The 144,179-nt window shown below is 42.5% G+C and overlaps 3 protein-coding genes and 1 long non-coding RNA gene across 12 annotated transcripts; 1 reads left to right on the top strand and 3 right to left on the bottom strand.

Annotated features, from left to right (window-relative positions):
- Nucleotides 1–29,038: 29,038 nt before the first annotated feature.
- prdm14 (PR domain containing 14) lies at nt 29,039–33,513 on the bottom strand. The gene is made up of 8 exons (XM_061237269.1): nt 32,907–33,513; nt 32,610–32,663; nt 32,329–32,489; nt 31,763–32,033; nt 31,314–31,513; nt 30,632–30,733; nt 29,600–29,819; nt 29,039–29,217 (listed from the first exon to the last, which is right to left on the bottom strand). The coding sequence occupies exons 1-8, from the start codon at nt 33,511–33,513 to the stop codon at nt 29,039–29,041; spliced, it is 1,794 nt and encodes a 597-aa protein (XP_061093253.1).
- A 3,945-nt stretch (nt 33,514–37,458) lies between these two features.
- On the bottom strand, nt 37,459–119,960 carry ncoa2 (nuclear receptor coactivator 2). 8 transcript variants are annotated; one of them, XM_061238177.1, is made up of 23 exons: nt 115,440–115,686; nt 113,290–113,469; nt 91,000–91,085; nt 75,677–75,784; nt 74,180–74,352; nt 70,123–70,226; nt 67,656–67,833; nt 67,020–67,205; nt 64,849–64,950; nt 64,115–64,255; nt 63,632–63,779; nt 61,036–62,269; nt 55,423–55,621; nt 54,692–54,889; nt 53,499–53,675; nt 52,952–53,084; nt 51,630–51,795; nt 50,437–50,727; nt 48,995–49,072; nt 47,666–48,113; nt 45,397–45,631; nt 42,431–42,635; nt 37,459–40,882 (listed from the first exon to the last, which is right to left on the bottom strand). In XM_061238177.1, exons 4-23 carry the CDS (start codon nt 75,763–75,765, stop codon nt 40,871–40,873), a joined length of 4,497 nt encoding a protein of 1,498 aa, XP_061094161.1. In that variant the 5' UTR covers nt 75,766–75,784; nt 91,000–91,085; nt 113,290–113,469; nt 115,440–115,686; the 3' UTR covers nt 37,459–40,870. The 8 variants fall into 8 exon arrangements, with proteins under 8 accessions (XP_061094161.1, XP_061094162.1, XP_061094164.1 ...); XM_061238178.1 differs by lacking the exons at nt 113,290–113,469; nt 115,440–115,686 and adding an exon at nt 119,661–119,960; XM_061238180.1 differs by lacking the exons at nt 113,290–113,469; nt 115,440–115,686 and adding an exon at nt 119,661–119,960 and having other exon boundaries at nt 91,000–91,082.
- Nucleotides 57,229–92,077, top strand: LOC133126216 (uncharacterized). 2 transcript variants are annotated; one of them, XR_009708516.1, is made up of 3 exons: nt 57,229–57,430; nt 59,908–59,997; nt 91,518–92,077. It is a non-coding gene; the product is annotated as an uncharacterized LOC133126216 (long non-coding RNA). The 2 variants fall into 2 exon arrangements; XR_009708515.1 differs by lacking the exon at nt 91,518–92,077 and adding an exon at nt 65,510–65,825.
- Nucleotides 119,961–120,525: 565 nt separating the features above from the next.
- Nucleotides 120,526–130,882, bottom strand: tram1 (translocation associated membrane protein 1). Its single transcript, XM_061239878.1, has 11 exons — nt 130,589–130,882; nt 129,081–129,144; nt 128,529–128,650; nt 127,953–128,069; nt 127,782–127,840; nt 126,280–126,364; nt 125,860–125,930; nt 125,160–125,264; nt 124,659–124,802; nt 124,322–124,476; nt 120,526–123,156 (listed from the first exon to the last, which is right to left on the bottom strand). The coding sequence occupies exons 1-11, from the start codon at nt 130,709–130,711 to the stop codon at nt 123,083–123,085; spliced, it is 1,119 nt and encodes a 372-aa protein (XP_061095862.1). The 5' UTR covers nt 130,712–130,882; the 3' UTR covers nt 120,526–123,082.
- Between the last annotated feature and the right edge of the window lie 13,297 nt (nt 130,883–144,179).

Here is a 144,179-nt window from a genome sequence, read left to right as displayed (position 1 = left end):
TGGCTTGTTTACTGACTGTACTTCCAGGAGGCATGCTCAAAGCGTGTTATTCTAGCATTGTTTGTGCTTTTGGCATGGCTGCTGCGTGCACTGTACTTGGCACCAGTCACAAAAAAAGAAGAGTCAAAGCTGTGCAGATGTAATAACAGCAAACAGCGAGGAGAGAATTGCCTTTGTTTGTTTTAATGGATGAGCAGGGGCAGCAGTGAAGGAGAGGCCAGAAGCAGCCATCTAAATCATCCTCAGAGGGGGCCACTCAGCCAAGCGTGCCTGCACCACTGACCTTCGTGTTATGATTGGGCTGTTTGTTACTGGGATCCTGTAAAATGAGAACACAAGCAGCCTATTGAATTTGTTAGGAGAACAATGCTCTCAGATGCCAAAGCACACTAGAGACAGATACAAATTAGCAAGAGGATCAGTACATCTCCAAATTTAAGTATTTCATTCTACCAACAATTTCAAAGCAGTGTACAACATACAATATAGTCTACACTATACAACATTAAGGTGGTAGCGCAGTGCACACGCCCATGTTTGCTTATTTTTTAGTTAAAGAGCAGAGTGCAGACATATTCTGAAGGGAAGACTAGGAACATTGCAATTTGGCATTCTGTGATCCATAGAGACTCTGTGCTTCGCTTCAGATGACGGACTTTACTGAGAGGAAAGGGAGGCTTTGTAGTAATATTGTTAAAGGACACCATAAGGTTGATTTCTGATGACAGGAGCATTTATGAGTAGAGTGTTTCTGAGCCTTGTGCAGAGTGTTAATGAACGCGTAGTGTCTAATTCACCTTGCTGAACGAGTCATGTCCAGTGTGCTCTCCATCATTCAGCCTCTATAAACCTGGGCTCTGTCACAGATCTGATGCTTCACTTCCTCTTCAATCGCATTGTCATCAAAACATATTTTGGTGCATACTGTCCAAATAGCAGCAAATTTTCTGCTTTCTTTTTGATGAAGAGCAGCAGTTTGCTAGGTAAATATTTAAAAGGCTCAGAAGCAGGGTGCATTTGATTGCCATGACACATTATTTATTTCCATCAGGTTAAGTTTAAAATAGATTTCTGTATTTTATTACAGGTTCTGATTTCACTGGCAGAAATTGTACTTCAACAATAACAACATCAGAAGTGTTTCTTGCTGGGGGTGCATACAACAATTAGCTCACTGTTGTTATGGATCGTACATTTCTATTAGGTTCTTGACAGTTTTAATGAAAGAATACAGTATGAAAATATGAGATGTGTACCCTGCAATCTTATGGAAATGGAGCTGTTTCCACAAGCCAAAGTATATATAATATATTACAATTATATGTTCCTTTATGACTATATTCAAGTATTATTTAACATTTATTCAAGGATTTTTTGCATTTACTAAAAATTTTTAAACATGCTCCTATTTTTGAACTTATCTGTATCTGTTCATGCAGAACACTTTTGCATACAATAAGAGATTCCTATCTGTCATTGCTTTCCCATCCCCAGTGTATGCTTGTCATTAGCCCCAATGCAATTATCACACTCTAAATGAATTGTAGTCCTGATTGTGATCCAGCTCCTTCCTTGCAAATTTCTTCCTTTCATCTAATGGGTATAATTCCCACACTTCCTATGTGAACACTTCATTTATTTTTCTCACCAGAGTTTGTGCAAACGCAGTGCCGTTGGTTTGAACACTGTTTAAAAGGACATGGTTGGTTGTAACTGCAGCCTTGCTCTTTTTGGCGGAAGGTGGGGGCTGTGAGGGTGGACCTGCAGTCACGAGGACATCTCTCCTGCTGAAGGTGCTCATGCTCTGAATGCATGATCAGCCCACTCTGACCCTGCAGTCCCCCGGTTCTGCTGCAGTCAGCCACAGACCTCCTCCCCTCTGCATCTCTGAAGACGAGGCCAGAGGTCAGCCATCTTAGGGAAAACCTGCTGAAGCCACATTGTCTGCAGCAGTTAGGCCATACTGTAGCTGCCCTGTGGCTTTGACTTCACAAGAGAAAATGAAAGATGCTTCTTTTCATTCTTCGATGCTTTCTCACCCCTTATGTCTATTATATTATATTATATTTATTCTAGTTTCTGTTCTTCTAATGTAATTGTTTAGGTATAATGCCTGGAAGTGTTTTGTCACTATTTTTTCCTATGCTAATGCAAATGTGAATCCTTTGCCTATGCTAATGAAGTCTTTCATTCCTAAGCTCCAAATTCAGTGTTTTCAGACTTTCATTATAGAAGAGGTTGGTTGCAGCTCATGAAATAATATAGAATGAGGGTACCTGTTCTTTATGAAATCCATATTATGGAGTGTTCTTTCATAATGACAACATGCACCACAAAGACATATGACTTTCAGGAGCTCCAAGCGCTGTTATTTGCCATTAGACCTAAAATATCCAGGAATTCTATTACCACACTGCATAATGCATTAAAAATTCTAATGGTAACAACAAAAACATTTGTAGTCAGTTACAGAGAAATCTGGCAACTGTGTTTGTTTAGACTATAACAAGCATATACCAATTGATGGGTATTACAGGATAGTAATAGTTGAGGAAAGGAAAAAAGGCCCTATGTGTGTTTCAGTCAGTAAAGGTGCTGGCAGAGAGTGCAGGTTGAGCTCCACAGACTGAACTTCTATAGCTTCTATAGCTGGACTGTGTACACCATAGCTGACAGTCCATGGCGATGACCTAAGTGGCTTTGCACAAACAAGGTAAATTGGCACCAAGTCAGAATTCCTTTGCTTATTTCTGCCTATACAACCATTGACAACTCACAAGCAAACTATGAATGCCGTCATTGAAGGATGTGACTCTCCCCAAATTACCACTACCCCCCTCCCCTGCTGTCCTGCAGTAACCTGGGTGACAGTGGAGATAGGCACTGCAGTACCCTGTGTGGCAGAGGAGATATACACTGCAGTACCCTGTGTCCGGTAGTAACCTTTGTGGCAGAGGAGATAGGCACTGATTAGTGAGACATTGCTTCATATCATGCTGGTGACTGGTGACATGATAGATGTGTATTGCCCCAAGTAGGAGAAAACATAAACAAAGAGATAAATACATTAGGGTTTTATACTGGGATTTGTTGAGGTTGAGAAAATCCAGACATATGTAATACATCGTTTACATAGCATTTTCCATATCCATCAAAGAGGCTTCCTGCAGTAAATACAATTCATTTATTATTTTAGATTTTATTACAAGTTTTGATGTTACATTTCCTCAAAAGCAATTTGAAATGACTAATGAGAAAACTTCCCCAAAATGAATGGGTGAAAGCATTCCATTGTGATACATGCTAGGCTTTATTTTGGGTTTTTTTCACAGAAAATACAAACAGAAGCAGCTCACTTTTGGAATGTGGCTGTCGCATAATTAGATTACGAATCTGTTGTTAGTGCCAGCATTGCAGAGTCCCTATGTGGCCATTGCCAAAGTAATATTGGATGTAAAAGACATGGCTACTGATTACATTTACAGCAAGACCTCATTAAGCTTTCTGATCACCCAAGGCTAAATCGCAACCTGGTGTGGGTTTTTGGGGTTGTTCTCAATGTGTCCATGTATGTGGGAGTGAATGTGCTTCTATCTGCCATTGACCCAAATTCTTGATGATATCAGATTGCATTTTCCCCATAATGTAAGCATCATATTCTGCCTGACTGTAAAACACATCGGTTGTGAATGTTGCTCAGGCACATCTGGTAAAAGCCTAGATTGGCAAAATTGATTGCTGAGCAAACAATTAATTTAGTAGTTGTTGCAACAGTACCAGTAGCAAACAGGATAATATAATATCTATTGATAACAGGTTTGAGGGAATGAGAAACGAATAGTTGATCAAAATCACTATGGTCAGCCATTTAAGGACATAATGGTAAGTCAGGCTTCATGGTCAGAAAACAACAGATCTGATTTATTTTTGATAAAGAAAAGCTATCTGTGTTCATTTGAGACCTTTTGTATAGGACTAGACAGTATCTTGCAAGTAGACAGTATCTATTAGACAGATTTATATTTTATATGTCTTTATACGTGTACATATCAGTATTCTGGGGCATGTGAAAATCATGCCATTTGCTTAGTATCTTAGTTGAAGTTTCATCACGAAAACACCACAATGTAATATGAAATGGCACAGCACCACCTAGTGGTTAGCAGAGTTGCTGGGTGATTACATTACATTACATGGTATTTAGCAGACGCTCTTATCCAGAGCGACGTACATCCATCCATCCATCCATTATCCAAACCCACTTATCCTGATCAGGGTCGCAGGGGGGCTGGAGCCTATCCCAGCATACATTGGGCGAAAGGCAGGAATACACCCTGGACATGTCGCCAGTCCATCGCAGGGCACACACACACCATTCACTCACACACTCATACCTATGGGCAATTTAGACTCTCCAATCAGCCTAACATGCATGTCTTTGGACTGTGGGAGGAAACCTGAGTACCCGGAGGAAACCCACGCAGACACGGGGAGAACATGCAACCTCCACACAGAGAGGCCCCGGCCGATGGGGATTCGAACCCAGGACCTCCTTGCTGTGAGGCGGCAATGCTACCCACTGGCCCATCCGTGCCGCCTCTGAGTTAAGATAATAATAAGAAATAAAAAATGTAAAAAACAATGTAGAAAGGGCAAGTAACCAAAAGTACAGTAATCCAGTACACAATGAACTTCAGCTAAAATGTATGATTTAGATTGCTTTTCACCTATGTTGGATGAAAATGACCAGAAATATAAGAGATCAGAAATATAGGAGAGGCTTATGATCTGAAATTCAGTACATTTCATACATTTCACCTACTGTGAGAACTGTTCCCAGTTCTGAACTTGCAAATAATGTAATTGCATATATTCTTCCAATTAGACCTTTATTTTATGTACTCAACCTACTTCCTGAAGATCTTTTGTTTAGTTGTGATGACCCTGGTTGGATCCAGGGTTTTACTGTCCTTACACACGTGGACAAAATTGTTGGTACCCCTCTGTTAATGAAAGAAAAACCCACAATGGTCACTGAAATAACTTGAAACTGACAAAAGTAATAATATATAAAAATTTACTGAAAATTAACCAATGAAAATCAGACATTGCTTTTGAATTGTGGTTCAACAGAATCATTTAAAAAAACAAACGAATGAAACAGGCCTGGACAAAAATGATGGTACCCCTAGAAAAGATTTAAAATAATTTGACCATAGGGACATGTTAAACTAAGGTGTGTCCTATAATTAGCATCACAGGTGTCTTCAAACTTGTAATCAGTCAGTCTGCCTATTTAAAGGGTGACAAGTAGTCACTGTGCTGGTTGGTGACATGGTGTGTGCCACACTGAACATGGACCACAGAAAGCGAAGGAGAGAGTTGTCTGAGGAGATTAGAAAGAAAATTATAGACAAGCATGTTAAAGGTAAAGGCTATAAGACCATCTCCAAGCAGCGTGATGTTCCTGTGACTAAAGTTGCACATATTATTCAGAAGTTTAAGGTCCACGGGACTGTAGCCAACCTCCCTGGACGTGGCCGCAAGAGGAAAATTGATGACAAATTGAAGAGACGGATTATACGAATGGTAACCAAAGAGCCCAGAATAACCTCCAAAGAAATTAAAGGTGAACTCCAAGGTCAAGGTACATCAGTGTCAGATCGCACCATCCGTCGTTGTTTGAGCCAAAGTGGACTTCATGGGAGACGACCAAGGAGGACACCACTGTTGAAAGCAAATCATAAAAAAGCGAGACTGGAATTTGTCAAAATGCATATTGACAAGCCACAAAGCTTCTGGGAGAATGTCCTTTGGACAGATGAGACAAAACTGAAGCTTTTTGGCAAGGCACATGAACTCTATGTTCACAGACGCAAAAATGAAGCATACTAAGAAAAGAACACTGTCCCTAATGTGAAACATGGAGGAGGCACGGTTATGTTCTGGGGCTGCTTTGCTGCATCTGGCACAGGGTGTCTTGAATCTGTGCAGAGTACAATGAAATCTCAAGACTATCAAGGCATTCTGGAGAGAAATGTGCTGCCTAGTGTCAGAAAGTTTGGTCTCAGTCGCAGGTCATGGGTCTTCCAACAGGATAATGACCCAAAACACACAGCTAAAAACACCCAAGAATGGCTAAGTGACTATTCTGAAGTGGCCTTCTATGAGCCCGGATCTAAATCCTTTTGAACATCTGTGGAAGGAGCTGAAACATGCTGTCTGGTGAAGGCACCCTTCAAACCTGAGACAACTGGAGCAGTTTGCTCACGAGGAGTGGGCCAAAATACCTGTTGATAGGTGCAGAAGTCTCATTGACAGTTACAGAAATCGTTTGATTGCAGTGATTGCCTCAAAAGGTTGTGCAACAAAATATTAAGTTAAGGGTACCATCATTTTTGTCCAGGCCTGTTTCATTAGTTTGTTTCATTAGTATGATTCTGTTGAACCACAATTCAAAAGCAATGTCTGATTTTCATTGGTTAATTTTCAGTACATTTTTATTTATTATTACTTTTGTCAGTTTCAAGTTATTTCAGTGACCATTGTGGGTTTTTCTTTCATTAACAGAGGGATACCAACAATTTTGTTGTGTGTATGTAATCACCAGGACTGGACCTTTCTGCTCATGAGGGTCCACTAGATGTCCTCACAGACCAGTCTCTCTGGCTACCCTAAAATACCTCTGATTAACTGCAATCAGGAGTCCAGTTATTCCAGACAAACTAAAGGCCAATAGAGTTTGTAGATTGTCCAGATTGTCATACTATTATTACTGTTTTTCATCTAAATGTAATACTTATTTTGACATTTTAGTTGTTATCACCGCCCTGGTGTAGGTTTAATGTGAAGATGGAATTTAATTTACTTCTTGTATAATAGTATATCTTGTACACCAACAGAGGGTGCTCTAAACTTTGGATCGGTTCATGGTCTAAGAGTGGTCAGACCTCTTATGGAGTTATTTCATATTCTATATAAGCAATTAAAATATGAATTAAAACCAACTGCCTATTCGTGTAGAGCCAAAGAAAATGCATATCCCACAGGAATGGCATCTGTAGCTCAGAACCCATGTTTTAATATTGTTGTGATATGTTCCATTTTAATTACTGCAGTGATTAAATACACCAGTAGATGGTGCAGTAATACAGACTTTTACTTCTAAATTCAAATACTATAGCATCAAATTAATAAATATTTTCAAGATTAGATATGTGGTATTGCACAATACAAATGGTTTAAATATTCAACAAATGCTGCCTATAAAATTTGTACTATACTCTGAACATAAACCACTAATGTGGGGAAAAACAAGTGAGCATTGAGCCTAAAACCTGAAAAATATCCCTCAGCTGTAAATACATCAGGGGTTTTTTTTCTGAACTTGGTGTTTCATTAAATTAACACTACATCACCTTTACAAAACTCACTGACCCTCTTGCCTTTAAAAACAATGAATTGCCTAATATCGCCATGGTCATTTTATTAGCTAATTCTAGTGAAATAGTACATATTGGGTACATATTGTATGTTTGTCTGTATACTGTATATGGCCTGACAAGCAAAACTAAACATACTTCAGTTATAAAATTTTTTATAACATGCCATTGATTCTCCACAGGCTGAATCTGACAATGTGGGACTGCTTTTTAAATACCAATAATACACACATTGAGAATTCAAATCCATGCGCCCATATACCATGTATACATGTGTTTCTCATGTCGATGCGCTGAGATAGCTACAGCAGCTCACGTGTTGTATTCCCTTTCAGTATTTGTCCCAAAGCACAGGACTTGGGTCAGACTTCGCTGGTTCTACTGCACCCCTGGGTTCTTCTCAGCCTCTCTCTGCTGTTGAAGAATGTAGACGTGTTCCCGAGCTTGGGCCGGCGCGATTAGCATGAGTAATGGCATGGCCTCGGTCTGGCTTGGCACTCTGTGGCCTTGACCAGCCACAGAGGGCTTCAGAGAAACGGCACCGTTATGTCTTCGCAGACGCTATTCCTGTCAACCATCAAAACAATATTGACATTTCAGGAATTTGTAATGAAACATCGTCTGGGTTTTCACGTGAAGCGTTCACTCCTTTAACTATGGAAGGGAATCGGACACTCTGCCATTAGCGATCCAGTCTACGTGTGCGCCCCGGGACTATAAGGCAGCACTTGAATCCTGTAATGCCGGAGGATTTCGGCTTGAGGTTTTAGAACATAGCTGTTCATTTCTAGCTGCGAAGCCGACCCGATAGTCTGCTTCTTTTTGTGTGATTGAAAAACAAAGGCACTGTTTTTCACGGTTCAGCTTCATTAACAAAGTGAGTTTACAGCAGCCCTAAAGCTCTTACATGACTGTACCGATTGGAGTACAGCTCTCTTTAGTGTTGTGTTGGGGTTTGACATGAAAGTACCCTATGAAGGCACCCTTTTCCATTTTCAATTTGTGGTAGTGTGTAGGGGGCTAATTCCGTCACTAAGTGTGGAACTTTTAGAGAGTGGCTGCTCAGAGTGATATAAACATTTAAACAATGCATTAGAAAGGGACCAAGGTCCTAAATAAAGGCAAATCCCCCATCCCAACCAAACTGTGACTAGTAAACCCAGATTGGGTGCAAGAGGCCATCACAGTGGATTGAACCAGTGTGTGTGTGAGAGGCAGGGCTCTGGACAAAGGACCTGATGGTAATGCTAAGCTGCACATCCAGTGGGCTCAGTGACAATTGAATATGAAATGCTCCCTCACAATCAATCACAGGGACCTTTCCAAATATGTGTCTGTGTAAAGAAAACGCATAACAAGCCTCCATATGCCCCCTTTGTAGCATGCATGACACACAGCAAACATTAACAAAGTCTCAGTTCAGACAAAACAAATCCTGTGGAGAAGTTAAACAACTGTTTTTTAAATATTTAGGTAGGTCATTTGGTTAGGTCTTTTTTCTGGTTTTGCTCATTCCAAGCTCCTAACTGCCTACTTGGGTTGTGTGACAAAATAAAACGTGTGACATTACAGACAGGCTACAGTTTCCCTTTTTAGAAAGACCCTAATAATCGTGAATGTAGCACTCAATTCATCATGCCTACCCTTGCTAAATAATACTTCACAACAATTGATTACTTTTTACTTTCACGTTTAACAATGGTCTCAAACATACTGCAGTACGATTAGACTTTTACACAATTAATACAATACGGGGCTAGATTCTTCAGAATTGCTTGGAAGCTGTTAAGACCTGATTTGTCGCTATTATGCAAAGTGTGTGCAACATTTCCATATTGAATTGCAAAATAATAATGATAAAAATATTAATTGAATTGTAGCTGTTGACAGCAGTTTACTTGAAAATCAATGTTGCTAAATGGTGAATTTAGAGGACTATTGCACGTATGGTGCTCTCCCAGGTAACACCAGTTTACTGTAAACACGGGCCAATTCAGAGCTCTTCCCTTTGCCTTTAAATAGATGGAAATGGGCCAACACCTCTGCGCTTTGTTCAGACCAAGGAAAACACAAAGCTCTTTTCAGTTTTAAAGAAACTGCCAAACATTTCATATTCATTGAAGGCAATTACCTGAATGGCATAATTGCTCTCAAGGAGCTTACACTGCCATGTTAAGTACTGTGTGCCCAGTTGTTCCAGAAGTACCCTGAAGCCAAAGAGATTGCCATCAGTTGGGACTGCCACATTTTATCTCCCCAGAGGAAGAACTGTTGAGGTTGTTGTATTAAGAACAGCCACTGATTGTTTGAACCAATTCAGCCAAGCTGTTAAAGAAGGAGAGACTTCCTTTGCATGTTAACTATTAGGAACCATGGCTTCTAAATGGCCTGGCAGAGATTAAAAAGACCAGTAGACAAAACTGAGCACAAACTTTGACACACCCACAAATCACAAAGCATCGATCCCAGCACCATGGAACAGTTTAACAGAGTTTAAAACAGGTAAAGCAACCCATAGTGGCAAATTTGTCACTTCTTATGGGTGGGCATTTCCCCTTAGTTACGCACCACAAGATGAGAATCTGAGTCACTTGTCACCTGATAGCACACTTCACACTGTTATAGAAGGAATATGTGAGCTTGTACCATAATCACAGATGTATCATCTTAGAATGGTGCTGTGATATACATACATAACTGAGTCATATACATACTCCATATATAGTATATGCCTTAAACCTTATAGATTGAACTCTGAGAACATGTGAATTACACGTGTGTGTGTGTGTATGTATGTGAGGGGTTACATGAGAAAGTGGTCCGCAGAGCATCTGCAGAGATAATGAGCTTTATTAACTCTGGTAATGTCTGCGGCCCAGTGTAGCATCCTGCTATTGAGCTGTGAGTGGAGTCGCTCCCCACAGAGCCCCTCGCTGCACCCAGCGACTCAATGAATAATTGATCAGCTCAAGGATCCTCGCTCCGACTCACTGCCCCCTGCTCTGTGGAAAAAAAAACAACAACTTCTCCTCAGCAGGCTGATCGCACCTCACCCTAACCACAGAGAGGGGTCGAACGGAGCAACGACCCCTTCCAAAAAAAAGATGGACTCCTGCCCGGAGGAAAAGTTGGCAGACGGTATTTTAGGTTGGCTGAATGAAGAAGTGAATAGGTATGTCTGCTGATATTCTCTTCATTAGGGATCTTTCAGCCATACACCCACACGTCAAAACCTAGCTTTATGCAAAATCGATGAAACATTTCACATTAGCCAAGGTATTGTATGACTATGTGAAGTGAGTGAAAGCAGACATTAGCAGCAGTGCATAATTATCTGTCTGTAGACGCACTCCTGCTGACCCGCTGGTTTATGATGTAGGCGGGGCTTTAAGGGTGATGTCATGGTCAGTGGGCACGTTATGAATAATGAATAATCTCGGACAGCGGCCCCTGACGCACTCTGGTCTGACACGCTCTGAGTGAGATGCATTGCTTCTGATGGCTTCTGAGAGACTTAAAGCTTCAGAGCGAACATGATGATCCCAATGTGCCATGAAGCTGGGGCTGAGGCCAGAATCAGAGATTAGAGGTCAGAGGTTAGGCAGAGCCTGGTTTTAAAGCACCATGGAGGCAAAGCTGGTCCTTTCTCTAGTAGCACAATGTCTGTAGGGGATAAATAATATAAATTGGGATAGTTTGTTAACAGTGAGTGACACTGTCACCTGCTAACACCCGGCTCTGTCCACCTAAAAACCTTAAGGCTTACAGCCCCTTTCTTCTGCTGCCTAATCACCCACTCATACTGTAAACTAGGCCCCTTTCCTAAGCAGCTCAAGGCCTATGGGGTGCATCTCAATAGATGTTCCTCTGTTCCATAAACTAATGCTGCCTAACACCCCACCCAGATTTCTAGTCTTTAACTCTTTCACAGCTCTAGCCAGCCCTGGAGCTACGCTTTATCCATTATCCACCGCTTTGTGCCTGTTCCACATCCTGTGCCTCCTCTTTAAATGTGGGACTTTTAATAAGTTAGTATGCTAAATGCACTACATTCTGAATAATTTTTGGTAATTACTGGCTGAATATATTACACAGCAGGAGCTGAATACTACATCTTGAATACTGCATTTACTTTGCTTTGTTATGTTGCATTGCTGATTTGCGTCCTGTTGTAAATGGCACTTTTCTTTACCACAATTGCTGCTTGTGTATGACAGAACATGTCAGTTGAGATGCATACACATATACCCCCCTTCCCCTCCATGTTTGTGGAGGGGGAAGGGAGACATATGGAGGGGCAGCGCCACTAGGCACGCGTCGCAGGCCTCTCCTCCTCCGCTTACAGTAAATGGGTGCTCCAAGCACAGCTGCAAACAGAGCAGTGCCGGCCCTCCTCAATGCTCTGGGTGTTTGCACCGTAATTATGGAACCTTCTCATTGTGTAACTCTTAATCTGGGGAGGGGTGGTGGGGGGGGTCCCATTGTGCAATGCACGTGCCCGGCGCTCATCACCCTAAAAAGACCCCTCTGTTTCCACACACGTGGACCTCCCCCCTTTGAGCACTGACCCACAAGTGTGCTCCACAACAAAGGATGAAAGAGTCGCAATTAGCAGCCTGACAGCAAGTTGTGCAGGAAGTGTGTGTACAATGCAAAGCTTATACAGCACTGTAAATGCACACTGGCACAGTGGACAGATAACTGCACTACTGGGGATTGATAACAACTTTCATATATCCATGATTGGAACTGCCATCCTCTGTGTTACAGATTCTATTTACATTACATTTTGACATTTGGTGGACATCTTTATACAGAGCAGATTATACAGATTAGATTTTAACATATTATACATTTATATAGCTGTTTATTGAAGGGATTTTGGCTAAGCAGTGTTCAGTGATACAGCGCCCCAGCTTGGAATAGTATGAGAATCACTGATGCATGTGACAGGACAAGTCCTGTAGGTCTCTTCCACTCAGAGGTCACATGAGTCCTGTTTCCTTACTGTCTGTCCATTGAGGTGTTACAGTCACAGATGAAAGCACAACAGTTGGGATTCAGTCTCTGTCCAGCCTAGTGACACAACCCACGTACCCAAATCTGTTCACAAGCCACAGTAGAATACATCAAGTTTCTGTTGCATATCATATATACAGGTGGTCAAGAATGATGACTGGCCCATTTGAAAAAATACTTTGTGGTTTTGCCTTATTGATCCTGTGATCCAGCTCTTAGATAATCCAAGCAATCTGTGGGCAACACTTGTGCTTGTGTGCATACAGTGTTCCCTAAACACACACTGTGATTGAGGACAAGCCCATAATGAAGAACACACGCACACACACACATCAACATCCTATCATTTTTTTGATGTATGTGTTAATCAGAGAGTTCTCAACATTGGTGCTGATGAAAGCCCCCGATTTTGTCCCAGAGGGAGTAAGCATTGGATTCTGGAGATATGGTATGTGATTAGTGGGAGGGCCAAAGTTTAGATTGAACCTTGAGCAGATCAATACGTGGTCATCTTCACTCTGGGACAGCAAAATGTCATGGGACCCAGGGGTGGGAAAACTGAAAAGCCGCATTGGGTAAGAATAACTTACACCAACCCACACCTCTCCCAGGCAAGTCAGTGACCCATCCGCCATGCAGATAGCTACCAGAGACAAGAAGCAGGCTGAGACAGGGCTTGGCCGTGACAATGGCAAAAAGGGCATGTTCTGAGAAGGGCCCTTCCACGCTCAGTGAGCGCTGATGACAGTAATGCCCTTTGTCAGGCAGAACCACAGCAGAGAGCCAGGCATCACGCTAACTAGCGAGGGCAGGGTAAAATCTCTTCATCAGCTCCTCCGTTCCTCCATCAAAGGGATGTGGCTGGGAAAACAACAGTCGCAATTATTTGCGCGCAAGTCACTCGGGCAAGAGTCAGCCTTCATTAGGTCTGCTTTGTGCAGATTGCAGAAAAGTTTAATGGATGAGTGGTCAGGTAATAGGCCACGGGGGTATATCACCTGAGTGAGTTCAGCCCTCACGCCACTGCTTCAGAACACTGGCCCTGCAGAAGCAATGAGGAGGACACCACTGGTCATGGCCAGCCGAGGGTGGCACTTTAATGGGGTTACCGAGATCAGTCTATGGCCTTATTTGCCTCACCCTGGGACCTCATTAATACACTTACAGTCTGAAATATGAGAGGGACAATGCTGCAATTACTGATCCATGCATCTTAAACTCACACTGGGTAACACTGGGACCCCTAGTGGACAGCTGTAAAATGTAGATGTGTTTATCTCAAATAAAACTGTGTCTTTAATTTGTTATTACAGTTCATTGTATATAGAGATCACAGAGGACTGGTGGATTATAAAGGTTAATTACAGAAACTCCACTTATGAGGAGAACAGCTGTTTTGGTTGAATCTCTAACATGTGTTTATTATATAAACAGTATTCTTATCTCTCACATCATCAGCACAAATACTCCTTCAACAATAAATAATACTTATTGTAATTAAAATAAGTGTAGCTTATTTTGGTTGATTACAACACTTCTGTTTTAGAAGTGATTAGAATTAGAGCTTTGTATTAAGTTAGCACACTTATTTAACTGAAATACTAAAAGTACCAGCTCTCTTAAAATTTGTTCTTCCCTCCACTCCAGTGTGACGCAAGTTACTGCGATGAGGACAGTCATTACTCTTAGAGGATGACCGTAAATCCACCCAGCATGAATGGGTCCAAATGAGGTCATCTTTCTCACCAGAGCGCAACTCTCAATAGTGGTTCTGTTGCAGTGGTGAAATATTGAGGAAGATGATGGGGGTAATTATTGGTGATTTCCCGGCTGTATCTGTCATTGGACCGGGGGCATCGGCTTTTAACTGTGGTTGAATGTATCACCTGCCTAAAGCCCTGCGTTTGGATCAGTGATTATTACCTGCCTGATGTACTGTGTTCAGGCGTGCAGTCAGCATCGATTAACCCTTATACCCTCACCCATTAGGGATTGAGAGTAAGCTCCTGTTTTCTCTCTCTGCATAAATAGCATTTTCTTCACCTTAAGCGCTCCAAAATACAAAGTGTAATTTTAAAGCACAGTTCAGATTAGTCAGATCTATTATACAGTAGGATGCAAAAATTTGGGCACACCTGGTTTAAATGTCTGTTATTATGAATCTGATCGAAAGCAAACCTGAACTCTAAATAATACAGAGTTAAACATAAGACCCCTGCAATTCTTTTTTCTTCTTTTTTAATTTTCACTGTTTATAAATGATAAAAAAGAAAAGGGCTAATTCCAGGGCTGAACTTTTCATTGTGAAGTATCCAACTGCAGTGGCTGTTCTGTCTGATGTTAACAACAATGGGTAAAATAAATAGTTAATAGTCCTCTAAATAGTTTTCTAAGGATGTCAGGATGAAAATGGTTCATTTCAACCTCAAAGGAGAAGCCTACAAAAAACCCTATCTCCACTGTCAGAAACATTATTAGAAAATGGAAGATAAATGGAACAGTTGAAGTCAAGGCAATGTCAGATGGAACGGCCCGAGTCCAGGTGAGAAATCCACATATCACTGCAAGAGAGCTGCAGAAAAGAGTAGCAGACAGAGGTCTAGTTTTTCACGGGACAACAAAATAAACTTTAAACAACAAAAACCTACATGAGAGAATTCCAAGAAAGAAGCCTTTCCATAAGACCTCAACACAAAATTAAATGTCTGAAATATGCAAAAGAAACATTGAGAAGCCTGAAGCTTTTTGGAACAAAGTGCTTTTTGACAAAACCAAAATTGGCCACCATCAAAGAAGGTATGTCTGGAGAAAAAAGGGTGAAGCCTTTGTAGAGAATGGAGGTGGATCCATTATGCTTTGGGGTTGTGTGGAAGCTGGGGCCACAGGAAATATTGTGTGAGTGGAAGGAAGAATGGATTCTACCAAATATCAAGAAACTCTAGAGGCTAATTTTTGAAGGTCAGTCCAGTCCAAAATATTTCTGAGGCGTTCTGTCCAGAAGAATGGGTAAAAATTCCAAAATCCCTTTTACAAAGAACTAACTGGCAGGGTTCCCAAACTTTTGCCTTAAATACGGCCTTTTCCTTTTTTATTATTTTGAAACTGTAAAAAATGTATCTTGTAAAAAGTAACCTTGCTTTAAAATTTGAAGAAATGTGTCATGTTTAAGTGCTTCTCTTCATTTAGATATTCTTTGTAAAATTCATATTTTTAACCAGGGGTGCCCAAATGTTTGCACACCACTGTATAGGGTCAAATTTAGCCAACCACCATTTTAGTCCTACATTGGGAACAATTGTCTAAATATTGCACATGAGGTCTAGAGCACAGATCTTCAGCTACTTCTTTGGAGCCAGATTCTGGTGCATAATGGTCCAAAATAATTTCACATTCTATTTTTCCAAACAAAGATGCTTTCTTAAAATAAGATATACTGTGATATTACTTAGCTATTAGGTGGTCAGTAGTGGGTATGGTGCAGAAGATACCTGGATGCATTGAAAACTGATACAAATACTTTTTTCCTTTGATTGTATGAGGAGTTGTATGGCCCCAGGGCTGAAATTGAATAGCAATGGACCAGAGAGACTTGTGTTCTTTGTAGTTTAACAAAAATGGTTGGGCAGAGGACATTTCACAAACAAACAATGCTACTTGTAAAAAAGAATCAGTATGAACAATACCAAAGGCCAAAACAATTCAATATGTATGTGTATACAGTACATCTGTGTGTGTGTGCATTTGCAGAATGTATCTGAAAATGACCACACTCCAAAATCTCGACTCACCCAAGAAGCAATGTCATTACGACCGGGAGTCAAGTCCATAAGGCTGGGTGCCAAGCAAAGGCATTTATTTATTGTGGCCAAGCAAATATTTTGCGTTGATGAAACGCTTTAAAATAAATTGGTAACAGATGCAGCCTTCCCCAAGGCCCATCCATCAGCTTCTGTTTGGGTGCTGTTCCTGGCCTTCCCCACTGGTTTATGTGCAGAGAGAGAAGGGGAGAGAAAATGGAAGTTCTCTATCTTTGTCGCTCACTGGCCTAGACTCCTGCAACTATCTAACATGCAGCCTTTTTCTTTAATTACTTTCTTCATGCTTTGAGAGCTTTGATGACTTGATTAAGCCCTGCAGTGCAGTTCCAGTCCCTAGCCTGCTGATAAATTAGCCTAAACCTTATTAACTTACTAATTCCAATCAATAGAGCATTGATGCAGAACATTGCAAAGACAAAAAAAAATCCTGCCAACACGGTGTAAGGGAGCAATTCAAGCCACACAATGATTAGCAAACCTAATCATGCTCTTTCCTAGAAAATAAACAGATAATATATTCACACAATGTGGAAAATGAAGCTCCTATTTCTAATAACCTATTTGAAATAATATGCCTCAATTGATTTCGCAGACTTGGTAGTTTGCTAATTGTTTGATAATCATTCATTAACTGGTGCAGAGCTTTGTTAGGCAGTGAAGTGTCTTATGTGGCCAGAAGGGTTGTGTTGTCTCTTCAGGGTAATGCGGTAAAGTGCTGATATTGCTGCAGCTCTTCAACACAGCTCTAAAACAGATAGATCTCCTGTTACAATTAATTTATCGTAGCCAACATGTAACCATATAATGATCATGCTAAGCACAGCTACAGACATCAAACCAAACTGGTTGCCTGTGGGACATGGATTGAGAGATATGGTGACTGGTGACAGAAGGATGTGGCATGGAAAACAAAATTCACAGCAAAGGAATGCAACTTCATTTTAAGCCAGGATAATGTACAATTTGCCATGATTTCTGGATGATTTGTGGGAATTAAGCAGAGACACCCCGGAAGGCTCATCTCAGGAGCTAATGCAAACCATTCAAAAGAGGCAGATTCAACACTGCAAGATCTTGGTGTTTTAAAAACTCTGGTTTCGGGAGGAAAATTCATCATGAGGAAAAGTTACCATATAAAGAAACCTGGCATGCATTAGTGTATAGACTCTCTCTGTAGCTTATTGACACAAAGGACAGTAGGACACAATACTTTTATGGAAAACCTAAGCAAATGTTTAAAAGGAAAAACATCTATGAGTGGTGGTTAAACATGTGATCGATACAATTCAATTTCACTCGTGACCATCAAAAGCATACATTTCAGAAATCCATCCGATGTGGTATCCGCTATGTCATATGAGGTGCTGCCACAGATGTAATGCTTTCATACAGCATTGAGCCCACACAAGAGGCATTAGATGGCTAGATTTATTCGACTTTATGTACAGAGATGCTTTTTTTCGCCAGGGGGACAAGTATCACGTTATCACAACCACACGCTGTCCGGCCCCCGCCAAACAGCGTTCTTTTATTTGACATGACCCTAATGAACAGGGCACTGTAAGGGAAACCCAACGCACCTCCATTTAGGATCGTGTGTATTGACCTCCGCTTCCCCTTCCCCTTGTTTTGACTGTGTGGAAAATGGGGCCTCGACTGGTTCTTATGGGAAGCTGGCTTTAAGATGATGTCCTGTACCATTAGCCCGACTGCTGTGAATGAGGAGCGTTCTCCATTTCAGGGCCATTGATCTGCTATTCAAGTCGAAAGCACTTCTCTGCCCTGCGCTTGTCACACAGCGCACGCTCCGAGAAAATTCATGCTTAGCTCTGTGTTTTAAAACAAAGCAAAACAGCCATTTTTCTATGAGGTCTAGACTGCTGCTTATTCCCGCTCACATCCATCTCTGGACCCTGCAGCTTTAATCAATACCATAATTGGCAATTATCATGTCTTCAATAATGCCATTTTTTAGGTTGTCTGACTATATATTCCTATGCTACGCCTAATATTTTTAAAATAATAATAATACATTTTTTAAAGGGGAAAACCAGCTTACAGAAAAAGTCTATTTTTTACAAATCATTGAAAAGAAATATACAGATGAGTGATGAAACCCACACTATTTTACAAGAGGTAATGAAAGAAATATGTCTCTGAACAAGGATATAAATGATTTTCTTATCTTGAAGCCGGTATTCATTCACTGATTTTGGGTCTTTCACTGACCCCAAAGCTTGTCCTCTCCAAGCGAATGAGTAAGTACAGAGCCTGACTGAATGCTGGGAAATTTGACCTGTAACACAAACCCATTTAGCATATGGCATTTTTAACAACTGAATGTAAACAGGAGACAAGCCAGGGGAACTGTAAAACACGCTCCTGTGGGGCTGTCCCAGTGGGGGAATGCTTTAACATTCATTCAGGGACATTAATGGAGGCTGCCTACTGTCCACTTGCTTTCCTACCGCACAATGACAATTCGAGGTCAAGCAATCCAATACGTGGGCTGAAGAGGCTGGACCCTTCTCCAAACGCCTCCTCTAGACCCCGCATTTAAACTAGTGAGGGATGTTGATATCAACTGTCAAACCTTAAACATCCAAAGGCTCTTTTTTAAAGTGGAAAGTGTTAACAAATCAATTTCCAGTTTGGACTCAGGTTTCAGAGCCTGTCGATGTGCTTGCAAATAGTTGAGAATGTTTAGTGTGAGGCAAGACGGGCCTATCAAATGCACAAAACAAATACTTAAAATGTGGAATAGTCTCGAAGTGAAAGGTTTGTCTCCATTTTATACACATGAATGGGTCAGAAAATCTACTATCAGAATTAAGGGGGTATAGAAATTTGGCCAAAGCAGTTTAATGAAATATTTGTTTGACCTTTTTATTTTTCATTCAAGGAAGAAGCTCCTTGAGAAGCTCTTTGCTGAATTGTAATGCACTTGCAAGTGGATGTTTGTTTCAACGTGTTTACAGAGCACGTGCACTTGTTTTTCAGCAGCCGCATTTAAACGCGATGTTTAAAAATGCAGAAAAGACCATAAAGGCTGTAGAAGCGGGGTGTTAAGGGGTTAGATGCCGGGAGGCAGAGGGACAGCTAGGCTAGAGCAGCCATAAAGACCGTTAGGGTACATTAGTTGAGAAAGGGTCATAAGACTTCATAAATGTTTCAACGTGACTGAAACATTTGTCTTTCAGTTGCCCGGTAAAATCCCATAAAGCCTCCAACAAAAGGAGGGTCTAAGCCGCCGCTTCCTTCAGCAGGCGCACTTTGTGCTGTCAGGTCCCCATCAATGTTTCATTCCCTCCGTGTTAGAGATGTGCAAACCATTCAGTAACTCTCCAACAATCAGCCTCCTGATGAGACAAAAGCATAACTAAGCTCTTTACCAGAGTATCTAATTATTAATGAGTGAGATGAGCTCATGAGTTGCTTGTTTGTGTGGGTTTGAGTTTGCGCTGCTCTGAAATGCTCTTTCGCAATCAATCCAACAGCCGGGAATAAGCAAAGCGAAGGCATCGGAGGCCAAAAAAGTGTTTGAACACTTGCGAACGCTGCCCAGATGGGATGCACCTTGTCCCATGCGAGGCTGTTCTTTTTAACCCAGGATATACCTCGGAGAGTTTATAGGGGTCACTGCCAATTGTCCTGCTGACAAAAGAGGGGGTTATGGAGGGACCCTGTGTGCCGGGCGAGGGAGTGTGCGGCCAGTTCATTAAACAGCTTTACAAACTCAGGGAGGACGTTCTCCCTGGCACTGAGGCCAGCACTGCCACCCCCCCGGCCCTGCCCCTGGGCCCCTGGGGGCCCTGTTCAGTGTCATTACCATACTGCCATCCCCACTGCCATAATTACCTGTGGATGAGTCCAGGCCCCAGATCCCTGACTCCCCAGCCCCCGGCGGACAAAGGGCCCAAGCCTGATTAGGAGAGCAGACGTGGCAAAAGTAGGAGGGGGGGGGGGAGGGGACTAACAGATAAACTCACTCCCCTCCCCACCACAGCGCCGTAAGCTTTGTTAAATGTGAGCGACAGCTATTGATGGGCATCGTGCCGACCGGCCCCCTTCTACATCCATCAATGGGGCAGGGATGAGGGTGGCTGGGGCCAGCGTGCAGGGGCCCGGCAGGGTAACGCTGTACCTGAGCTTATAGGCTCATCTGCAGATCGGCCATCGGGGAATTGATTATTAGTTCTCCGCTCATGCTGGTAATGGTATGGCAGGAGGACAAACCTGAGTGCTTATTAGCTAATCCAGTCTGGGCTCTGGGAACACTGTCCCATATTAAAAACTGCTACAGAGAGCAAACAGTGGTTTGTTTGGCCAGGGTGTGTGTATCGGAGAGGGAGGCCAGTTCTTCGGCCTGTGACTGCGGGGAGAGCGTAAGGCTTTGGTTCAGATGTAAAGCACAGGAGATTAAACGGGATCATTCCCACACGATTATGACGTAGGCTGGGATGTCATTGGGGCATGGGTCTGCATGTTACTCACTCCAGGCCTCTCCTTTGCTTTGGGGAGAATGCTGTGTAAAAAAAATAGCATTGATTGAAAATTATTGATTAATGAAAACCAATCAATCAAACCAATCAATGAAATTTGATAGGACTTATTTGTACTTAAAGCTGGACATGATTCAAGTGACCCTTTGAAATCACAGTATGAGAGACGTTTGTACATCTGACTGATTCATTTATTTAAGTTGAACTAAATAAATCAGTTAGACGTTTAAATGTCTCTCGTTTATAAATGTCTGACATTGTCGCTGGCAATTCATTCCTCTTCAGTATAAAAAGTCATTCCTAAGTAAATCCTAAGTAAAGGTCACTCAGTGATAAGTAATGATTTTTGAAAGAAATTATTTTTAACTGTGTACAATTCTCATTCAATATGCAAAAAAAAAAACTTACAGTGTTAAATCTACAAATCTACATATTCTGCCAACATTATTTTAACAATGTATGAACTCACTGCTAATGCTAACTCTGATTAGATGGTAAAACACAGAGCTGGCACACCAGCAATCTGGCCATATTCACAGTTTTTCCATTCACAGGTTGACAATGAGGTGTTAAATGTGAATGCAGAAAGCGTTAGGGCACATTTCTGCTGTGTCATAACAATGCCGTTGAGGAGCGGGACAAAGGCATCCAGCCCTGCGTCCTATTGTTCCTCTCACCCACCATGCACTCGACCCTGGCAGTATGTGGGCCAACTGGCCTAATGCATTACTTTAGCCCGCTTCAGCCCCGCCGATGGTCGCATTCACATAAGAATGACGGCTCATTCACAGGGGGAGCAGGGGGGTAACATCACAAGGGAACCGTCCCGGCAATTGATATGGACATTGGCCATCGCTGTGGAGGGGTGTGAAGCAGAGGGTTCCAAGGTGAAGAGGCGAGTGAGCGCTCTCCTCCTGCCGGGGGTTCACGGCAGGGAAGGGTCAGAAATCATCCTGTCTCTAACCCTCCGCCGCTACTGTACGCCGCGCTTAACGGCCACACAGCTTGAGCTCACAGGAGCTGGAATAACTGTGGACGGCAGACAAAAGGCTGGCGCATAAACACTCACTAGCAGCACAGCAAGGGCACTGCTTCTGTGGATGAGGAGGGCCCTCCTACTTTCACACTTCAGCCACCCGGAGAAACAGCATGCGATTTTAACTTAGATTAAATTAAAGGATTCTGCACTGTTTTTTTTCCGATGTTGTTTTGTATGTGTTCTTAAAAAATGACTGTAGCATGTTGTTCAAATTCTTTGGTCGTTTTAACTGACATGGAACTCAGACATATGAAAGTCTTTATACGATAGATTTAAAATGAATAATGTAATGTCAATTATTACAGAAAATTACTGGTTACTGTAGCACTGCCTTTCTTTGCTTGATGTGTATATTATAACAAATACAAATCTGTATGTATGTAGATAATTACTCAAGAAGATTGATTTAAAAAATCTATCTTTTTTTCAAAAATGTATCTTTTGCTTATATTTCGGAAAGCATTGTATTTATGAGAAAAACATTAAACAAATGTAAAAAATAAGTGGAAGCTTGGAACCAATTTCTCCTCTTACTGTATGTTTGTGCAATCGTAGTTTGGGTGTCAGTACTGATTATTATGATGATGTATTGGTTTAGACCCGTGAGCTGAGAGTCGTACCTGGTGTTTGTGGAGGGGGGGGGTAAGGGTTGCTGAAGTGGCCCCTTTGGGACAGAGCCACAGTGGAACCCCACACCAGCTCCGATGGACCATCCGAGGCCATCTGCCGCTGCGTGCTGTCAGCTGGTCCCCACTGCTGCCGCTAGAGCCAAGGAGCTTTGCTGTGTTTCATCTGCTATTCATCCAGTAAGCTGCATTCCAGGCATTTATCTCTGCTTTCCAGGGGATTACCCCAGGTCACCCTACTGTCCCGGTGGAAATTACCGGCAAATAAACACAAACGGATTTCTCCCAACCTGGCCACAAGCTGTTCTAGAAAAAACAGAGCCATTCACAGGCAGATTTGTGCGATTTTGTTTGCGTTTGTGATCACTTGGCTGAAAACGGCACTCTTTTTTACCCTCTGCAAAAACACTGCAAATTATGGTATTTGTCTTTTTTTTTAAAACCTCACAATAATTATCAATAATGATCAATAATTAACACAAGCAACGGTGAGTTTTTTTTCCCCACTTTTCGAATGGCAATAATCACTCAGAAGGAGGACCCTTTAAATGCTGAGTTTATGATCCCACTCAGCTAAGAGCCTAAAGGCAGCCTTAGAATAGTCTCGTGCCGAGCGCTGACAGCTATTAGAGAATCAATACAGGTAATAGATCAGGCCATGGTCAGCACTCCTGTTGGGAGCGAGGTACAGCTGAAATAGGAACTGACAGGTAGCCACTTAGAGAGAGTCCGTGGGGTCAAACACATTGAGAGTGAAGCGTCTCGGGGGAGAGACCTCCATGTCTCCTGTCACCGGTGAGCTCAGCTCTGGATACAGGTTAACTGAGCTAGGCTCGGCTCTCCTGAGCTTGGCTCTCTCAGTCCTGCACTCACTCTCTCCTCTTCATTACGGCCAATATTGACATGTGACTAATGTGCCAGGGGTATGCTTGGCTCCATAGCCACCAGGAACTTGATCCAGGTTAAGTTGTGTTGGTATTTCATTTACCAGCCTGGAGAACAAGTCGTTTGTACCAGTCCTACAAATACACATAATTTCAGCTTCCGATGTAAATGTATTTGTTTCGTACCGGTATAGTTATACGAGTGGTATTTCTGTTCCAAATATTCAAAGTACATAATCAGTTATCAAACAGTTGATAAAATGTAGCACTTATTAATCAGAACGTCTGTGCCAGCTTAGTTCTCCAAAGGTTAAACATCTATAGCAGCCAATAGGAAATCATACCTCTTCTCTTCTAGCTCAAGCAGAAACAAATAACAGTTCTGTACCCTGATGGCAATGATAGAACAGCTATTTCTTTGTCACTTTCCCTCTAACAGGTGCTTTACTGTACATCCACCTGTCTGTTCAAGGACCCCTCTCCTCCATAGCTCTTCCAGAGAACGAGAGAGCAGCAGTTCTGTAGTGTCGTTCTCAAGGGAATCCCTCACTAGCAGAGAAAACATTTTCATTCAGAACAAGGCCACAGACTGTACAAGGTGTGTTCCTAAGTGAACAAGTCTCTCCTTGTTTGAGGGAACTTTACCTGTAAAATGTATTCAGCACCATAACTCGTATCATTGAATTCAGAGCCATAATGAAATGCACTGGGGATTTTCCTATTATAAAGTCAGACTCAAACTAGCTGATGCAACACAAAGCCACTGGTTTGCTCAGAATACCCTGCTGTTGAACCTACACACAGTTGTAGATACTGTACATATACTACATATGCACATATTCTTGGCACTGTTTCTGCCAAACACAAGATAATTCAAGATTGAATATATGCAAATCTCTAAAATATGTAAGAATGAATATGATAGCGCTCATGCCTCTGTAAGTGCACAAAAGTTAATATTCTCACATTGTGAATGTTAATTTCACTCCCCATCCTTATTTGAAAAACTAATTAAAACATGCAGTAGGTGATTGATTGTGTTTCTGGCTCTCCTGTAGTCACTCATTTGCCCCAGTTGTGTAACCCCTCTGTCCCTGCCACACACTCATGGGTGAAAACATCCTGCCGACAAATGTTCTGAAACTTTTCAGTAGTAAGGAAGGAGCTAGGACATCTTGTATAGATAGTTTCAAGTGAATGATCTTGAAAAAAATTTATTTAAAAATGAGTTACATATTCTGTACCACACATATACAGTATGTCATTCACTAAAGGAACATTTCAGGTTTCCATCAGATAATACACCAAGTACAAGAGCTGGTAAAAGATGGCTGCAATAAAAATATTAACAAATAGATTAATAGTTGGGTCAAGCTAATAATAATTAAAAAAACAGAAACAAAATTTTGATACTGTCTAGTTTTTATTTTCTGTGAATTACTACAATCATTTTAAAGCTGGTCTTCGCAATATGTCACATTTCATTGACTATAATTAATATCGCATGAATAGACAAATAAAGATAAATTACAGATCTCTTCAGCTTATAGAAGGAGGTTTAACAGCTGGGGGGGGGGTTTAAGTGTGAAATCAATGCCTATAAACAGCAGTATAAAAATTCAGTCCACAGCAGGAGAGATGGGCTCTAAATCTTCTAATCACATAGGGTGATAGTAAAATCTTGCTTTTAGCACCGCAGTGTCTTCAGAGTGCATATTTTACCCTGGCAGCTCTCTTTCTCTTTTTTCCCCCCCTAAAGATCCTTGATGTGATGTGAGAGGAAGGATACGCAACTCCCGGCATCCTTCGTGGCATTTCGTGGGCTGCCCATTAGGGAGGGCCTGACCGTTGATGGTTCATTTAGGCCCACAGTTGTTAAAGGTCACATATTTCTACCATTTGAAGTGTGAGGCGGTAATTAAATTGTCTGCTGAAACCTGACCTCTGACCTGGGCAGAGCTCGTCCGTTATTGTGTGTAGCCACTGAGGGCGACGCGCTCGGCAGGGGCTGTTATAGCATCTCAGACGCATAAACACTCTCCCCTCTCACAGCGCAAGACAAGGATGTGCTAGAGATGTGCGGCTAATTTATATGCACGTCCTCCTACTAACTACTTGGCTTCTCATGCACAGCACTGCCCTGTTCTGCTCATAACTCAGACAGCCTGCAGGAGTTATCCGATTGTACGGGAACTTTGCCTCAGCTTTGCCTTAGTGATGGCTGAAGCTTAATTACTCGACAAACAAAACACTGCTGACTGCTGACATTGCTTTACTGGAACTTTTCTGTTATGGACAGTTTGAAATGTTGTCACATTATTATTTACTGGCTCTTCTGAATTAACCTTGATTTAGTAACATCAGTGTTAGTTACTAACCTGTGCAAAATACACTGATTAATTTGGTAGGTGCACAGCAAAATATTTTGTGAAAAATAAACTCTAGTACTTTGCATAATACTGGAGGACATATTGGATTCATATCACAATAACCTTAGATTTGATTTAACATTAGAATTCTTGCTTTAAAGATACTATCTTTCTGGTCACCTTGTGTTTGGAGTCTCTGGCGGTTTGAAAGGGTGATAGCACTGAGGGGTGCCGCTGGCAGACTCAGTGATGGTGGCTGGACCTCACGTCTGTCAGCACCAGCACAGCCCCCGACGCAGCGCCACTCTCCCTGCACAAGCTGGGCTCTCCGGAGGACAAATTTGGGACATTTGGTAACATGATGGAACAATCAAAGGGCAGCAGATGTCAGGGGGACCACCTTTGTTTCCAGAGCTTTCCTTTCTTTGCCTGCAGACCACCTCATTGCTGCAGTCCATTGTCATTAATCTGGGGCTGGGGTTTGTCATTTTCACCACCCCCCTCCAGCCCCTTTCTGCACCCTCAGTACGTACTAACTTCTGAGGAGATGTACATATCGCATCCAATCATTTCCCATAATTGCCCTCTTTACATTGTCTTCGTTCTTTACTTTATTATAGACAACTGATTGATTATGACCAGGTCATCTTGTATACAGTATACTCATAATAAATAGATTTGACACCATGATTTTCAAAGCAAAAATTCCTTTATCTGAGACAATTCAATGAATTTGGTTCCATTAACTTGATATAGTCTTTTTCGAGCAAGGCATCTCCTTTTGAGGTGTGTGTGTGTGTGTGTGTGTGTGTGTGTGTGTGTGTGCATGTGCGTGCTTATGCGTGTGTGTGTGTGTGTGTGTGTGTGTTTGCGTGTATGTGTGTGAATGCGTGTGTGTGTGAATGTGTGTGTGTATGTGCGTGTGTGTGTGTGTGTGTGTGTGTGTGTGCGTGTGTAGCTCTGTGTGGCTCATTCCCCAGTTGAAACTCATGAGCAGGTCAGTGGTGATAATGTGGTTTGTGGAGGGTCCATCTCTGTGGAGCCACAGCCTGCTCTTTACTGTAAGGCTTTTGGACATCATCCCCCCCCCCCCCCCCCCCCCCCATTCTGAGTCACCCTGTCCCCATCCATTTACAGTAATCCTTGGGGGAGAGTGGCATATGAAAGTTTAAGGAATGGACAGCGAGTCTCTTTCCCTGGTGTTATGTGTCTGTTCTCTGTTAGCCCCTCTCACGATGTGAACAGTTCTTACACAAAGGCAAAGCACTTCTGCCACACTCATCACTGCTTCACCACTGAGATATGCTGCCAAGAGGGACCGCATATACTCTGTAAGAGTTGATTTAACACTGAACATTTGACTATGTTAATAGAATTCAAACTAACAGGCACACCAGTATTCGTCAATAGTTTTCAGTAGGCTAATTTATTGAGTTACACTCCTTATATACAATAGTTAGAATTACATTTAATCAAATGAGAAATTAAGAATAAGCAAGAATTATTCAATTCTTATGTTCTAGATAAAAATGAGAATAGATAAGGTATTCACTAATAACGTCCAGCCAAGGCTTGATTCACAAGTTATAGCAACCATAAGAGTGAAATATATATGGAAAATTAATGAAATACATGTAAAGAGCATTTACAGGTGAATAGTGAGGCAATAATAAAAATAATTAAATAAAGCTAGAAAAGCTAAAGCGGTCAACATGGCTGGCCCTCTAGCTGTATAGCATAAAGCTACTCTTATGCAGGCGCTGATCGTTTGATTGAAGACATTGCGGATCTCTCCGTTTCTCTCTAGGTTAATTATACTGATTACTTTGCTCTCATCTAATGCCATAAGTAGATCGTCCGGCTTTCCAATCGTATCCCAGTCAATGTCGGCAAAAAATAGTAAATAAATAAATACATTTCGATAGCAATCAGACCTCAATTTATCACGAACAACGTGTTCATTTTCTGGTGCTGAAACGTTCTTCTAGGCTCATATATTAACTTTGCAGCAATTCTACTGCACAATAAATATATTTATGGGTTTAATTTAACTAACAGAAATTACGAACAGTCTGTGCGAAACGTGCCTCTTCTTGGTTTATTTGTAATTACTGTATTAACACGATTAAAGTAATTAATTTTCGGTCTACATATTATGCTTACTATATGTTGTCTGCAAAATATTATTCAAAGTTCTTGAGTTACTTTACTTGCTGGAGCTGGTTATTTTCCATCACATTAATCATTATTAATATGGTGTTTGTATGTCATGTATGTAATTATTGCTTAAACTGAATTGTTTGCAATATAAATAATAATAAATGAGGTCCTGGTAAGTATATTTTGCGCATGCTGTTATATGAATTAAAGAGTATGACTTTGTTTTCATGCCACTTGGTTTTATTTTTATCTATGAATATGCATTTTCTTCCACACACAGATACAAGTACTGCGTTTGCCTGGAAGAAACAAGCTTACAAGAACATTTACAGAATAAACATATATTGCACACTGTCCATTGGGTATGATATAAACAACAACAGGTACAACATTGCATAGAACCTGGGTTCTTGTAATAGGTTATTCAGTGGAATTTAAAAGTTCATACATTTTAAAAATGTTTGCTTAAAGGTGCATACCCTCGATGATGAATACAATTCGAAGAGTCAGTTGGTATTCCCACTTAATGATATTTTTTTTCTACCCCCTGGAATCTGTCTTATATAACAAGGATACGATTCAGTAAAAAAAAAAAAAAAACACACACACACACACAAAAACGACTTTAGCTATTTCCTACATATATAATACAAATGTACAACTGTGAATGTAAGACAGTAAAATAATCAGCAGTAACAGTTTTATTCACATAAAATGTATTGACAACATGGAATATGTCCCATGTTTCGTTAAAATTGGAAAAATGATCAAATAGAAAATGTGATACTGCGTTATTCATTTTTTCAGTATTCTAAGCTTTGGGATAGATTTAATCGTTGCATTTACTAAGAAACGAAGAAGAACGAAGTTTGTACAAGTAGAAAAGTAAGTATGTGGCCCTTAGCTAATAATTAGATTGACACAAATACAGATATAAACGTCCCACCCGCCCACAGATATATAAAACATTACAGAATACATTAGACACGCATCAAGACAAATAAATAGTTTTGGCAAAACAACAATTCACGATATCTTGCACAAATGTTTTAGATATTAAATATATATTATTTCACAATTATTAAATAATAACATCGAGCTATTTCATATTTGTGACAAAAAAAATCTGTAGCAGCATATTAAACTCTACTGAACGTGTGGCCAGTCTTGTCCTCGTGACTAATTCCATGGTCGGTATTCTGGGTTTAGCGAAGCAAGTCCAGTGTATGAGTAATTTTCAGCCAGTTGATTTTGTGTCCTAGAGCATTCTTTTCTTATGGGAAACAAATCAACATCTTCCGAAGAGGGGTTTGGCGGGATTGGTGACGAAACGGTGGCATCTAAAACGGGTCGCTCCGCTAACAGAGGGAAAATATTTGGAATACATTAAATTACGTATAAGGATCCACAGATATTACAAAATCATTTTTATTACAATAGCAGTCTTAATTCACAAGTTATCAGTGGAATATTCCATTGTAAACATATCCATCCGTAGGAGTAAGGAAATGTTCAATTAGCATAACAGAGTGTAAACATTACAGCAATTTGATAGCTACATTCACGACATAATCAACGGTACAATATAGGCTACGATTACATTCTTAAACAGTTCTTCTAAGTGAACTGTTATTAACTGTAATTAAATTAAATAGGGCGAACATTAATACGTTTTCCATTAAAAAAATAGCTGAACTTTAAACTGTTATGGCGTTGTACACAGATTAGAAATCTACCAACCTTTATGACTTTGCATGTGATATCTGAGTTCTTGAACTTCTTGGAAAGCATTGCCACATACTTCACATGAGTGTGGCTTGTCTTTGGCATGGGTTCGCCTCACGTGACTATCGTGAGCCGCGTGAGAGGCGAAGGCTTTCCCGCAATGCTTGCATTTGAAAGGCTTCTCACCAGAATGCTGCCTTATATGCGTCCGTAGGATGCTTGAGGCCGTGAATGCCTAAGAAAGAAGTCCATGAAATGTATGATTAATATACTTTTTTGGATGTTACAGTATGTACGGTTCAAGCAAGACACGCAGAAAGTTTTTATTATTATTACTATTTATTTAATTTTTTTCAAAAAGCTCATTAGGCTATATAAGCAAAATATTGCGAAATGAATATTTTAACTCAGCATTTGCTTGTAATAGCATACTCATCTAAGTAAAGTCGAAGTTTGAACCATTAATAAGATGAGTAACGAAACAAATCCATCAAACAAAAAAGGAACACCGTTTGTTTGACTGCCATAAATTCAAGGGGCAATATCTGTTAACAAAATAATGACTGCACATCTGGCATTAATTAGCACGTGTCATGTTCACTAAATTCATTAATTCATCATTCATTCATCATCCTAACCCGCTTATCCTGAACAGGGTCGCAGGGGGGCTGGAGCCTATCCCAGCATACATTGGGCGAAAGGCAGGAATACACCCCGGACAGGTCGCCAGTCCATCACAGGGCACACGCACCATTCACTCACACACTCATACCTATGGGCAATTTAGACTCTCCAATCAGCCTATCCTGCATGTCTTGCATGTTTTGCATGTCTCTGGACTGTGGGAGGAAACCCACGCAAGCACGGGGAGAACATGCAAACTCCACACAGAGAGGCCCCTGCCGACGGGGATTCGAACCCAGGACCTCCTTGCTGTGAGGCGGCAGTGCTACCCACTGCCGTGCCGCCTATGTTCACTAAATGCCCCTTGAAATTAGGGAAATACTGAATGGAGACTTTTCCTAATGACTGAGAGTGTAGACTTACCTTATTACAGTAAACACACTTGTACGGCCGCTCGCCTGAATGCACGCGCATGTGTTTGTTCAGGCTGGAAGACTGAGAGAAACTTTTCCCACACACGGAACACTACAAAACAAACAAAATAAATACAGTATATTTATTAGCGTAAAGTAACTTGAATAGAAATGCATGTTTATGTGATAGAGAGAGGAGGAGATAGAGCCTATTTAGAACTTTAGGAATATCTACATGAATAAATAGGAAATTATGTATAAAACCGCCTTGCTACTGAAACAGGTGACCACAAAACAACTGGAATTTAGAAGCAGTTATAGCTCTAAACAGCCAGTGTGATCAGGGTATAGACAGGACAGTTACTTCTGCCTCAAATAGGCCTACCTCGTAATACGGGACAAATACCACAAACAAAACAGGAATGGTCTAAATAAGACATTTTGTATGCTAGGGTGCATACAATTATAATAATAATATATGATTTACTGAAATTACATTTCAGCACTGCAAAGTAGTCCTACAACGTTGGTATATGGGAGCTGTTCTTTCAGCACTACAATGCGCGCAGTTTAATAATGCAATGCATCCAGTATAACACCTGTAGGAAAGCCATCTACAAAACATGATTTAGGAAACTCATGACCTACACAACATACGCAGCTATTGGCGTGAACAACAACATTTAAAATACCTTGTGAGGCCTGTGTTTCTCGTGAACGTGCAAAATGTGAATCCTGAGTCGATCTCGCTTTTCAAATGATCGGTTGCAAAGATGACAAGGGAACTTTCTGTCTCCTTGATCCACGCAGCGGGTGTATTTTAAATGTTTATCTCTGTAGTATTTATAGGCGAAGACTTTCCCGCATCGATCACATTTGAAACCCTCTGAATCTGTGATAAACAGGAAAAAAGACGTTAAAACACACACACACACACACACACACACACACACACACACACACACTAAACATAATTCCATATTTTGACTGGCAAACCTAAAGTTCAGCCTATTTGTATCCTATCACAAAGGCATATTACGTAAAATATTGTTTCTATTTCTAATAGCCTATTATAAAAGCGATTATTACATAATATTATATGGATTTATACATATTTTACATGTGTCACAATAAAACTCACCTTCGGTTGAAAGCAGTGTGTTTCCCTCGTTCATCATTTCCTTCAGTGTCAGTGGGATTCCGAGGAACTGCACATAACAGTCACCATACCAGACAAGAAGCTCTTGCTGTGGTCGAATTTCCTTGCAAGTCTCGTAAAAGATCTGACTCTGGCTTTGGATCGCTATGAGATTCTGCTCCTCTGGAAATCGGGCGCACTTTACGAGTGACATCCAGTTTCCTGAAGATCCCCTGCCGTCCACAAAGTGACTCAAGCGCCCATTCTCAAAGATCTAAATCAAGGGAATGGTTTTTCATTACCATCTTGAATATACATGCTATTATTATCATTATTATTATTATTATTATTATTATTATTATTATTATTATTATTATTATTAGTAGTAGTAGTAGTAGTAGTAGTAGTAATAGTAATAGAAGTAGTAGTAGTAGCAGTAGCAGTAGCAGTAGCAGCAGCAGAAGTAGCAGTAGCAGCAATAGTAGTAGTTGTAATAATAGCACTGGTAGTATAGAAGTAGTAATAATGTTGTTGTTGTGTCAAAAACTGAGCGTTTCTTCGTTTCTTACCTCCCACATCAATGTATTGTCATCATAGGTTTTGATCTCGCTGGTATTCACCAACTTCCCTTGGAAAGGGCCAAATCTTGTCCCTTTTGGAATGGCGGTTTTGTTTGCGAAAATCCCATAGTGCGGTACATCTACATACTTTGTCTGAAGTATACATAATCCTAGATTTAAAAGAGACATCAATCAGATATTGTGCTTTCTACATCGCAACTATTTTACATGCCGTTATTGAATAGAAGTAGCATACACACACCGAAACAAGTAGGCCTAAGAAAACTTACCGTCAGGTAGTTCAAGTGCCTCTGTATCCAACAGCGGAAAGTGAGTTTCAGGCACTATAAAAACAATAATAAAAAATCATTATTAGTTAATACGTGCATGCGCTCAGTAACACAGACAATGGTTTAAATGAAAACATCGAGAATAAACGCACAGTTACAAATAAGGATTTAAAAACTTTTTTCTCTCGTGAACTAAAGATTAGTAAAATGTCTGTAATTAAAATTCTAATTTTTGTGTTTATGAACAAACACGAGAATAGGCTACTTATGTAATGAGTATTAGGAAGAAAATATTACCTGTATTTCCAGGGAAGACCAAGCCAGATATGGCATGACCCGTGCTCTGCTCTTGTTTCTTAGAGTAACCGTAGAGAACTTTGAACAAATCTTCTTCACTGAAACAAAACGTGTTAGTTTTCTCAATGATTGAATTGGAGTTGCGAAGATAAAAGATACTGTCCTTCGAAGGAGAAGATGATTTCTGGCTTGACGGACTGCTGAATTCCGACAGGGATCCCGCTATGTGTCCCGCGGCTCTGGTGACTAATTCCTCGTGCTTGGAGAACACGGTATGTGGGGTAGGCGGCATTCTGTTAAGATACGGAATGCTTGACACGTTATAGACTTGCTCTTGAAGGACAGATGTCTGGTGGCTATTGTGGTTGAAAAAGGACTGGACTCCGTTGAAACTGAAAGGCATAACGGCTTGAGTGTCTGTGACCAGTCGTCCAAGGGACTTGAGAGGATGGAAGATACTTTGTGTACTCCTGAAGACATCCATGAACTGCGAGTTGGGTAACGCACTGGGGTAGAAACCGGATACTCTGCCAGGGTTGCCTTTAACAGGTTCTAAATGGTAACTCCGATCCCTCGCCGTGGGGTTGGTTGACACAGACAACGACATCGTAGCAGGATCAGGATCGGAATTAATTAACTTTAGCTCTTGTGGCTATTGTACCTGAAGAAAAAAAGAAGCGAAGCGAATTTCAGCTAAGATGATAACAAAAAAAAACAACAACAACAACATCAATAATAATAATAATAATAATAATAATAATAATAATAATAATAATAAATATTATAATTATTATAATAAAATCATTGTTTGAAAAATATGTGTAAGTAATAGATTTTATGTCCAGTTAAAAAGAGAAAAATATACAGGCTATATTTATGTATTTAAAAGCTAAAACAATGCAAGAAGAAAATGCATTGTTAAGCTTTCATTTATACAGATGCATCGATGAATCAAACTATTACAATATTAAAACCCATAGCCTGATAATTTTTTGTCTCGAAGGTAAATACAACACTTAGGACACAATGCAAAACAATGTGGGTTTTCTTGCAAAGTGTAGGCTAATCTACAATGTATTTCCAAAACAATACATAGCGACATTTCTCATTTATTCACATGCTAATTACTTAGCTTTCTAATCAGAACTTAAGTTCAGGACAGGCTCTTTACAATTTGTTCCTATGAGAAATTGTGCATCTCAGTAACGTAAAGGTTCATAACTAGATAGGATCACACCCCGCAGCAAAATCCCACTGACATAATTGAATTCGTAAAGGCTGTTTACCAATAAAATGCAGGGAATGATAGTTTTAGGAAACCATAGTTCTGAAGTGTGAAATGGCTGAATAAACGGAAACGAATTCAAAGAAGAAAACACGTCCTTTAATGCACAGATTTTAGCGTGCATTGTGTAAACATTTATCTCAGGCATATGTGGGCTAGTATTAATTTAGTTCTTAGTGAGCATTTATGTAACTTAAATAACAGGCCTATTCTGTAATTTGTCGAGACTGAATAAATGAGCCATACCTATTCGAGGTGTATTTTATATAACAACATAAATCGATCAAAGCCAATGACTGAGACAAATCAGGGTCGTGACACTTAAATTAAAGAACACCGGGTCAGCGAAAAGGTCAGCAATAATGAAGCCATCACAACTCTTTCAAAAAGCATTAACTAACGTGCGTTAAATAGCCTCATACAGGCATTCACCAGAAATGACAAAAACTCAATAATATAGTTCTAGCGATATGAAAACACTAAAACAATTTATGACATGAAAGTGTCATTACACATGATTTAAAAAATCACAACAAAATGATGCGTCGCTTTATCAATTTGCTCAAAGAAGGCTATAGCTGCAATCATAATAAAGAAACTTACCATGACATGAATTCTTCTTTACATAACCTACATTAAACCGGAGATGCGAAATCCATTCTTCCTTAATCGGACCGGCAAACTTTTGATAACAAACAAATGAAAATGCTGAGGAAATCGCTCCGCACAGTCTGTACTGACGGGCACTAAGGACTGCTGAGCAGCTTGTTGTCTGTTTGCGGCTTCACTCACGTAGGACTGACAACGGACAGTGTCGAGGAGTGGATTGCGCAGAGTCAGGACTGGGGAAGATGCCATTCCTGCTTCTTCGCTGCCATTGGTCAGAAAATAGACCACACAGAACTTCAACATAAACCCATAGAGACGAGCTAACTTGTTATTTTTTTCACGAACTAGCTTCACTTTGATCCCTTCTTTACGTTTTTTCTTTTTTGCTGCACCCACCGTTATCGCACAAGGATATTTCAACCTGTCTCCAGCACCTCTCCCCAAACGTACAGCAGCCTACACGAAGTTTAATTTAACTTTGAAGCAATTGAATTACCAATGTGATAGAATCCATATTAGCACATCATGCAAGCGAATCCATCGATTGACTATATATCCTCGCTATTCCATTAATGGAAATAGGAAAGCATTTCAAACACCACTTAAAACACTAGAAATTAATAGTTGTATTATTGATACTTTAAATGGTAATAATTAGTCCCCGATAGTGTTGTGATGTGGATTAATTCTAGATGGCAACGACAATGTTTCATACTGTTAAAGCAAACGATGTTCAATAATATTATAATACAATCGCAAATATATAGTTCTAAATTCAGGCACATTATCTAACACCATTCTATTTACATAATGCATCATGAGTTGTGCATATAGTTTAGCTATATTTTACGAACAGAAAATGAACAAATAATTAGGAAAACAATTACACTAATTATTTTGTATCCCAAAATAATTATTTTAATTTAAAAGAACCGTTTTCATATAAGACGCATTTTATAGGCACGTTTTATAGCCATCTTGTACATGTATTTGCCTAATTATGACATCCGGGATTAAGAAAGGTAATGGGGTCATATAACTACATAACTTTTGGGTCATCATTGGACATTCTGACATTGACCCATGCGAAATAGCTAGTTCCACGAAGGCTTTCGTTGAATTCAAAGTGAAAGTTAATATAGGAAAAACAATATAACTAGGCGTATTAGACAAAATAAAATAAAACGTGTTAACTGGTTATTTGATGGACGTTAACCGTTTAATCTATATATGTATTAAAATCGTCAACTCCTATCACACATACTTTGGTGTATGAATCACAAGTGTTTTGGAATTGTCTTGAGGAGTAAAGTGATAAAGTAAAATAAATAAACGCTCGTAGCCTATATATGTAGGGCGATGGTTCAAAATATGCCCTGTGAAATGTAAGACAATTATAAGAAAATTGAAACAGCGCAAATTTTATTTATTTAAAAAAAACAATTTTAACACCAATAAATACTACTACTATAAACTGCTTATTATACTACTACTGATAATAATAATGATAATGATAATAATAATAATAATAATAATAATAACAATAATAATAATAATAATAATAATAATAACAAATAATAATAATAATAATAATAATAATAATAATAATAATAATAAAACGATAAAAAGATGGTTGCTTGTTCAATGTATGGTGCATGCCGTTTCATAATTTGGATCAAATGACAATTTATATAAACACTGCGTGGGCATTTATAATACAAAAAGCATCACAAACGCGACACGTGCAGGAGGAGTATCCATCTTTAGATTTATTGTTTTACTGCTGCGCTCACACGCGTAAACCCAACAATGGTCCCCTTTTTTCGATGAACAGAAGTGAAAGAACCGCCAACCCTAAATATGGTGTTTAAAATAAGATAGCCTACACGTGCTGACGTTGGGAGTGCCTCGGGTGCTGACAATTACGGAATAAACAGTACACACAAACGTAGATTAACACGTCATAATACCGCACTAATAATAGGTTACAGGTCATACGGCTGACCTCGGCATTAACATTTGTGGAGGTTTGAATATTACGTTACCCTGCAAAGTACAACTTCACCTGTGGCAAATAAGATATTCTTCTGTCAAATGTAATGCAATTAATTATGCAAAGCTGTCCACTCGTTTGATTGTATAGTTGGAAAGCATTTCATGGATGTCTTCACATCTCAGGGGTTGCCTTGGATGAAGCTGATCCGTTTGATGAAGCTGTGTACGTTTGTAACGGTCCAAACCGTTTCAAACAAGTGGATCATATCTCAAAACAGTGAAACTGTTGGAAAAGAAAAACTGTTATAACTGAAACATTGTTTCAAACCGGTGTTTATGTGGTACTGAAAATACATTTCATGAAGTGTGACCGCTCAACTTCATGTGCACAATGGTTGACTTCGCTAAAAAGACCTCAATTCTCTTTACAGCACAGGGCAATGGCCAATCTGGCACCTGTCTGTCAAAATATAAATACACAAAAAATAAACAGCCATGTATCAGGGCTCATGCATTATTAATTTTATCCGGACAAAAATGATTTGTACATGGTGAGGTCTCACCATTAACTTGTTTTCATTTAGCCAGAGGGGACCACTGGATATGTAATCCTGTTACTCCCACCCCCCTCATCTTATCAAGAATATCAGTCAGGACATTCAATTAAATGTTGCAATAACAGAATTCTTTATTTACAATGGTATTATTTAACATCAAATAGCAAATAGCATCAGCAAAGCAATATTAGTCAACAACTTGCATAAATGTGTTTAAATTTCTCTCAGTAGATCTAACTTTGCATAAAATGCTCACACTAAGATTACAAACATCAATGCAGGTGAACAAGGTGATGTTTAATGTGAACAACACAGCTGGAAAAATACATCTCAGAGCCTGCAAACACTGTAAGCTTTCTCCAGAAAGTCCAGATATTTTACATATTGCTTAGATTTACCATTGCATCATCTTTTTCATACAAACCTCACAAACAGTAAATGAGAAACAATTGTACAAATAATATAACCCACAACTGATCACAAATAATACATGGAGAATGAGCTGTGATAAGGAGCTGAATTTACCAAAGAGAGGGCCCTTAAGTCTGTATCCAGCAACAAATACAAGTTTGAGTGATGATGCACTCATTCGGTATTGTACGCAATTCACTATACAAATATAATACAACTGACGACTTTATAGTAATATACAAGACAGGAAATCAGATCTAAGGCATTATGCTAGTTTTCAGCATTTCAAGGTTCTTGCATTTAGCTCTAAGAAATTGGCAGACTATACAAAAGAAAGAAATTTGAAAATTTCCAAAAAAAAAACCCAAAGTAGAGACAAAATTTGTTGATTTTAATCAAAGCCTGTGTGATATTTTTTGTTGTTGTTGTAGGCAGTTTTTTTTTCTCTCAGTCACAATTGCCCAGGTACAAACACTAGAAAAGGTAATTGAACCACATCAGCATGTCATGGCTTATGTTAGTCTTAAAACTGATTCTTTGGATATTGCAAGGGGAGTGTTAAACTCACTTTGCTTAAATTGGCTGTTCCAAGATGTGATTCATTCATTTTTACATATGTATTCAGACCAACCAAAGTTAATAATAAAAAGATGGTAATTAATCAATTGCATGACAAAATATCACCAATTATAGTTTTGCAAGATAAAACTTGATACTTGTGGGAAATGTTAACCACTCATGAAATTCCATGTGACAACCTAAGCTTTGAAGATTGTGAGTAGTGTCAATTTTAACAACAGCCAATAAGCTTCACCGCTCAAAGAACCACATTTTTCTGAAGTGAAGGGAGGTGATGAAAGCCAGTGTATGGACCGAACATTGCAAACAACACTGTTACACCCTCGATATGCAGGGGAAACAGAATTTACAGTTTTCATAAAGGGTGGCTAAAGCTATACCTACTGATCAGGTAAATTCTGACAATCACAGTATCTCCAGCAAATAACCGAATGTGTTGGGCAAGCCTCCACATTCACCTCACCTCATCCATTCGTTCATGACCACAGGGACTGTTGCAATAATCCATCAACATTTTGCCACTGTAGTTAAGACAGAAAAGAAGAAAAAAAAACCAAAAAAAAAAAAACCCAAAAACACAATGAAGCATGATTTTCACAGGCAGAGCATATAGAAAGTGTTGGGCTGAATATCTTACCTGGCAACAAAATAAATATATATAGTGAGGATCCTTCATATCAGCCATGACAGGGCAGGAAAGCCTGAAAACTCGGGCAAAGCGATTTTGCCTGATTTTGATTTATTCAAATAAAAGGGCGAGAAATTTGGCTGGCTTGTCAGAACATCTTTGGGGGAACTGCTGGCACTGCACTGTGACAAAGGAAGTGGGTACACCAACAGGAAGGAGCGGCAGGCTGAGATGAAATGAGTATGACCTTTTCAGGTCTTACCATGTGATGAATGGCCCATTGAGGCAGCTCTGGGAAATGCAGTCTCTCATGGGAGACTCAACTGCTCAGGGATTCAGGGCTCGAGTTAAGACTGAGCATGGTAGGGCAAACGTCTCGACTACAAAATACCGGTAATACCCAGAAGTTGGCCATGCTGCTTGTAATGACAGAGGTACGTGTCGATTTGGACTTTTTTAATACAAACTGCAATAAAAAAGTGTCAAGAGTTTTAATACTGAATCAAACAAAGGAGCAAAATGCACCTCCAGAAAACTGTACAAAAATTATAAAACAAAAGATTCTCAAGTAATAGTTATTGCTTGGTTACACACACCAGAACAGTTTGTACCTAGCAGCTTGTATCTAGCACTTCACTCCAAATGACAAAAAAGCACACTTCAGTATTGGGTTATGGCTGTGTTGTGTTTTTCCTTTCTTTCATGGTTTCTATGCTAAAGGCTTAGAAGCAAGCGATAATCTATACACTGTGTACACTGCATACCCCTTCCCCAATAAAAATAGTCTCTTGTGAATAAATCTTCACCCCTCAAACCCACCCACCCACAAGTACCATCAGAAACAGAAGCAACCACGAGAGTTCTGTCTCTTATCATCTCCAACTTGTGAAACACCATTCTTATTTCAGAACCAGTTTAAGACCAGACCAGGGGAAGGAGGTGGGGGGGGGACAAAAAAAGAAGAAGAAATTAATTGGTATGTACAGGCTATCAATATTCCATGTTTCTAACCATAAGATACGTTTAAAACCTTTCTGAATCTACTGGACCAAAAAAGAGAGAGAACAAAAATCTATTTCCATTTCATTACAATATCAGCACGTTTCCAATAGAATGCTTTTGGGGTTAAAAACATAACAGTACTTTCTTGAGCACCCCTGCCAATTCTTACTGTTTTTTTTCACCAGTGACAATTTCATAAAGTATTGGTTTAAAAAAAATGAAGAGAAAACTATACATAAGAATAAAACTTAATTTAATACACTATAAGCCTCTCTTTAGACTACTTTAGTCTTATAATATAAACCATTAGAACATTTTTACAAATTTCTGTACGCTTTTCAAACCATTCACGTTTCTCTCGTGATTAATTTAGACACCATTTCAACTTCATTCTAATATCTTATTTTCACACAAAAGGAAAAAAAAAGAAAATTGATCAAATTTGGAACACTGTCAAAGGATTCAAATGTATTTCTCATCTTCACACCAAATATGAAACAGAGAAAACAGGATAAAAGCAGGAACTGTCAGATTTTCAGATGAGATTGAGCATGTGGCCATCGTCCCCAGAAAGGAATACATTCATTTGACGAGGGTCCCAGTGCCACTACTAAGTTTCTGTCATTCAGGGGCAATCCTAAGTCACACTACGGTGAATGCGATTAACAGACTGTCTGGTTTTTGGGGATGTGAAGGTGAGAGCAGGGGTGTGGGGCTCTCCTGCGGTAGAGGACTCTTGGCATCAGCCCCCAGTGGTCTCCTGGGAGAGGAGGCCCTGGAGGTTTGGAGATGTGGTTTGGAGCTGGTCTCCTCCAACTGTAGACTGTAGATTTGAGTTTCTGTCAGATGGACACAGACCTCCTGCTCTGTGTTATAGATGTTCCACCAGTGACCCCAGTCAACAATACTTCTGCAAATGGACAACATGAGTTTTAAAAACAACACATGAAAACCAATAACAAAACAAGTAATCACCAGACACTTTATACTTTCTTTTAAAAGTCTGTAAATCAGGATGACTTCAGAGTTTCAATCCTAAAAAATACGATTACAATAATTTTCTTCTAACTACACGCTAATGGGCAGGTGCTAAATTATTTACAATGCATAGTTACTACAGCACTCGGTGAAAATAAATCGAGGCGACGATACTTTCATGGCCTTTGGCCTCATACCAACATTCTTTATACCAGTTCCAATATTCTTTCTTATAGTTAAAATGCTGCAATGTGTGTAGAAATGTGTATAAGGCCTAAAAGCTTTATAACACCAACTGTATTACATATTCAAGAAGTTCCTACAAAACATTAGCTGACTGCAAATTTTAAATAAAGGACTTGATATTATTTTGATTGGTTATAGAGAATGACTGCAAAGCAATCCAGGGAGACGAGAATGACAAGCACCTGAAATCCTGCCAATGCATCTAGATTTGACTTTTAAAAAGGAACAGGAAGCTGAGTTTAGTGAAACTACGATGAAAATCATAGGGAAACAGTTTCATATGGGATTTCAGGGGAAAAAGGCAGAGATGGTGGATATATTGTGATTGCTAAGGAACAAGTACAGTACAGGAGAGCGATTCAGGGGGTTTCCAGGAATGGAAGGCTCACCAGTATCTGAGACTTTGTTTACGTCTGCTATATAGTCCTCAACAATACAGCCTACATCTTACAGCCTACAAGGACCTTCCCTTTAAAACATTGCCTGCACGAGTACAAATCAGTCTTGCACTAAGTGCACAGTACTAATTACATCACTGGCTTCAGGGCCTAGGCTAAGTCCGTCTAGCACCATAACTCTCTTTCAGAATTACATAAGGTAATTACGGTAAATTATTCACAACCTTGTTGTCCTGAAAAGTGCTCAATTAAGTGTGCCCAGACACTTAAGGCCTTACTATAAGGCCTTCCACTTGTAATGGGTTAAGTAAAGAAGTGCATTCCATAAATCAGGACGGAGCACTCGGCTTCTTTACTAAACTCCCGCGAGTTCCATTTTGCGAATGTTTAGTGAAGCGTCTTCCCCGATAATAAAGATTGAACCTCTTACCAGTGTACCTACAACTCGGCAAGCTGTATTTCATCTGAAAGAGTTTTGTGCGGGGGAGAGACACCAAGGAGCCATCTTGCTACAGTATTACTTACTCGAGCAGGATCAGCCTCTTGTTTTGTCATGTCCATGCAACTGGCTTGGAAACAGGTTACCCCCTCTCATGTATATCTCATAATATAATTTACTTGCATCAGGATGGAGGTTTGGCTAAATGTATAATGTAAGGCTAAATATCAAACTGAGACCCGAGATCTGCTTATTTGGAAACCTATGTGGCGTATGTAAATGCCAGTAGCGAAGCTTGCTCTGGAGCAGACAGGTTAGTGAACCTCTGTGCGATTGGTCAAGCACTCAGGATCATTGGGAACCGAGTAAGCGGACAGGGCCTTGGGTAGTCTCTCACCTGCTCAGGGCCCATGGAGGACAGCCCTGATGTAGGCACAGAGGTCATTGAGGTCACACTCATCTGCCCGGACATCTGGTTCATATTGTTCATGCTGCTGGAGTTGGCGGCCATGGACACGTTGATGCTCATGCCGTTGCTGTTGTACATGTTGCTGGCGTTGGGCTGCTGAGCAAACTGAGGCGGCGACTGTTGCGTGAACATGCTAAACAACAAAGGAGCGCAGTAAAGAATCGGCCTACTTTCAAGGGCTGAATCCGCACTACAGCCAGTACACACTTTACAAATCCTGAGAGAAAGGTTTAATAACAGGTGTGCATTCCAATGTCTACTATAGAAAAGGCTTTACAGATGAAAGCAAATAGAGGAGCGAAGGCTGCAGAAAGACATGCACTGTGGAGTGATATGATTAAGTTTCATATCCACACTGTCACATACAGCGTGGTCCGTAAGCATTTGGACAGTTTTGTTCTTTTGCTTCTGTACACATTGGATTTGAAATGTAACTGAATATGATGTTAAAATGCAAACTGTCACTGTCAATTAGAGAGTATTCAAATCCATATTGGACAATCCTTGTAGGAATTACATCTCTTTTTATGCAAAGTTCAAAAGTCATTGGGGCATTTAAATTAGGGGACCAAAAGTAATTGGACAGTTGGCTTCTCAGCTGTTTCTGATTAGACCGGTTTATTCAATCGCTTTTGACAGCCTTTGGAGTCAGTAATTGCGTTCGTCAACATGAGGAGCAGAACTGTGCCAATGACAGTCAAGGAAGCCATTATGAGGCTGAGAAATAAGAAAAACTAAAAATGATCAGACATAGGCCAAACAATAGGTTTATAAAAACAAACTGGAACATCATTAAGAAGAGAGCGCTGGTGCATGTTTTGGATCACTGGCTTGCTGTGGGATGAAACACCATTCAGTGGGCTATCAGCACTTACATTACCAATACAGCCAAGTGAGCCAGCACCTGTGCCAGCCACACATGGCCAAACTAGAACACCCCCACAACCATGTTTCACAGACGTTCAAAACCGTGGTCATGCTGAAAGACTGTGCTCACTAGCACCATTGCATTTGGCTCCATTATAGGTAATTCAGAGCTGTTTTCAATGTAAGTCAATGGTACAATTGTGGACTAAATACAAAGTAAATAATTTTTCCCACAAGACAATGCAGTCGCAATCAGTGTTTTTTCTTAATCTAATGCCTCCTGATATACCAAAGTTATTGTGTTATTAGGACAATACAGCAATACCTTGAGGACGGGAGAGATTATGTTACTATAATTATCTCACACGCTTAGTGGAGGAGCCGCACTGGCTTCCCTCCTGCGCAGTCTCTGGCTCCAAATGGTACTACATGGCGGCGCCAGTAAACTTGACTTCCCGGTCTTCAAAACGCTTTTCACAAGCCCATGGATAATCAGTGGGTGACATCACAGGCACCATATTTTTCTACAGTCCATGGGGCAATTCCTTTTAGCCTCCACAATTTGCTCTTGCCATCACGCTGATACAAGTCAATCTTGGTCTCTCCTCTGTCCACAATACCGTTTACCAGAACTCTGCAGGCACTTTTGGGCACTTCTTAGCAAACTGTAACCTGGCCATATTGTTTTGCCGGCAGATGCCAGGAATGTAGGGCCTCTCTATCCATCCCTCATTCAGGAAATAACAACCAGGAGACATAATATACAGTTTGCATCTGTGTGAGGGTGTGTGTGTGCGTCTCTATGCATCTCCTCCTCCCTTCTATCTTTTCTCCATGATACTGGAGACCTGTGGCCTCTAACCCACTTACATCCCAGGCTCAAGGATATATGGCCCATCTTATCGCTGGAAAGCCAGAAGAGACACTTCATCTTGAATCCTGAAGCAAGACGACTCTGGGAGGACAAATAGCTATTTCTGATTTGGAACTGTTGGTGTGATGTTAAGGAGGTCACTGTGAGCCAACCATGTAACAATCAGTGATATAATTATGTATGTAGTTATAGTCCACTCAATGCCTATGTATTAACTACACCAATCAGAGGAAGCATAATCTATGTATTAGTAAGACACTCTTGATAAAAAAATGGCAGAGACTGCCCCCCTGTCTCTTCAGTTCATGCTTGACCACCTTGTGTGTTTAAGTACCGCACTCTTTCTGCGGAGAAATAAATCCTTGGATACACTTGGTCGTGTCTGGTCATTATAAGGAGAGAAACTCAACTCAACTAACTAGTGGTTTGCACATCTTGCAGTGTAGCCTCTGTAGATCTGTTTGTGAAGTCGGCTGCAGACAGCAGTCACTGACACATCCAGGCCTGTGCCCTGAAGAGTGTTTTTGATCTGTCAGACAGGTGTTTGGGGTTTTTTCTTCATTATGGTGAGAATTCTTCAGTCATCAACTGTCAAGGTCCTCTTTGGCCAACCAGCCCCTTTGCAATTACAGAGCTTGCCAGTGCTCTCTCTCTTCTTAGTGATGCTTCTAACTGCTTATTCTAGTAAGACTAATGTCTCTGACTGTTATTTTCTTATTTCTCATAAAGGCTTCCATGACTGTCATTGGTGCAACTCTGGTCCTCATCTTGACAAATGGTAATAACACCAATGACTCCAATGCCACTGACTCCAAAAGCAATCAAAAGCCTAGAATCAAGATACTAGATACTGAAAGCTTTCTTATACCTGCACGGAAGTGATTGAGTACACCTGACTAATCAGAAACAGCTGAGAAGCCAACTGTCCAATTACTTTTGTTCCCTTAAAATGGGGGGGGAAGACTATGTATGAAAAGGGATGTAATTCCTACATGGACCACCTGATATGGATGCAAATTTCAAATCTAGATTTCATAAAGTATCTAATGTGCTAAGAGTACAGAGCCAAAATAACAGTTCCTCTGTCTAAATACTTACGGATTGCACTGTATTTCATGCACATTGAACAGCTGCGCTTGCTTTGCAGTCTCACCTGTTACTCATATTCCCGGTCATGTTTGTACTCATGTTCCCACTCATGTTCGTGCTCATGGTTCCACTCATATTTCCTTGCGGCCAGCCGTTCATGTCAGATGAGGACTGGAAGTTAGCGTTAGCCTGCGGCTGCTGGATCATGGGGCTTTGGGCGTGACCCATCCTGGGGGACATCAGGGGACTCTGGGGAGTGGTGGCTCCTCCAAACCCTGCATCAGGCTGCTGATTCATACCTGAGGGGCCCGGAGACACCTGTGAGCGGGGTGCTAGGGGCCGCTGAACCAGGGGTGGAGCATGATTGCAAGGGGGCGGGGGTCCCTTTTCAGGCACTCATATGCACACACACTTACATGCACAGTTACACACACACAGGCTTTACATACACTCATATGCACAATAACACACACACACACACACACACACACACACACACACACACACACACACTTAGGCTTTACATACACTCATATGCACAGTTACAAACACACACTCAGGCTTTACATACACTCATATGCAGTTACAAACACACACTCAGGCTTCACATACACTCATATGCACAGTTACACACACTCTCACACGCACACATACACACACACACACACACACTCAGGCTTTACATACACTCATATGCACAGTAACACAAACACACACACTCAGGTTTTACATACACTCATATGCAGTTACACACACACACACACTCAGGCTTTACATACACTCATATGCACAGTTACACACACACACACACACACTCAGGCTTTACATACACTCATATGCACAATTACACACACACACACACACACACACACACACACACACACACACAGGCTTTACAGACACTCATATGCACAGTTACACACACACACACACACACACACACAAACAGCCTTTACATACACTCATATGCACAGTTACACACACACACACACACACACACACACACACACACAAACAGCCTTTACGTACACTCATATGCACAGTTACACACACACACACACACACACACACACACACACACACAAACAGCCTTTACGTACACTCATATGCACAGTTACACACACACACACACACACACACACACACACACACACACACACACACACACACACAAACAGCCTTTACGTACACTCATATGCACAGTTACACACACACACACACACACACACACACATACTCAGCCTTTACATACACTCATATGCAGTTACACACACACAGGCTTTGTGGGGGCTGATGAGAACACAGCAGGAATTAAGCTTTTGGAAATTAATCTTCTAAACGAATCAGCTGATTATTATGACTTTGATTCTCATACAATCGGGTATTTAAAAATTATATAATTAACACTGATTTTTATATGCATGTCAAATGGTAAAAGCTCATCTCAACACATCTGTGATATTGAGTGGTGGCTCCAGATTGTTAACTGCAACATTCTAAACTTGGGGTCATGTGGGGGAGAGTTTATTCTTATTTTTTCATTGTTATGGCAAAATCACTTAGTTGTTTGGCCAAAACAACCAAGTTAAGACAGTTATTTGCAGGCAATACAGACAAAACAATAACGCATGCATGCAATTGTTATCATGCAAAAGGGAGAAGGGAGTGGGAGAGAACTGAGGTCAAAAGTGTACTGAGATTTCTAGAAAATCAACAGCTCCGCACCCACCAAAAAGCATCAGCCAGTGAATCTAGGTGTAGTACATTAGACACACAACACGAGTGACACGGTACACCACTTTATGCAGGCTTATCAGATTATTTCACTTTCAAAGGACCTTTTTGTAAATCAAATTAATGATCCAAAACACATTTCAAATTTGAAATGACTGTGAATCCCTGTCTCAGTCGCAGGAGGGAATGTTGTTAATAATTCTCCCCTCATGTGCCAAAATGGCAACTATTCAATTTCCTCCTGTAAATTTACAGCAGCAGAATATGCCATCAATCTGCAGCTTGGGTGCTAAACAGGTCTTGTACAAGATCTGTGCATCTACTGCCCTCTTGTGGAAGAAAGCTGTCCCTGCATTGGCCTCCAAGATTACCTTGTAAAGGCTAGGAATAGCTATGGCTGGGGACGTGCTCGTCTCGCATGCCTGGTACACGCTGACATGACAGCACATACAGTCACGGCCAAGATTAAAAATCGCAGCGAGGACTTGCGATTTATCTCCGCGTTTTTATTTTCAGGAATGAAGCGACACTGTTAAGCCTGCTCTGTGACGCCACTGGGGAACAGTTAACACAAAGCACTCGGGATAAAAAGGCAGTACCTGAGCTGGGAAACTGGAAGGCACTGTGTTGCACTTGGGGACTCATTACAGGCCCAAACTGCGTGCCCATATTTCCCATCATTCCCTGGTTAGTCAGACTCATCTGGGAGCCATGCAAGGAGGAGTGGGAGTGGAGCTGTGACCCGGGGAGGCTGGGGGACACAGGGGAGAAGGGGCTGGTGGAGGGCGGAGGGGACGCGAGGCCGGTACCGTAGTTGGGCGGGTAGGGGAACTGCTGGGGGTTGGCCTGGGGGATCCGCGGGTTGCTCATGGCGCCCGGCATGCCGGAGGGGGCGGCGGGGGCCATGTTGGGCGGGAGGCTGAGGCCCTGAGTGCGCATGAGCAGGCTCCGCTGCTGCTGCCGCTGCTGCTCCAGCTGCTTCTGCCTGAGGTGGTTAGTCAGGAACTCCCTCTGCCGCTGCGCCATCATCTGAGCGTTTATGGTTCCCTGCCAGGGGGACGGAGAGGGGGCGAGAGGAGGACAGAGAGGAAGAGAGGGAGGGAGAGGGAGCGAGAGAGTGAGGGAGGGAGGGGGAAGCGTAGGTGAGAGTGGGGGAGAGGGTGGGAGGGAAAGAGGGAGAGAGGAAAAGAGAGGGAAAGAAGAGAGATAGAAGGTATAGATGAGGTGCAGGGAGATGGAAGGGAGGGGGTGGGTTAGAGAGAGAGGGACAGGACAGAGGGAGAAACAGACTTCATCTCTGTTGCTCAATGTGTGCTATGGGTAGAGTGGCTTCAGGGATCAATCTGATCAACACCAGCTGAATGGAGAAATCAATGCATCCAATTCAGTTCTAACTACACAAACCTTTCGTGGAATCGTTCTTGGTCGAGCAAAAATGTATACTGTTTTTCTGCACAATTGCCATGGGTGCAGACTAAATGGCAAGACTCGGTATTGGTAAAATGGTAAAACTAAAGTTTCTGCATACAGTACTTGAATGTTTTTATTAGGAGGGAGTGTTTTACAGAGACTCACACTGAGTCATGATGTGTGATAAGGATTGTTTGCTTTAGCATGCCATCAGAGTTCAAAAATAAACACTACAGATAGAGCTAATTCCACACACTCCCACAGTTTGAGTTGTTCATTGTGTTCAGGAAAATGCAGTGCTTTGTTGTATCAGATTGTGCTAATTTTAAGGGACTACCGCACTTTTCTTTGAACCAGCCAGCGATCGTTGCCAAGTAATTAACAAAGCTGTTATAAGTAAACATCTGAAAGTGCTACCAACTTGTTTAAACATGCAGTCACCTGATGAAGAATACCTTCAGCACAAACAGCAGTGATATTGGGAAGTGTGATGTGCTTGGTTCACTGGTATAACTCACCTGCGTGGGTACGTTGGGTCTTAGAGGTAGGTTCAGATTAGACACTCCGCTGATCTGGTTCATCATGGGCTGACGGTTCTGAGTGCAAATTTTCAAATCCAACAATTAAAACTAAGTCAAGGACACAAAATAAACGATTGCTCCTATGGCTTTATAGGTATTGAAACTAGAGTAAAGCCCATGACCTAATTCAGACGCACTCAGGAAAACCTGAACTGTTCCCTTTACTTCCAGCAGGTGGCACTCAACCGTAGACTGTACTTCAGCTGTTCAGACTCATGCTGGGTATGCATGTAGATTCTGACAAAGGTTTCCAGTCTTTAAAGGGCAATATACATGAGCCTCGTTCAGCATAATGTGTGTGTGTGTGTGTGTGTGTGTGTGTGTGTGCACCTACCTAGATATATGTGGTTAAGTGGTATGAAATGCATAAGAAAAGCTTTGAATAAATGAAGTAGTACCACCAACAGGTTCATTGCAATGTGGTTCATGTTAGCTCTCGGGATTTAATTTAACTTGTGTGCAGTGGCTGAGTGCGATTAGCTTTCATTCATCTATAAAACATTCTACAGTGTTACCATTTACACTGTTCCCGTCCTAATTTTCTTGGTTATTTGCACTGGCTGTTCACCATAAAGCCATTGCAGCCAAACCAACAGATGTAGTGGTATACTGTACGTACATATAAATACGTAAATGAGGCAAGCCGTGAGTTGCTAGTCACAGAATATAAATGAGAGGGGAGGAGCATGGGAGGAGCAGAATACTTGTAGCAGTAACCCAAAATTTGACATCACAATGTTCTCGCACTCCATTGCTGCCATTATTAAAGAGTGAATCGGGAATATGACAGAAGGCTAGCTGGTTAGGAGTCATGGGAGTATGTGTAACAGAGGCGCTAGTCAGAATGCAGGAGGGTGAGTATAGGGCAGTGACCCATGGCTGTAGGGCTGTGGGTGTGTGGGGCTGTAGGGCTGTAGGGCTGTGGGTGTGTAGGGCTGTGGGTGTGTAGAGCTGTAGGTGTGTAGAGCTGTGGGGCTGTGGGTGTGTAGGGCTGTGGGTGTGCAGGGCTGTAGGGCTGTGGGTGTGTAGGGCTGTAGGGCTGTGGGTGTGTAGGGCTGTAGGGCTGTGGGTGTGTAGGGCTGTAGGGCTGTGGGTGTGTGGGTGTGTAGGGCTGTAGGGCTGTGGGTGTGTGGGTGTGTAGGGCTGTGGGGCTGTAGGGCTGTGGGTGTGTAGGGCTGTGGGGCTGTAGGTGTATAGGGCTGTGGGGCTGTAGGGCTGTGGCTGTAGGGCTGTGGGGCTGTAGGGCGGTGGGTGTATAGGGCAGTAGGGCTGTAGGTGTATAGGGCTGTAGGGCTGTGGGGCTGTAGGTGTATAGGGCTGTAGGGCTGTGGGTGTATAGGGCTGTAGGTGTATAGGGCTGTAGGGCTGGAGGTCCGTACCTGCTGTGCTTGGAGCCGGTGCTGCAGCTGCAGGCGCAGCGTGTTGGGCTGGGTGGGCACCACACCGGCGGGTCTGAGCCCAGGACGGGGCTGTAGCCTCAGCATGGGGTAGCCGGGCCGCTGGCCCATCTGAGACGCCATGGCGTGAAAGCTGGGGTCCTGCATGGGGGCGTAGCTGCCCTGCGCCATGTGGGCCGGGGGAGCGTACTGCTGCCCGTACATGGGGGGCTTCTGCTCCAGCATCATGCCGGGGTCCTGGCTGGGGAACTGGTCCTGCTCCACAGGCTGGACCTGCACAGGAACACACACACACACTCAACACATCTTACACTCACAAGTACACTGCATAATGTGTGTGTGTGTGTGTGTGTGTGTGTGTGTGTTTCTCTCTAGCCCTGAGAAGAGACACACTCAACACTGGACACATAAACTGGCCACATACATAACACTGCATTGCAAATGTTACTCTTAGTATTTTAGTCTTATATTAAGACATAAAATCGTATTTCTATTCATATGTTTGTTAAATAAGACAATACATGATTGGCAATGAAGGGAGACAGTTTTACCAATTTCAAGATTTGTCAATGGGGTAAGACAATTTCACTTAACTAACTTGATATATTTATAACGGATGATGGAAAAAACATTTGTTAACAGACTTTTTGCAGTGTGGCTACATATACCCACAATTACACTTCATGAGCATGTGTGTGCTTCTCTGGCCCTTTTGAGGAACTGAATACAAATGAATTATTTTTCAGCTGCGCTGGGTGACTATAAACTTGTGCCTTCAGTTAGAATACACTATGTAGGCACTGCATGTGTTGAATGAATCCAGCCTTTCTCCAAGTACTGAAACATGTTCTTTACTGTACCGCGTTAGGCTTACAGGAAAAGGGCCCCGGGCATCGGGAGCTGCATGAGGAGGCGGTAGCTGACTAAACCATGATTAAAGCACGCTGATTAAACCACGATGATTAAGCCATGCCGATTAAACCATGAGGGAACGTGTAGTCAACAGTAAACATAGGCCTGGAGTAAAAGATTCACCCACAGAAAATAACTTTTAGGACGTATGTGATGAATGGCTTGTGTTTTTTCAACATGGGTAAACTGCAGTCTGTCTTCTGAAACTATACGTATTTTGCGCAGATCTCTGGTAAATACGTATGTGTGGTTCACAAGCTTACCTGACCGACCAACGCTGGGATACCCAGGGCCCGGTCTATCTCCTCCAGTCCGTCGAAGTCCTTGAGGACGGTGTAGAGCTGGTTCAGCAGAGTCCCCTCGTCAGCGGGACTGTCTGTGGCCGGGGGCGGACACAGCGCCTCCTCCTGGGGGTTGCTGTAGGCGGCCCTGCGGAAAGACGGCAGGCCTGAGCGTCAGAGGCTGCTGCTACCTGCGTCACCTACACGCCTCCTACACGCCACCTACACACCACCTACACGCCACCTACACGCCTCCGCGCTTTACAGCCACCATTAGCCAGCAATTCCTCACTCAACATTTCAGGCAAAAATATCTTTGCTGTTTTTCCAGAGCACTGAACCGAGTAAATGAAAATGCTGCTTCGATAAAGCGCCCCTGTGATGCTCGGGACTGAAATGAATCATTTTATACCCTTCTGTGAAGAGTGGGAGTTAGCGAGTCCCAGCAGGCTTTTATGGGAAAGCATTTCCAAAAAATCTCTACTTTATTTTTCTAGTATGAATCATGAATGGGGTGATATGTTTCTTTTAACGCTCAGTATGTTTAACACGGCTCCAAAGAGCCTTTTCAATTTCAGACTGAAGCATTGAGGACTGCAAAGGTAGGAAGGATATATTGAATGCTACTGAAAAAGCAAATGCCAGAAAAAGAAACTAAACAGGCTCTATCTGGGGCAGCTGTAGGAATCTTAACTGCTACTCTGTCTCAGGTCAGCAAAGCTGACAAAAACACACACTTTACCAGTGTTGGGTCTTATCTAGAGCGATATACGATGGGTACAACGTTTTGCCCTTTACAGCTCTGAAAACCATTCACATTGCAGCAGCAGCAGCACCAGTAGCTCAAAGTGCTTTACATCCAGTGTTTCACCTAGGATTCAAACCCCTGACCCTAAAGTGCAGCTCTGGGCTTATGAGCTCCTGCTCTACCTGCAGTCCCAGGAGACCCCTCTAATGGCTGCCATATGTTTCACACTTACAATACTGACAGGAGGCATTTCCTGAGAAACCCGGATGAACAGGATGGAACCGATTAGTCACCAAAGAGAAACTGACGGTTTGTAGTGACATGGCGAAAGCAGCAATGTGACCATTCTGCCACGTCTTGATAGAGTGATTTTTACACTACGGCTGAATCGCTGCTGCATATGGCTGCTTCACAGTGCGCTGAGTGTCGCCAGTCCTCCTGCTGCAGAGAGAATAGCAGGGTGACCTACTTAGTTTCGGAGGTTCTGCGACTCTCTCTCGTTTGGGTGGCGCTAGGCGACAGCTGTTGTGGGCGTAGCGATGCAGTCCGTGGGTACCTGTTCTGGTTGCTGAAGGGACCCTGCTCGATGGGCATCATGCTGTCGGGCCACGGAGCTGTCTGATTGGGCGGCGCCTGCTGCTGGGAGAACTGGGGGCCCGCGATGCCCAGGTCCATGTCAGACTGCGCTGCTTTTGGGGGTTGGACAGAACAAGCCGTGGTTAGCCACTCACTAGCCGGGAGAATAAAGCCCGATACAATTACTGTCGAGAACGAGTTTACGCGTTGCTCGTGTGAACCTCTGCTGTAACGGCGACACAATTGGTTCACTGACTGAATATGCAATACTAAATCAGTAACTGAACACAGAGTCCCACAAACACACCATAACATGAGAGAAACAAAAAAACACGAGTAAAAACAATGAACAAATAAATAATGTGTATGCATGGAATTACTTATGGGATATGTACATATCACCCTGATGCCTTTGACAACCACTATAAAGCAAGAGCAGAAAGCCCAATGGGAGCACCAATCGTCCACTCGGGGCGGGGCTAAGGGCCGGTTGGGCATCGCCCCGCCGGGGAGGGGCGGGGACTCACCACTTCCCATCATCTGTGCGGGCAGCATCTGCCTGGGTCCCTGCTGACCGGGGGGCCTGGCGGGGCCTCCTGGGGCCGCCGAGGGCCCCATGCGCCCAGGCCCCACTCCCTGCTGCAGAGGCTGGTTGGCGTGGGAGGCCCAGGCTTCTGGCCGGGGGCCGCTACCTGCCCGCATGCCTGGGGGAGAGACGGCACACCTGAGAGCGGGCGGGATGGCGCGGTCCCGCTACGGGATCGCCCAGCGGGGGCCGATGACGGGACCCTGTCACCCTGAGCCTCACCCTTGCCTTCCTCCCACAGGAAGCCAGTCACTCAGTTTTACCGCTTCTCTCAGAATGAGGGACGCCAGAAAACAGCACTGCAAGCCTTCCGTCGTATAACTCCGATTTACAGGAAAAGTCCAACGATAAGACATAGAAGTGTTTCACTTTGCGTTTCACTTTGCGCTTCGTTTAGCGTTTCGTCGATGGCTGGTAGCTCGGAAGGGTGCTCGAGTGGAACGCTGAGTGCGAGTGGAGAAATTACTCAGAGAAACTTTCCAGTGATCGTTTCTGTCAGATGAAGTCCCACCAGTGGAAACTCTTCAGTCTCGCACGTTAAACCACAGAAAAAATCTCCACTCAGCCATCCTCTCAAACACACAGGTCCTCTCCACCAACAAGCCGGGAATCGTAGGGGCCTGACTATTAGATTTCAGTTTGCCTTGCTGGGCACATACCGATGCTCGTCCTGAGGTAATTATCAATGATCAATACCAGAGATGATGACCAGCACCAAAAGGGGTGACAAGTTCAAATGACCCTATCTTTTTACTCCCTAAATGCACTACAATTACTGACACATTGTGTCGGACTTCAAAAAATCCCATTTATCTACATTTAATTTCTCACTTGGCTGCTCCCCCTGTTATTACTTGCGGCGTCTGGCTGGACTCTTAACTGCACAGACACCAGGAGGAAAAACATTTTCGGCAGCGTGAAAAATGCCGGAGCCGGATCCGTTTCCTGCCGAGTTCCCAAATCAGCGAAAATGACACATGATGAAACGAATTAAAACAACAAAAACAAAATGATAGAGTCATGGGCACACAGGATCACAGACAAACACTGGGCTCACAGGCGGTCCTGGTGAGCATTTCTCTGCGGCCGTGTGACTCAACAAGCTTACCGCCGTCGCTTCAGCGATCGCCTTACCTGCGCTGACGAGGTTGGGCTGGTTGGCCATCATGCTGTGGTTTCCCATCATGCCTTGCTGTTGCATGACAGAGTAGGGGCTGTTGTTCCTCAAGGGAGGGAAGGTTCCGGGGGCGGCCTGGGATGACATGTTCATGTCCAGGGAAACACTCCTCACCGGAGGCCCTCTGGGCTGGCCTGGCCTCGGCCCGCTGAAGCCTGGAGCACCAAACGCAGCGGTCACACAATTACACACAAGCGCTTCACCATAAAACTACATACATGTGCAAAGATATGGGCGCTCAATAAAATCTGCTAGAGCAGATTTCATGTGTACGCACATGCAATGTGCTGAAAATTATCAAACACTTGAGGAAATGATCTGATCATGCAAGTATATATGCATGAATACCACCTCATAGTGCTCCTAATAATAAGGTTTCATAACGATAATAAACTAAAATGGAGGTGGAATATGAGTGTGAAGTCCCCTTTGAGGAGGGCTTTGAAAGCTGTCCCCTCCATGTATCCCTTGATGAATGTCTTAAGCGTAGGAGAGCAATGTGTGGCTGACGCAGGCTGTTAGCAGGGCAGGTGGATTACCACCACCTCACCTGCTTTGAGTCCAAGCTTCTGCATGTGTATAGGTGTGGTTTTGGCGTGATACAGACAGCATGTGTAAAGGCATGGGTTTTGGGTAATGCAGATAACACTGTAAAGGTGTGGGTTTGGGGTTTGGGGCAGGGACTCACTGCCTGGGCCCATGCCAGGAAAGCCCTTCTGCTGGACCATGGAGGCAGCGGTGGCCCCGCCCTCGCCCGTCATCTGCAGAATGTCGTTGATGATGGACTGCTTGTCCACGGCGGCCGGTAGCGACACAGGCCGTGTCTGAGAGAAGAGCTGGGGCTGGCTGTTCTGCAGGTCGTCCAGGATGTCATCCAGCTCGCTCGACTGTTCACACACACACACACACACACACACACAGAGCTTAAACAGTGCCTTAACAGGATGAGCACTGCGGCAGCCGCACCCAGTTATGCTCAACTTCACAGCAAGGTTGTCTTCACCCGTACTGACCATCGGTAAAGTGCAAGCCCCAGATTTTGGAACACAGTCATATCAACCTCAAACATTGCCCATCAAACAGAGACAGACTTTAAACATGAGCCCAGAGGTGAACAATGCTCTGCGCACCATCAGCGCATCACACAGTGTAGGAAGGGCCCCGGTATGTGGGTGACATTTCTCTGACGCGTGTGGTAAACGCATTCTCCGGCTTCATGCAGAAACGCGACACATACTCTGAAATGGAATCTCGGAAACTAGGGCAGATTTTACACAGAGAAAAAGGAGGTTATCAGAATAATTCTGCATTTGCAGTGAATGGGTCTCCAGTTAAAGGAACAGAGGACTGCTGAAACTATCTCTGGGACTCTATCTCTGGGAAAAGCACTCTGCACAGTGAGCACAATGGGGACAAGAACATCTGACAAAATGCTTTAAAACTACCAAGCGATTTTATGTATCATTTGTAATACTGGAAGCCTACCAATAATGACACAAATAAACAAAAGTTGTTAATGAGAAGTATGAAGGGAACTTACTTATAAGCCAATAGCCACTATCAATTTCCTGTTTCATCAAATATATGTATGAAGATGGATAGAAAAATGCAATTATCTACTTATAGAAGAACAGATGAGCAGGGACAAGAGTTACGCCGTGGAACAAATATACGTAAACCCGCACATGCATTGACGGTATATAAAGCTGTCGGCTGCCAATCCAAATTCTAGTCTATTAGTTAATGTGCACTCAGACTGACATCCTACGTGATAAACATTTCGAAAAGGTACTTAATGAGTCTAAGGGAGATAAAATGAAACAACCCCTGGCAAGGTAACACTTGCATACCATGAGTAAACATTTCCATACGTTTACGTAATTTCGTAGAATAAACCAGACCTGGAGAACCAAGAAAATCGTAGAGACGGTTATTCTAACAACAACCACAAGAGGGCAGCACACTAGATGTATCTATTACACTGCGCAATAGTATCAGATCACAGCACTGGGGTTCTCGCAAATGAAGAAAAACAACATACTGCAATATTACGGGTAGGATTAATAAGGGCACCGATTATGGAGTATACTTGGGGCTTCTGCCTTTTTTACAGAATAACATGCCAGCTCATGGCGTGCAAACCACTCCATTTTAAACTACCTTGATTTAATCCAACAAGAAAATAAAAAATAAAATAAAAAAATTCTGTGAAATCGTCGTATGCAGGCTTCGCTATAGTGGCGGATTTCTGTTGTCATTTTCAGTTGTTAATTTATTTCTCTGCTGATTATAAAGTAAGGAAACGCTGTTCAAACTCGTGGTATGAATAGTGGGAAAACAACACTAATGAGGTCATGGATGATGTAAGGCTACAAAGCGTTCGCACCGTCTGTCTCTCTGTGCACTGCCAGGGAGACCTGCTGCTGATTATTTACTGCTCCTCTCTCCTATTTCAGGCCTGCGGTGCGTCACTTTTCCTGTGCGGGGAAAGTTGTCCAATTGAAGAGCGGCTAAGGAAACTGTAGTCATTCGCCGGCCGGCTAAAGCGAGAGTTCAAGCTGGCCCGGCTGTGGAATGCTGGGATAGAGGGGGAGCCTCGTTCCCTCCAGCAGGCTACTTGGGCCAGCACGCTGACGACCCTGTCAAGTTCCCCGCCGTTTTTCAATCGGGAGGAATTTCTCCTGCTTTTTTGAAGGGTGAGCAGTTTGATTTCCTTCATTCCTAAAACATTTTAAACGGAATATTGCCAGTTACTGCCGACCATTTGCTGTCAGTTCAAGAGTAGCCTACCAAACTGTCACATGTCAGTTATATTTTAAAGCTGAAATTAACGTGGAACAGCAAGGCCTCTGAGAAGGAGAAGGCGATTTTTGCTGTGCAGATGACTTTAATGTTTGTTCTGGATTTTTGGTTCTCCGGCAGAATGACAAATGACCATATGCTAGCCGATGAAATCTGCCTCAGTATTGGAGCGTTAATTCCTGCAAGCCGCTAGGGGGGTTCAATAAAATATCTTTAAATTGGGAGGCTGGCTGGGTAAACAGGGAAAGGTCCTCCCGTTAATGAAACGCTGCTCAGCTTGGCGCACCTGTCCCTGCCACCGTGGAGAGAAGGATTCCAGGAATGGAGAAAACGCGGTTATTAAAGAGCCGTGCCGCGACCCACCGGCCCCTGCCTCTGATGTGGGGATCGTGCCCTGCTGTCTTTAATAAAACTTACAGACTGCTACTGCAGACTCCCTGAGGTACAGTCACGGGCCTGTGTGCACAAGGACCGCGTGTTTCACCGCGCTTTGATTTCTCATTTATTTCTGTTTAAGCCATCAATAATTCAGCCTTAAAACAAACAGTGAAGAAAGCAGAAAGGAAGCCAACCAAGCGATTTTACACTACATCGAGGGATTTCACTACTGAGAAATGAAGCCGGTCCGTAGGCCTACTGCTTCAAAGGCACTTATTAAGTTATGGTTTACTTAATGGTCCACCAGTGTCCACTTTGGAAATTGAGCAAAATTAACAAATTTAGATTATTTAAGGACCATTTGACAGCCATTAAAAAGCAGTATCAGTACATTCCTCATTACTTAAAATATTTGAATGCTTTAATCTTTATCCAAGAGTAGAACCTGACATTCCATTTTTAGGACATTAGTCCATTTAAAGCATATCATGTGGAGCAGTGTGCACTTATTTGGCTGCCCTGCTCACATTCCCCTACTGTGAAACCACTCTGGAACTTTGGCTGCGTTTGAAACTGCATACTTGGCATACTACTCGTACTACATTTCAGTGAAAATCAGCCTGAAATTTAGTACGAGTAGTATGCTAGTATGCTAGTATGTGGCTTCCAACACAGCCTTACACTTTTATGCTAACACATGCCTCTAACCTAAGCCTGTCCCACATTCCCAATATATTCCACTACACACAACCACCTGCTCTCACTCCTTGTCCTGCTCTGTCCACAACTCCTGGGTTTCTTTCCCTAAGCTCACTACCCACAATGCCCTGCTCTCAGTCCTTATACTCCGCTAGTTCCCATTCCCCCAATGCAGATTCCTCCAGCACCAGTGGCGGCAGCATATGGCTCATCATTTTTGTATGACTACAGAGTGTGCATTCTCCTGCTGTGTTCATCTCTTCCTTTTTAATCACGGCCTGTTTCAGCATGCTTAGAACCTGACCGGGCCTGCACAAATCTGCTTCCATAGATTCTGATTTCTGTAACATTTAATATCACCCCTTGCAGAACCTTTAGAGGTCAGGAAGGAGTTGTTTTCATTTTTTAAATTAATTTCTTCCTTTTTTTGAGGTAAATGTTGTAGCAAGATCAGTTATGTAAACACTGGCACTATGCCCACCTCCAACCACAGAGGTAGCTCAGGCAGTCATTTTGATAGTGCCAAGACAAATAACTGACCATCTCCAGTGTCGGTTAGTATTCAGGCACACTGACCTGGCTTCTCCCAGGTAACCACAACAAACACCAGTCCAACAACCTTGACTGTATGAACTTATTGACTGTAGCCATTTCAAGTGACTCTATGAACTTGATGACTGTAGCCATTTCAAGTGACTGTATTAACTTGTTGACTGCAGCCATCAACTGGCTTTCAGCATTTTGGCATCAACTGGCATGGTTTTGGGGCAAAATTGAATAAATTGCCAATTTTGAGTCCACTGGCAAAATTTTCTCTACAAAAAAATACATAAAAGTAATGTCAGCTTTCATATCCTCATTGCTATAAATGCCAGTTCAACTTCAGAGAAGCCAAATAATCAAACAGAGTAAGTGGTTTAACTGATTACCACAATGATCAAATATGCACGCAACAGTCAACAGAAATTGCAATTGCAACAGTTATATTTGGCTTGTCCACTGAAAGTTGTTGATGGGCATAATCTTTACTAGTAAATCGAGCTTTGAGAAAAAAAGAAAATACATTTTTATTTTTTTTTATATAATGGAATAACAAACCACAACGAACCATTATTTTTATTTGCACATGTATGTATTTGCACGTTATATGATTGGCATGCACTTTAGTTGTTAGGGGTATTTAAAATGGCCCTTGGCTAGATTGAAAAAAATCTGTGTGCAAAGCCTGATTACATTTTTAATAATATATATTATAATGACTCCTAATGCCATTTTGCTGCCCCTTGCTATACAGGAGTCTGTTGCAGAGGATTGTTGGTGTTAATGTGGTCGATTCCAAAATATGCCAACACCTGCCGACAGTGTCCTGCAGGGGGACATCCAGGTCAGTGTGCAGGCACCTGCAGCCATGGGTGTGTTTTACTCTTGTATTACTTGCAATTTCTAAGGTTTCCAAATGCGCTCTTCCTGCCAGACCTGATTTGAGCTCTGTGCCAAACCTGGAAAGCTAAGCAGGACAGTGCAGTCAAGATCAAATATCCTCACCACCTGCATTCTTTATGAAACGCAAATGCTTTTAAAATGTATATGTATATCAGAAGTCTCAATGCCCTCTATGACAAACCACCAAAAAATAAACAAAAAACAAAAAAGTGACCAGTGCAGGGGGTTCCGACTGGCCAGATGGGTTGAGGCTGAAGCAGCCAATGATTTCATTAACACCCGAGCTGCAGTAAGGTAACAAAGGCAATTATGAAACAAGTCGAAGGCTGTACTGACTGTGGGAACAACGTGTCCCAGAGACCGTTTCTCAGAAATCATTACGAGCCTTTTACATCTCGCTGGCTGTAGAATTCAGTCACTGCAACAGCCATACTCCTGTTGAGACATGTTCTAATGAGAGTGATTGCTCTGAAATTCCTTAGAATTTCATAGAAACTTACAGAACTGCACATACTTAGCCAAAAGGTAAACAATGCAGAATTCTGCAAGAACATGCTTTTCAAATTTCTGCAACAGAAGTCCTAGTTTTTGAAAATTACTGCTTACAAATAATGGAGCAAATTCTGAGAAAACCATTGAGACATACTTTGCAGATTTAAACACATCATGTCTTGAAAACTTTTCGGTAATCAAGCCAACAATAAGCTGTTCTCCAAAGCTACTTTACTTTGACTCAATAGGTAAGCACTAAGCAATGATTAATGGAGTAATTTAGGGATTTGGGATATGTGCAGTCAACTGGAATTTGGCTACGTACTCTTATTTGACAAAAAAAGGAAAACAATCTCAATCTTTCCAGGAGCAAAATGGTTCTAATGAGACCCATTTCCAAACCTGAGCAGCTCCAGAATACACCATCTTCACTCATAGCCCATACTGCCTCCATTAAAGATTCAGCAAAGTTTGATTTTACGCTCACCTGCTCTGATCTGTCATAGCCGCTGTCCTGCTTCTCAGTCTTCACCGTGGCCAACTTTGAGCCGTCAATCTTGGTTTCTACAGGCTCCATTTTAATGCCTTTGTCCTGCAAGCTGGTATCATCCTTGTCAAGGAGATAGCGAAGCAGGGCATTGTCCTTCTTTTTGGGGCTGGTGGGCTCCTGTTTGGCGGCCAGCTCCGCGACTGCAGTGATGCCGCCTGCCGCGTCCTGGGACAGGTCCTTCCCTGTGGCTTCGGCGGTCAGCTTGGCCAAGTCCACCGGGGAGGTGCTGTTCTGGAGCAGTCTGTGCAAGATCTTATGCTTCTCTTTCAGCGACGTGGCGTGGCTCCCGGCTGTCCCGGGGCCCTGGTTGGGTGCCGCCCCACCCGCCCCTGTCGGGTCCTTGCACCCGGGGTCGGCTGTGGGCGAGGACGGGTCCATCTGCTCAGACTTGGTGGTGAGCAGCTGCAGGAGCTTGGTGGCGTGGCCCTTGCTGTCGTGGAGACGGCTCTGGGCCTCACCGCCCTCTCCCCCACTGAACTGGCCCAGGCTGTTCTCCTTGTCCTCCTTCTGCTCCCCGCAGACCTCGTCCTGGGCCGGGTCGGGGGCTGCCTGGTCCCCGTAGGGCCCCAGGGATTCCTTGAAGTCCGAGTTGTTCATCTTGGTCATGGGGTGGGGCGCATTGACCGCCATGTTCCCAGGAGAGCCCATCTTCCTGTCGGGAGAGCCCAGGGACTGTCCCAGGGTGACCCCGTGGCACTCGCTGAGGGCCTGAAGCGCGTTGAGCGAGCTGCTGGTGTAGCTATGGCTGTTTCCTGTGCTGCCACACACGCCGCCCGCCGGGGAGAACTGGGCGGGGGCCACGCGTGGGCTACCCGCCATGCCAGGGCTCACGCGGTGCCGTGGCGACAGCATGGCGCTGCTCTGAGAGGGACTGCTCATTTTCAGTGCATAGTTGCTACCCTGAGGAGTGGCCGGCTGCATGCCGGGGCCGTGGTTCATGGGCCCCTGGCACCCAAACCTGTAGCCCTGCGCCTGGCCCACCCCCGCCGGCGGCTCCTTGGGGCCCGCCGTGGCAGGGAAGCTGGTGTTGCTGCTGATGGTCGTGTCCTGGCCCTGTACCCCCACGGACATGGCGGCCTGCGTGGGCGGGGTCATCGGCATGACCGCGTTCAGTGGCTTTCCCATCGTCTGCCCTGCCATTTCCTGGTTCATCCCGCCAACTGTCTGCTCCCTGCGAAGGGAACGGACAAAGACTGTCAGCTGTGGTAACAGTTGGAAAACTGAAATTGCTGCCAATTCCTCTTAGCATAAATCCCTGCCTTCCAGTGGCAATGACAACCAATAAAGGGAAAATCTAAAGGAAAGACTAGTAAGACCTCCTGTATGACATGACACCACTGTGTACTGCTGACTAACAAAACCGAAAGAGTGGGCTCTTTTAACATCAGCTGAAGGCTGCTGCCTTCATAATATTATTTTTCAAATTAAGGTTCTGGCCTCGCTTTCACCACAGAGTTTGTTTCTTGGCAAACGTAACTAATCCTGGCAGTAAATCTTTCATGCCTTTGCCCCTGCTGACAGCTACCTGTAGTTGAATTAAGCCACATGTTTATCCAGGTAATACAAAGTATACAGTCTGAATGAATGAAGATTCAGACATTCCTGTGGCATTATCTAATGATGACCCAAAAGCTCAGGGTCGCCCATAAACAGTTTAGCCAAGTGACCAATGGAGTGAGTTACCAACTGGAATCACGCAAGACCCTCAGGATGCACTCTTTATAGCTGTCCGCAAAAGGAAGGCTTAGGCGGCATCAAAGATGTTAATAAACAAAGGTGTCATTGTGCGGAATAAGCGATGGAATGAATATGATTATTCTTTGAGAAATGCCTCGCTGTAAGACTCGGGCCCTGAGTGAGCAGACTCGCAGTGCAGTGTTTATCCACTTCTCTGCGCTCCCTTCCCAACAGTCCCCTCATTGTTTCCCATGGAGTCCGACTCTGTTCCTTCTCCCCTGGAGACAAATACCGAGAGCACTCATGCAGTCATCTGTGTATGCTGTCTGCATGTGGCGCTATGTATGTACAGGGCAATTAAGAAGAACTGTGGAAGTGTGGTCACCCACATGGACAGGAGTGCACACACAGGCAAACACAGGTATGTAAGTGTACACAGGCGAACGCAGGCAAATAAGCGCAAACGTACGCATACAGGCGAAGGAAGTGTGAAGATCTATGTGGCTGTGCCCAGGGCCACCGTCAGGGGGGCCACAACTGGGAATGTTGTCCCGGGCACTGTGCCTGGGGGGGGGCCAGGGAGGGCCCTCCCGTTTGTCAAAGTTTGTCCCAGGCCCTGTGAATCCTGACAGCGGCCATGGCAGTCTGTGTGCACTTACATACCTGTGTTTGTCTGTGTGGGCCTGCATACAAACACTGGCAAATAAGTGCACACAGACATACAGACGACACAGAGGACACAGGCAAATACGCGCACATGGGCGCATACAGATGAACGAAGGTGCACATGAGTGCATAGACCTATGCAGCTCTACGCGGGCACATACAGACGAACAGGGACCCACACACATCGTACCTCTGCAGGATGTGCAGGGACATGTACAGCTGTGGCTCGTTGGTAGCCTGGGACCGCACCAGCTTGCTCTTGGTGTGGGCCGACACGATGGTGCCGTCAGAGAGGGAGAAGCGGTAGATGGGGCTGAAGGCTTGGCCCTGCCGCAGAACTGGAGGGTTGGGGGAGAGAACGGGGTGAAGGGGTTTTAAAAACACACTCCATGTCGCATAACTTACATAAAAGACCCGAAGAAAAACACTACCCTGAGTTCACATGGTCATGTGTATCTCTTTCCACTGCTGAAAATACCATCATCACAAACTACTCACAGGCAAAAAGTGAGACCCTAATGTTACATTTCCCTAATGCCCAATGCCCATGAATTACAGTGGAGGTTTACTCATTCACATTCCAAAGGTCCAAAGGTTTTCCGGTTTATCTGTAGATCGGAGACTAATCGTTTCTAGGAAGCAGGCCTGCCTAAGGAAGCTTTTCAGGTCTCACCTTCCTGCTGATGCCTCTTTGCAAAGGACATCTCCCCGTCGTTCTGGAGGTGGAACCTCTGGATGCATCTCCGAACCAGGTCCTCCCAGCCCGGCTTCATGGAGGCTCGTAGAAGGCTGGTGTCCAGCGAGGTGATCTTACCTACGTTTGACACGGGCAAAGACTGGGTGGAGAGAACAACATAGGCCTGTCCCTCTCCTCTGCTGATGTCTCTGAGGTGGTATTCCCAGGACTATGTCTCTCTATTATCCCATGACTGGCTACTGACAGTAACAGTCGTACACACCCAGTGTAAGGCCGTGCACACAGGCCTGGCACAACCCAAAGATGTGTCATGGTGCATAAGAAAAGTTTCAATTTTCTTTGAGCTCTAGCTCAAACAGTGCCTCTATGTTCATGTGGAGCATCAAAGCCTTGTTAACAAACAGACCTGCAAGGTTATATTCAGCTGGATTCCACTAAAAAGCAAGACATCATGCTGGTTCTTCAATATGTTTTTATACCTCCAAGAAAGTACAAAGTTCTGAATCCTAAAGGGGTCTGACTAAGATATCATTTGAGCAATAAATGTGTGACATTTTATAGCGCAAGGCGATTTATGTTTTATACATTCCCTACTTGTGGGCAAAGTCTAAGCAGAAATGACAACTTGCCAAAGGTTATGAAATGCCCTGGCCAGTTTAATTACCAGGAATCAAAGGGAAATGGAGGCAGGGCCGTTGTGTGATCTTTACCTTGTAGATCCTGTCTGGTGGTAAAGCTCTCGTGGGCTGGGAGCATAGGCCTTTCTTTCATGGGGACTCTCCGTGCCACGCAGATCAAACAGGACTGGAAATCTGGGGTAAAAAAGGGTGGATTCAAACATGAATCATCCAGGGTGAAGAGCAGATTCAAATATACATTGGTAAAAAAAATTCACATTGCTTCTGTGGTCTGGGCCAGTGGTACGTACTGTCGATATGTGGCTCACACGAGCCATAGTAGGCTCACTCTTCCATTTTACCTTTAGAAATGCGAACGTTTGATTCAACGCCAAAAATCTGATAAATTCTGGAAAATCTGGACGCTTCTACAGTAATTTACGGATAAATCCTAATAATTATATTAGGGCCAGTCCTTTGCCTTTTCATTGATTGGATAATTTCTGAGAAATGTAAAAGGTATGGGCTCCAGGCTCCATGTTGGCTTTTCTGTCTGGTGTGCATGCACGGTATATGCATTGTGATGTTGAAAATGAAAAACCAATAAAAGAACCAGTCATTTCAAACTGCCAAAGTTTTTTTCAGTAGGTATCCTAACTTTTAGTCATTAGGCAGCTAAGACAAAGCTGTGAAGGACAGACAATGGAAGGCTCTCTCTGAAATGGTGTCGTTACAGTGCTAATCCTCCCTGCAGGACCCTCACCAGATGAGAGATCCCGAGGCTTGGGTTTACAGTGATAATCCTTCATCCCTGACAGGCCACATCCAGCAGGTCACTCAGTGCAAGCCTGGGGCAACTCTGGGAGCCTGCAGGGCCACCTCTCCCTGAAGGCCTACCCACCGAGAAAACCCCTTCTCCCAGGAGCCCAAATTCCGTCCCCTGGGTGGCACAAGGCCGGCACGAGGCGAGCTCCTCTCAGAAGCGTTTTTAATCTCCCTCCACACTCAACGGGCATATGCCTGTCAGCAAGATCGCAGCACTCTGATGCTTGGCCCGCATCCTAAATGGCTTCAAAGGCAAAGGGGGGGGGGGTGTGTGATGGCGGGAGAGTACCTGGCAGGCAGAAAGCTGGGAGCTGGACTATACTCCTGCATATTTTTTCATCTACGCTTCCAGAGTGAAGCATGGGGGTGGGGTGTAATGACCAGCTGTGATAAAATGATTTCCTCTGCCCCTACCGAGGCTGGGAGAACGTGCTGCCCTGCCTGAGGATGGACGGAGACTGACGGAGGGGGGGGGAACTTGGACAGGAGCGACACAAAGCGTGACCTGAGGGCCTGGTCTCCCTGCCATCTCCTCACCCCCATCCCTGGCTCTCAGACAGCGTGCCGTCTGCAGCCAAGGCCCAATTTAAAACTAACTGGATGCATTGGCAAAGTGGGCCTAAAATAAGGCAGCTGAACTCTCTGTGACATGAACAAAGCCACAGAACTGGGGGAAACAGATGGAACCTTCCAGATTTCAGAACAGTTTTAAGGGTGGCAGATGTGTGCTGCACTTATGTGGCTTCAACAGAAAAGGCCTGTTTGGATTTTCTCATTCCCGATAACCAGCACAAAAATGTTCCAGAACTTTTTTTTGAGACACAAACATTCACCCTGATGCTCATGTGCTCTCTGATACCACAAGTCATTCATTTTGACTGGGAATTAATGGACATGAAACCAGAGACTGCTCTGCTTGATATATCATTGCTGAGAGGTGAAACTGAACAGATCAGACTTTTTGGTTTCATGTGCCATAAAGTCCAAGCCAAAATTAATGACTACGCATGAAGCTTTATTCTACATTCTTCAATAATGATTTACTTTTTCAGAATAAAAAAAGGCAACAAGTCTTAACCCTTAAATCTAAGGCTTACACTGTACCTGCAATGTTGCATTGTCTGAAGCTGGCTAAATTTCAAATACGAACAAAAACAAAATTCGAAATACATTGCAATTTATTTTTGTCCAGTGCACGCACTGCACTCTTCAAAAGGTAGCTATCAGACTTGATGCATGTGTAGTGTATAGTGTGTAATGTCATACAGTTCATGAATACATGTGAATAGAGTGCATGCTTGCACTGAATGCGTTTACGGTCAGGCTCCAACAAAGCAGCATTCTTTGCGGCTTTGACCTTCAAATAAGGAACTGCCTCGACTGTGCGTAGTACAGAACGGCTGACCGTGCGAGGCCACCTCCTGGTGTCCCGTCCTCACCTTCTCCCTCTTCCTTGATGGACTTTGGCTCTGACACCGCGAAGCACTGCATGGTCTCGTACTTCTGCTGGGCCTCGTGGTCGAGGGCCTCCTCCTCCAGCTCGCTGCGAGGGTTCACCAGCATGCGGCAGTTGAACGTGTGGCTGTTCCGCCGCGGGTTCTCGCTGGACCAGGGCACCCCGTTCACTGGAGACACACAGGGACAGGGAGGTTCATTTCTCAGCCACCAACGACCTCCACGGGGGAAACTCCCGCCGTTTCCACAGACCCCTCCCCGTGACCCGATACGGCTGGTGTCTGGGAGAAGCTCCTTTAAAACGCCCTTGCCGGCATGGCCTCCACTGCAGGCCCCCCTCCCTCCACCAGGCGCAACTGCATCATTCCTCATTGATAAGCCTCTATATCTAGGACACGGCTCCGCTAATTATTTCCACAGAGGCTTTTCAGACAGATAGACAAACAACCTCAATTTGAACTTGCCGATTCTACACAGCACGCTGCGGAGGAAGTTTCGATGTCATACATTAGTAGCGAGGGGCGGGGGGTGGATGGGGGGGGGGGGGGGGGGGGGTAACAGGAGGAAGGGGAGGGGTGGTGGGTGTGGGGGTTATGGGGCTTTATTGGTGGGGGTCTTACCCAGTGACTTGGGCAGCAGGTTCTTGATGAACTCGGCGTGGTCTCCCACGTGCAGGACGCTGTACACGCTGGTGTTCATCAGCTCCTCCTGGTTGTATCGCAGGTACTGCGTGACATTCTCCGACACAAAGACGATGTTCCCCTCCATGTTCACCACGAAGAAGAATCCGTCCAAGGCCTGCATCATCAAGAGGGCACACTTACATATTTTACACTTACATATAAGTAAGGACATTTTTTTGCCCCAACACTTGAATCCTAAAGCTTTTCAATGTATCCCTACATGATTCACTTTTTATTCTCCAAATAAACTACACTTCTGTAAATTTACTCCTCAATTCCAATCATCTGCAATGAACTAATTAGCTGCACCAAAAAAAAAAAAAAGCAGCCGGCTCATGGCAGCCTGTTAGCAGTCTATTAAAAAGCGCTCTGCAGAACGCCACTGCTTAGTGTGACAGCCAGGCGAACTGGAACAGCTGCTCGCCCTCGTTCCAAATGCAGATTAGAGACTACAAGCGCGGTATCTGTTCAAATCTGGGTAACTTCGGATTTCCAGTCTGCCTCGGTGCGACAGACCCTGGCTACGAGAGTGCTAGTTGATTGCGTGTGACAAGGGCAATATTTGCAAGTCTTAATTGAAAGAATACAGCCCCAAGTCAACCATTACATACAAGATGGTGCCAATTAGCTCATCAAATGGCACCATTCCCTGTGGGCGTTTCAATCACAATAAAAGCCTACATATGCTTTAAGATTTTGGTGTTTGTGCCAAAATCATTCTCCTCGCTGGTAGGAAATGAGAGTGTATCAGTTACAGGGACTCGCCTCTAAACTGGCACCGAAAGCGAATTAAGGTAGCCTGGCTCTCTCTGGTCTAACCGGATACCCAACCAGGCCACTTAAACACACAAATCCTTTCCAAATCTACTCTGTGAAATGAAACCTGAATGGAAACGCAGAGAACGCTGTCTGACACACAGAGCAGGGTCTGGATTCTGGAGCGTTCTCTCCTGGAGATCTGCCGGGGCAAATTAGGCGCACATAAAGCAAGCAATTATGCATGCCAAGTGGCCCTTTATTTAGCACAGCTTACGTAACAGCATTAGCCAACACGTCCTTCTTTAAGCCAAGCTGATCTTCCCTGTATACACTAAAACATACACTATGCTACTGCTCACCCTTTGCCCAGACATGGTTACAGTATAACTTTATCTAGCACCTGGATGTCCGCATTACCACTATACTGGAAAGAGTTATTTTAAACACCAAGTGAACATGCTTGAGCCGTTCCCCCCGTGTCACCCCTCCAACACGCCAAACAATGGGCTTCTTCAATGCCGGCAGCCACGTGCCCCGAAACCGCAAAAGCCATTTAGACGAGGGGGTGACGGCAACTGTCTGTTTGTCCACTCAGCGGCCGCAAAAGGGCCACTTAGCACACAGTTTACAGCTGCCAAGAGTAAAGGGCAAATCGGCACATTTCCTTGTAGTGGCCTTTTGTTGCGGACACTTCGTTTCCTTTCTTTTTTTAAGATTAGCTCATCCACCGCCTTTCCGCACACAGCGCAAATTGTCACCCCCTTTTCACATTTTCAAAGAGATAAGAAAACACGAGACTCGGGGTATATTTAGAATCTGCTGCGTGTCCATGCGGTGACGTTGAACCATAGAAGCTATAAATATTCTGTGACAGACAGATTAGATAGTGAGCAGGAGGAATAAGGCAGGCCAGGGTTTGAATGGCTTGATTCATTCTGTGGGCTCGCTCCTTGCTTTTCCATTAGTCGCTGGCACTCCATTTTCCCTCAATGAAACAACAAAGCAACTGCACAGCGCAGTGATTTACAACCACTTTGTGCAGAAATAAACAGTTTTGATGTTTTATTATGCAAACTCCCTTAATTGGCGTTTCCCCCATATTTAGTTAGAACTCCAGAGGAATTCTCCATGCATGAAATGCTGCTTTCAGTTCAAAGGATGAGTGAAAAAACTGCCAGTACAGTCAAAGCACACTTAACAGGAATTCTCCTGACAGGACTTTTTTTTTTTTTTTTTTGAATGAACCATTGTCAACATTGTTTTCGGTCTAGTTTCCTCTCTCATTCATAAAGGATGTAGAACTGCATAAAATCACACTGTAGCAATAAAGGAATGTCAACACCATCCATAATTATACATACATATGCACATACACACACACCACACAAATACACACACGTGCACACACACATGCTGCCAACTCTCATGGAAGTAACACATTAATCCCCCCCCCCCATGGTTCCCACCAGACGGATGGAGCCCTAGGTAACTGTCCTTGCTGCTTGTGCCTGTGCGTGTGTGTGTGTGTGTGTGTGTGAGTGTGAGTGTAAGTGTGTGTCTGTTCCTTTCTCCTTTTAGAACGCAAGTTATATCTGCAGAAGTAGGCCTGGATAAATATGCAGGAATGCGATGCTGTGCCACCCACCTCAAGCATCATGGGTCCAAGGGCATCTTTGTCAATAACGCTTTGGCCTGTTGACGAGACGTCAGCCTTCTGCACCTCCTCCTCATTGGCTGCAGCAGCTTTTTCTGCGGAGAGAGGGACGAGAGGCACGGCGTGCTGCATTTCCCAAAACATAGACATGTGAGCTGTGACAAACACGGGTGCCAGAGATACGCAGGCTCAGAAACTCGCTGAGGGGAAAACGGCTTCCTCCTATTCCAAGGTTAATGTATTCTACTCCTCTAAAACACAGACACATCGGGCAAAGGGTTAACATGATGAAGAACACAAATAATGCCTACAATGGATTTAATTAATTTAATTACCTTGAGCAGAGCACACAGCCCTCGAGTTGGAATAATAATAGCATAGGCATACAGTAAAAATGATTAGCATTTCTAATCCAGCTCTTCAGAAAACTACCCCGTGCCAGATCAAATGATTTATTTTAGATTCATTGTCAGCAATCAACACGCTGTCTGCGTACCCTTAGTAGTAAAAACAGAATGCTGTAGACTCCTCTTTTCATTGGTCTGAGTGACGGCACAAAGCCTCCTCCGTCTATCGCACATTGTTAAGATGCGTTGCTATGGCGCGCACCCCAGAACTTAGCAACAAGCAATGTGAAAGGTCACCACGAACGAGTCCATCTGAAACCGCGCAGCTGCTGTGCCTGCAGCAGCCGCGAGATGGATGGCACTGTCACTGCGGCCAGAGTCCCTGCGAGAAGACGGCAAACCGCTCACACTGGACCGTGGCTAGCTGCTAAAAAACATTCCTCTACCTCAAATTTACACGCAAGTAAAGCAAACGACTTGAAATGATTTTTTATGAATTCTGTAAAATTATATGGCTGACTCAGAGGACTCCTACAGGTCCTCTTTTGCCTCACTGTCCGTGGGCCTTGTGATGTGTGTGTATGTGTCAGAAGTGTAAGGCAGAGGCTTCTGTGGAACTTCAAAAGCACTCTGCCGTAAGCCTGCTAGCAGGTGCCCCTGTGATCCCTGTCAGACTCCTCACACAGCCAACAGGTCATTCGATCATCCTTCTCATCAGGAAAAGCAGCCATCAGCTTATTATCAAGGATATGCAATCAATACACCTCTATACTTTCAAGAAGAAAGCAGCAATCTGCTTTTGATAATTTCACAACCTGGGGGAATAGTCAAGTGCATTAATAAACGCTTAGTCACGAGAAAGACTATTTTCGCACAGCAGTTAGAAATATTGTTCTCACTTGCACGACTAGAGCTCAACGTTCTCAAAATACACTCAGCGAACAGTTCGGCAGACAGCCGTTTCTCCAGTGGCGGTTTGTTAATTAACAGACACCTCGTACGCACGGTGCAGTCAGGCCTCGGTGCCAGCAGGTAGTGTGAAATGGTGCCTGAGACTGGGATGGAGTGAAATGCAGGCGCTATGTTAGCAAGCCGTACCACGCTACAATGGAAAACGGCTGTACCATTGTGTGGGGTGTTCAGCAGCCTCTGCTTCATTAGGACACGATCTGTGTGTGTGTGTGTGTGTGTGTGTGTGTGTGTACGTGAGTGTGAGCATGTGTTTGCATGTGTGTGTGTGTGTGTATGTATGTATGTATGTATGTATGTATGTATCTGTGTGCACACATGCGTCCAGGGTACAGACTAATGAAACCAAGAGGCCGGCTCCTTCCTCTGCTCTGCGAATGGGTTTCTTTTTAACATTAATGTTCTACTTATCACCAGGCTTCTGGTGTCTCCAGCAGCGTATGGTAAACCAGCACAGCTGTGCTCTCATGAGCATGATCACTCACGACCAGAGAGAGGGAGGGAGGGGGAGGGAGGGGGAGAGAGAGAGAGAGAGAGAGAGAGAGAGAGAGAGAGAGAGAGAGGAGAGAGAGGGAGGGGGAGGGAGAGAGAGAGAAGGAGGGGGGAGGGGGAGAGAGGGAGGGGGGAGGGAGAGAGGGAGGGAATGAGGGGGAGAGAGGGAGGGAAGGAGAGAGGAGATGGAGAGAGGAGACAGAGAGCAAGACATAGAGGAAGGGAGAGAGAGAGAGACAGGGAGGGAAGGAGGGAGAGAGAGAGAGAGAGAGAGAGAGAGAGAGACGCAGGCCTGCTGCTCCCACACTGAGCCTGGGAGTCGTGTCTCCGCCTCTCGCCTCTCGCCTCTCACCCCCCCACCCCCACCCCCACCCTCACACACAGCCCTAACTCAGCCCTGTGTCCCTGCACCAAGCAGGGTCTGCTAGTGCTGCAGCTCCCAGCCAATCGGGGCTAAGCCCTCACGCACTGCCTGCTTTTGGACGTCTTACTCACGGGCAGCCATTTACTAAACATCATATTCACATTCCTTACAATACACCATCTTACCCTTTCATTAGTAGAGCCATCCGTTTTTCACATCTTCAACGGCTTAAATATGCATGCACAGAGCCTGCATGTGCTAATTAGTCCATCTCAGCTATCTGAAATGGCACTGAACTCATTTGTATTTAGAATAGTTTGCTCAGGATGTTGAACACTAGCTCCAGGACATATTGTATTTCAGGATGTATATGTCTAAGTAATCCTATATTTATGAGATTGGGGTCAAATGTTGAAGATAAGATCTGCCTCCGCATGTAAAGATAATTGACATTGACATTAATACAGAGATAAGGTTACTGTTAATATATTAACATGGATAATGTAGCCAAGACTTGGAAAAACTATACGTTACCATGCAAAATATGTGTATCACAGGGAAACCAAATTCATTTGGGAAAAAAGCCAACAATTACTTACAGCATGAAAATATTATTACCAGTCACAGCTTTCAAGATTAAAAGAGATCCATTCACATTAAACATTGAATCAAAGATTTAGAAAAAAATTGAATGAAAACACATATTTGAAATAATGAAATAATGAGGTTTAGCACAAAATCAGCTGTGAGAAAGGGACTGCAGTGGTGTGTGCATTAGAGTACAATATATCTGTCCTCTCCATGGTCTGACGGCTCTCCTTGTGGAAGGAACAAGATGTTCTCCAGCCTGCAGAGCATAAACAAGCCCTGTGAAACTCACACTATGGGCCACCTTTAACAAAACACAAACAAGCCTATTTACCCTTTTTCAAAGTTGGTCGATGTACAAATACAATTATGCCGATCTCTGAAAAGCACCCGGATTTTTTTTTTTCTGCCCCATTCTAACGTGAAGCAGAGGATAGCTAGGGGCTGTAATTCCACCGTCGCCCAGCGACAGACAGCAGCCACTGCTCCCTGCCTTTTGCATCACATTGCTCACCATTACATAACCCCCCGTCCAGTGAATCACAAACAACCTACATCACTGGCCTGACTCATCTCTTACTGTGTGTGTTCCAAATCTCTGCCTCGATGCAGGCTGGCATCCAGTCCCCCTCCACGTCCCCCTCATGGGCAAATTTAAACCTACAAAGACCTCACGGCTCTCGCAGAGTCACGGCAAATATAATCAAAAGGGCTGGGGAGAATCAACAGACAAAACAACATCAACAATACTTTTTACAGCCAAAAGCCAGAGCGAATGGGAATTTGATTCACGGTATCAGCGCAGGCACGAGGACGAGGTGGGCTGTTTCTAAAGGGCGCTGGTGGAGAGCAGAGCACCTTGGGGAACGTACCGTATTGGAGACCTCGCATTACACAACACAGAGCCCTGTGGCTCAGGGCGGCCCTCCATGTTAAAGAGTATGGCCTGTCCTGTCCTTTTACACAAAGGCTCTGTGAAAAATAACCTGGCTTTGATGACAGGGTCCCTGTTCCTTTTCACTGATAAGACAGCCCCAGTTCACGGTTCACACTGGAGAAGGGTCCGCAGCCACACTCGAGCAAGCACCTGCTTCTCAGGCGGCCAAACTACGGAAAGGCCAGTGACACAAATGGTGTTCCACTGCCTGGGAAGGTGCAAAGTTATGGTTATCAAATCCATAACAATAATAATAATAATAATAATAATAACCAAAGCGGGCATCTTATGTGAGCCATGTATGGAGCCGGGTAGCTAATTTAACGTAAAGTCACAGTAACAAACACTTACCTTGCTCTTTTATTTGACGAATCTGTTTCACAGTTTCTTTTAAGATTGCACATTTGTCAGGCTTGACATTGAAGTTGTCAATATCGTTGAAGTTTGCAAAGATCAACTCAGCAAGTTCTTCAATGTATTTATTTTCGTGCTCGCGGTTTCGTTTTTCAGTGCTTCGTTTCGGGCTGTGGAGACAGAGAAAATCATTGTGTAAGACGACGCTGGGACACACGTGGCTGCTACCGTATTAAAATGATTGCTTACTCTATGCCCTTCATTCTGCGGCTCAAAGTCAAACAAGGGCAACAGGCGCCAATATATTTTATGATCATAAAAATTAGTTTACTTGTTTCATACAGTTTGAGACACCATCTCTTTAGCTTCAGCAGGCTTATAAATTACTTGCTTCATGAATACAGCAAACAAGATCTTTCTGCATAGCCAGTAAAAAAAACATTTTTTAGGCATATAAGTTCCTACTTTACATGTGTAAGTATGTCCAATCAAAGCAGGAGCGGGAACATGCTGGCAAATTAGGCATTTGAAATAAGGTGCAGTTGAATGAGAGGACTATTCAGATTCATATTACACCCTCAGGAAAAGTATCTGAGCCCTCATACGGTTGGACACCGAGTAACTACACCAACCTCCACCTCTTTACTAGGGCTCTGTCACCTTGACACAAGTGGACACGGGGATGCACCCGCAGGTCTTGCTCAAGTCAACGGGATCAAGGTTGCGTTTTAATTTTTGTTCTCGCCACCTCAGCACTCGCAAAGAGCGGCATCAATACGGACGACGTGCAAAACTTTGAGATTCAAAGGCATTCCAATCCCTAGGCTAGCCTGCGAGGTGATCAAGTAGAGGGCTTTATTTAGAAATGTTTCTCACAGCACTATGCACATGGTGTACCGTACGCTTTAGTCAATGACTTTCAAACACTTTTTCAGCTGAGTCAACTAAAGTCAATAGATGTTGACATGGCAACTGCTTTATGACGTTGGATGTGCTTCTGTTTGGGCTTATTAACTCCACAAATAGAGGGACACCAGTGTTACCTGTATTTTTCTCTTACTTAACATAATCCTAATTTGGGATGCAGTCATATCCTAAGCCAGTGATCTTCATTCCTGGTTCTGGTGGGCTGCAGTGTCAGAGCTGGGTTTTGTTGTTACTCGGCACTTAATTGATCAATCAAAGCGGTCGATTACAGTTACCTCACCTGGTTTCTTTGGTCTGATTTGGTTGCTTATAACCAATCATATATGAATTGTAACTTATCTGACCTGTTTGGTTTTTAGTTCTATGACCTTGATATGCACCGTTTTTTACATCACTGCATAAAAGTGTCTGCTAAATAAAATGTAATGTAAAGACAAATACAAAAACCAGCAGACCCTGCCCCTCTCCAGGAGCAGGAATGAAAGTCACTGGCTTAGGAAATTATGGACATGGCCTATATCTTCGTCCAAAGCCACCGCTGTACAGTGGAACAGGAGATCTCCTCACCTGGGTCCCAGCAGGTCGGAGGAACATTCTTTGCGCTTCCGAGACTCTGCCCTAGCAGGGTCAGAGGTATTTTCACCCACACCACTCATTTTCAACGCATATCAGCAACTGCAGGAAACAGGAAAAACACACAGCTGTTATAGGGACTACTTACACAGAGCACACTAGAAAGTGTTACAAACATGGTGTAGACATACCGCATCCACTTTACATTCTGGTGCTGATCATCGTATTACATTATCACATCTTTGGGAACGGTCCAGTGGTTGCCCTTGTTCAAAGCTGAACCGCAACCTTCATTGTGAGTAGTTTGACATTTGCGAAATTCCAAAGAAAGTTATTTCAGTAAATCATCAAGAGTCATTAAGAGGAAATAAACTTAAGATTTAGGGGACGAGGCATTTGAAAACGGAGCAAGGGAAGGAATTCAATTATTTTCTGTGATATACAGGTTCCCCAGAGAGGATGAAATGAGGGCACGGTAGGCCAGATTCAACTGGCAACGCTCACTAGCACACGACACAAGCCAGCTACACTGGAATAAACGCATCTACTGAACATTTCCTATGCTGCTCAGTTTGTGTGTGCAGTTGCACAAATACACATTTTTCTCTGGAAGATTTTATGTAACAATACTCATCATGCACAAAGAACACAAAGAAAAAAAAAAGAACAGCTAAGCAAGCCGTTTCAGGCCAAATTCTAGAGACACCTCTGTCAATTACTCCATGTCTACTTTCCTTTTTGGCCTTAGATATGACCTTTGATCCCACTGAAAATGCTGTGTGATAACTCCTGGCATGCCAGGGCACAGAATTCCCCACAGTGGCCCGGGAGATGCAGCAGAGCGCTCATCAAGAGCCGACCTTTAAGAATAATCAATTAATGCAAAGGAAATGGCTTTTTAATAATTGACACCAAGGTACTGTAAAAGGAGCCCTCTGTAGGCACTGATGTAATGGGTAATGGACATTCAGCAGATCATTATGAACAAAATCATTTTATTTATCCATCTCGATGCATTTTGGAGAGGGCAGTGCAGTTAAGGGAATGCCATTCCTGTCCGTGTGAAATCCATCTTCACAGGAACACATCACAAAGCTGAAATTCCAAAGAAAACAACACGGAGGACATGAGAGGCCTCCAATGGAAGATGAAATTGGACACAGATGAAAGATCCCCCCCACCATAATGAATTTAGCTTTCTCCATGATATTAAATGCCAAAATGTTCATGTTTTGCAATGTCAATCATTGCCCACCCCACCTTATAACCATACCACAAAAAAACCGCCCAAAAAACCAGACCGTAAAATAAAATTTAAAAAAAGAAAACAAGTGGTTTGTAGCAACGATGGCGTGTCAGTTCCCACAGTGCCTCAGAGCGGCGGTGCATTGTGTGAGACGGGCGGGGGCTCGGGCTGTTAGCCGCTCCACAGTGGCATCGCGTGATAATTACGCGGCCGCGTCTTCGCAGCGGTGCTCCTCCGCATCAGGCCGGTCCGTAGCGCTGCGCGCCGGACCCTGAGCGGGCCACCGCGGCGTCCCGCCATTACGTAATGCGGAGCACCTCGCCCGCGCCACGGTGGAGGCAGCGCGGCCTGCCGATCTCCATGAAGCGTCTGCTGGGATCCCCGCTGGATCGCCGTGGCCTATTTATGCCCCGGACGGCCAAGCAGCGAAAATCAAAGGCTGCCCGTGGAAACAAATAAATAAATAAAGCAAACATATTTAACGATCGACGCTCCACAGGCTATTTCATTTACTTTCTCTGATGGAGATTGACTGCTGATTCTAATCCTCCATTTTAGGTCTGAGAGATGAAACATGGCAAAACAAGCATTCTATACCTCAAGCTTCTAAATGCATGTTTCATTGTATACTGTTATATAATAGTATGGGAAATGATTGACATTTATTTCCTAAAAGGATCAGGCAAAACCAAAAAGTCAACTAATGTCGAATGGCAAGTAGCAACCTTTCACTGGAAGAAGATCATAAATGCAGCAACTGTGATTTCTTTGAATATGCACCGGAGCGAGGAGCTGGTACCTCATCAAAAATACGAAACATCGTCCTGAATCAGAAATACTGGTTATGTAAAGTAGATTCAAATATTGAGCTAATGACACACTTCAATTTGAAGTCAAATGCACTAAACTGGATGGGTGTATTCATTTAATTAATTCATTCTCTCTGCATGAAATCTGCTTCAGTCAAAAATCTACATGTTATCTGTTGTACCGAGTAAACGCATACACCCATTCTTATAGCCTACGTCCCTGATTGGGGAAGCTAGAACCAGTGCCATTGTGGTCCAGAGCAAAGCATCTGCCATGTGTCAAATAAACCTGCTACTTCCTGTGATGGAAGTAAGACCTACATACAGTTGTATGCAAAAATGTGAGCACCCTTGGTCAAAAAGCCTTTTACAATTAATATCGTGGTGAACAGAAGCGAACCTGAACTCTAAATGGTACAAAATAAAACAGAACACATTTTCTCATCTTTGAGGTATGCTTGGGATCATTGTCTTGATGGAATACTTCATCTTCAATGTCGGGACTGACCTTCGAACATTAGCCTCCAGAATGTCTTCATATTTGGTGGAATCAATCTCAAAGCATAATGGATCCACCTCCACGCTTAACAGTTGGTGAGGTGTTCTTCTCAACAATGGGTTTCTCCTAAAGATATCTTCTTTGGTGGTGACAAAAAAAGTTACATTTTGGTTTTGTCAGTCCAAAGCACATTGTTCCAAAGGCTTCAGGCTTCTCAATGTTTTCTTTTGCATACTTCAGATGCTTTTGTGATTTTGTGTTGAGGTCAGAGGAAAGGCTTCTTTCTCGCAACCCTGTCATGTAGGTCTTTGTTGTTTAAAATATGTTGCATTGTTGTCCTGTGAACAGCTAGATCTGTGCCTGCTACTCTTTTTTGCAACTCTTTTGCAGTGATTTGTGGGTTCTTCTGAAAATTTCTCACCAGGTCTTGGGTCACTCGATCTGAACATTTACTTAGTCTTCCAGACCTTGCCTTGACTTTATCTTCCATTTTCTAATAATGTTTCTGACAGTGGAAATAGGCAGTTTCAAGTGTTGAGTTTTTTCTTGCAGAAATGAACCATCTCCATTCTGACATCCTTGGACAACTGTTTAGAGGAATCCATGGTTGTTAACACTAGACAGAACAGCCACTGCAGTTGGATACTTTAGAAGTCATGGAGTTAAACTTCAGAATAAAAAGTTCAGCCCTGGAATTATATTCACCTGACTCATTGAAGCCCTAACGAGTAAATCATCTGGGTCTGGTCAGTAGTAATCATCTTTTTAACAAGTAACAAAGAATAATCCAAAAGGGTTCCCAAACTTTTGCACAGGGCCCCTTTTCCTTTTTTATCATTTGTAAACAGTAAAAAAAAAAAAATTTTGCAGAGATGCCCCATGTGTAAATCTGTAATAATCACTTCTGCTCACTAAGATATTAAATTTAAAAGGCTTTTTGACCAGGGGTGCCCACAAAAATTTAACCATGATCATAAAAAATAAAAAAAAGAAAAGAAAAAAATGTTCCTAAATGTTCTTTATACACAACTTTTCGCTGCAATGTTTCCGAATTGTGCTTCCCCATTGTCCCCAGTATCCTTTCCAATTGATTTATGTTCCAAGAAACGGTGCCTGGTTTTTATCTGATTTTAAGAAAAGAGAACCAAGTGATTCAGTGGGTTGTGACCATGGTGAAGGTCATAATGACCTGAGGAAAGCTGTGGTGTATATTGAGATTACAGTTTCCGTGACAATGGTCCTTTGGCGAAGCAAACCATGAAGCAAACGCAAGCATTGCTGCTGCCCACACCATCACCTTGAGAAAATGGCATCTGCATCGGGAGCCACAGAACCACCTTGACATCATCCACGTCTCAATGACAAACTGATGAATGTCTGACCGGTACTTCACAGAAACAACACTCTGTATCTTTCATTAGAAAAGGACATTCACAACTGACTGGGAGCATTAAAACCAACATACCATCCGCTTAAGTTCGTTATCAAGAAAGGACAGACGTTTGCAAGAATTGTACAGAAATAAACGGAAACATAGAAAGAAAAATTATCAAAAGAAATTAATATGTAAAAATCCAAGATGCCAAGCAACCAATTAGCTGCCAATAACAGGCAGGAAGCAGCAGGCAGCTTTTGAATGAGACAGGATTGGCTGAAGATGGCTGATCATGAATGGAAGGGGACACAGTACCGGTTTCAAAAACTGTGGAGCAGGGGAAAAAACGTGAAATAAGGGAAGGATAAATCCACTTTCCAAGGATTTTAGGGGGCACAGGGGTTCTCGCTGCCTCACAAGGAGGCGCTGGGCTTGAGTTCTGGCCAGCCTGGAAGCTCTCTGTGTGGAGGTGTTCTCCCAGGTTCTTCCTACCACAGCCAGAGATTATGTAGCCCAGCTCCTACAGATGAAAGATCAGCCTTCCTGGCTAACTACTACAGACATGTTATTAATGCCTATTTTCCCTTTCAAACAAGCAAATAAATAAATCCCCCTTGAGCGAGAACTCACTCATTGGGCCCAGTGTCTAATTATAGCAATATAACACCATTTATGTTTAACTGGTCAATCCTTTCTTCTTGAGATGGCAAAAGGCCTAAAACTTTCAAATAGTTTCACACAAAGGAACATCTTTTGACAACCTGCAATTTGTACTAAAACAGAGCATGCAAATGCTAATCAATTTGAAGTCTCCATATAAGTGTCACACGCACATATTTCTGATCCTGGTGAAAGAAGCCTTAAGGAGTCAGTGGGCCTATCAGGACGCCAGGCCCACGGTCTCCATAGCAGCAGTTCTAATGGATGTTATCATTGTAAGGAGGGGGGGTTAGCTGTTCATCGTTGCGTCACACAGTATCACCGTATTTTCTGTGTCAAGTGATCAGTGAATCACCTTACCAGAGAAATGCCTTGACCCATTTTTTTAAAACACAGCGTCCACATTGCTTGTTCAACACTACATTACATTACACTACATGGCATTTAGCAGACGCTCTTATCCAGAGCGACGTACAACGAACACTAGTCTTCTGCATTAGCATATATCACACTTCTTAATTATTCCCGGGTTACTGTGCTCAGCAGTTCAGTGCCTCTTTGCTATTCTGTTAGGCAACCAGAATACAGGTTCTGCACAGTCACAGTAAAACACAATGGGAACGGGACTCCAGTTTTGAAGCCAGAAAGCAGATTGTTAGATGCCTTTAACAGACTTGTGAGAAAAGGCAGAGCAGTGAGATATTAAGTGTACTGATATTTACCATGAGTAAAAGCCACCCCCTGTGCACCCACATAGGCACTGTTCACCCAGGGGCTAAAAATTCCCAGAGAGGAATGTGCCTGTAATGATCCACACTGCTACGACAACTCACTTCACTTTTCAACAGCGGTTACAGCCCCTTCCCAAAAAGGCTGTTTATAGTACTGTTGCTGGATCCAAGACCCTTCAAAATTGCCATTTTCATATCACAGACAGAAATCCACATTCATCACCAACCCGGAAATACGGCAATACAACCGCTTTAATGTAAACAAGCGTCTACGTACAGTAGACATAACAAAACCAAGCCATTTCTAAAGCGGTTTGAACTTGAAAGTCCAATAATAACAGTACTAAAAATGGGTGCAGCAAAAGCACTTCACTTACTTGCGCCTTGGGTACTGCCAGAAAATAGAGAGCATGTGCCATGCTAGCAGAAGCTGTGCATGGGAAATTAGCGCTAGCTGCAGCACAGCTTCTGCTGGGGGGAAACCCATTTCTGTACAGCTCAATAAACCTGGCAGTGCAATCTCAGCAGGCCCTTTGGTGTGATGAAATTGTGGATTTAGGCCAGCTCCTGGGAGCCTGTGAATCCCACAACCTCAGTGCTGCGTTTCTTCCAGGTCAGGTCAAGGTTATCGCCACTCTCTTACAGCGCTGGAAGCACATCAATGTCTGGTGTTCATCAGACGCTCGGAACGCCATAGCTATATTCAAGTATACGGTGCAGTTAAGATCAATGTGTAAATCCCCAATTATGAATGGCTCACTGATGCAACCTGAATGTAATTTTAGTTGCTGATCCCTTGTGGATAAGACATGTATATAATTGCATTTTAACAGTGAGATAATTCTCTCCATCTAGCAACGCAGAATAAGGGATTGTGAGCGTGCATCACTGTAATAAGCACGCACAGTGTGGCACACTAAGCCCTTCATTACAGTTATTTAATGTCTTCCAGAGATTACAGCTACCTGCCTTTTATATCCAGAGTAGCCCGAATATAAATTAATTATGCTGTACATGCAAACGCAAACAACATTTCAATTACAGTCAAGGCTAAAACATCTTCAGTAGGTTACACCTGAACAGAAGCCTCCCAATCTGATCATGTTGCTGAATTCCGGGACTTTTCATTCCCTGTGTAAACCAACCAGCAGACTCCACTTCGAAGCTAAGTGTGAGCAGACAGCGAGGCAGGGGTTGTGATGATATGGAATATTAATTATTGATGATGAGTGGAGAACAGTCCAGGCAGGCACTGAGCTGGCCACCTCTTTCCACGAAAAGCCCAGACTGTTTCTGAGGGAATTCAGCTTGGACAGCCCCCCCCCAAGGAGTGCTCAAAAAAACGCCAGCAAGAGAGGAGGAATGAAAGAGAGAAGGAGAGAGAGGGAGACCATGTTGATTTTCAGAGTGAAAATGAAAAGCAATAAATTGTAAATATGTCAGTCAGACATTTAGAGGACACCATAAATAAAATATTCCGGTAGCTTTGGGCAGATGAAGAGTTGTGGCTCAATCACAGAATCATACCAAGCGCATCCACCTTCCGTAGCTGAGCAAATGGGTCTATCCCGCCTCCAAAAACACAGCGCTTCCTGCTGAGGTTTTCAGGATCCCCCAGGTAACGTTGACGGCTGGGATTTTACAACCGGAACACTTTCATAAGCCTAAATGCACCGCCATTTCAGTGGTGGCTGCCACACAGGACCATTGGGGACCATTTTAGGACCTGAAATGATGACATTACTCAAATTGAAAAAGCATGCCTGGCTAAACCCTTTGCCTTTAAATGTGAAAGGTAGGCATATGCTTTTAATAAATTAACACCAATGAAGCGTCCCATAAAAGCCCCAAAGCCTGGCCCTGCTTGTAATCCAGTGGTAATACAATTAGTACAGTCCAATGTCTCACAAAGTAGACCCATTACGGAAAAAATCCAGAGGACAGAGGAGGGGGTTCGCAGGTCAACGGAGCCATAAATTAATTAGCTTGCAAATTGATTGGTTGAGCTAAACTGCTGCATATTCGCTCAAAGCTGATTAGCCAAGGTTGCTAGGTCTTTGTCAGTATGGTTAGCGGTTAATTCCGTCATCTCCCGTTTTACTTTCAGAACAAAAACAAAGAACCGATGAACTTCTTATACCTCTTTGGTGATTTGTGGTCTTAATTTTCCCAGCTATTTTCAGCTTTATAGTGCAGGATTTCTGTAAAGCAAAAAAAAAATGTTCCCAAGGGAAAATAAATGGCCCCAACCTTCTCACAAAAAAAGCTTATCAATCTAGAGCCAAATTACAGACATTTGAAGAATTATCTTTTTCTCTGCAACAGTAGCTACAGTGTAATTCTCAGAGGGTGTCTTCCTATTTCTACATACTTCCATTCCATGATATAATGCTACATTTCATATGCAACTGAACACTTTTCACATCTAAAGAGTGGTGTGAGTTCAAATGTTGCGTCTCACATTTTGTTTTTGCATCTTTTAAAGATTCCTGCAGAAGTATGCACACAGACTGAAAAGAGACATACTAACTCCCAACAGAAAATGTGACATTTGTGTAAGTCTTTAAGATTGTAGAGTATGCTAAAAATGACATTTTAACCGACCCCAAAAAAAAAAACCCACAAGTACTTCGCGCAATCTCAAAGAAAAAAATAATCTATTAAAAAGACTAAAACAGTTACCTTACAGATGAGAAGTAAGACAAAAATAAATACAAATCAAGGTAGTTGAGCTAGTCCAGATAGTGGTTTCTGCTAACTGACCCTCAGACGCATTGTCCCGTGCTGACCAGACCTGGAGGGTCAGAAAGTAATGGGGCAGCCAGATGCTATGCTGGAAAAGACGTGCCGCCAATTATCAGAACTACTTCATGTCTACCCCTCAGTCACTGCCTGGGGACCACATCTCAGCTGTTGCATTACTCCCAAGAACTGTCACCCCTTGACATCAAAACCGCACTCTTGCACAAAGTGAGTCTTCACTCCCCGGCGATGACAGTTCAGCCCCGACTGCGTGAGCTAATCATCTGACGGCTAATTATCCAGCGCTGCCTCCATGCTGCAGCCTGCCCGCTCCGCGTTTCTCTCAGGACCACGGGCTCGTATTAGTGGGCGCTCTGTCGAATTGAAATCACAAGATCTGCTTAAAAACAGGAACTAACTGGGAGGTCCTTCCATGGAGAGCGTTTTGCCAAGTGCATTAAAAACGTAACTGCAGTGAGACGTTTTGTAAATGAAAGAGAATGGGACGTAGGCAGATATCCAGGTGCGCTCACGTTCAGACACAAAAGGATTTCTCTACTCTCAAGAGTTCAGTTTTCCAAGATGAAGAAATCCATGCTGCCATGTGTGAAGTGGGCTCTGTATATGCACGCTCCTGTTAATGGTGGAGGTGTGTGTGCGTGTGTTTGCATGTGCTCCCATTTTCTGCACAGGTGTGTGTGTGTGTGTGTGTGTGTATGTGCACGAGCGTTCATATGCGTGCACCAATGTGTGTATGCGTGTGTATATGCGTGCGTGCGTGTGTTTGTGTGCGCGTGTGCACACGTGCATGCATATGTGCGCACCCCTGTGTGTGCGTGTGTGCATGTGTGCGTGTATGCGTGTGTGCGTGTATGCGTGTGTGTGTGTGTGTGTATGCTCGCTCCTGTGCGTATGTGTGTGTGTGTGTGCCCGTGTGTGTATGCACGCTCCTGTGCGTATATGTGTGTGTGTGTGTGTGTGTATATGTGTGTGTGTGTGTGTGTGTGTGTGTGTGTGTGTGTGTGTATGTGTGTGTGTGTGTGTGTATGCGTGCTCCTGTGTGTATGTGTATGTGCGTGTGTGTGCGCGCTCCTGTGTTTACTGCGGAGGTGAAACAGGAGCAGACTTCCTCTGGCATGGAAGGAGCCGCTCAGTCTGGGTGCATCAGAATGCAAGCTCCGCAACCTGGAGGGGAGGAATCCCACAGGGGGGGCTGATAAGTCACTGCCCCTGATCCTTATCTGCGCGTATGCCCCTCCTCTCGCCCCATGCAGAGGGACCTGCGGGAGCGCTTTGCGGCCATTAGCGCTCAGCGCCACTGCTGTATTCCTGTGGGCTGGGATCGCCAGTCACTCGGACACGCCCGGTGTTTATGGGGTGCCGACACACTGCCTCGGTGTGACTGTGCCAACGACCAAACGTTTCCCAGAGCAGGCCGCTTTTAAAGGACTTGTGTGACACAGAACTTCAGCACTGAAAGCCTCCTGAATATGGAAAACGGTCGGATCATAAGCCGTTACTTTGGGTCTGGGCATCTGCATGAAAGCTTGCACACGCACCCATGTTGCCAAGTTTCAATAATGACTCAAAGTGAGCATCTGGAGTGAGGATTGATCCCTCCTTATGTTTCAGGTAAAATTATTTCAATATTTACAAGCAAAACACATCCTGAAAACCACAATAATATGTGTGTGGTCACTGTCAGAGAATCCATCAGCCACTCCCCAAACCCCATAAACTGTGCTATCAAATTAATATTATTGACTACAACAGAAGATCAAATTCAACGAGTATAAGGATGGTAAAAATACATTTGATATTAAAAAATTCTCAGGAGAAAATGCTTCAGTCAAAAAACCTCCAGCTAGACCATTCTACCAGAAACACCTTGTCTAAACTTTGAGGAGACTGCCTAGTCCCTGTCAGAGAGCAGGAAAAACAGAAGGAGAATGAGGAGAGTGGGGGATGGGGATTAAACGCAGAGACAGGAAGAGGAAGAAAATGGAAGGGAAGGAGAGATGTTCACAGAAACTGCCCCAGGAATGCGTACAGGGCCCAATCAGCAACTTCCCCTTCCTGCTCTACAGAAACAAAATCTGTAAAACTCAGGTTTCACAATACACAATATACAAACAGTCTATTGAAACAGGTAACCACACCAGAGCTGGCATTTAGAGAACAGGACAGGTAAACAGGCTGTGTGATCAGGGCACAGACAGAGGCCAGTTTCTTCTTCTGTCTCAACTACCTCTTAATCAGGGAGAAATATTTTCCTAAATTCTTGTTTTTGCTCTAGATAGCATCAATATGCATCTGTATTGTGACTTCAGAAACATAAGTCATCCTTTAAAAAAAAAAAAAATAATAATAATAATCTGAATGAGAATGCAAAAGAGCAAGAGGGCAAGCAAGAGAGGGAGGTAAAGCGAGCATGAGAGGGATAGAGGGAGAGGGAGAGATAGGGAGAGCCGTTCTCCCCTACCAAGCTGCAAGCCTGGTCTCCAGCCACTGTCCCAGATGGCAGGGCAGCTCAGCAGAGAGACAGGCTCCTGTTCATTACCAGGACGTAATGGCCTTAAAGTGCCAGCATCAGACAGCAGCAAAAAGCCAACTTCCATTTACCGAAAGCTGATCACATTCATGAATCTTTTAAACTGACAGCCACTTTGAGATGCCACTGGGAAGAACTGTATAATAAACACATTAAGCAGGAATGGTGGATCAGGACTACTTGGCACAGGCAGTGAGAGGCCAGCGGAGAGACTTGAAAAACACATTTATTTCTCTAAAATTCATCCAGTGCCAAAGCTCATCTATAGTGCCACAGGACATGTATTGCTACTATACGTAAAGAAATAAAATAAATAAAATAAAAATCACATCCATTTTCAAAATGCAGTTACAATGAACGTTAAACGTTTCCGCCTTATTGCGATGAATTAGTTATATGCAGGTCTAGTTTATTAGATATATATTCATAAGATTTGAAGAATTGCTTTTATTAGTCATTGCCAATAGGAATACAGGGATCCACTTCGGGACACTGGGGCTTGTCCAGATGACGTTTCTGTAATACACACCAAGAGAACATTGACCCCATCCATGGGCCTCAATACAGACATGGCACAGCTTTTCAATGCAACTACACAGTCAATTCACTTTCATTCATTTCATTATAGCTGTACATGTATTCCTTCACAAATAGTTGGGCCTGACCTGATTGACAGTCAAAGTAAATATCATTAAAGATAATAATAATAAAATAAAACATGCATGCATCTGGACAAATTCAGTCGGCCTTTTCATCAATTTCTACCAAACTAAAGTTCACAATCAGGAAAATGCATCTGCCAAGAGGGACACAGAGAAATAAAGAACAATTCATGATCAGTCATGAACAGTCTGCTTTCATTACAGGCTTAAATAAAGCAGCCACTTTTTAGCCAGGTATTTGCTTTTGAAATGAGGAACTTCTACTGTTGTTTTGTTACACTTTGCTAAACTGGTTCAGTGTGTGTGTGTGTGTGTGTGTGTGTGTGTGTGTGTGTGTGTGTGTGTGTGTGTGTGTGTACATACACTGTGTATAGCACTCCCATGAATAAAAAAGCAAAGAAATCTGAAGTGTTTACTGTGTGAAAAAGTTATTAATTCATTTTAAATTGAATTAATTCCCCTTTCAAGTACCCAGCACAAGGAAAACCATGACTGCCAAAGAATGTGGTATCACCTCAGTTTTACCATTCAGTCAGGTGGTCTATGAATGGGTTATGAAAAAAAGATACAGTAAAAACAGTTCATAAGAAGCCTAGAGACATAAGCTGTATCTATTAAGAACAGGGCGTCATAAAAGAGGAACTCTTTCTAAAATCTACATGACGCCAAAGCCTCTCCTTTGTCTTTTCAAGGAGGGAAATGTATACAGCCAATGTGACTATAGCCGTGGACTAAAAACCCTTGATGCCACGAGGCGATAAGTAAGCACTGGAGCCACCCATTATCAGCCCTGGCTCTAGTTAAATTGAATCAGGGGGCCCTTCCAGCCTGTGCCATATTCCACAGTCTCCCCTTCCATATGCTCTCTACTTCCATTAAAGGCTAAAGCCAGCTTTTACAAAGGATCTGGCCACGTGAAATGCACAGCCAGTGATGGTCCCAAACAAAAGAGGCCACCACAAAGACCTTCAGCCTGCATCCCTGATCAGTCTTTTGTGTTGGGGAACTGCATGCAGGACGACTGCGGCAATCCCAGGGTCCTGGACTGGCCCTCGTACGTCAGGTTCCAACAGTCCTCAAAAGTCATTTTCAAAAGCATACAATGACTGAAAACGTCTGCGGGGTAGTGTCTTCCTCGTTACTAAAGGCAACCAGGCATCCCTTTCCCTCCGTTTCCTAAACGTTTGTGACGCGAGCGTGCTGGAATGTGCAGCCTGTGATGTGCTGTTGTTTGTTAAGCAGTGAGAGCGCAGTTTGAGCCCTGTGGAGAATGTCTCCGTTTAACCATCATGCTCTCAATGCAAATGAACAGTAAAAAACATGAGTGCTTTCATTACCAGCAGCCACCTGAAAAAACAACAGCTTCAGTAACTGAGCGAAACGCTCCAACGCTATTGGAGCAAGCACTCCATAATATGCAGTGAGAAAGTCAGGATCAAACAGTGTGGCTGAGCCACTACACAGACACTGTGTGCATCTGCACTTCTCTGTCCCTCACATACTGAACTACAGGGAGTCTGTGTTGGCTATATGATGACAGGGGCTTTTTTCAGGCACCTATGATAACAGCACAACAAATTATACAATGATACCAATCATATAAATTATAAGATTGTAATCATTTTAATATAAGCCGGCTAAACTGCACAAATGTAATGGATTAATAAAATGTAAGTATGCATGTCATTAAGACACTAAAATATTTTCCATGGATCCTGCAATGAAAAGCATCACAGCACTTGTCCATCTATGGCTATAAGAGAGTCACACCCATGACAGTTGAGTTTAACAAGCAGCCATGTCCAGTCTGGAGGCTTCCTCAGCAGGCCAAATATAACCACAGATAAAGCACTGTGTGTTTCAGTGACACCCGTGTTTCACCTGCCAAAACACAGAGCTGCTACACCCAGGAAGTCAATGTCGTGGGAGTCTGAGAAAATTACGGTACGTGATCTCATATCTGAAATCCTGGAAATTTTCTTACGCGGTCCAGGGGACTAAGTTCACACGGCTTCAACTGCCAATAGCCACAACAAATACGGCAGTCGCACACAGACATAATAATACTGTTTTGCAGCCTATGGGAACCCACCTGCAACAACCGCCACCTCAACCGCCGACTCCGGAGCGCATAGGACTTCAACAAAATGTTTGTGGGCTGAACTCAATCTGAGATGAACTGCTAGCCTATAGACCAGCAATCATCAAGTTCTGGACCTTGAATCCAAATCCGGATTTTCAACCGCAGAAAATCAAGGAAGAACAGCAAACTGCTTTGATCCAATACTTTAAGCCTGAATTTGATGCAGGCCACAGCATGAATGTTACAGTTGTATTTTAATGGAAAACATGTTTTTTCCCCTGATCTGAGGGCCCTCTCTGAAGCAACATGCAGGGTTAGGCTGGCTCCCAGGCTGGAGTCCCCGCACTGAGAGGAACCCCCACATTTCCTCCACCCACCCCCACATTTCCGTCACAAGCTCTTTAAAGACTGCTGACTCTACACTGAGAGCCAGAGAGCAGGTGCAAAGGAGGAATTGCACCCTGCTCTTCCAGAACATGTGTGTGTCATTACGACCTCCATGGTCTTCAGCACCAAAGAGCCATGAGGTCCCGCATGCCAAGACAAGAAAGAGCCAAGACGAAGGGGAGATCCTCCACGGTCTCTTCTGAATGTTTTGCCAACAATCTCCCCCACAAACTCAACCAAGCCCCACATCCCAATTGAACACTCTTTCCCTGCAAACTCAACCAAGCCCCACATCCCAATTGTCGACCAGGTCCCAACCTGGTCGACGATTCAGGGGGACAAAAAGGAACCACAAACCACAGCTTATCTGCTCTGTCATCTGCTCCTAATGACAGCTGACAAACTACCAATGTAAATCCTTTTTGAGCTGCTGATGAGATAGGTCCAAACCACCGCCCCTCCCCTCCCCCATGACCCATCCCCCCGGCGGCTCCACCCCCACCCCACGGAAAATCCAGCAAAGCAGAGCACTCGAAAATTCCTCTAGCTTCTGATGCTTAGCTCAGAAAAGTGGTTTCCTTTTCACTAAGATAATGGCTTGCTCTTTTGTCACATGGCACAGAGGCAACAATCAGCTGCCTCGCAGCAACAGTTGTAGCGTAGTGCACAGGCGGACAAAGACACACACAGGTCTCTGTCGGGGTTTACCCTTCCCCAGTTCCCCTTTTAAAAATGTTTTCTCAAATTAGATTTCCCTAATTCAATTAGTTATCCAACACTCATTTTAGCATTAGCAAAAAAGAAAAGAAAGAAAAAAAAAATTAAGATAGAGATTCACGGATATCTGTGCCCATGTTGTAAAAGAGGAAATGCCACGAGGCAGTGCTGTCAGACCTCCCACATAAACCACATCTAATAAGACTTTCATTCAATAGAGAGTTCACTCTAGGGGACAGGTTTTTCCCATCTAAATAATCAGATGATCAATCAGTTCCTATGTCATCAAAATTTCATTGTATGAGGCCAATGTGTCTACCTTAGACAAATAAGTCATAACTGTCATGTTGAGAACTTGAAAATCTTATCATGGAGAAGAGCTTAAATCTGTAATCTGTCAGCAGATAGCATAGTTTTCAGACATTGAACATAAGAATGATAATATTCCATATAAGAGCACTGTGCATTTATTTGAGCTATGCTATAAAAGTTTACTTTAAAAAGTAGGCCTATTTCCCATAGTTAATGCTATCATAAAGCGAAATTAGACATTTTTCATCGAATCAACTTTTACAAGAAATTTCAAGCAGAAGACGTTGCCTGAGGTCTCGGTCTCAGTGTTTATAAATAGCACACTAGATAAACAGAACATTAAGGTGACGCTAGTAATGTGCGAACAATAATAGTCGACTTCACTGATAAGTGTGGTGTGAGCCAGGCCCTCGTGGCCCATCTGGCTCTCCCGGGATCCTGTGCAGGGGGAGTTTGGGAAACTGTTGCACAACATCTCACCACAGTGATGCTGCTGGAGGAGAGGGGGGAGAAACAGCCAGAGTAAACACTGGAGCAGCTCACCGTGGCGTTAGTCCAAAAACACCCCTAAGGCATTTCGGCTGCAGGGGAATACATGGCTCTCTTTAGGCATCATCCACTTCACTCTGCTAGGGAAAGAAGAAGCGCAGGGTTACGGCACGTCCTCAAGACGCACAACACGTTCCTAGCAAGGCGCTGGCTGCGTTCAGTTCCTGTGTGTGCGTTTTCTCCTCATCATCTCACTTATTTCCATTTATCTTCTTATCCTTTGAATGGCATCAACTCGGATATAGACAAAACAAAATCACAGTTCACGCAAGAAAAGACAAAAATTTAGTCAACATTCTGTAGAACGGCAGAACAACTACATCCAAGCAGCGCTTTGACATGTACCCGTGTTTTCAGAAAATAGGCTAAATATTCCCCAACTCAAAAAGCTGGTGTCTACTTTCATTTCTCTGTAAAGCCCCCTTCGCAAAATCCTGTTTATGAAGAAGCGCAACTCATCATGTCACGCTAGGGAGGCAGTGGGTGTGAGAATTATTTTTGTTTGGTTTTAGAAATGACTGTCAGCGGCAAGTGTCTGCAGTTCCCGCAAAGAGGCCGTTTGTGTGCGGCCTCCGATCCCAGAGCCGTTCCTGAGGCCCGGAGCACCTGTCTCACAGGAGGCCAGGAGGTCGCACTGAAGAGGGCAGCTGAGCTTCCCCAGGCACAATGCCAGAGAGAGGGGCCTAACCCCCACCGCCGACCAGCCCCACAGCGGCCCACCAGCCACTCTGGAGACCACCTGACTCAAGCGCCTCAGAGAAAGCACACACGCAGGCAGCCCGTCAGGTGGTGCTCGGGGTCTGAGTGGAACTCACCCCCTGTGGCTCCCCGAGGGAGCAACCGCCGCCAAGGTGAGAGTGACGTCAGGGGAGAGAGAAGAGCGTGATCGCTTCCGCTAGCGCTAACGACTTTATCAGAAATAAGGTCGTCAAAAACAGGTTGTCTTCGACTCCCGACACTTAAATGTTGAATACTGTCACAGCCTTCAGTACTATGGAACACTGAATTTAATATTGTCAGGTTTTCTGCAAAGAGTTGAAGAAATGACATTTAAAACATACTGTATTACAGGTATATCCAGTTTTGTGTGTGGAAAAGGCGAGGGTGTTCTGATCACATGAAGGCAGTAAATAACCATTACGAGTTCCACAGGCAGCAGATGGCAATTGCCAAACATCAAATTCCAGCATTTAGACTACATTTCACCCTGCATGCGTTACCAACAAACTAAGAAAAACACACCGACTGCCGATCTTCCTCTGACCAATCCCTGTGTTGGACAAGTGTTCTTCCTCCTTTATCTTCAGACACATCATTTTCAGACCCAGATTTTACACACAAAAGGCTGCTTTTGACACAAAGTAATGAATATAACCTCCTACCTACTTTTTCATATTCTATGAAAATTACTTATACATAGTAATAAAATGCACCAGTTAGAACTATAATATTAGCAAACACATAGCATTGCATTTTCAGTTTGGTTTAAAAAAACAGAAATATCTTAAAATATGCTCACTTACTCTTCTTCAGATAAGACAAAGATGCTGGTAAAGATGCTGAAAAGTTAACATGGAATTCCCCAACCACGCCTTTGTAAGTCAGAGCAAATTCACTTTGAAAATCCCTATAATGCAGTTCTACTAAATAAATACATTTTGGTGGCATTTAACCTAAAAAGAGGAATGTACTATTTGTCAGGTTTCTAGGAACCTTGAAACAAGCCAAGGATGACAAAAGTCTATTGGCTCCTCACTAAGACTAACAGGTGCGAGTCAGTAAAATACACTTTCTGAAGGTATTTTTTAGCTTTATGATTACATACTGTCAGTAATACCCTTTTCACACTAAAATACATACCACTACCCATTTATTTTCATTGCACACAATGCCACCCATTTTATAACAGGCACAAATTTCATTTCGCAGAATGTCAAAACTAGCAGCACTTATGTGAACTGCTCTGTAGATTTGAGAACAACTATTAACATATTGTATTCACTGGTAGTCCTTCATTCTTGGAGACCAAGTTCTTTATTAGCTCTTGATACAGGTCACCGTCAAACTGACATACATTTTAAATGACAAGGTCTTTATATGGTAGGGACATTCCCGCTTTTGTAAGGAGACTGCATGGAGAGACCTTTACACCCTATTTAAAAACAGTCATGTCTCATTCTCCACATTGACTTCAGGGCTCTGGGATAATACGTAAGGACAGCCTTTATCAGAAAAAGAAAAACTGAGCTAGTCAGTGACTGACGGGCACAAGCCGATAAGAGTCCATAAAATACAGCCATAATGTCTACACTACAACTAACAATAGTAATACCACAACTTAATTCCACAATTTTACTGAGGACTCGAATAAAATACAGGTTCAACTGAAAAGGGCTTAACGGCATCGACTGGAGCTGGCAACCTGACCTAAAGTTACTAGCATCGCCCCCTGCCCTACCCCCCCATTAAAATGACAAAATTTTTATTTTATACGCATCTCCATTCATGAACTTGTGCACTTTGCAGTTCCTGACTCACAGAAGGGGAAAGCCCACTGAGGGAAAGGAGACTTTTTGGAGGGTAGGCGGCAGTAATGAAGAAGCTTATGCGGCTTGGCACTCACAAAACGAGAACACTTCAAACCCGGGCTCCTGGCGCATGTCGGGATAGCCAGTGCTCGGGACAGAAGCCCTTCTCTGCCAGAGCGACATAAAGCGCTGTCTAAGGGCCGCCGCGGGGCCCTGCAACAGTCACACAATTAATCCGCCCCTTTAACGCAATTCACTGGCAGCGCAAATCCTCCCACGCTAAGCCCAGCTCACAACCCCTCATGACCGGCAGAGAGTCAACGCATACGCTCTAAACATTTCTACAAAACTTCCCTCCAACCATTAATGAGCCCCGACTGAGACTGCAATCGCAGGAAAAACTGGTGATAAATAAAGAGAAAGAACAGAAGAGGACTGTCGATGAAATTGTGCACGGAGAGGCGTTATAATCACGGGCTCCTGCCCTGCAGGCCCCGCTGCCTCCTGGGACAGTTTGCAAACTTATTAGATGAGAGCATGAGGTACGCCTTTTTAATTATGTTCAGCAAGTAGCCTAATTAGACTGGGAAAAAATACTCCTGCTCATCTGCCTGATCCCAGGATTAAACACGGTGCTGCTCCAAGATCTGAGGGAACGCCGGACTACTCTGCGATAAATGCTTACAATCCGACTGAAGTGCCACGGAATGTCGACTTGAAGAATAAGGGCATTTACATGCAAATCCTTTAATGGGCTATCATTCGCCCCCTAGTATCAAACTTACAGAAAGTATCAATTTTCAACCATCACAATTGGATAGAAACTGAACAATAGGTCTTTTCCTTCTAATCGTTAACAAATATCTAGCTAAAGCAGAAGTCAGGTTTAGAACACATCTTTACAAATGCAAATGGCAAACAAATGCTGTGGATGCCACAATCCATCTATGGAGAAAACGTGACTGCACACACCAGCTCTCGCGCCTTTCTTAGCCCTCTGTTAGCTGAGGATAGGTTGATCCACAGTGTTTTGCTGAGTCACGATGTCCTCTGCCCTGTCAGACTGCCCACCAGGGTGGAGGCTGCAGAGATACTGCTCTCTTTAGCACAGCCATCATCAAATCTGGACCTCAAATCCAAATCTGGCCCAATCTTTTCTCCCAAGCAATTAGCTGAACAATTAGTTCTACTGATTGGCCAGGCAGTCTTCACACCTGACTCCCAGGTAAAGGGAAGTTGGAACACCAGCAGTCCTCAGACATTGAGGGCCATGATTTGATGATCCCTGCTTTAGCGGATCCTGATCGAAGCTGTCGAGATACTTCCTCTCTTTGCCAGGTAGTCTGCGTTCTTGCCCCTCTGGCTCTCTGAAGCTGACTTGACTTTGTTGTCAAGTGGCAACAGACACGTCATTTTACAGCATTTCAACAACTTCTTGCGGACAGCAACTCCAAATGAGTCACACACCACCACCAATGGGGAGTAGTACGGGTGTTGTGATGAGTGTGTCTCAGATGACTAAGCTAAGGGCGCCTCTGATTCTCTGCCAGATTAAAAAAAAACTCTTTCGCTTTTATTTATTTTTTTGGAAGCGGCATATGTTCTGCAGCAGCTAGTGACACCAAAATACAAGTGTTCTTTTAAATGAACACAAAGCAGACGTGCACGTCTGGGCGTATGCACACAGAAAAACACACACAATATGCACATGTCTTGTCATATGCATAAACATGTCTCGCACATCTACATATACACACATATATACTGCTGCACACAAGTGCGCATTTTTATGCACGCAGATGAGTACACAGTGTTCTCTCACTCTCACTCTCACTCTCACTCTCACTCTCACTCTCACTCTCACTCTCACTCTCACTCTCACTCTCACTCTCACTCTCACTCTCACTCTCACTCTCACACTCACACTCACACTCTCACTCTCACTCTCACTCTCACTCACACTCACACTCACACTCACACTCACACTCACACTCTCACTCTCACTCTCACTCTCACTCTCACTCACACTCACACTCACACTCACACTCACACTCTCACACGCTGCCTGCATCCTCCTCCATGTTTCCGCCCCTCACGCACGAGCGGCAGCTCTTCCCCGCTCGGTCCTCATGGTGTAACTCGATCAGCGCCCCAGCGCGGGGAGGGGGATGGGCCCAGCGATCCTGCCATCTGTAGGCGCTTTGCAAACTTCTACTGGCCAATGCCGCTGTTACAGGGTCAAAAGTTTACAGTATTTCCCCCTCACACCCTGCCAATCGAATCACGCCTCTGGCAGTAGGCAAACTTCATGCTACTCTCAAAGCAGATTTTAACAGTTTTTTGGTAGCTGACATTTTTATTGTTCCTCGCAAGCCACATTTCACATTATGTATGCCTGAACAGAAACTATATGACAAGCAAACAAAATAAACAAAAAAAAAAAAAATTTATGCTTAAGAGTGAGCCACATCAAAAAATGCACTTTGTATAAGGTAAATGTGCTGATCTCTTTCCTTGCAATGTTACATTGAAGCATTTCTGCAACCCATTTGTACAATCCAATATTCCGAGACTCAACTCCGGCTATTTCAGGATTTTGTCATCCCATGCCAATTTATTGACAAGTCTATTTACAAAGCAACAGACAGTTCAAAGAGACAGTTAATGAAGCCAGTTCTGAAAAGCACAGAAGAGTACAGGAATACAAGTACTATCCAGGATGTCAGAATGGTATGGACCTTTAAAAGAATGCTAAATATAGCAGCTCTAAGGCAAGAGTGCACCTGGTTCAACAGTTGGAAGTTTCATGACTGTGAGACTGGCAGAGTGAGCCCTGGAGTTTTGAGGAATTGAAACTCTGACATCGACCTACTCTTCAGCCTGTCAGTGAAGACAAAGCCAAACTGACGTCTCCAACAGCTTTCAATTCAATTCACTATACAAATGCAATGGAGCAGGTAACATAGCTAAATGCTAACAGAAACGTAGCAGCCGAGCTTTCAGCAATTAGGCTACAGGTCCATCTATATCTTTAACCCCGTGGGCAGGTGCTGGACCCACTCATGAGCTTGTCTCTCAGGGCTAATGTATTAAGAGACATTAACAGTTAATGACATCACTGCTCAGGAACCAATGTTATACCTCGAAACCAAACATTTCACACAGTGGAACCTGACCAAGATCACCAGGTCAGTCACAAATGCTGAATCACTGTTTTTCAATTTTTTATTAACTCGAGAACCATACAAGCAGCACTGACATTAGGCTAATCTCAGAGTCTGAAGACAAGAACTAAGCAGCAGTACCTAAATTCTGGTGACTTGTGGACATTTTGCACCAGGGCCTTCTCTTATTTCCCATGCCTATAACCTTGCTTTCCTGCTGCCGGCCTTTTGTGCTTCTGTGTGCGTATTTACATGGCTTCAGTAAATACCTGAGCACTGAATCACGCGCCATGGCTCTCAAACTGCGCTGCCCACATTATTATTTCACAGACACACTCCCGGCCATAGGGAGGCCTACTTCCAGACTATGATTAATGTATGTTACTAAGCAACCCTGCTGGTAACACAGAGAGGCCAGGGTGTTAGCACAGCACACCCAGCAAAACGCACACACACACTCCGATTTCACAAAAGCAGTTCACAAAATGTAAGGACATAGATTCAAATTACCAAGTGAGATGGTAACAGTAATTACTTTTAAAGAAAACAGGAGTTAATACTAGTCTGTTGAGCAATGTGGCTCCATAGCTGCAATACAGCAGTTCAGATCCACACCCACAGTCAGATGACAACAGCGAATTCTGACCATAAAATTCACCATTTCTAATTGTGCATAACAGTCACTATTCACACAAAACGATAGGCAGGGTGTAGAAATTACATTTCTTGCATTGCATGATGGGGTAGCTCCATAAAGTGGGTGAGTTCGAGTGCAATGACTGCAATCCTTTATTCATTACTGTTGTACGTATATTTCTAGCTAGCAACAGAGCACAGCGGTTGGTGAGCCGTTCGGCATGTCTTCAGCCTGACGAGTTTTCATTTGGATTCCACGGAATATTGATTTTCTTTATCAATCAACGGTAAATTACTGAATGCTTAGAAAGGTATAGTAAAAATCAGTTGCTGCTCTCCACAGTTGATTGATATCACATTGATTCACAGCAGAAAACCTTGATGGGTTGCTGGATTATAACAACCACACTTGAACATGATTGCATGATTGTCTGTGTGTGTGATTGTCAGTGCTATTTACAACCCAAATAAACATGGTGTATTAATTCCTTTTCACTAACACACTTCTGATGTCTTTATACAAACAGATTTACATATTGAAACTATAAGGTCACATCATGACTCAACTCAATCTCCCTGAAACCAAACGTCACCACTCCAGTGAGTGACAGAAACTCAGGAGCACTGAATAGTTGAAGCATGACAGGGCTTAGAGCAAAGTGTGACTCCTGCATTTCTTGATCCTCACTAAAGGAAAGTCACACAACCAGTCTTGTGATTTCACGTGCATTGTAAAGGGCGGGGGGAGAAAGTGAAAATGCTTCGTATAGGCCCCAAAAAGTACACCGCTGAAGCAGAACCACCGCCACGTAACAAAGCAACAGCGTGCGAGGACGACGGGTTTGAACACTTCAGCGGTCCTCCCCTGGCGCAGAGCAGAGCTGTGACTGATTTGAGCCTGTGGCTTCAACACGAGCCTGCCTAGGTCACAAACGCCTCACAGAGCAGAGCTGGGGACCCTCATCACATGGCCTCCTCGTGCAGATGGTGTCCCGCCCATGAGTCCCAGCTCTGCAGAGCTCACCTGGAGCACATAGGACTGCAGCTTTCTGAGGACCATCCATCAGCTAACATCTGCAAACAACAAAATGGCCACCACCTACAATTCCACCTGCTCATTTACTTCTGTAGGTCGACTACCCGTGTGGGAAACACAGCAAGTAAAGCAAGTAAATAAATGAATGTTATGCAATTTTGGACTTTAATCTGGCCAAGGGTGCACTGGAGCCCTATTCTGTAAGCTGCAGTGTGTCGGTGGATCGATCGGGACTGAAGCACACTTGACTATAATTCAAAAGAAAACTAAAAGGCATACTTCAATGTATTTATTTACCATTTCAAGCTTTATATGTATCTGACCGTAAGCCGCAGCTCCAGTTTTCAAATACTTCAAAGGTCTGCCACAGAAGAACTGAATCCCAATGGCAAAAAGAAACATCTCAGGTCAACTTGCACCATACACGACACACTCTGAGTGCCAAGCGGTGCAGTCTCGCTTCCTCGGGAGGCCAGACACAGAAAATGAGCCCAAGCCTTAAAACCCCCACCTGAAACCTTCTTGCCAGCTCTGGCCTAACAGACATACGTGTGGGATTCACTGGTCTCTTCAATCAAATGCAGCATGGGGTTTTGGGAGGAGATCGCTCAGCAGCTCAGGCGGTTGACTGAACGGGGTCCCCCTAGTGCACTGCCTGCTGCGGCCTGCTCATCCTTCCTTCTGCGTTCCAGACAACCGCACGGCTCACTTTTGGCTCCGCACTGAAACTGCGTATCTGATTACTTTCTCCATTATAACCCATGGGGCTGGCGCTGGCGCCTCAGGCACATAGGAGCTGACAACAACAGTGAGAAGGAGGGAAGGAGCAGCCTGAAAGCTGGACTCAGCTGTTTGTCTGTGGCACTGGTACAGGGGATAACTGTAAATCCTGTTTTACCTCATTAGGAGCGCTCTTGCCTCTCCCAGAACACTCGTAATTGGACAGGACATTGAGAAGTTACAAAGCATCCCAGAAGATCTCTCTGCCAGTTTAAAGCTAGCTTTGTGCGGCGCTTAAAATCAGAGATCAAATGGTCGCTGTAATTTCATGGCCCCGCGCAACGACTTCGCATCCAGCCTTCCTTTAACTGCCGATTGTTGCAAATCCCCTCACTGCCTAAAACTCCCCTCAGCTAAATGTTGTTTACTAAACGTAAATTACAATGATGTCACCATTTCATTTTGACGTGCATGCATTAGCGGTTATATGACTGCATAAAACTTAAAAACTCAACCCCAACTTTATTTAATGAGCACCTGGCTGCCACTGAGATCCATTTCTTAATGGGCAGAACTAAGCTCACCCCTCACGGTCAGAACCAAACCAATTTAATCTTGTTGTGGAGGTTGACTCCAAAACGAAATAAAAAAAATTGCAATAGTGTGTGAGAAAGGCCTGAGGCACATCCGCAGCTGCGGGAGGCGTAATGAGAAACACAACATGGACCAGGAGGTGCGTTGACAGAGCAGAGCCCATGGTCAAACAGAAAGATGTGCCTTCCTCTCTGTGCTGGAGAGCTTGTTGACCTAAGGGAACGCTGACTCCGCCGATGTGAAGCAGCAACATTAGCTCATGGGCCACAGACAGCAGCGCACATGTGCACACATACATTACTCCTCCTCTGCTCCCTCCCCAGAGGAGGACCCACGAGAGAAACAGGAGGCTTCATTTGATTTGGGGATTTTCCAGCCTACAGGAAATCATGCTGGAAACAAACGGCAGGCCAAAAAGAGAAAGAAATGAAAAGAAAAGAAAAAAAAACCCCAACAAACCGTTTCTCAAACCGTTTTAGATTATTACACTGAATTGTGTGCATTGGACCTCGTGGCAACTCCATTGTGTATCAGCACAATTTAATGGCAAATGAGATGAAAGTGCCAGATTGTACTTAAACGCTGTTGATTCATGAAACGGAGCGCAGCAGCCCTGGCCAGTGTACGGGCCCTTTACTCTGTAGCATGTGCACTTGTTTTTTATTCTGGTGCCAGATGGGAAGGAGTCGTGTATTTGTTTTGACGACCTATAATTCCAGGTGCCAGAAGCACAGGCGTTAGAGGAGGACAGATGAAGAGAGGCAGGAGGGGTAATCGCCTGTGAGCGGCCAGCTCTTTGAGCCGGTGACCTCCCAGCGCCGCACACTTAATCGAACACTGGAGGAGAGCGGGGTGAGGGTGCTCAGACACCGAGATGAGTGACGTGGAGGTGGCAGCTTCAATCTCCGAGAGACGTGCAATCTCTCCACAGCCCGTGGCTGTAACATGGCACCTTTCTACACGGCTGGAAATTCCCTCCCATACAAAGCACTGAGCAAGGACTTCACTTTCTGCGTTATCTGTACTCTGCTGGTACATGTTCCATATTCTTTTTGACAACGCACAAAGAATATGAGGAGGGCCCGAGGGCGGTTCTCCTTTAATGCGACTGGCTCTCCGATGCATTTAAAACTTGGCTTCATGCCGATAATAGAAAAATATACAGTAAAATTATGACAAAATTTTCTTTGTCAGTATAGGTTATCGTTTCCAATGTTGCATTGTAAATGGTCAGCATGTTGGACAGTATGTTACCTTCCACTTGCAGTAAAGAGCACATTATGACCTATGGCTACTTGCCAGACTGCGCATTCTGTTTTTGTTTATTGCTGTATGGATATCCACAGCTATAACCTCCAAGCAAATGCTCTGAAACTCTAACCATGTGGGGAGGTGGTTCCAGACAGATTCTATTTGTAGAGACTGGCTTGTTCTGATTGCTATGGTACTGAACACTGTGATTAGGCCCAATTTACTTGAAATATACCATGAGTTGCAGTGGCACTGGCTAGATATTGGATCCGTTTGTAAGCACCGAAATGATAGACTGTGAAGGGAAGCCAAGTTCTCCTAATGACTCATACTCAAATAAACAGAGTGCAGAACACTCAAAACTACCACAAAATTGTGGAAATCCAAGTATTGTCTGCCACAGCTGGGCACTATTGGAAAATTAGCCAAGCATTTATCCTACACTTGACTCTGGGGGTCCTGCTTCCAGCACCAAGAAGTGAAAAAGGCTAAGCTTTTTTATTTTACTCTCAGATGTATCACATTAGCTATAGGTCTAATGGCAAAATCTTAGGAAGCCCATGTGTAAGAAAATTATTATTTCTTACCGTTTCACCAAACAACCATAAAATCCCAAAATTTACAAGCGACCTCAGACCGCTCCAGAGGAGCTGACATTTTGGCACCGCACAGAGCGAATGAACGAGCTGCATGAAGCACGCAGTTAAAATGGCAGCTCTCCACGCGCAGGCAGCTGGAGTGGAGGTTCAGGTGTAGCTGGGTGTGCGTGGGGGTGGAAGTGCCGGGCCTCCCCTGCTCCGCTCCCATCGCAGACTGTGCTGCATAAAAGGGTAATTAAATTAGTGGGCCAGTTTACAGAGTTAGCAAATGGGCAATAAATCGTTCAATCTGCAGCAGAAAGGATGGCGCTCGGGCTGTGCACCGTGCCATCTGGAGGAGACCTCTAGCACCAAATGGAAAATTTCAATCTTGATGGAAGAAGGGCAGAAACCTGAGGAAATTCTACATGGGAGCATTTGAGGACCAAGAATTAGTCAGAGCATCAAATCTTATAATTAGGTCACATCAAATTTGCGGTTTTCTATCAAACTCATTAGTAGGCCAGCATTGAATACGGAAATTAATCAAATTGAGGACATGCACAAAAATCCTGTGTTTATTTCTTCTGTACATAATGTTTAACTGTTCAAATCAGAAAATACAATATGCAATGTCTTCTGGCAATATATACCACTGCCCATTATCAATGTGTGAACACTCATTTTATTTCCTACATTTAGATGTATTAACCTCAAATTACATTTTATTGCAAATACAATTTCAGAGATGGAATGAATCTAAACGTAATAAATAAAATGATTTCCTGACAAGAGCAAGTGCACAATGGCCCTACATAAAAATCACACTTGCATTGTATGATACTCTAACTGCTGTATAGCTCTACATAGTGTAATTAGATTTCTGAAATAACCAAGCCTAATTGGTGATGAAATTAGCAATATATCCACATAACTTCCTGTAAATCCACAGGAGAGTCAAGGGGGAGAAAGCTTAGCTATAATACAGCACATTTTATCCATCTGGCCAGTGTAACATTCCTTCAGTTATTCCCAATAACGGAAATGACTCATGAATAAACTAACCCATTTAGTTTCATCTAGTTCTTACATAACAAGGCCAGTACATTTCAAACATTAAATAAATTTAAAAAAGAGGCCAGGGAAGTCATGGTCAAAGATCATGTTCAAAACTGAGAGATCAGGACCACCTGGAGCCCTGATCATCTGACCAGGACAGTGAAAGAATCAATAGTACGTAGTTCTCCATACCTTCTTTCCACAACAATGAGGACGCTAAACACTGAGAAACTAACTTCAAATTTAGCATCCAATGGCTAGTCCTTTGCTTTCTGACAGCAATTTAGGCTTGGTTAGCATGTCAGCTTATGGATGTAGCAAGCACCTACATTTTACCAAAGTTTTTGTTTGTAATTAAGGATATCGTATATAATTTGTTTCATACTTCCTTATAATTATGGGAGTTTGGGCTTGTGGTTTAAAGCAATATAATACACTTGAAGTGACTCCAACACAGCTTGTAAAGGGATGTCACACCTCCAGGGGTTGTACGTGAGTATATTATCTTATTTATTATTATTATTATTATAAGGTTTAATCTTATTTTTGGAACGGTTTCCTGTGGCACATGGAACACGAGACTGCTGTGCTCAAGGACAGTACTGGAATGATATAAAAACAAATATTTAACTTTAGAATCGCATTATAGAATTTATAATTTCATATGTCCAGACTCTGGAAACATAACATCGCTGTACATGCTGCTGTTGAGTTGCCTGAAGTTTATTTTCTTGCTTTAAATCACAGACTTGTTAAAGTCCGTATACCGACCATCATAAAGCCAGCAGGTTATCAGAAACTTCAGCGAATGTAAAATATCCTTCATATCACAAACTTTTGCTTCCTTGAGCTCTATACAGTATTAAGCATTCAATTAAATAAATTAAATGAAATATGGATTTAGAAAATAGTATTTTCACTTCAACATGTTATGTCAAAACAAAATGAAATGTTTATATTTTGTTAAATATTTAAAACTTAATTTGTTTTATACTTAATACTTAATTTGTGAAAACAAATAAACAAACAAACAAATGGAGGCAACTCTTAAGAAATACTATTACATACAAACTTAACTATGTGTAAAAGCAGTTTGTTTGTAAGGAGTGCAGGGAACATGCTGTCAGAAAAGTCTACAAAAATTATTTTAGCAAATCCACCCGCTCCAGGCTATTGAACACGCTTTGCTTCTCTTGGGCTTCACATTAGCGTCAGTGCATTCATAAAACGAGCACAAATGGAGGCGCAATCAATTTCTGTGTTTAGGAGTCCTCTCACAATTGGGATTTGATTTAGCCCATTATGCTCTGATGTATCAATGAGAATTTGGCTTGAATTCAAATGGGTTAAAACCTATTTGCTTGCTTTAATAGAGCTATGCAAGTGTGCAAGTTTCATCACTGAACTACAGCTCGCAACATGCCAAAATGACACTGGGAAACGTTCCATAGTGTAATACAACTTCACTGTCTCCCGGAGGAAATCGGATCACCTAAGTCAAATAGATTATTCTGGTGTAGTTCAGACAGAAGACAATGTCAGTGTCAGTACTGAGCAAGACTAGTAACCTGTCAGTAACCGTATAGGTGCTTAACTGGCTGTAACACCACAAGAAAAAAAAGGGTTATAGTCAGCGGATAGTCCTCGTCTCCTTAGGCCCATCTGGCTGTACTTCTCACCTGACTGCTGCAGGTCTGCTAGGGTTAAATACTGCTAGTTCAAACTCAGTACATCGCTTTTTGGGCAAATGTAATACAATATTGAGTAATTGCACGCATATCTAAACTGTTTATGAATCACTTCATCCTGTGCAGATTATATCAGCAGAAAATACAAGCAATTGCCCTTTTTTTCCCCTCAGCACAAATCTGAGTAGAGGTTTTTGCGATGGCAATATAAACACACCAAGTGTTGTGAAAATGAAAGGAGGAAGCAAGGGGTAGCAGTACAGAGGAAGTGTGGTCACCCAGCATCTGTGTGGTCTTTGATAGCTGTAAAGGAGGGTCATGAGTATTTCCACCTACAGTAAAGTGAGTGGGTTGATTTCTACACAGGCCATACGTACTACGCGATGCAAAACCACTACCCAGGGAAACGGCAGGAAATCAAACATCTCATTCACTCAGGTTACAAGTTACAACCTGTTTCATATTCAGAACGCAAAAGAAAAGATGCCAGATCACGATGTGCAAACATTTTTTATAAACGTATTATGTGATGACAGGAAGTGGTCAAGCCTCCCACATTCAAAGTTAATGCTGCTCGGGCAACTTGCCTAACAACCCGTCCGTCACCTGTCCGAGCCTGCTCCGTGTCATCAGGGGACTACGACTGGGAGTTTGCAATGACAGTACCTAATTGGATTTGTCCCTCTGGTGTAGCTGGATTTAAGTTGGCCAGAGTTCCTCAGGTTATGCAGGGTTCAATTGTAATACCCATTTAGGCCCGTTGCAGTGGCAAGTGACAATTCAATACCACTTCACAATTCACTTTGTTCAGATGTCTGTTATATCTCAGAAGAGTTATATATGAGAGGAGAGAAGAGAGGAAAAAAAAAACTGAATACAGCAGAATCGTGTGCATGCCTGACATTAGTCCATACGGCACCTCAAAATCGGACTGGTTCCCATTTTACCCTCCACAGGGTCGAGAGCAATAGCCATTCACAGGCACAGGGCTTCATCAGACAAATAAGAAACAATACTTAATTAACATTATTCAATGCTTTCATGCTTAATTGAATCATTTTAAAATCATCCGATCTAAAATGAGCGAGAAATCTTTGAAGAATAGCAGATGGTGCACAAAGGCGTGCATTGAAAATGGATCATTCACAGGGCGAGTTATAAATCAGGTGATCGATCAGTGGAGCGGGATTCTGCTGTAGGTGGCGATACGGGTATAAGCAGATGCATGTGTTAATGCATTTATTTTCAGGTATCAATAGGATAGCAGGTGTCTTCATTAAGAGATATGCCTCTCCCCTGCTAAGCACTAGTATCCTGTTGCACAGTGTGTGGCTCAAGCCACCTGGCTCAATAGGTGAAATATCAGAGGACAGCTGCCCCTTGAGACCGCGCTCTATGTGCAGGTATTGGGGGTATAATCAGGGAGCAGCAGCACATTAAATACAGAGCCGGGGCAGTATTTATTTCCCAGACTGCATCTGTCTGAACACTACACACAACAGAGTAAAACAAAAAAAAACTTTAAATTGATTTTGTAAATAAAGACAGAAAACTAAACAACAGCCTGAAGTGGATGGATTTGGGTTAAGGATACACAAAGAGCAAATACAGTAGCCCAAGTGTACACACATCTCCTTTTACGGCCTTGGCATAGCACAGAGTACACTTCATCGTGGAGCCGCATGGCTGCTGTTCAAACTCTGAGCCTCACGAGGGAACCGACAAGAATCGCTAACAAATCCACACGTTCCGGTAGTGTTCAGGACCTCAGCCCCTTCCCCCGCCAGTCAGACCGCCGGGCAACGCTGAGGCCACCTCGGGCCTTCCGTGCCCTCTATCTGCACTAGCACAACGCACCCCCGTTATATAAAAAGAGTTCTGAACTGGAGCCAGTGATCTTTGCCAGGGATCATACACTCGGCCAGGGGCCAAGCCCACGCTAGGATCCCAGCCCCCGATACGAGAGAGGCGTAAGGCTTCACTGAGCCCGTAGACCCCCCCCCCCCCCCAAAAAAAGAATCCCTCCGCTCACCTTCCCTGGCCATGCACCTTCACTGTCACCACCCCACACCGCAAGCTTGCGTGCTCTCAGAGGGAAGGGACAGATTTGGCCCACTATCAATAAAATTTACAAGCCAGTTTCATCTGTTTAACGGCTTTTGAAATCTTGAGTGAAAGATCTGATTAGGCGCTGTTGTTCTTTAAATCTGGGCCAACGTTTGGAGAGGGATAAGAGTGTGAACATTTGGCGAGAAAGAGAGAACCTCAGCAGAACAGACACACTGCACTCCCGGAGATCACTAGGGTGAGGTTCAGGACTGCCATTCAGCCCAACTCATCACTGGAAACGTTTGCAGTGTCTCAGATGGTGGAATTTGATGTTTATTTACATTACATGCAATGCCTTTTAAGATTAAAATTGCAATATAATCCCCATCATGTTCAGACCTGTAATCAAGTCAGATATATACCTCTAAAGCTGCAATCATCTTAAATAGCCTGCAGTTCCAAACCTGGTGACCGTTTCAGGAAAGCATTTTCAATAGTGCACAGTGCTTCAGTTATGGGACATCCAACACTGCCAAAAGCAGTCAAAGAATCCAGCACACAAATAAAGGAGTGAAAGGAATGTTGATATCAAAATCAATCAAAGAGATCAACTTACATCTATATTGAAAATATAAGCATATCTCAACCTGCGGCAGTATTAGACTATATGCAAAAGCAGAGTCTGCGGACTGATAAACCATTGGACACCAGAATTTATACAGCTAGTTATACTTCTATAACATGAACATAAGCCAATTCTGACTAGGGCTGTCAGATTACTGCAAAACATGCTCAATAGACTTGATTCTATTCCAATAACTTTAGTGAAATAAGCTTGATTATTGCATTGCCATAAGGACACCTTGAGGCCTGCCCCATCGCATAAAGGGTTGGACACAAAGGCAAAGGGCGGTAGCATTCCACTAACCATTTTACATAAACTTCATATAGATCATGACTAAAGTAAAAGCAGGTTTGGTTAACCATTATTTGCAAAAGGGAAATTCATTCAGAATATCACTTTTCATCAATGACCAGAAAGGAATAAACAATCATCACATAACTTCTACTCTAACGTACTGCCAATCTAGATCATTTATTTTAGCCTAAGAATAAACCCTTATTTTATATTGACCACAATATTCTAATTCTGCAACACTGACCTGAGGAACAAAATAGGCTGTAAACTAGGTAGCTAATGAAAGAGCTCAATTTCAATTTGGCAGTTGGTGTTAGCACAGTCGAGCAGCACAATGCTCCCTGCTGTGGTAAAAACATGCTGCATTGAGCAGAAGTGTCTGGAATGCCCAGGTATTTCTATGCTGGCTGCGCAATGCTTTTCTACCACACGAGAGGTGTGTGGTCCAATGGCAGTGGCCCACACTTCCCATACATCATCTCTGCTGAACATTAATCATCTTTGGTAATTTTTTTCTAAATTCCAATTCTGATTGGTTATGGTCTAGTGTTGGGGGGGCTCGTTCAGAAGCAAGAGATTTTTAGGACACGAACCAGATTAGATTTTAAAAAGTTACACATTCAAAGCCATTCCAAAACCAAAAAACTAAAAAATAATAATAATCCTTTTTGTAGGTTATTCAAACTCAGAATCTAAATCCAACAGCCTAATTCCGACCATTTGTAAAAAATGCAATATCTAACAACATTATTAGCCCTAATGGCAGAGCATAGAGAATCCAAAACAGCACAGTAAAGATTAATGCATTATGAAATGATAATAAGAGCTATACAGAACACTTCATAATCTTACATGGGGAACATGCTCCAATAGTTCTAGATTTGAGCCTGCGCAGTATTCATGCACTTCTCACTCACTCGCGGCTGTATCAGAAAGAAAAAAAAAAACATCTGACTAATGTAAATGAACTGAGAGAGCACTTCACCGTACCCACAGCATAATGGAAGCTCTGCTTTCTCTTGACTAAATACACGCGTATTTACATAAAGAGGCCCATTAGACAGGGGCAGAAATGGCGGACGGCCTTCGGGCTCCGAGAGGCCGGAAGCACTGGAGCACTCTTCATTCGTAGCAGAAGGACGTTGTGCTTCAGCGAAAACGCCACAGCTACCAGTTCCTTTTCGCCGGGACGAGCCTGCTCATTACAGTACGGCTCATCTGTCACCGAGACCAGAGATCTGTCAAGCTGCTGTTTCCATAACAACTCCCAAACTCCAGTCTCCTCCTGCCGCACCCCTCCTGCTGTAATTCCAGGCCTCCAAATACTCTGCAGCTCGCACAATGAATACTCCACACAGACCGCTTATAGCGAGCAGGATCGCGATTGCGTTGTGTTTAAGTGACCATCTGCAGTGATCTTCAATGTTACATTTTATCCATTTAATTTAGTATTTATATATTCAGGAAACAGCCCCATTGTGATCGTCTTCTTTCTAAATGATGCTGAACTCTCCAAAATGTTTCTCTTTATTGACGGGAAGTGCAACGTAAGAGTGGAATATGTAGAAAAAAGACATTTTGATTTTCATCATCGGTCTATAAAATTGCTTTTTTTCCCTCTCCTTTTTGTATACCTAAACCTTTTTTTCTACCTGAAGTTAAAGCACTAGACAATTAGTATCATTAAAAACTGTCCATGTTTAATTGTTTTTGCTGACAAGTATCCTCTACAGACATAAGAGGTTAATGAGTCCCTATGAACACTAAACAGACTACCGTGGCTGTGCATGTTCATAATCAATACCACACAAAACAAACCTCTTCAGACAAAAATGTCATCCTTCTCTGCTTTCACTTCCATTACTCAAGCTAATTTTGTTAAAATGATGCTCAACCAGCTGACTGCAGCGCACCACTGACAAGTAATTAAAACTAGCAAATTTCCACATGATGTCATCCTAAAACCAGAGCTTGCTTTACTGGAACTGGTAGGCATGCTGCAACAAACAGAGTTTCCCCTCAGAAATACCCCATTTCATTTAGACAAGAGTGAAATTGGCAGCCGTCGCCCCTGACAACATTTCTTATAATTCTTATCTAATGACGACATAACGAGCACATTTTATGTAAGTATTGGCAGGGGACTGGCTACAGTTCAGACATGACTAAGGTAAGGCAAGTTAGAGGATTCTCCTCCCAGATTACACTCTTCTACTTTAAATGGGGATTCCACAGCAACTCAATATACTGCCTGACAATATCTCAGCTATTATTATTATTATTAAATGATTAGCAACAATAGCTAATTACTGCAGGAAGGCCTTTATAAAAATTGTAAAAAAAGAAAGTTGAATCAAGCATGATCCTTTTGTAAATCAGAAGACTCGTTTCACAAAGAAATTCATAATTAGTTCTCATTTCTGGTTTTGCATAAAGCAAAAACATGCCCAAATTAAATCTGACCAAATTTATAAGTGGCACTCACTGGAGTGTCACTTAAGACCCGTTTCCAATATTATTACAGAGCAATCTAGTAAACACTTGATCCTCTTCACAACACCCGTTATCTTTGCAGGAAACTGTCAATAAACTTTGGCTGGCACTACCCAGCAGGGATGCTATCAGCAGAAGTGTATTTTACTTGGTAGATATTTCTTCACAAGAAGCAACTGGTGGTGAGCATGGTCATTGGAAACGGAAGTGCTATAGGAAATTGCTCCATATTAAAAACAAAACAACACTAAAAATAGTTTGTGCACAAATAAAACAAACTGTCAATTCATAAATGATCATGCCTTTATGCAGCATACATTTCAATAAATGTGTTATTCAGGAAATATGCTGAAATGAGCAAAATTATATTCATCCCTCTCCGAACACCATTACTATATGAAACTAATGACTCATTGCAATAAGACCAGCATTCACTCACACTTACAGGCAGGAATATAAATAATACTCATGAATTATATCTAATGCAAGGTCCTTAGATTGATGGAGAATTATAACACATGGTCCTCAGATTGATGGAAGAAAAGTCTCCTTCAAATGAGCAACTATGGAAGTTGAATGTAGCTAAAAAGGTAAATGAAAATGAGGCCGCCTACAGCAATCAAAGAATGCACACAACTCCCTGGCTCGCTCTGAATGTGAACTCACTGTTTCGTCTGATAGGACAGGGAGAAGTAGCCCAGTCATGTGACAATGGAAACCACTGGAGGATTTACCATATTTAGATCCTCCTGTCTAAGCTGCAGAAACCTGCCCCGCAGTCAGGCAGAGCTGGCAGGACAGCGCGCATTCATGGCTGTCACAGCTCCCCCATATCCAGAGCGTAAACACGCCAGGTGCCAAGCTGCTGCAAGACGCCATGTTCGTGACGCATGCAGCATGGTTCTGAGATTATAGAACGTGCCCTTCTCCAGTGACGGCATCCCCAGTTTCTCTGACACTACCTTAATGTTTCTTTAGAATGTGCATCACAATAATGCAACATACATTTTAATGAAAACAGGGAACAAATCGCTACTACCCCCATTTCCGATAATAAACTGTTAATTATGTAATAATTCACCATACCTGCAGGTATGAACCCTGAAATGCACCATTGAGTGTCCCGATTGGTTTACTGCATTAGGCAGGGTGGAGCATTACATTACATTATTGGCATTTGGCAGACGCTCTTATCCAGAGCGACGTACAGTTGATTAGACTAAGCAGGAGACAATCCTCCCCTGGAGCAAGGCAGGGTTAAGGGCCTTGCTCAAGGGCCCAACGGCTGTGCGGATCTTATTGTGGCTACACCGGGATTAGAACTACCGACTTTGTGTATGCCAGTCATTTACCTTAACCACTACGCTACAGGCCGCCCTGGAGCAGTACTGGTGAATCTTTACAGGCATGACTGACATTGTGTTGCTTGAGCATATGGCTCATTTAACATGGGTTATACTGCATGCATTCAGCATGCTAGAGGCCTGAACAATCTTAATGTCATAGAAACTCCAGTCATACAACTGATAATTATTTCATGACAATACACTGCCATTTAATCAAGCACTCTTGAGTGACACTTGCTTTTCTGCCATGCCGAATGGTATTATGAAATCTTATCAGAACAGTTCAAATATAGGCGTAGTTATAAAAGTGGGAAACATTTCTGAAGCAGGCAAGCCAACTCCCTAGATGGTTGCAGTTGGTCTGTAACTCCAAGGGTTGTCCCATAGAGGAACAGGTGAAAGCAAACATTACACTGTAATAATCCAGTGACATCCCGGGGCTATACAGCATGGAATCTAAATTGTGCAACATGTATTCCAATTTTGCTCTGTCCAGAATGGTGATTTATTGATTTTAATCTAGAATTATTATAGCGTCTTTGTCCTTTGTTTGAATGTTTCAGTTTCACTACACAGTTCACTAATACAATGTACAGAATCCACCTTCCAGTTTCAGCTGCCATTCTCTTATGATGGTTTTGCTGACTCAGCCTTTAAAATTGACAGCGTCACTGCCTCAATGCAGGCATAACAGCAAGCATTGTCTTTGTTTCCTCATATAATGTTCTCATTTTTATTAGGATCTGAAACTCAAATTTCACAATAATAAATGCAGAAACCCCCAGCATTCACTGCAGCCTAGATTAAATTCTGGCAGGTTTTTTTTTTTCCCCCCTCAGGTTTTCATCATAAAAATTGTACCACATCCCTTCCCGTGAGGTCATCCATTTAAAGTAAGTGAGGACATCGTAAGGTGTAATATTTACAAACTTTGGGTTATGACTAGACTTAATTTTCTGATGACTTAGATACTCATCTGAACTCTTCTGTACCACACAACATTCACATGCTCTGGCTAGCTTTCGTAATACGGCCATCAATCTCAATTAAAAATTAGAAAGCACATTTATTTCAGCCATTTCAGGCAGTTATATTTTACAGAGGGGACTGAAGTATTTGTAACATCTTCATGAGCGGTGAAACATACAGTAAAGCATTACCCAACTTTGCTTGAGCAATCCAATCTAATGCAAATACCAGAGACAATCCGAAGGTCAGATCCTGGTCTGCACACAGACCATACAGCAGAATGTGAGCAAAGCTCAAGGCACTCAGCCAACACTGTTTCTTGTACTATAATACGAAGATAAAAATGAGCTTCTGTTACTGTGCAATACGTGCATTTCAGTTACGTTCAAGGTTAGCCTGGTAACATTTGATGGAAAATGTAAATGCAGTCCAAGAAGACATCACTTTTTAATCGCCCTGGCACTTACTTTTCAAGCAGTAGCATCGCACTACCTGTCTAAATATGACATTTAGGCCACAAATAATTTTGATGGCCTGTTCTTAACCATAAACAGTTACATACATTACTGTGGAAGATATCTAAGAAAGGCCTGATTTTTTTTTAGCATCACACAGACAAAGTGATTCATACGTAGTCATACTGCTGTTACAAGAATCTGAAATCACATAAAGTGTTTTCAAAATGACTCATGTTTCTTTTGAATCGTTTCACTTTTTAGCTTTGCCATTACAGCTTTTTCTTTCATGTGATTTGTCTAAACATGTAACACACAAACAGGGTTCCCTATTACAAAACCACATGTGATCTATGCAACAGTCCGTGTTAGCTATGCAAGCTGTGCTACTGTACATTGGTATTCAACAAAACTCATCTGAACTTTAGAATGGCGTCACTCATCCTCCCACAATCCGCTCATGAAACTACACTACTGGTCTAACAGGCTATTTTCAATTACATAATCTTGCAATAACATGGATGCAAATCTGAGGTGAACACCAGCTGGCTGTCTGTTGCCTTGGAGAACACAAGCATACAGTAAGTTACTGGGGAGAGAAAAACAACAATAAATGAAAACCAAGGGAATATTGTGCCCTGTAGACCATTGGTAAGATAGCTATTGCATCCCACTGATTGGTCTGTTCAACTGAATAATTTAAAAACAACTATACTTAAACAACGAGGTTTCAAACTTTCCAAGGTTTTAAGCCACACATTGAACAGCATATTGTGTCCTTCTGACAAATAAGTCTCACCTGTTCAAAAACATTCCTCTACATACTCGGGAGAATTAAATCCAATGTGCTCCATTTTCTACCCATTCTTCTTTGTTCTTTGGCCATCTGTGCTTTTTGCAGCTCCTATGCATTGTACACTTGACATATCCATTGATGAGGTTGACCTGATACTTCTCGGTTGAGTCAAACTCTTGCTTCCTACAAAATTCCATAGGAAGCCAACTTTAAATCTTCAGCACAGAAATAACTTTTTATGACCACCTCTATGAAGGAAGTAGTGTGCCTTCTTTGACACAAAACATAAAAAGAGATTATATTTCAATGAAAAAACATAAGACTCCTTTGAGATTTTCTGAGCTTCTGCATAAAATAAACTGCTGGCACTTAAATGTGCCATTTGCATTGCCATATTCTTCCTGCATAAACAAAGGGCAGAGGAGTGAGGGCAAAAAAACATATTCTCTACATAGATATTAATAATATATAAATATTAACATACAAGTTCTTCTGCTCAAATATTTTGTTTTGTATTCATATTCACCAATGGTAACATTCATTTAGAAACAAATTCAACAATAACATTTTTGGAAACACTGCAAATTAAGTAGACTTAAGATCACTATGAAATGAAGAGATACACATTTTATACCTTAGATTTAGATAAATTAACTGAATTTAGATTAATTAAACAAGAAATAATGGCCTGTTTGTTACATATTGTCCTTTGGCTGTCGCTTAAATCAACTGATTATTTATCCTGCTGAATCATGTGTGGAGTCATCGAAATGAAAACACTACTGTGACAAAGCAGTGGGAGGGGCAAATGAGGCAAAATGGTCAGTTGACGTTACCATCATTTTACAACGTAATCGTTTCGGGCGCACTTTCTTTTCATAACAAATATAGCCAGAAATATTAACAGTATGTTAAGGTCGTGTCTTATCGCCATTCCCCAAAAATTACACAAGTAGTTTGACAAAGTTTAATAGAATTTAATATATTGATACATCTAAATTACGCAAATCAAGTTAATGAAAGGAAGGGGTTTTTTTGTCACCCCATAAAGATCACTTCGAAATATTCGGTTGCCAAGAGTGGTATCTTAGCCTGTAACCTCTCATATTCGACAATATATTCAATTTCAGTGACAAGGCAGGTGAGAATTTGGGTCTGTTCCAGACTGACTACAACATCAAAGAGCCTAGCGTTACATCCCGTAAAATGCCAAGATCGAGATCTGAATAATGTAAACAGCAACTGAACATCACCAAGCGCGTCATCACATAGCAACTCGATAGAGAGTGGACAGTAAATCCGTCCATCAAAAGCCAACTTCTTCCTGTCATTTTCTTCTCTTAAAAAAAAATAAAAACAGTTTCACGTCACCCGTAAAGGTTGATGAGTAAGTTAGGGGGTTGAAATGATATCACGAGTCTAAAGGCTGCAGGGCGGTACAGTAGTTAGCTACTTTGTAACTTTTTCGGTGAGACTGATAAACAGGTATAGCAAATAATGTAACACTAGCTACAGAGATTTAGTCAGTGAAACGGCAATGTAGCTCGAGTTAAACTCATTGATCAGAGGAGAACAATGCTGTGCGACTTGCTCGACGCGGTGCTGTTGGTTTCACCGACCAGTCCATTTCGGCTACATGATCACATGCTGTTTTTATTCCACTGTGCTCCTCGCGATTTTTTTCCTGCCTTTTGGTGTTGCACAATGGAAATACTGCAGTACTTGCAGTGTTCCTCTAAATGCCTCAATCACGCTTAGTACAATTACAAGCGCAGCTAACCCAATTAAAGTTCTGTATCTCCCGAAAGCTAGCTATATACATGCGAACAGAACCGAAAGTATTACAAAGCAGGTGTTATTGTTATTGAATATGCCAGTGCGATACCTCGGGTTCCGTACTGTCAGTACAACTATATTGAATTTCCCATAGGCTACTGCGTTAGCATGACTATAACTCCGAAACCTAAGTGACACAGGAAAAAATAACTAGCTACTCAGCTAGCTGGCGAGCTAACATAGACGCACAGCGACACTGTCGCCACACAACGGATAGGACCCCTAGTAGATTTTAGAGAAAATTGCATGGCAAAAAAGATATTAGAAGGAATACACATCGTTAAAGAACACACTAAAAGTTGCATTTCAAAACTTACTGTGACTTGTATTCTCATAAATCCAGTGTGTTACGTCCGGCTCTGACCTTCGGATTTGTGAAACAGCACTATTGCTAACTGTGCCGCCGCCATGTTCCTACTGCCTGATGCCTGGTGATGACTGGCTCTGCTTGTTTATCTCGCCAGCAATCCTCCCCCACACACAGGGCACCAGTCTATCTACTCATTTACTACAGCAAGCTTGCGGCGAGCAAACAGGCAAACTGATGATACAGCAAGCATTATCAGGGAGAGAAGACCTCGCGAAATAGTCAGCAGTGGATGGAAACGTATCAAAGCTGGCATGTTTTTAATTGTTTTTATTCAATCTTAAATGACACGTCAAATAAATTAAGCAACAATTGTATGATCCTAATTGAACAACAATGTTTGAAAAAAAAATTCCAGGGCTGCAACTTTTAATCAATATAGATCGGAACCATAAAACAATTGGTCATTAAAAATCTGAGCATACCGCGATGACCAAGTTAAATAGCCTATGCTATTTTTATAGCTAGGCTAGTGTGAAAATCATCTGCCTTTTCCACCACTTTTTTTGGAGGCGCAACGCAACCTTCAAAACGAAATAGGCTAGGCTTTTCAAACTGTCAGAAGTCTTTTTTGTCTTCTGCAATGTTTTATCTGCAAATATTATCAACTTTAGTCAAAACGAAAGGCAACTTCGTATGTAAAGGCTACTTCACCAATTTAGCACAAACATTTAGCTAATTGGTTACAAAATAGAAAGCCTTCTTAATTCCAACACAGGTAAGTGGGTGCTATTTTAATCTCTAAAAGGCATACCAGAATGCACAGTAGCTTAGTGTATTGTTTGGGCGTTGTAGAATGCACTTGACGCAAAACAATATTGTTTTAATTTACATAGATGATCATAAAATTGCAGCTTCACTTTTGAAAGTTGCATGTGAAACTAGAGTAACCACTCAAAAGCATGAGCAACATCTTCCATCGAGCGATGCACACAGCCCCTTCCCCAAACTGCGCTATTTTTTGTGTGCTATGGACTATGCATTGGCTAACGTATTTGCTGTATAATTCTGTACACAGTACTGGGGAAAAAACAGACAAACAAAGTGGCTGTGGTGTCAGTTTCTATATATAGGATCAATCTACCGGTCACCATGACTACAGCCTCCTAGTATCTAGGAAAATGAAAAACAATCCTGAAGGCTCCATGCATGGGAGTTTTAAAAGTATTTCACATAAATAATACATAACTTCACAATAAAATATTTGCAAAGTCAATATACTGCACTGTAGATGCAGATGTTGGGATACTAATTATTTCTCTTGTCTCAGTAGTTTGTAAATATTTACCATATTTCAGTACTACACTGTCCTCAGTTAAACCTATGAATAACTGCAGCTTGTCTGCATGAAATTATGTTAAATGCAAAACCCTCCAGGGCCATTGACACTGCTCTACAGCAGTGCTGCAGTCTTCTCTGATGGGTTAGCAAACCAAACACTGAAACTTTGGTAGCATCGAAGAAGCTAGTGTGTGTTTATTTCTGAAGAACGCAAGGAATCATTCAAAGGCAATCTAATCCATTTGTAACCACATTGTCTTCTTTAAAGCTAGTCAGGCCATACATGAATGTTTGGAGACACTTGTAATATTTTGGAGGATGTGCATTCATATAACCAATTGCACTTCATATAATCAGTTGGTTACAACTAAACTAAATTTCAGGTTGGCTCAAGATTCTAGCCCGTTCTTGCCTTTAAAGTAAATACATAAATAAACCAACAAGCTTACATGGTGTGGCACTTAAACAAAATGTATAGTTATAGATCTGAAGTTAGATGGATATGTATGAAGTAGACGTAATTAAACCAATTGCATCCCTAATTATGGATAGGCTTTGCATCTGGGTTGCAATTCCTATATTAATAACAAGAATGTCAGTGCGTACAAATGCACAAATGTAACGTATCCAAGGTAAATAATATCAAAATAGTCTCTGTTCTCCAAATTAATGAAAGAAAGAATAATGGGCAATGCACAATCCTCCAGTAGAACATTCTGGAACCTGACTCATTTATCTGTGCCAGAGAGACTGTGTGTGGTTTCTGATTGCCTGCTATAGCAGAAGCCACTCATGCATATAGGGATAGTCTTAGTAAACCAATCCATAGCCCCCACATTGCCCATTTCACAGAATCAAACACTTCTGTATGGTAACATACAGAAGTACACTCAAACTTGTTTTCATTTTACACACATTAACAATTACCAGATGTCAATGCTACAAATGGTGCTGCATAACCATACATAACCTAAATAGAAAGCTATACAACAAGCACACACAAACAAATGGAAATCTCACTGAGCAAGTACACACATCTTAGCAGACCTGAGCAGACCTTGAGTATAGACAAAACAAAACATCCATCCTCTACTCATTTGATAGTGAAAGTAAAATAACCCAGAATTTCCTATCCTCACACAGGGGTAAATGGAGAAGTGGAAAAGGACACATATGGCAGATAAAGAAGATAATGGAGAAGTAGGCAAGTGTGGGTGTCACAAACCATTTCCGGAAAAAGGGTTTCAGCAAACTGTGTGCCATTGCAGCATTCATCATTGACAAGAGCAGTGTTATGTATTAGCAGTTTCATAAATATGAAGTATCTATATATTCTATCATAATATATTCTAACCCCAGGAATAAACAAGGTTCAGATTGTCTGCAAACTTTTTCCTTATCATGACTAATGGCAAAATCAGAATGGTTTCAACTTTGTGGAGAAGGCCTATAATTAATAGGTGTTAAAAGTAGATGGAATAATAAGTCACTTATATATATATATATACATATACCAACAATTAAAGAGCAGGTCTTCAATATAGCTGTGTAGCAACATAGCATATATGCATTAAGGTGGCCTACTTTCAGCTTCCAAATTGACAATTGATTTGATACAAGATAATTTCCTCAGAAAAGACCAACAATGGCACAATGGAATAAGTTATTTTCCTTTCACATTAGAGCTGAACATCCATCCCACTGTAGCCTACTACAAAGATCCTCCTCCATCTTCCCACATCTATCATCTTCACCCAAACTAGATGTATAAACTATAGCTCAAAACAGTATTTGGTAAATTAACTATCAGCCTTAAAGAGAATAAATAAGATGGATTTGCTTGAGAGGAATGACTACCGATTACTTATTTTAATATTTTGCCAAGAAAAAGTCCAATGACAAATCTGACCCAACTATCACACAAGTCCTACAACTTGAACAACAGGGGTATACCTGTATTATGAATAGGCTAACTCTGCATCCCTGATCTTAAAATAACCTACATTTACAAAACGGTTTGTAATCCAAAAGGCATTTAGCCTACCTTTCGGTGTAATCCGATGTATTCACCTTTTTCGATTATTCACGTGACATTAAAAAGGTGTAGCGATTGTATGAAATAGGGACTTCACAATGGTTCAGAATTCATTATGTAGGTCACAATGTGTACGTTTGAACTGATGCTGGCGAAGGGATCTCTGCTGATAAACATCGAAACCCTTCTCACTGTGACATTACAGTTCTACAGCAAAACTACAACGTTAATTTGAAAAACACAGCTTATCCCGAAGATCTGAATGTTATTTAACAATCCCTTTCGGTGTCTAGACTGTCAGCAAAACAGAAACAGTCCATTTTAATTCACCCGTGCTATGCAGCCGTGTAACTTGGCGTTTCAACACTTTTTATTTACACAAATGTAGTATCCCGTTACAGGAGCATTATGCAGACACTCCGAATCTAAATATTGTTTAACCTCCGGCATCTCCGCATATTATGGAACGATTAAATGCCAATAAACCATTGTATTAAATGGACGTGCGACATGCCGATTTATTCCATGTGACAAACACACAATTCCCAAGTAAACCTACCTTGGTTACTTCGCAGCTATTTTCTCTACACTTCTGTCAAAACACAAAAGTTAAAGCAAACCTCAGTCTCGAATTCCACGAAGTAGAACGTTTATCGTTTTGTACGACAGGACAACCAAATAGTACCCTACCTAAGTGACCACGCCGAGAGGTTATTTGCAAGTGTCCGTAAAGATTAATCCCATAGAAACTGTCAGGTCTTTGATAGTTGGATCATTATGCGTAGTAGTTATATATATATAAATATATATATAGATTTTTTTTACAACCACGCGCGAACTAGTAGAACGCATTACCTATGCTTTTGCAGCAGGCAAGAATCAGGATTTAGGTTGCGTTCAACGCGGCCATGAGGAGTTCGTCTGGAGGACTTCCACGAACACACGATTAGGCTATACTGTGATTTCTTTCCTGGTTGCGTTTATTTCTTCTGTTTTTATTTTTTATGTATGATAAGATGAAGTGTCACAACATCAATAAAAGTCACACTTACTGAAAACAAGCCTAAAAATAAATAAAAGGTTAAACAGAGCCCAGAAGAGTATGCTATTTACTATGGTAAGCATGATGACAAATCGATCACATAGCGCCACCAAATGGCTCAATTTGTTACTCTACGTAACAAGAAATGTTTCAGCATAACGTCGATCATCATAATTTCAGTTGTATCATCTTGTCTCTTTGTCCGTCACGGATGGAAATGGAGGATGGGACAATTTAATTAATTGTAAACAGGATATCAGTAATGTTAAACAATCCAACTGCATTATGTCATGGAGATGAGCTTCCTGGATTATGAGAATTTCCAGCAAAATAGGCTTCATTAAACTACAAACTAAACCACCCAAACTAAATTTCATGAGTCGACCTTTAAAATAATTTTACTAATAAAATATTGCCAGCTCGTTTTACGAATAGCTAACAGGTGCAGAACTCATAATATTATCTTCACTAGATACTCTATCAGAACCTGTTTTATAACCTACCCAATATAGTCATCTACAATTAAAAGGTAAAGAGTAGCAGAAGGATATGAATAGGCTTGTAGCCAAGACACAAGCAGACTATAATGCTAGCAAGTAAACACACAGCTGTCACAGATTTTTTGTTTTAATATCAATGTTAATACAGCATAGCAAAACATGCTTCATACCACAAAACTATGAATAAATGAATTTTATTGATACACTTCTCAATTACAGCTCTGTTCTGAGGGGCAACATTTTTGTTGTTGGATTCTTAGTCAGCAGACAAAGGCATTGCAACATGCATCCCCTCATCCCCCAAGACCCACACCATGGGGAAAATTCACAAACTTCTCTCTGAAATCATGCAAGAACCTGGATTTTTAACATCACTATTTTCTCAGAATGTACAAGTCTAGATGTTTGGCAACAGAAAATATTTATATATATATATTTATGAGCACACAGCTGTATAGAGAAAACATTATTTTCAAGATTGTATAAATATAAAGATCTCTATCTGAAAATATGTCCAGGCATTGGAATATAAGGTAAAGCATTTCCCTCTCATTGGCAGATTGATATACACATATACATATGAAAACTTAAGAAATAGCACAGTATGTGTTCATTGATCCGGTCTTGAAACAAACACCTGCTATTATATTTTTTATAGTAAGATGGCTTAGTAGCGCAGATCACTGAATATTGAAGTCAAAATCTAATTTTTATCCTGTGTAGCAATTTAACAAATTTCCAGATGTCCCATAAAATGAAGATTAGTTTTGTGATATATCTAGCCATTCAATTCTGAAAAACATATTTACAATCAACTTGAAAAATAGATATTAAAAAATGCTTGAATTTGTCAGGGGATCAGCTAATTACATTTTAATGAAAACAAAATAGTCAAACCTAACTGTTGCCAGATGGAACTGATTTTAATGGCAATAACTGTGCTGGATCAAAGGAGGAAACAACAGATGCAGGCTAATGGGATTTCAAGAAAGGATCCTTTTTGATCCCTCTGGTACAGGCTATTAAAAAATGAATATGAAAACACCACCTTTCTAATGACAAACCATATGTTGGTTTTATAATTCTCCATTATATCAGAGGGGATATTTTAGATTAAAATAGCTACTGCCATGTACACTGCTTACAGTTTACCTCTCGGGCAGTTTAATCAAACCTCCTCTAAACAGTCTCGTTCCACCCTACGTTACATCCTACCCCATTCCTGAGTGTAACACTTGTACCAGTCATATACAAGATGTTCTACTTAAAATAACATTTGACTGGACAGGCAAGCAGTGTTTAATTAGATTGTTGCCCCCATGCAAGCTGCCCTCAAATTATAGATAATTTTATTTTATTAAATAAGGTTTGTCGTGTGATTGAGCCCAGGCATACATCTTATGCAACAGTCTAAATATTAACCAGCCTTTATTTTTGAGTGATCATCATATTTAATTGATAAAAATAAAATATTTTAACAAGCAATCAAAATACGCATACAAAGAACAAATAGCTTGAGTAAGTTCAGTATTTATAATTTAACCATACTTTCAACATGTGCATTACTCAAGGACTTTTTCATTTAAAAAGCAAAGATCCCTGTATAACCAATTTTAAGCCTTGCATTTATGACACTGAAATTGTCTGTCTGCTTACGCATGCCTGTCAAACGCATGAAATTCCCTTTGGATTCCTGAAGACTGAAATGAAAGCAAAGCCTAAGATTCAGCCCTATAATTCCATACATTTACTTATTCATGTTCCAAGGGGTGGTGTGACCAATTTTATAAAATATGCACTGCTATTTATTTCCCCCAAAAAAGGTTCCCAATTCCAGTTTCATTAAACCACTTTCTAAAGCCATATCAATTCATAAAATCAATACATCTGCCAGGGAGGGCTTTCGTACAAATGATTAAACATTAAAGGTGATCGTTCAATGCTTTTACATGAAAATCTGATCCTGAACCTTGTTGTCTAGTTTATTATCAGACAAACTTGATTTATTGAAATATTTCTCACAGAAGGTTGCAATGAATCAAAAATAAGGCTAATGAACTGCACTGGAATGCAATTTATGCAGAATGCTTAACAAGCACGAACAACTTGCATAACCATGGGTTGATCGGGGTTATTAAGCCATATCAGCGGTGCCAGGCCAGTCAACGTTGGCGCAATGAGTCAGGAGAAATTTTATGTTATACGTTGTCAAGGGAAATATGTTCAAGACAACAAACTTTGGCTAATGACACATTTGGCATGCTTGTCAAGGGTCAACATGTTTAAAGTAATATAAATATGATTTAACAGATTACAAGCTGGGGAAAGTGGGCAAGGGTATGTGAAAGAGTTCCTGGTAGTATTAATCTTAAAGATTTCAACAAAATGGTCCCAGTCATCCTTGAACCAGTACAGAAGAGAATCAAATGTGTAAAAGGGGCCAAAAAAAAAAAAGCATAACTTTACATACGTTCTGAAACAGATTTTAAAACACTCACAATATTATTCCTGAAAGAGAAAATTCTTCAGCATCTGCACAAGTACAGCATAGGTATTGTTAGGCACTTTTAAATACATTTTCACCCTCTGTAATGGCACGGTTTTGTTGCGATTTTCAGAATCACACAATTGAAGAATAGACAATTCAAAATGAGTTGGGTTTGCAGACAGAAACGTGGATGACTTTTGGAATGGCAGGCTTGGCCTGGGGTGGGGTGGGGTGGGGTGGGGGGCGATTATGACGACTTCTCTTTTCTGGCTCTTGGCGAATCGGCTCCGTTGGAGCTCACCGCTCCATTCACCCCATTAGCTGCAATAACCACAAAAAAGAAACACCCCCAATGAGAATCAATCCTGAAAATGTCATTAGGGAGTTAACACTGAGTCAGTTCAATGGACATGGGTTGGGGTGGTTTGCTTGAGTAAACAATTACTGGCCAACAGATTCTTACACGTCTGGAAAAGAATGCAACTGGAAAATCTGAAATATTTTTATTTATAGATTTATCAATTAATTTACAATTAAGATTATTCTTTTGGAATCTGTAAAAAAGTGAATAGCCTGTGCTGCCCGTCCCAATTCGGTCCTTATCTGATCAAAGAGCGTTCTCACGCAGGCTAGCCTACAGGAGAAAAAAATTATCTGACACCTTGGCTTTACACTCGGACTTCCACTGTAAAACAGAAATTACACAAGTAGAAAGCAAGGACACAGCAGTTTGAAACGGTTTAGAGAATATCACACAATGTCCCACCTCTAATACACATACACAGTAGTGATATCTAATTCTGAATACGGTATACAAAACATGTTTTCCATCTATTGATGAATTAACAATGAATTCATGTCTCACAGTAGCTTCAACGGTCACCGCTTCTGATGCAATGAGACTGACCAGGTTAGCAATGGGAATGAGCTTAGCTCATAAACCAATGGTGAGTTACAACTGAATAATAATATTCTAAGTCATCTCAACCACTGACCTCAACACTCATTGGCTCAGTTTCATCGGGAAGTCTCAATTACATAGTGATAATCAGGCAAAAGGCAGCAAAAGTAATATGGTTGCACTATCTTTGCTGCCAGCTTTTAGTAGCCATCTGTAATACGCAATATGACTTGCTAACCAAACAAAAGGATACATTTAAAACGGGTTTTGAATGACTGCCAAATACCTTCTTAAAATAAGATTCAGAAATGAATGTGATGAAATTGCTATGTCACGCTACTACACTTAAAAGCATATCCTCACTACTACGAAGCCTTTCATGGTGGGTTGTAATGGAGGTATTTTTACAAAAATAAAAAAAGTGAAGTCAGTGCAATGTGCAGCAGTCAAAAGTGAAATAATCTCAGCGGAAATCTATATTTCAGTTAACAAAATCTGTGTGCAGTCAACAAAGGAGGGGATTCTCAATGAAAGCATTACTGAAGTCCCTGTACAGCCGCATCGGTCAGTGAGCCCTTTACCCACCTTTGTCTTTCTTAGACTTGCTTTTGGCAGCAGGGCCTGGCTTCTTCTTCAGGCTCTGTGCCTGCGCATGCTCTCTCCACCTGCGCAGCTGGAAGTTGATGAATTTCCACATCATGAAAGCCTGGGATGCACAGATGGTAGCCAGCACAGTGATCCTGGACAGAGAAAACTACATTACCCATCATGCAATTCACCCATTTACTGTGCCATTATTTCTGCTCCAGTGAAACAAATGCTAAAATGACAGTAAAGCTGCCGTTTGTTACTGTTGACAGTCTACAGTCATCCGTAAGACTGTTTTAGATGCGAAAAATCACAGCCAGCGCAGACAGCTTACCGAACAAACAGCACGTTAAAGTTTCCTTCTGCCAGATCCAGGCCTTGTTTTTCTGCCCCCGCAAGGCCAAAGCCCACAGTGAGGACGGACAGAGACAGGGTGAGCAGCCGGCCAAGAACGAAGAGGACGGCCCACACGGTGAACCTGCAGAACAGAGACGCACACACCCTTTACCTCACATTCCCCTGCACCTGAGGAGTCCTCCACAGCCTCTCCCCCATTCCCACCTTTAAGTAGGCCAGATGTTTGATAACAGTGCACTGATAACAGTGAGGCGAATCACACACACTGCGAGTCTTCACTAAAAATACCAAAAAATAAACGATTTTGGAGTTTTCTGCAACAGGATAGAAGAGACGCTTTGAGACTAAGTCTGAGATATGAAACAGGGGACCTCTGCTGCTACCTCGTAGAACAGAGGGTTGAAGAGACGAATGAGGACGCACGCACACAAGTAAGCGCTGACTCGCTCAGGCCGGCTGAGGCTGCGCCCGTACTCACCCAGTCTGTCTGCTGTCGTTGCTGAAGTACACCAGGCGGGACACGTGGAAGAGCAGCTCCACAAAGTAATGCAGCACCAAGAGCACCAGGCCCAGGCGGTTCAGACTGCAAGACACGCACACAAACACAAAACAAACAGAAATGATTGCACCTGCACGTACCCCCAAAACTGCCTCACGTAGGATTCAATAGTAGTTATGGAAATTAACATATGAATATGCCTGTACTCATTTGAATTGTAAAGCATGGATATTGCAAAGAAATAATACGTACATCATTAATATCAATACAATTCTTATTCCCATTAAATTTAGTAGTCTGTTAAAAAGTTTGTTGTTTGCAACATGGCATCGGCCACTGGCAGCGTTATCTTCAACTTGTCTGCTAGGCAGAATGAAGCCAAACCATCATCACACATCATGCAATTATTTCAGACAAACAATTAGAATGTAAAGTGCAAATGTTATGGTACAATAATAAAATGTATGGGTAAGACAACTAGCAGAGGTAATCATATCATATATGTCACCTCAACAGTCAGCTCTGAAGATGTGCTCTGAGATAATTACAGAGGTCTGCAATATTATTGCCAAATAATAAATGCCTCAAATATCACAATACTATTAGGGTAGAAAAACACACATTCCAAACTGCTCATTATTTACATCCCTACTTGACAACAAACAGGACAAGGTCTTACTTCAAGACGTAGGCTCCAGCGATGTGGACAAGGTAGAGGCTGATGTAAACCAGCTGGCGTGGAATGTCTTCCTGTGTGACAAAAACAAGCTGTGAGTCTGCTGGCTTTAAAACGGATTATCAATCAGAGAAAACAAATTAATCCATCGTGTGAGATACTCATTTTTCAAGCATGCCCTGGCTGTCTAGCAGAACTAATGTCCCAATTTCCAACTGAAGTGATGGTTCTCCACAAAGAACAAAAACAAAGTACCAGGAAAAAAAGCGAAAACAATGTTTGACACAAACAATGAACTTGTGGAATAGGAACTGTGTCTGGCCACAATTACAGGAAGTAATGTGGCCAGTGTTTCCCCGTGTTTGATTTGTACCGGTCTGTAATAAGCTGTATTAAGAGCACATGTGAAGACTGCACACTCACTTTCTTGGTCTTCTGGAAATAAAGCTCAGGCAGAGCATGAAGCCAGTAGCCCAGCTGGCAGATGTAGAAAAATTTCATCTGAAACCTGCAATTGGAGACACACACATACAAACAGTGCACTATAGTGGGCAATTGAAGAACCTACTTGGGTGATGAGTGAAATTTTAAATATTATCAATTTAGATTAATACATAGGCAGTGAAATACAATAATCAATGGGCTATTATGGGCTGATACTTAAACAGCAATGGCCACAGAGCAGAAGGATACCCGCACTTCAGACAAATTGAACGTTTTGCTTTTATTGGTACTAAGAATCTCCTCCCAGCTTGGCTACTTTGCTACTATGGCAACTGCGTTTGCATGTTTCTATTGAAGCCATGCAAGTTAAGTCATATGACGTTATTCTTCAGCCTTGCTCGAAACTCACCACTGGCATAAAAGAAAGACATATCAACCAACATAAAAACTAAAAAACAGATCTTAAAGATCTCGGTTACAATGTGGGTGTGATCTTAAGCAGTCTGTATATAACGTTAAACTCGTAGCATATGAATGTAACATTCGATACATTGTAACGTTACATGACTTATTAATCGACATCGAAATAACTTCACTTGTTTATTAATAACGGTTGCTCGATGACATTGATGTGCACAACAACATGGTAATTTAGCCAACTTAGCTATCTAGCCAAACAGTCAGTAACACAGATACTTCCTTTGCGACATTTAGGGATAATGTCAAGGAGGAAAGGTAAAAGCCAAAAAACCTTACAGTTTTTTCAGACAGCGAAATACTGGAGGCGATAGCGATTAGGAAGGGAATGCCCTCTCCTTCATGAACACAGATCTAAAAAGAGACTGGACAGTTTAAGGCAACATGGTAGCAATACTACTTTGCTTGCTTTCACCTACCCAGCCTTTTTTTGACTCCAGTGCTCATGGAGAGGACACAATTATAAGCAAAAGGAATGCATAAATTTTTCCATAGGCCTTAAAGTGATCAGCTTGGATCTCTTGGTTGATCTAGCACAGTAGCCAATCAGGAGTTTTTTGTAGAGTGCAAAAACTTGGATTTGATTTATTTTAATTGAATTCATTTTGTTGACATTGAAAACGCAGCATTTCAAGACTGTACATTGTTGTCAGATTCTTTGTAAGACTGCTATGCTCTTAATAGTTTTGATTTTTTTAAATGTGTTGAATAAATGACTTATTTATAACATTACGTAGGCATATTTTCAAATCTCCAGTCATCTTTTAACCTTGTGTAAAAGCTTTTTTAAGTTCTCAATTCCTCAATTCCATCCGTGATTGTGTTATCACAGAAACTGTAGGGCCCTTAATGCTGCTATCAGTCTGTCACTAGCCCGCACCGGGCCCCGTCAAAAAAGACACTTGGCCGATGGCCCACCCCTGTGAAAAGATGCTTGCCACTGGGCCTAACAACTTTTCTGGGGGAAACCCTCTAAAAAGTGTGGGATTAAACCTACTACTTACGGCATTAAAGTGTGTGGGTAGCCTTCCCACAGACTCACAGGATTCGACAGGAAGTTTTCCTAGAAGAAATCATAATCATATTGATTATAGCGAGAAAAGGTGGGTGGTATATTATTCTACTTCTGCAAGATGCAAACTGCTAATAAAACAAAGCTTTAAAAGCCTGCTTACCGAAAGCAGGATGCTTGCTCCCCAGGCACAGGAAAAAAGGTAGAAGGCACTGAGCTGACCGGATTCATTAAACTTGCTGTGTTTGGTCTTGGAGAAGTGCATTTTCCTGTTGATTTTCTGTGTAAGAATAAGCAGAAACAAAAAAGCAAAAAGGCATTAAAAATAACTGATAACACACTATGTTAGCCAAATGTATTCCTTACAAAACAAATCAACAAATGTACTTACTAAAAGATGTGATGTTCAAATCAACCACAAAAGTAATAGCTAATTCAAAGCCACATCCCAAAAGCTTAAAAGATTCAAAGACTAATCTGTGAACAATAGTTTCATTTCAGTAAAAACAACAATTTCAGAGCATAACCGTATCTTGCTGCTACATTGCACCATCTAAGAATAATGCAAGTTTGTCTTGTCATAGGTGGAAAATATAACAAATAATTGATGGTGTGAAACTGCAGCTAAGTTCTAATGAACTTCCAAAAACTCCCCTAACCATACTTATTAATTGCAACAGGTGGTAATTACTGTTGTGATGTTGAACAACTCAACTGGGAGGATTTTTTGTGCACTTACATCAAGCACATATTCTTGTATGATAGCATGCATGATAATGGCCACCAGCATGTAGAAGAAAACTGTTGCCAAGTCCTTCAGACCATGATGGAAGTAATTCACAGGCATCTCCTCTGGGACCTCTGAAGGAAAAACAAACATCACACGTTAACCCAAAGCGTAATCATTAATCAGGCCACATCATACTATTTATCTGCTAAGCAAACACCAGCTCGCACAGATCAACATTTTCACATACTATCCATTTCTACAGCTGGATACTGATGCAATTCAGGGTTGAGCAGCTTGCACTAGGGAAAAATGACAGTGCCTCAAACTGAACCTGTAATTTCAGTTTCAAGCGTAGTCTTTTAACCATTATACTACACTGGCAACCATAATTCAACCCCAAATCATACGTAACATCTATCTATCTATACTGTTAGTAGTGGAGGAGAAACTTAAGAAAGACAGCCAGTAACCTAGTGACTAAGGTACATGACTGGGATGTTCCCCAGAGTAGCCACAATAAGGAATCTTAACATTTTCTTCAGCAATTCTTTAGAAACTTACCATTTGCCGAGATGGTAACATTATACTGGACAGTGATGAAGAGAACAGCCACCTTCGAAGTAACCTGTACCACAAGTGATTCAACAGGGTTAGTTCATCTGGTTCCAGTCTTTACTTCTAAATCTTAAAGTGTGCCATGTCTTGTATTTGTCGTGTTGGTAGTGTGTTGTCTGGACGGAGCAAAACAATTAAATAAATAAATGCATAAATAAAAAAAACACAAAACACATGTCATCTCTGCCAGTCCACGACCAGGGACCGGGGTTGTAATATGTAATATTATTTTGAGCGGCCGGCAAACAAACATAAAAGCCAAATACTGCAGTTTATTTTCTTTAAGTTTCATTAAATTAAATGGGAGAACGGGGAATGTGACGATATGACGTTACATGGAGAATTTTTGGAGGAAAAAAATACATAATGTAAGGCTATACTGTAGTATTTGATTTCGCAGTGAGAGAAGTTACATTATGTTGCCCTGGGTTCAGACGAACTTTACGTTTCAAAAATTCATGTGGGCTTGCTGGCTCAACGAGTCGCCGGCTACGTCCAAGTATGCTAACGTTAGCGTGATGCTAACGTGCCTCGACCTTACAGACCGGTGATTGGAAAACTTCAACTCCCGAGGTGCACCATTTCTACCTTTTTTTTACGCTCGGTTCGGGTGCTGGTTTTAACATCAACACATCGTAAAAATAAAAAGTCTAAAATATCAGTGTGAACAAATCAGAAAATGAAAAAATGCATTCTATCCCGGTGCGTATTTTATCATCTTAGTTTAGTTTTCAAATGCACGGTTTGTATGATGACAGCTCCTTCAATCGCTCAGTGAATGCCACGTAACACTTTGATATGAGCGAAAATATCCAGCTGGAAAGAGAGCTAACCAGGCTAGCTACAAAGCTAGCTGGCTACGTTGTTAGCCAACATAACGGTATGCCGTGTACATTAGCTAACGTTTATATAGTTAACATAGTTCAACATACAGTCACCACAGTCTCGGTCACAAAGTTAGCCGGCTCATCGGTAGTCCGGCTTGTTCAAACGAGCATCAAGTTAGCTAGCAAGCAAACTAGACAGCCAGCGAGCTAAGTGAATACTAGCCAAGTGTAACGCACGTCAGGGACTAACGTTATCAATTTCCTTTCGTAACATAACGTTATAAGATATGCAACTTATTTTAAAAAACAACAAACTCTAGCTAACACTATATGTATAGGACTTCAAATAATGCATCAATGCCAGGGCAGCTGGTTAGCTGGCTGTTAGAACAACTGTATGGAGAGAAAGCTTGTTGAAAGTTGTTGGTTTAACGTTAGACAGCAACCCATGTGTTTTAAAATAGGAAGTGGGTCCATTTTGAATTATCGCATATTCATATACATATTTTTGTAACGTTACGAAGGGAAACAAGCCTTTGTGTAATGTTAGGCAGCAAGGTAACCCAGTAGTAGCCAGACAGCCGCTAAATTCGGCTAGAATATGCATCCAGAATTTCTTGAACTTACCTCAAACATCAGACCAAGAAGGAACACCATAGCAACACAAGACACGATATCTGCATGATTCTGGATCACAAACTCGTGGCTTAGTACAGGCGGGTTTTTGTTGTTCTTTTTTCGGATCCCCATGTTTATCAATTTCTGGGTTAACTTTTTCTCCTGTTCGCAAACAGCAAATGAAGAACACGTCTCCGATTCAGCAAGCTTGTCTAGGTTATGGCATGCGCGTAGATCCTCTGCCAACGTACGTAGCAAACTATTGCTCCCTCCTACTCGGCTCCTACTGCCCAGAAACACCGATTAACAAAGATCTCGCCCTCTAGAGGATAGAAGATGCTTAATTGTATTGTTTTCTTACTTAGCGCCCCATGTAGGCTTGGAGTTTCCAGTGCAGTTAAGATTCGAGAAGCGACTATTCAGAATTTTTGGATTCTGGCTGTGTATGGTTTTATCACAGGCGTAGCCTACTAGCTAAAATATCCTAAACAGAAATATATTCAAACATTTTTCAAACATGTATTTCTTATCTAACCTAGTGTCAGTTGCATCCAATTTAAGGAAAAAAGTATTGTCGTAAAAAGGGAATAACGGTTTTTCTAGTATTCTGTCATCTGTAATTTATGTTTCACTGATAATATCATCAGATCAGATATTATTTGGGCTTGGCTGCTTTGCTATATGAGTGTAATTGTTGCTGTTGTTTGAATTTGCAACACATAAGTTAGTGAGCAAATATATACCTTTGTTTACTGCATATTTACCTGTTCACTGCTAGCATGCCAGGAATAGGACCCAAGTCGTCCCAAGTCTCAAAAATCAAGTCTCAAGGATCTGGAGTTTGCCAAACCTCATTGGAATTATGGCTCGAAGAGAGTGCTAAGGTCAGATGAGGCCAACATTTTCTCCATCTACATCATCGACATGTGTGGTGGCAAAAGAGAAATGCTTACAGCAAGAAGCACCTCATACCTCATCAAATATGGAGGTGGGTCATTGTTGTTTGGAACATTTGGCAGAAAATCTGGTTGTCTCTGCTTGGAAGCTGAAACTGGGTCAATGTAGATTGTACAGCAGGACAATGACTCCAAACATACATTGAAATCTGCTCATAAATGGGTAAGTGGTAATGTTCTGCCCATCTCAGCCCTCACTTAGATCTCATCACAAACCTGTGGTCTGAACCGAAGAGGGGGTCCATAAGTGCAAACCTAAGGATGTCAATGATTCTGAAAAGATCCGCAGGAAAGGTGAAAAACAAACCCCCCCATCAAATGTATTCTCTAAACTTATCACAAATTACAAGAAAAGAGTCATGGCTGTCATCTTTGCCAGTGGGTCTTTGCACAAGGTATTAAATCATGGTTGGCAGTAATTGTGCGTGCCTGTTTTTCTTTTGGGGGGGAAATAATTTTTTTATTCGACAAATGTAAGACTTGGTTGATACCACTTAATCATTAATAAAGCACACTACTTTATTGCAATAATTCTGGAGCCCACTGTATGTACTGCATGTGTGTATCTATGTATATAAAATGACATGCCTTGAGTATACAACACTATATGGCTTAATTGAGGTGTTCAATAAGCTGAAAGATTATACTATGGCATATGTTCTATCAAATACCTCTAATAAAACCATTTAATCAATACAGTATTTAATAAACCATGCCACCCAACATATTTCCCCCACACACACAGAATCTGGTGTGAAGCAGCATGTAATTAGTTTTGTACTTGTTCTAGCATTCTACAGTTGCAATCAAAATTATTCAACCCCCATTGCACATTAGGTTTATTGCCAAAATATACAATTTCTCAGCTGTTTGCAATAAACAAATTACACAAGAACTGTTTAAGTAGTTCAATGAAACATAATATTACAAAATATTACAAGGGTTTTTATCCACATTCAACACAAAATGCTACTTTTAATGACTACTGCAGTCTCAAAATTATTCAACCCCTTCATGACAAGCATCTTCAGTACTTAGTAGAGCACCCTTTTGCTGTTATGACCTGCTGCAAATGCGATGCATAGCCAGACACTAGCTTCTGAAAGCGTTCCTGAGGAATCTTAGCCCATTCCTCATGGGCAATGGCCTCCAGTTCAGTAATAATCTTGGGTGTGCGTTTGGCAACCGCCTTCTTCAAATCCCAGCAGAGATTTTCTATGGGGTTGAAGTCAGGCGACTGTGACTGTAGGGTAGGGGCAGGGTGGAGGGCCAGTAGCGACTGAGGTTCGACCCTTGAAGGCGAACTCACAATAACGAAAGTGAGATACAACAATAAGACCTTCTCCCGGGACACAGGGAGGAACAGAAACTAACCCGTAGGCGGTAATGGAAAGAAATTAAGCCCCAAAAAACGGCTGTAGAAAATAAAAACAACCCTCAGAAAACAGGGTGAATACACAAACCAGATATAGTGCTGGGAAGTGAGCACTGAGAAATAATAGTGAATTCCCCAAATAAAAGTACAACCTAGCAAAAACCGCTAGGCACAAAACAAAAACCCATGAGGCGCAACTCAGGAAGAAAAACACAAACTAAAATACAATACCGGGGACAACGTCCCTCTACCACCGGCTCACACGAGCCCAAAACAAAAAGGAAGAAATGAAAACCTTTCAGGAAGGCGTCGGTGAACAAACACCACAACCGAGCGCCTTCCTTACCTAATTTTTTGGTAGTCTCAGAGATTTTTGTAAATAACCAACACCGTCCCTGACTCTACCAGAACAGAGTCTACCTGGTGTGTTACCGGCTTTGTGCACGTGCAAACGTTGAACACAAAAGCACTGAAGGGAGTCAGCACTGGCTTTAAATACTCTTGGGGAAGGCAATTCCCCAGGAGTTAATGAGGAACAGGTGGAACTAATGATCCTCAGCCCTCTGGTGGACCCACCGGGTACTACCTCCCACCATGACAGTGACGGCCACTCTAGAATCTTCCATTTCTTCTTCTGAAACCAAGCCTTGGTGGACTTTGAGGTATGCTTGGGATCATTGTCCTGCTGGAAGGTCCAACGACGCCCAAGCTTCAGCTTCATCACAGACAGCATGAGGTTTTTCCCTAAGATTTCCTGATACTTGACTGAATCCATCGTGCCCTCCACACGCTGCAGGTTTCCAGTGCCAGAGGCAGCAAAGCAGCCCCAGAGCATCACTGAGCCACTGCCATGCTTCACTGTAGGCAGGGTGTTCTTTTCAGCATATGCTTCATTCTTCTTCCTCCAGACATACTGCTGATCCATAGGCCCGAAAAGTTCCAGTTTTGTTTCATCGCTCCAAAGAACAGAATTCCAAACTTCTGTGGCTTATTTAGATGGTTTTGAGCATATTGGAGCCGACTTTTCTTGTGTTTTTGAGTCAGTAGTCATTGGGTCATTGGACATCTTGGAGTCCGGGCATGGAGCCCTTCAGTGTTCAGTATGCGCCTTACTGTGCAAACTGATACCTCAGTGCCTGCTGCCACCAAGTCTTGCTACAGGTGTTTTGTAGTCACTCTAGGGTTTTTGACCACTTGCCTCCTCAGGAATCTGGTGACAGCCACTGATAGCTTCCTCTTTCTGCCACGTCCAGGTAGTGTAGCCACTGTTCCTTTAACTTTAAACTTGCAAACTATGCTTCCAACTGTATCTCTAGGAACATTCAGTGCTTTTGCTATCTTTTTGTATCCTTTTTCTTGTTTGTGCAAGGCAATGATCTCTTCTCTAAACTTTTTGGACAATTCTTTTGACTTAGCCATATTTCTAACATGCAATCAAATGTCACTCTCAACAAACCCCTAGCCAGTCCAGGTATTTATGTGTTTTATCTCAAGCACACCTGAACTAAGTAGTTGCACCAGGTGTGCTTGAAACAGGGGGTTGGGTAATTTTGAGACAGGGGGTTGAATAATTTTGAGACTGCAGTAGTGATTAAATGTAGCATTTTGTGTTGAATGTGGATAAAAACCCTTGTAATATTTTGTAATATTATGTTTCATTGAACTACTTAAACAGTTAGACAGTTCTTGTGTAATTTGTTTATTGCAAACAGCTGAGAAATTGTATAGTTTGCCAATAAACCAATGGGGGTTGAATAATTTAGATTGCAACTGTATATATATTTGTTGTGGGCCTACTTCTTTTTGCATTTGGATTTAATAATCATGAGCCTAGTTATATGCTATAAAATGAAAATAGGCTTATTTGAAACTCCCATATTAGTCTATGCAATTCTGTATATCAAGATTTTTGTTGTTATTATTATTGTAATATAGCAGTCTTTATTTCAAAATGTGTGTCTCTTAAGCTATTATAGAAAAATAGAAAAAACTATTTTTTCACATAAATCTTATATGAAAAGCTTCAGAATTAGGGCTCAACAGACAATGATCCAGTATCACACAATAGTATGAAAAGAACATCCATCCATCCAATCTATCCAGACCCGCTTATCCCGAACAGGGTCACAGGGGGGCTGGAGCCTATCCCAGCATACATTGGGCGAAAGGCAGAAATACACCCTGGACAGGTCGCCAGTCCATCGCAGGGCACACACACCATTCACTCACATACTCATACCCACGGGCAATTTAGACTCTCCAATCAGCCTGACCTGCATGTCTTTGGACTGTGAGAGGAACCAGAGTATCCGGAGGAAACCCATGGGGAGAACATGCAAACTCCACACAGAGCGGCCTCGGGCGACCGGGATTCGAACCCAGGACCTCCTTGCTGTGAGGCAGCAGTGCTACCCACTGCACCATCCATGCCGCCTGAAAAGAAAATCATCTGTCCTAATTTCTCTCTTGGATTAGCAACAAATTAATCTCATTGTGATTTCAGAATCTTCAGGCAGGTATTTAATAAGTGCTTATTTAACACTAATTTCTCCAGGGTACTTATTCAGGACTCTATATTGCTGCACCTGGGCTTGGTGCTCATGAAAAGCCAATTACATGGAGTTAATACAAGCCTGTGCTCTTAATTCTGCTGCCTTTGGAGGTCCAAGTGCTCTTGCTCCCTAACCCTATTACACTAATATATCTTCCCCTGTAGCACCAAGTCGATCAAGGTACAGCAATTCATGAACCTGAATCCAGGGAATTTGTCTGATGATGATTAAAGCCCTTGAGATATCATACATAACTATGGACCTTTTCCATGTGTTAAAATGTCCAATGCAGGATTCACCAAAACTGTTCCTGATCTTCAGCTGATGTCACTCAATTTCTCTGGGGCTCTTTACTTCCATCAGTGTTCTTGGTACAATGAAGGATTACCAAAAAATCTGGGGCAGGCAAATTGTCTCAAATTAACATTAATTTGATTTCCATTGAAAGTGTTGTGCTGCAATATCATTTTGGATGGTCACATATTTATATATAGACTGCATCAAGCTTTTTTAATGGACAGTATTATCCTCAAGGGAATATGTTTTGCAGTGCAACAAAGTGTGCACTGAGCATCCAATATAAATCATATGAAGGACCATCCATAAACAATTGGCAAACACACCATGTGATGAAATGTTGCCTGCCATTGTTGGTTCTACAGAACTGCCAGTGGATATTGTTAATGTCTATAAATTACATATAGCTCAAGCAGGGAATGAGTCATTGCATATGCATTAAAATAGTGCGCTAAAACTTAAAATGTCCTGTACAGTTTCATGGAACAGCTTCCTAATTATATATTTTATTGAATAGAGATTCAAGACAAATTAACATGTCAATGGGTGCAACGGTTTCTGAAGCTCCCAAAGATTGCCATCACTGTGTAATCTAGCCTTTTCAGACACTACATCCTATGGAAGTTTCTTCTCCTGAGTAGTAGCAAACATTGTGAAATGCTGTGGCATTCTTTAGAATTATTTTAACAATTTTACCAATCATACTCCTATAAGTAACACTACAATGCAAATTGTGCAAATATTTTTTTAGGCAACTCCCTTTTTTATGCAACAATTGGAGCAGTGTGAAGCCGACCTTTCTGCCAAACCTACCCATTCTCCCATTAGTCTGGATTATAATCTCCCATTATGTCAGCTATAGCATAATGATATGTTATGATTGAAAGGTCATATTGATGATATTTAGCTTTGTATGAGAATCTGAATTTTGTTATAATCTTAATGGATTTGAAGATTACGCCATCAGGCAACAAGGAAAAATGTGTGTAATGTAAAATATCTACATAAGAAATGAATTAGATCACAAGTGATATGCAGAATGTATAAAACAGCAAAAGTAAAAGGGTTCTATACTGAGAAATCAGGACAAATGTTTCACTTCTGTAAATTACTAGATATAGTATACTTTATTATAGAATCTAATTTGCTCTTTTTAATATATTAAATCAACAGGCCTCATTTATCAATATTTTCATAACTCATAACAAACAGCTACCTTTCGAACCACATGTTCTTGTACATCCCCCATTTTACAAAGATACCTTGTACCATATATTTTACACTTCTATTATATAGAAATTGTGTTCAATTTGCTGAACTCTGGTTAATTTTACTGTTCAGTAAATTAACACTGTATTCCTCTTTCACACATCTTTCCATACACATCTTTCACACATCTTAAATACACAATTACTAAACAAAGCTTTATTGATTGACTGAATTGTTGATATCCTATACTTGGCCCCCATTTTTCAAGTGGTCATTGCAAATAAAGGAAATGTACATAGCTATCCAGAACAAAGTTCTGAGTTAACCAACAGTGCATGAAAAAAATGTTTTTGCCAATTTTTGCGTAATTGGTTGTTATTATCACAGAAAAAATGTTTTCAGTCTGAGTAAGAGGCAGGTCTGAAAATATTACATTGTAGCCAGCTCACAATATATGCAATAGTGCCACCTTGTGGTTCACACTTGTCATCGACTGAAGGGGAACCTTTCCACACCACACTTCAGTAAAGCAAAATTATGTCTTTGCTGAATAGTAAGTGTATTTTGTCAATTACGTTCATTATTACTCATTTACTTGTATTGCTATCTGCTTTAATTACATGTGTTTGGCTCCATCTAGTGGTTAGCGCTGAGAGCAGTAACAGTGAAGTCATGTGACTTCCCATAGCCATTTAGTGAGTTCAATTAAGTAAGTTTTGTGGCATGGAGAATATCCACATTGGATCTGCTCAGTATCCAGCGAACATCCTGCAAATATTTTGCCCCCTTTGTTGCATTGTTGGTAGGTAACTGTAGCTTGATATGTCTTCTACATTCAGAATGCATTATTTGTGACCGACCATTGAGTCGTTTTGTGTTAATTTTTATGTGATGTTAGCTACAGTAGCTGTCTTGCTAGTTTAGCCACAAGTTTGTGCTAGCTCATTCTATACTAGCTAGTGTTTTATTGGGCTCTGAATTCATGACTTCTACGGTAATAAATAAATATGTGATTTCACGAGAGTATAAATAGTAATTAAGATAGTTAAAAACTGTAAAGTAACGAATACATGATAGATTGCTATGGTTTATGTTTTATTGTTAAAATACAAGCAGGTGATTATAAGACACAATGGTAAATAAGTAAAAAGAGAATGTAACATTAGTCTAGGATTTATTTACAGTAATGTGCACGTAGTCATAAGCATTATTATGCTGGTTTATTCACAGTTTCACCCTGTTCTTTTCATCAATAAACCTGTGGACTAAAGATCGCCTGTCTTCAGAGTCTTGATGGAGGGAAGGGTTTAGCTGGCTGCCAATGATTCAGCTTTAAGGGCTGCACAGTGAAACAACAGCCTCCACGTGGGCAAGGTAACGCAATTCAGCCCTACAAAGGGACAACTAGCAACATCGTCACACGCTACCAGTGGATGACCATCGCATCTAAAGAGGTTTTCTCCACCCAACTACGCCATGTCTGATGATGAACATTCCTCAGTGACACGGTCTGCTATACCAATGTCAAGCAGAACATCAAACTCTGCTCTTGCTAAAGCAAAAGCAAAGGCGGCAGCAGCAAAGACTCGCCTTTTATTCACTGAGAAAGAAATGGAGTTAAAGCTAGAAAAAGCAAGGCTAGAAGCATCTATGGACTTACTTAATTGTAAAAAGGAAACAGCCGCAGCTGTTGCAGAGGCAGAGGCCCTAGAAAATGCATTGGACTCAAATGAAGAAATGCATAGTCAGGCACGGGGTCCAAGTCCCACTCATGTGGAAACCACACAACGCACTGCTCAGTATGTCATTGATCAAACAAAATTACTGCTAAAATTACTGCTAGAAGATGAGATGCATGACAAAGAAGCGCTAAAAGGCTTTCAAGACCACAGCTGCAAAAACCTGTTTCCCAAATTGAACCCAGAAACAGACTCATTCTATCCTGACCAATACCGCAATGCTCAATATGATGAGCATTCTCAAAAAGCAACAGCTACTAATTTGCCATATAGAAAAAATCCTGCTGCTAATAGGCTACACAGGGCAATGTCTGATGACTACAGATACCTACATCAGCCTACATGTAATCACTCACCTCCAAAGCACAGTTGCCATTCTGCTCCCACAGGAAATTTCAGGCCACAAAATGGCGAAAACATCCTTCTAGACCTACACCTAATCTCACACATCCAAGACATAGTGGTGATTCTAACATGATCGACTTTGTGAGATATGTTGCTCGTCGTGAGCTTGTTGCGACAGGCTTACTTCAATTTGATGACAAGCCACAGAACTACAGAGCCTGGAAACGCTCTTTTCAAAACGCCACCGTAGGTTTAGATTTGTCACCAGGGGAAGAAATGGATCTTCTACTCAAATGGCTCGGAAAAGAGTCAGCAGAACATCTAGAACGGATTAGAGCAGTACATATCAATTGTCCAGAAGTAGGTTTGGAGAGGATATAGGACAGGCTTGAGCAACGTTTCGGTTCAGCAGAGGTGATAGAAGATTCTCTGTTTAAGCAGCTAGACAGCTTCCCGAAAATAAAAAACAAAGATTATTCCAAATTGACAAGACTCAGCGATCTACTCATGGAGCTCCAGTCAGCAAAGGAGGAAGGAGAACTTCCCGGCCTCTCTTTCCTTGATACACCAAGAGGTGTTAACCCTATTGTACAAAAGCTCCCGTTCAACTTGCAGGAAAGATGGGCTACAGTCAGGGCTTCTTACAAACGAGAGCATGGTGTTACTTTCCCACCGTTTAGCTTCTTTGTCAACTTTGTTCATCAGCAGGATAATATAAAGAATGATCCAAGCTTCAACTTTACCCCTCATACAGACATGACACTGATATCAGAGAAAAAGACATGGAAGCTAAATAGACAATGAGAAGTCTCAGACACTGAATGGCGCTCAAAGAAGCCCAATGAAGGCGAAAGGCTCTGCCCCATACATAAAAAACCACACCCTCTGTGGAAATGCCGCGTCTTTAGAGAGAAATCGCTCGAAGAACGCAAAGCCTTCTTGAAGGAAAACAATGTGTGCTTTATGTGTTGTGCGTCTTCTTCACACATTGCAAAGAACTGTAAATTCAAGGCCGAATGCAACAAATGTAAAAGTGAAAGGTATCACACAGCTCTTCACCCTGGCCCTGCTCCCCGGACCAAAGAAAATAATCCCGGTTCAGAGCATGGCGGGGAGGATGAGAAAATCGCTCCAACACCTGATGTCAACAGCAAATGCACACAAGTCTGTGGTGGAGAGCAAACCCAATGTGCTGGAGTAAAGCAGACAATGGGACAGAGGGCTAACGGATACAAGGTGGAATCCCTCGATGGAAAGACTAGCATTCCATTACCCAGCCTCATAGAATGCAATGAGATCCCAAACAATAGAGCCGAGATCCCGACCCCTAATGTCGCTCTCCACCATGCTCACCTAAAGTCAATCGCACACCTTATCCCAGAGCTAGACCCAGACGCCCCTATCCTACTCTTGCTAGGACGAGACATTATCAGAGTCCATAATGTCCGCAAACAAGTCAATGGCCCCCATGATCTGTCTTATGCTCAGAAGCTAGACTTGGGGTGGGTTGTCATTGGCAATGTGTGTTTAGGCAACGTCCACACACCGCTCACGGTAAGTGCTTTCTACACCAACATTGGAGAGAGACAGCGTCCCACTTTATTCAAACCATGCCCTAATGTGTTTCAAGTAAAAGAGAGATACAGTGACATCCAGATACCTAACTCTCCTGCAGCTGATCCTGAAGAGAAACTCACCTGCGAGGCTGACCACATAGGGTGCACTGTGTTCAGGCAGACGAAGGATGACAATCAAGTTGCTCCTTCCATCCAAGACACTTCATTCCTGAAGACAATGAAGGAAGGTCTCAAGAAAGACGCAAACAATAGTTGGGTAGCGCCTTTGCCATTTAAATGTCCACGCCAAAGGCTACCAAACAACATGTCTCAGGCTCTAAATCGCCTCATGTCACTCAAATGCAACTTTGAGAAGAAACATGAAATGAGAGACCACTTCCACGCATTCATGGAGAATTTCTTTAAAAATGGGCATGCTGAACTAGCCCCTCCCATCAGCGGGGAAGAGGAGAGGTGGTATTTACCAACATTTGGTGTGTACCACCCTAAGAAGCCAAAACAAATCAGAGTCGTGTTTGACTCCAGTGCGCCCTACAACGGAGTGTCACTCAATGACGTGCTGTTAACGGGCCCCGATCTGAACAACACACTGCTCGGAGTGCTGATGCGCTACAGAAAGGAAGCAGTTGCCTTTTCTGCCGATATCGAGCAGATGTTCTACTCATTCCTTGTCAGAGAAGAGGATCGAAACTTCTTACGCTTCCTATGGTTCCAAGACAATGACTTCTCCAAAGGCATTGAGGAGTTTAGGATGAAAGTCCATGTCTTTGGCAATAGCCCGTCTCCCTCAGTGGTTATATACGGGCTCCATCAATCTGTACTGGACAGAAACCTATGTACAGACTCCGATGTCAGACACTTTGTGATGCGCAACTTCTATGTAGATGATGGTCTAACATCCCTTCCAACAGCTGAGGCTGTCATCACTCGACTGAAGAAGACACAAGAGACACTTGCCAAGTCAAACCTTCGTTTACACAAAATAGCAGCCAACAACAGGGAGGTCATGGAGGCTTTCCCTCCTGAAGATCGTGCAGCTGACCTTAAAGACTTAGACCTTGATGCCGACAGCCTGCCTGCTCAACGGAGTCTTGGGCTTAACTGGGACCTAGAGACAGATAGTTTCCACTTCAAGGTCTCGGATGTAGTAAAACCCTTCACACGACGAGGTGTTTTGTCAACCACCAACAGCCTTTACGATCCATTAGGGTTTGTTGCTCCTGTGACAATAGAAGGAAAATCTATCCTCAGAGAACTCACTGCAGAGAATAGTGACTGGGACTCTCCATTGCCCCAAGAAATGGAGAAGGCATGGGCATCCTGGAGATCGTCATTACAAGATTTGTCCAGTCTTTATATCCCCAGACTATACACCAGCATTTCACCTTCAGAAGCTGCAAGGAGAGATCTGTGCATCTTCGCAGATGCTTCAACTAAGGCCATCGCTGCAGTGGCTTATCTAAAGGTTACTGACAGTGACAGATCCAATCAGGTGGGCTTTGTCATGGCCAAAGCAAAACTGACTCCGCATCCAGTGCACACCATACCGAGATTGGAACTCTGCGCAGCCGTGCTGGCAGTAGAGTTAGCAGACCTAATCAAAACAGAGCTAGACCTTCAGATCGATGCTACAGCCTTCTACACGGACAGCAAAGTGGTCCTAGGTTATATATGTAATGAGACCAGATGTTTTTACGTTTACATAAGTAACAGAGTCCAGCGTATCAGAAGATCCTCACATCCCGACCAGTGGAACTTTGTGCCCACAGATCAAAACCCAGCAGACCATGCCACACGATCTGTCGCGACCAATCGTCTGATGGAGACAAACTGGTTCACTGGCCCAAGATTTCTGTACAAACCCGAGCAGACTCCACCAAAGAACAGCTATGACCTCATCGATCCTCAGTCAGACCCAGAGATTTGTCCTGTGGTGTCTACTTTGACCACTGCTACAGACCCTAAGCTGCTGGGTTCTCAACGTTTTTCTAGGTTTTCTTCCTGGAAGTCCCTAACACACGCCATTACTACACTTCTGCACATTGCTAGTCTTTTCAAAGAAACCACAGACAGCTCTTGCAAAGGTTGGCATCAATGTGGATTTCATAACAAGGTGCAGGAGTCTGAACAAGCTCAGAATGCTATAGTCCAAACAGTCCAAAAGGAGGTCTATGCTGATGAGATCAGGTGCATCCAAAGGCATGAAAGGATTTCCAAGAGCAGTCCTCTCAAAAACCTGGATCCCTTCATTGACGACCATGGACTTCTGAGAGTCGGCGGCCGCCTTCATGAGTCAAGTCTCAACCGCAAGGAAAAGAACCCCTTGATAATCCCAGGCAACCACCACATCGTTGCCTTGATAGTAAAACATCATCATGAACAGACTCAACACCAAGGCCGTCTCTACACAGAAGGAGCCATACGATCTGCTGGCTTCTGGATAGTCGGTGGCAAGAGGAAAGTAAGCAGCATTATCCACCAGTGTGTTATCTGCCGAAGGCTACGAGCTCCTCTTACCACCCAGAAAATGTCTGACCTTCCCCCAGACAGAACCTCCATTCACCAGCGTCGGGCTCGATGTATTTGGCCCATGGAACATCTCCTCACCTGCATGAGCGTAAGGGCCGTTCATATAGAAGTAATTGAATCCCTTGACACCTCCAGCTTCATCAATGCGCTGAGGCGCTTTCTTGCTGTCCGAGGTCCTGTAAAACACATACGTTCCGACCGCGGGGCCAACTTTGTTGGTGCCTGCTATGCTTTAAAGATACCTTCAAACATCGACGACACAGCTGTGAAGACATACCTGGCAGATCAAGGTTGCAGCTGGACCTCCACATGCATCCCATTTTGGTGGATCATGGGAAAGGATGATCGGTCTTGCGAGGAGAATTCTAGATTCTATGTTCCTCCAGCTCAAAAATAGGAAACTCACCCATGAAGTGCTTGTGACCTTCATGTCAGAAGAAGCTGCCATTATGAATGCCAGGCCACTTGTCCCTGTGTCCACGGATGCCAACGACCCTTTCATACTCACTCCAGCTGCTCTTCTAACACAGAAGGTGAACATTCTTCCTGCTCCTGCTGGGGAGTATGGAGCTTCTGACCTCTTCAAGCAACAGTGGCGACAGATGCAGCACCTGTCCAACACATTCTGGGACAGGTGGAGAAAACAATTCCTCCCAACTCCCAACTCCCAATTCCTCCCAACTCAAGCACGTCAGAAATGGCAGACAAGCCAGCCAGACATCAAGGCAGGGACTGTTGTTCTTCTCAAGGACAGCCAAGCACCAATAAATGTATGGCCTCTCGAAATGGTAACCCAGGTCTTCCCAAGTAAAGATGGAATGGTCCATAAGGTTGAGGTAAAGGTTGCAAGGCCTGAAGGGACTAAACATTATCTTAGGCCCATTGCCGAAATAGTACTCCTCCTTCCACCAGAGACGTAGCTTTGTAAAATGACATGTTGTGAGTGACGTTTAATCACGCCAGACGGGGAGTGTGCTGATTAGTAAATGTATTTTGTCAATTACGTTCATTATTACTCATT

Source organism: Conger conger, chromosome 4 (genome assembly GCF_963514075.1).
Source record: "Conger conger chromosome 4, fConCon1.1, whole genome shotgun sequence".
Taxonomy (NCBI): Eukaryota; Metazoa; Chordata; class Actinopteri; order Anguilliformes; family Congridae; genus Conger; species Conger conger.
Note: the sequence above shows the minus strand (reverse complement) of the source record. Positions and strands in the feature narration are given on the sequence as shown.

Bases quoted from the DNA above. Each gene is read 5' to 3' on its own strand.
- prdm14 (XM_061237269.1), bottom strand. From the start codon at position 33,513: ATGTCGTTGTCTGTGTCAACCAACCCCACGGCGAGGGATCGGAGTTAC. The intron at 32,034-32,328 runs GTAAGAAACGAA...CCCTTGATTTAG, and splicing joins ACAATACATTGATGTGGGAG to ATCTTTGAGAATGGGCGCTT. The intron at 29,820-30,631 runs GTAAGTCTACAC...CTTCTTTCTTAG, and splicing joins AGTGTGTTTACTGTAATAAG to GCATTCACGGCCTCAAGCAT.
- ncoa2 (XM_061238178.1), bottom strand. From the start codon at position 75,765: ATGAGTGGTGTGGGTGAAAATACCTCTGACCCTGCTAGGGCAGAGTCT. The intron at 55,622-61,035 runs GTGAGCGTAAAA...GTGTGTGAACAG, and splicing joins GCTATGACAGATCAGAGCAG to TCGAGCGAGCTGGATGACAT. The intron at 45,632-47,665 runs GTACTGCCTTTT...CGGGCCCCTCAG, and splicing joins CTTCCAGTTTCCCAGCTCAG to GTATGAATCAGCAGCCTGAT.
- tram1 (XM_061239878.1), bottom strand. From the start codon at position 130,711: ATGGGGATCCGAAAAAAGAACAACAAAAACCCGCCTGTACTAAGCCAC. The intron at 129,145-130,588 runs GTAAGTTCAAGA...CTTGTGGTACAG, and splicing joins TTCTTGGTCTGATGTTTGAG to GTTACTTCGAAGGTGGCTGT. The intron at 125,265-125,859 runs GTAAGACCTTGT...CGTGTCTTGCAG, and splicing joins GCTGGAGCCTACGTCTTGAA to TCTGAACCGCCTGGGCCTGG.